The sequence below is a fragment of the Brassica napus genome, chromosome C8 (genome assembly GCF_020379485.1).
Source record: "Brassica napus cultivar Da-Ae chromosome C8, Da-Ae, whole genome shotgun sequence".
Lineage (NCBI taxonomy): Eukaryota > Viridiplantae > Streptophyta > Magnoliopsida > Brassicales > Brassicaceae > Brassica > Brassica napus.
In genome coordinates, this window is record NC_063451.1 from 15,202,494 (window position 1) to 15,346,672 (window position 144,179).

At 37.4% G+C, this 144,179-nt stretch overlaps 8 protein-coding genes, 1 long non-coding RNA gene and 3 pseudogenes across 22 annotated transcripts; 4 read left to right on the forward strand and 8 right to left on the reverse strand.

Annotated features, from left to right (window-relative positions):
• Window positions 1–28,498: 28,498 nt before the first annotated feature.
• On the forward strand, window positions 28,499–29,450 carry LOC106379733. The gene is made up of 4 exons (XM_013819615.3): window positions 28,499–28,647; window positions 28,904–29,024; window positions 29,101–29,241; window positions 29,283–29,450. The coding sequence occupies exons 2-3, from the start codon at window positions 28,919–28,921 to the stop codon at window positions 29,238–29,240; spliced, it is 246 nt and encodes an 81-aa protein (XP_013675069.1). The 5' UTR covers window positions 28,499–28,647; window positions 28,904–28,918; the 3' UTR covers window position 29,241; window positions 29,283–29,450.
• A 7,606-nt stretch (window positions 29,451–37,056) lies between these two features.
• Window positions 37,057–39,902, reverse strand: LOC106381949 (annotated as a pseudogene).
• A 26,852-nt stretch (window positions 39,903–66,754) lies between these two features.
• On the reverse strand, window positions 66,755–69,705 carry LOC106378547. Its single transcript, XM_013818658.1, has 4 exons — window positions 69,285–69,705; window positions 68,937–69,167; window positions 67,800–68,744; window positions 66,755–67,737 (listed from the first exon to the last, which is right to left on the reverse strand). The coding sequence occupies exons 1-4, from the start codon at window positions 69,703–69,705 to the stop codon at window positions 66,755–66,757; spliced, it is 2,580 nt and encodes an 859-aa protein (XP_013674112.1).
• On the reverse strand, window positions 69,633–71,899 carry LOC111208924 (annotated as a pseudogene).
• Window positions 71,900–84,833: 12,934 nt separating this feature from the next.
• On the reverse strand, window positions 84,834–86,733 carry LOC106381948 (phosphoribulokinase, chloroplastic). The gene is made up of 4 exons (XM_013821887.3): window positions 86,195–86,733; window positions 85,700–85,869; window positions 85,375–85,619; window positions 84,834–85,278 (listed from the first exon to the last, which is right to left on the reverse strand). Exons 1-4 carry the CDS (start codon window positions 86,731–86,733, stop codon window positions 85,027–85,029), a joined length of 1,206 nt encoding a protein of 401 aa, XP_013677341.1. The 3' UTR covers window positions 84,834–85,026.
• A 3,584-nt stretch (window positions 86,734–90,317) lies between these two features.
• On the reverse strand, window positions 90,318–91,980 carry LOC106378546. The gene is made up of 2 exons (XM_013818657.1): window positions 91,494–91,980; window positions 90,318–90,385 (listed from the first exon to the last, which is right to left on the reverse strand). The coding sequence occupies exons 1-2, from the start codon at window positions 91,978–91,980 to the stop codon at window positions 90,318–90,320; spliced, it is 555 nt and encodes a 184-aa protein (XP_013674111.1).
• A 2,543-nt stretch (window positions 91,981–94,523) lies between these two features.
• LOC106381947 (secretory carrier-associated membrane protein 4) lies at window positions 94,524–97,214 on the reverse strand. Of its 2 annotated transcripts, none has more exons than XM_013821886.3 (12): window positions 97,031–97,214; window positions 96,553–96,645; window positions 96,415–96,477; window positions 96,287–96,320; window positions 96,075–96,197; window positions 95,929–95,991; window positions 95,719–95,812; window positions 95,571–95,616; window positions 95,407–95,474; window positions 95,019–95,067; window positions 94,853–94,918; window positions 94,524–94,751 (listed from the first exon to the last, which is right to left on the reverse strand). In XM_013821886.3, the coding sequence occupies exons 1-12, from the start codon at window positions 97,094–97,096 to the stop codon at window positions 94,719–94,721; spliced, it is 798 nt and encodes a 265-aa protein (XP_013677340.1). In that variant the 5' UTR covers window positions 97,097–97,214; the 3' UTR covers window positions 94,524–94,718. The 2 variants fall into 2 exon arrangements, with proteins under 2 accessions (XP_013677340.1, XP_013677339.1); XM_013821885.3 differs by having other exon boundaries at window positions 96,550–96,645.
• A 1,030-nt stretch (window positions 97,215–98,244) lies between these two features.
• On the forward strand, window positions 98,245–100,877 carry LOC106379732 (orotidine 5'-phosphate decarboxylase-like). Of its 11 annotated transcripts, none has more exons than XR_007327361.1 (9): window positions 98,245–99,026; window positions 99,143–99,233; window positions 99,358–99,390; window positions 99,475–99,547; window positions 99,622–99,726; window positions 99,905–99,966; window positions 100,086–100,295; window positions 100,365–100,524; window positions 100,632–100,877. XR_007327361.1 is itself a non-coding variant. In XM_048765516.1 (9 exons), the coding sequence occupies exons 3-9, from the start codon at window positions 99,375–99,377 to the stop codon at window positions 100,634–100,636; spliced, it is 441 nt and encodes a 146-aa protein (XP_048621473.1). In that variant the 5' UTR covers window positions 98,267–99,026; window positions 99,143–99,273; window positions 99,358–99,374; the 3' UTR covers window positions 100,637–100,877. The 11 variants fall into 11 exon arrangements, 10 of the variants coding, with proteins under 10 accessions (XP_048621473.1, XP_048621475.1, XP_048621477.1 ...); XM_048765516.1 differs by having other exon boundaries at window positions 98,267–99,026; window positions 99,143–99,273; window positions 99,639–99,726; window positions 100,163–100,199; XM_048765518.1 differs by having other exon boundaries at window positions 98,270–99,021; window positions 99,639–99,726; window positions 100,163–100,199.
• Window positions 100,878–103,253: 2,376 nt separating this feature from the next.
• LOC111208616 lies at window positions 103,254–104,953 on the forward strand. 2 transcript variants are annotated; one of them, XR_002660509.2, is made up of 4 exons: window positions 103,254–104,026; window positions 104,216–104,254; window positions 104,470–104,589; window positions 104,684–104,953. It is a non-coding gene; the product is annotated as an uncharacterized LOC111208616 (long non-coding RNA). The 2 variants fall into 2 exon arrangements; XR_002660508.2 differs by having other exon boundaries at window positions 103,260–104,081; window positions 104,684–104,952.
• Window positions 104,954–115,524: 10,571 nt separating this feature from the next.
• Window positions 115,525–117,505, forward strand: LOC106380383. The gene is made up of 6 exons (XM_048766762.1): window positions 115,525–115,807; window positions 115,915–116,340; window positions 116,489–116,545; window positions 116,714–116,932; window positions 117,042–117,179; window positions 117,300–117,505. Exons 1-6 carry the CDS (start codon window positions 115,525–115,527, stop codon window positions 117,503–117,505), a joined length of 1,329 nt encoding a protein of 442 aa, XP_048622719.1.
• Window positions 117,506–126,262: 8,757 nt separating this feature from the next.
• On the reverse strand, window positions 126,263–129,117 carry LOC106381946 (annotated as a pseudogene).
• Window positions 129,118–132,119: 3,002 nt separating this feature from the next.
• On the reverse strand, window positions 132,120–135,305 carry LOC106381945 (phosphomevalonate kinase, peroxisomal). Of its 2 annotated transcripts, none has more exons than XM_013821884.3 (11): window positions 135,086–135,305; window positions 134,865–134,898; window positions 134,555–134,705; window positions 134,355–134,452; window positions 134,097–134,203; window positions 133,958–134,010; window positions 133,475–133,852; window positions 133,295–133,399; window positions 132,958–133,185; window positions 132,744–132,866; window positions 132,120–132,571 (listed from the first exon to the last, which is right to left on the reverse strand). In XM_013821884.3, the coding sequence occupies exons 2-11, from the start codon at window positions 134,870–134,872 to the stop codon at window positions 132,305–132,307; spliced, it is 1,518 nt and encodes a 505-aa protein (XP_013677338.1). In that variant the 5' UTR covers window positions 134,873–134,898; window positions 135,086–135,305; the 3' UTR covers window positions 132,120–132,304. The 2 variants fall into 2 exon arrangements, with proteins under 2 accessions (XP_013677338.1, XP_022564065.1); XM_022708344.2 differs by having other exon boundaries at window positions 135,029–135,215.
• Between the last annotated feature and the right edge of the window lie 8,874 nt (window positions 135,306–144,179).

Consider the following 144,179-nt stretch of genomic DNA (forward strand, 5'->3'; position numbering starts at 1 on the left):
CTATTTACACTTTTTAGTCCGAGGATCAATTGATAATTCATTCAACTCATTCATTCTCCAACTGTTTATTTTCTCCCCCTAATATTGGATAGACTAACTTTCAAGTCTTTAAATAAAATTTATAAAATCTTCTAGATTTTATCATCAATAGAGATCATATCCAACATATTCATAACCTCCTTTGAGGTCTCATCTCTTACCGGTGTGGTGGAGCAACTACAACTTATCCAAATTTTCAAGATGTAGATCTTTGGTTCTGACCCGAAACCCGTTTGATGGGAGAGTTCTTAATTACTCTTTGGTATTATGCAAATCAATGCTGCTGCATCTTAAATATGAACATTAGCTACAAGATGTTTATCATCTATCCACAAATGTATAAAATAATCATCAATTGCTTGTGATTTCACCACTATTACCAATTAGTCTCGCAAACATCACGTTGTGGATCTATGACAAGGATACATACGACCTTTTTATCGATGCATATGGTGGATGATCAGTCCACCAGTGGGTGATCAAGCCCACAAACAGTTCCATGTATAAATAGAATCCATATCTATTTGACTGGTGAAAACTGTATTCTTACATTGCCTTGTAAGCAAGCAATATATAGCAGATCATTCATAAAAATCTTCTGGTTCTTCAACGAATGTCCATATGATTATCTTTGGCATCATTACTAAACCGGGATGCGATAACCCGTTTGCCAAACATTACACTTTTGGTAAACTTCTAGTTTACTATTACATTTATCTCCATTTTCTAATCATTGTGTAGTACAATACAATAGTGCCTTGGGTAATACTTCTGATTGAAGGTATTCAACATATCTCTTTACTTATTATCTCAACATTATTAGATTCTAAATCTCCTGATTTTATTTTATAAATGACTTCTCAGGTATATTTCCAATGTGAACATACTTCTGGATGTTCCATTTACTAGGGATGTGTGATTCACTAATTCTTCCCCTTGAGATAATCACACTCCAAGTTCATATATTTAGAATTGAATCCCACTTTAGAATCAACAACATACCCAATTTAAGGTCATGTGTTATATCTTAGATCCTTTTGACATTTGAGACTTGATAAAATATAATGCATTAAAGATTTAAAGTTGCGTTCCCATAGGAAAACATGTATATGTTAGAGCTTCCAATAATTTTGATACTACAAGACATTATACTCACACTAGTTTTTATTTTTCTTATAAGGTATGAGAAATATCTCTTATTTGCTACCATCTTTATTTTCTCACTTGTGAAAATATCTTTCTTGAAAGAAATTTATTGGGCTCTATCTTGACCATATCAATATCCACATTAACGTCTATGACCACTTTTGTAGCCACTTCCTCGGACAATAATGTGGTCTTTCTTTTCTCAATATATAATGTCACATTTACGTAAGGGAATGGAGCATAATCAAGTAGACGTGATTCATCATCTGACATCAATAGCTCATTGTTTTTCTCAGACTAAAAGAGAGAAAAATATAGTTATAAACTTCTTTAATCTATTTTCTCAATCGTGTGTCTACTAGACAACATTACTTGTGTGAGAAATATATTTTTAAATATTTATGCATCATTAAAAATTTCTTTTAGAAATTTTACTTTTAAACTTAACATCCAACATAGTTAAGATTTATTTATAGACTTTCAAGTCTTGTACTCTTTAGATGCAAGATACATAATGAGTTTTAGGTAATCACATTTAGGTGATCATATTTTTTTGGATTGTTTTCCAAAACTTATGGATATTTACGGTCAAACGTTAAACTTAAACCTTTATATAATGGTAATAAAATATAATAATCAAATTATATAAGAATATGTATTAATAGAAGCATCTTATTATATCAAGAAATAAATACCTATAGTAATTATTATATTGACTAAATTCTTAATTTCATGCTATTTAACAAGGTTTAGCCAACCAATCAATTTAGTGAACAACTTTTATATCACATGTATCAATTTTCATGCGAATTATTTTACCTAATCAAAATGTAGTTAACCTTTTATATAAAGCATGAAAATAAAATACTTATCTTGACAAGTAAAAGTGCAATGGAGATGCGAGTTCCATCTGATCATGTTTCCGGTTGGTTATAATTTCACATGATGATACTCAATCATGAAAATACTTAAAATTTGCTCATATAAATATGGCTATTAGTCAATGTTAGACATCAAAAATTTAATTCTGAATTCATATATCAATAACAATAACGGAGCTTTTATGCACTAATGTCAATGCGTAAATTCCAAATTCCATATAAACTAACGAATATCTCCCGCAATAAATCAATAACAATAATAACGCTACACAAGTGTGTCTTTATGGAAAATATATATACAAACGTAAGTTTTTTTTTTCGATACTAAAAGATGCCGTGCCTTACGGCACAAGTAATAAATAACCATGTATAACCAAATTAAACATGTGTCCACTTAAACTATCTAAACCAACTTCAAACTAGTAATTTCCAAATCATATAATTTAAAAGCATGTGACAATCAAGTAATGGACATATCACATATTTATTATAATTATTATCATCACAAATAAAACAAATACGAAAGCAATAGAGAATCATGTTTACATGATTATAGTCAGTTTACTTATCCCGATGATTGCAGAAAGTAATTGCGTAAGGTGAAATACGATTTGCAACGTAGACGGTTTCTGTTCATCGGCTTGTCAGACGACATAAGCCATCACGTTCGTTGGAAACAAAGCGGAGTTGTTGGCAAACAAAACAGTTTAGTTGGAAAAATCAAGTGGAGATCGGAGACGATGACTAAAAACGAAGACAACGTCTACCAACGGAGATCTGAGATCAATATCTCATGTAAAAATTTCGACTTATTCCTGAAATATTTACACAATTGCTCATGAAAACATGGCTAAAACTTAACATCATTAGATTTCAAAGTTAATTCAGAAGTCATGAATTGATAAAACAAGTCATCAACAAACAGTCATTAATTATCTAAATCAGTTTATATGAAGTCATTAACAGCGCAATTGTATGTATAATCTCATGACCTATACACAATCTATTACAATAAAATAGGTTTTTCTCTTTTTTCCTGCGTCCACCTCAGCAAGAGAGCATGAGGCGTTTTGTGCCAACTGGCATTAAAAAAAGATCCAACGAAATTGCTTCTCATTTGAATATGGGCATTAAGAAAAAATTTGAAGCCCAAACAAATATTAGGTTTTGTCGTCTTCTTGCTTTCGATCTTCTCAGTTTAGCAGCCATAAGTTCCCGAGAACTTAATCACTGTAACGTCTTCAGCTCTCATTAATACGTACTTTACTCGAGTTTTACGTGGTTAACAGACTCCTACCACTCTAAAGCATTCAATCGATCTCATCATGTCTCTTGATAACCGACAAAAGCTCTGACTATAAGACTCCAAGTTGAAGCAATCAAAAGGTACACAGCTGTTTCGAATCCCTCATCTTTATACCAAATTCACCGAGACCAGAACCGTGAAATCAACCGGCAAGACCCCCACCGCTCTATTGTTTTTGTCGCTGCTATATTTCCCGTCTCCAATGTTTTCAAACCCGGACTGAACCGACGGTCGGACAAGGTTGAACCATGAACCGAAAATAATCCGGGTTGGGTTAATGCTAAAACCCAATTAAGATCGAACCAAGTAAAAACCCCTACCGAACCGCCAAAAACCCGGGAACCGGTGACCCAATGAACCAGCAAACCTCGGTTCGTATATAAGTCAAAAATTTGTTAATGAAACAATTAATTTTTCTTCTTTTTAAAGTAAAAATAAGAATTATCAAAGATTAATAAAATATCGTGTCTCGTCTTTTCCGTTTGTCGTCTCGACAACTAATAAATTACAAGATTCACAAAGTTTAATATTAAAGTCAAGATATTATTTTTGTCTACTTCTCATTTTGTTTAAATTTTTGTTTCATGATCACTTGTTTTGAAGACTTTAAATAATTAAAACATTTACGTTTCTGAAATTTGTATTTCAAAATATAACTTTTACCTAATGCGTATATAATTTTTTTAAAGGTGATGAAGATTTAGAGTGATAAGATCTGGAATAAAGTTTAAATGTGTATTTCATATTGATTTTAGATTTTAATTATTATTTTTAAAAATTTCTACACATTATGGTTATTTAAACATTTTATTTGATATGATCTATTTTTCTTCTAAAAAAAATACATATTATTTATAAAATATCATTAAATTTAGTTTAATCTAAGTAAACCCGATCGAACCCGGTTCAGACCCGGTCGAACCACAATGACCCATGACCTAAAAAAATTTCGGTTCGCTAGCCGGTCCGGTTTTAAAAACACTACCCGTCTCTTAAGATTCCTACGAGCATGGTTAGTTCTCTCACTGGCTGATCTTTCAATTTTATTTCGTGGCGTAGAGCCGGAATACCACTCGTAAATAATATAAAGAATAACCAAACTAAACAAAGGTAAGATCTCATAAACTCATTTTAATTAACTACTAGATCAATCTCAGATTGGATTATAATTATATCAGTCGCAGTATTTGGTAAAGAATCACTATATCACCAAATTAACAATTGAAATATTTTGTCATGATGAAGAACATAACGAAGCAGCACAAAACAATTTAATTAGGAGACGTACAAATAAGTCAAAGATCTCCATCAACTACGATTCAAATAACAAACATATTTAAAGATCATTTAGACTTATCTTAATAAGAGCAGATGGTGTCGAGTAGATTAGTTTGTCAGGCATAGACGTCGATAAGGTGTAAGCTAGTTGACTCTATACTTTTTTTTCCTGACGGCTGGGACTAGAATTTCGTGCTAATGATAACGTGTTGTGAATCAAAAGAAAGATAAAATTGGTTAATCTTATTCTTATTCCATAGACAAAGTTACATATATATATATAGGAATACAATGCTAGGATTTAGAACCTTTTGAACATGGGCTTATGGGTCTATATGAACATTCACATAATAGTTCATAACACATTTATTTTTTCCTATATGTTTTTAACAAGATAGACTATTGAAATTTTAAACTATAAGATACCAATTAAGACTACGTACAATAGCAATCATATATTATTATATCTGCTGTGTTAAACCAATATCTGGTGAAATATTTAACTTCCAAAATTTAATTCCAATAAAACCTTACAAATTCATTATTTTGATATTTATTAAGAACAAATTAAAAAAATTTCTTAGATTAAATTTGGATCATAATAAAATTTTTCACATGGATATTCAATGTTCAAGAAAGCTCTAGGCGGTAACTCAACACCTAGCACTTAAAACAACTAAGCAGACGCTTAGATTATTAGTTAGGAGTCTTAGGCGTTTATAAATAATAACAATATACTAAATATATGTAATTTTTTAATTAAATATCACTTTTCACAAATAATAAGTTTTGTATTATTTTATTTTCATAAGATTCTATGTTATAATATTTTAATTGTTTAGGCGGTATATAAAGTAATCGCCAAGGTCTTATAAAGCTTATCGCCTAAGCCCGCATAAAACACTTTCTTGAACACTATTATTTACAGATGTTACAGAAATGTTGAACATAAACAAAAAATACATTTAGTTAAGCTTAAGAGAATTTATTTGGCTACCTATTATTTGATGATATTGTAACATCTTGGTTTGTGGTATATGGAAAAGCTTAAGAAAATTGATTTGGCTACTTATGTTATCAAAGTGCACTTACTTTTTCTGGCACACATCCGTTTAGAACTCCAAAGTTAAGCGTGGTTGAGCTGGAGTAGTAGAAAGATGGCTGACCTATCGGGAAGTGATTCGTGATATCATGCGAGTGAGGCCAAAGCACAGGGAAATGTCATGTGATGATTGCAGGGTAAATAAACATGATGTATGAGCCTCTGAAAAATTAACGCACCGCCCGTTGGACGGGATGGGTCTCACTGGCCGAGTGAGCGGGCGTGGATAGCCCATTAGTCGTGGGTGGTCGGGGTGTTACAGATATCTCTATAAAGACATTGCCTGACGCGTGCAATGGCAGCACACATCATGTGTAGCATGTCATTGTTTAGTCATGATGCTCTGGTCCTGCTGTCATCTTGAAGAGGCGTCAGCTGGGAGTCGTGGAAGCCTGTACTGATTGGAGTCTATGGATAAGAAGTACAGAGGTTGGCGATCACCCTGCTTAATCTAAGGACCAATAGTTGTTAGTGCAGTGACGACTAGTTTTAGAAGCTGAAGTAAAACAACTCCTCAATGTGTCTATGTACCAGTCATGAAGTACTACATGAAGTCGTACAAGAATTGCTACCTGAAGTGAAGCTGTGTAGCTGACTTGAAGACTGGAATCGAAGCCGACTTAGAGCTAAATTAAAGACTACTTGGAGGCTAAGCAAACTATGATTTACCTTGGAGAAAAGGTAAATCATCAAAGGAAGATTTCCAAAGGCTTTAAAGAAGATTTGGAAATATTCCATAAAGGAATATATGAGAATATCTCTTCCTTGAGAAGTTGGCAAGGTTAAGCCATGAAATCGACTAGTATAAGTAGAGAAAGACGTGCCTTGGGATAGGTACCACCTCAAGAGAAGGCCGTAAGCATAAGGACTTTGGTGTTGAATGAGAGTAGACACAAAGCATAAGGGCTAGGGGTCATGAGGGGGTCATAGGGGTTCCTTGGTTAGTTTGTTCTACGAACGTGTTAGGCTAGTGTCTTTGTCTGAGTGTGACATGTTAGTCAACTCGGAATAGAGCTAGTAAGACATTTTATCTATGTAAAGAAAAATCTTCATTATTATCCTGCTGTAGTACTTTGTGAAATTAAAAAGAGCATTGTACTTGTATGTTTTAATCTCTATAACAGAGTCGTCTTGCACCTTCAATAGTTAGTGCATCATGATCCTACTGGTCATCACCACCGAGGACCTGATCGCTTGTGGCGCCTTTTTTGGGTCGTGGTGGAGGAGGAATGAGCTCTCTTGAAGGAAGAAACTATACCGTATCAACTGAATTAAGGTGGTGTGAACGCGTTGCGGGAGCCTAATATGAATGAATGTCATCTCTAGACAATGGACCGTGCATGCTCACTTTAGAATTAGGTCCACAAAATAATTCTTCGTTCATCAATAAAGAAATGCCAACAAACTGCAACACATTGTCTCCATGCTTGCCCTTTACCATCACAGCTTTATGAAAACGAAAACAACCATGTTTAGTAATACGCAAGATTTGCACCAAAACCACTTGTCTTGCTCTTACTCCCATCTAAGAAGCTTTGTATTCTGTCAAATTCGTGGCTAGCACCGCTCTCATGTTGAAATTGTGTGCAGGTGGGAAAGAGCAATATGTAGCCTTGGGTAAAAAAATATCGCATCCCTTGAAAAAGAAGGCACAACTCATCAGTCATAACACCGACAGCTTTCATCGTTCCATAAAGCATGGAACCAATAATGCGCACTGCATATCTCAGAACTGGACTGCGATCAAATGACTCCTTAGCATATCGCACCTCGTAGACTCCTGTACCTATGCGCTTCCAGAAAGGTGAGAATTCAGAAAACCAATGGAAAGAGGTAGTCTTTCGATGAGTTGAATCCAAATATGCCACAGATGTCCATGATGGATAACTCATAGTAGGTCATGTTTATGATGAAAAAAAGAATAGCATCTAGGCTTTATTCATCAGCAAATGTGAGATGTGTAGATGCCAAGAACCGGCGCACTAAGAACATCAATATAGGTTAGTTTCTTAAAATTAGGTTCTCAAAAGCAAAATAATAATATTTAAATTAAATAAATAAGTTTTAGTTTAAATAAAAAAAATTGAATTATTTAGATAGAGACATGTGGAATAAGATGCATTTAGAAGATGACATGTGGAGGTAAAATAATTTAAGAGATTCTTAAAGAATTTAATTTGAGTGCTGATTCATTCTCTTTTTTTTTTAATTTTTTTTTAATTTTTTTTTAATTCTTAGATACTCTTTGAAACCTTGTGTTGGAGCTGTTCTAAGTCTGGGTATATGTACTTGCAAAGACTCTATGCTCGAACAATGTCTCAACATCAAGCTTAATGCCCAATGCTTCCATTGCGATAGGACAACCAATCTGAGTAACCGGAATCACGTTCTTCATGTTGGTGAGATAGTATGCATCATCTTTACTCCATTTCTTTGCTCGAGGTCCCAGCGATGAACCTTCTCCTTGGTTCTCTTTACCTGCATCACATGCTTTAGACCAAACCATTATCTGCAAAACAAGATCTTAGAAACGAATGAGAAAATGATGTAGATCATCCCATGACATCAGTATCATCTTAATACTTATAGTGATGTAACAAGATAAGTAACAAGTGAACAGGTTCTCAATAAGGAATCTTTCTGAGCCTCTGGATCCATTGCAAGTGAGAATCAAATTCAGCAGAAAAAACTTAATGTGATAAGTTTTTTTTGCACTAAATGCAGACCGCTAGTGCATGACAGTTCACGGTATTACTTAGTGATCGAATCCACGAGGACAAGAGTTACACAACGACTGTTCGAGAGTAGAGTAGAGCTATAAGAAAAGGAGTTTCTTTTTTTTTTTTTGAAAGAAAATAAAACACAGAATGCAAATACAGTTTAAACTTATGAGGAAAGGCGTTAGGCATAATGCAGTTCTCAGAAACACAGCTCATGAAACAAATGTATTAAGATTTTTTCCGGAACTCAAAAATGTAATTTAGATTAACCTACTTATGCAGCACTAAACCCTATGTAGTAGAAATCATGTTTGATAGGTTCATGAAACTTTCTAACATAAATTTCATTGATATTGGGTCCGATTGGTAATGACTGTACCTTTAAAATTTTTGCTGTAGAAAAAAATCTGTAGACTTTTTGCTGTAGTTTTAAATTTTATTGCTGTAGAATTTTATTGAAAGCACTAAAAGTTTGCTTTGGATATTTGGCTCTGCAGAACACTTGTACAACTGTAGATTATTTCAAGAGCTGTGGTTTCAAAAAAAAATTTAAAACTTGATTGCTCTGAATTTGGTGCTATAGAAATAAATAGAGTTGTGGACAACACCTACAGCAACTACTAATCGCCCTCATTATTTCACTCATTCTAAGTTCATTCAGACATAAAAAATATGTTTTGGTGCTTTAAACAACCTAAGATCAGAAAATAGGTCATGAACCTAATTCTTGCATCAAGAACAACCTAGATAAAGAACCGAGTAGATAATTCTCAAATTTAACATATCAGTTTCACAAATTCATGATTGTTTCGAACAACCCCAACCTTAACATCTAGATTACTCAGACATGGAAAAAGAAACCCAAAGAATCAATGAATAAGCCATGATAGCAATATAAATAAATAAGAGGGTTCATATTTCTTCTCTAGAAAAGAGTATGGAATCGCCTCGCCACTCTAGAGAGATGTAAAACAAAAACTAAAATTAATCTTAGCCTAACTAATGGCTAAAAATAGCAGAAATATGTCTAAGTTTGCCACAATCGAATTTGAGGCTAAATCAAACCGAAAATCAAGAAAACCAATTTTTTTTTCTTGTATTGAACCAGAAAGCGCATAAATTTTGATTTAACCGTTAGATCGATCTCAAACAGGTAGCATTGGAAAATACCTCAATTCTCTATCATGTGTCCAAATTTGACCTCAATCACACCGTGGGATATCCTCCACTCAAAGCTAAAATTTTGACGCATATGCATAATTTTGCAATCCGTAAATGCTCTTTTGCACTTAGATCAACTCCTTCTGTTCTAACTCGACATAAAACTTGAAAAGATTTGATAAAGGACGAAAAAATCAATAACAGACTAAAGACTCAGAAACACACACTATGACTCGATAAACACCTGAAAACAAGGGTTAGAAACTGACAAATCATTGTTTATCAACTCTCCCATACTTAGTATTTTGTTTGGCCTCAAACAGAAAATCAATCAAAGTATAAGGAAGAGGTTTTAGAAAATGGGAACTAACAAATTATTTAAAAGGTTGCCTTACCATTGCTGGTTGCAAGCCACCTCAACGAGCACCAACCTTAAAAGGTACTTCTATGTACTCGACCCTCATCTTAGTAACCTAATTATTTTCAGCCCACAAATCATAGGAGCTATCCAAATTCATCATCAATGACCTCATTTGAGATTGAATAATGCATTCTTGTCGAGGGAGTATCAATCAAAGAACATATAGATTCTTACTCATTCATGTATCTGATCACAAAGACAATCTTATTTTTTTCATTTTTCTCACTTCCCTCAGCCAAATTTTCCCTACCTTCTAATGTATTTTTTTATTTATTATATCGACTGAGTTTATTGGAGATGCTTTCATGAGACACAAGCACTAATATGGGTAACCATTAAGTGCCTGATTCACTTATTATTGACCTTTAACCATTTTTTATTGAAGGGAAGCGAGCGGGAAACCATGCTCACACATACTAGTCCTTTCAGACATGAACGAGGATTTTGGTCCAGTGTATACCAAGACCCATGACAAGAGAATCAAATAGATTAAGTAGAAGGTCAAATTTGGATTCTTCAACCACCCAGACAAGCATGTTTGTTATTGGCAAATCAATCCCCTTGGACATTTTCCATTTTTATAGTATGCAGTCAATAACGGAAAGAATGGTCACTGAAACATTAGTTAGATGATTAGTTCCAAGAAAAGCTCAAAATTCTCGACTAAAACTTGATTCAATAAAACGAACAAACGAGTTAGTAATGATAAATACACTGCCTTGAACTTAGTTCACACTTTCTCAGTGTGAAAATAAATCAAGAAGGTGAATAACAAGGAAAAATACAAGCACTTGTTTTAAGTCATTAGCTCGACTATAGTATGGAGATCAACCGGGTTGAGTACAAAAAATTGGGTCAAAACAAGTTCCACAGTTGGACATGCTAAGCTCCAGAATTCATTCAACAAGCAGCAGCGTCGGTGAAAACTTGTTCATCTTTGCTGTTGGCCATATCATTTCTCATGCCCCTGAAATACGCAAGAAAGAAGAAGAAGAAACAGTTAATACTGAAAGAAATAAATTCTTAGACTAAACTCTAGTCCTAGACTTTTAGTTAATGTAATTGGTCCTTGGCAGCGGCGCCAAAAAGTTGATATGATAAGGTTTTACCCACTAAATGCAGACAGCAAGTGCGTGACAGTGTGCGGAAGTACTTAGGGATTGAATCCACAGTGAAAAGGGTTACACAATGACTCTTTGAGAGTAGAGTATAGCTATAACAAAAGAAGTTTTTTGTAGCGAGAAATTAAAAGACATAATGCAGATGCGATGTAAAATTATGGGTAAAGGCGTTAGGCAGCATGCAGTTCCCAGAAAACATAGATCATGAACCAATTGATAAGATTCGTTCTCGAACTCAAAAACCTGATTATATAAAACTACTTTTTTACAGTGCTAATCATGTGTAGTAGAAGCCTAAAGACTAACTTCCATTGAACTTTAAATTCTAAACATGCATAAATATCGTGTGTGATAGGTTCACGCAACTTTCTAACTTCAACTTCCATTGTCTAAGAATATTTCGCTCATTCTAGATTAATTCAGACGTTTAACAATCACTTTCGGTGCGTTAAACAACCCAAAATCAGAAAATAGGTACATTAAGAACAACCTAGATGAAAAATCGAGTAGATCATTCTCTAATCTAACTTGCCAGTTTCACAAATTCATGGTTTCTTCAAACAAGTCTATGCCTAGCATGTAGATTACTAAGACATGAAAACCAAACACAGGTAATCAATGAATAATTCAGTATTCTTTATATACTAAAGCACAAGTCGCATGACCAACAAATTTTTGACACATGACATATATTAAAAATAAAAAAATATAAATAAAAAATGCAAAATAAAAAACACAATAACGTTTAGTAACTGCTTTCTATTTATTTTCCATATAAAATAAAAATTTAGATCTAACAAAAGTCCCTAATCTTTCTCACATGATCACACGATTTCCAAACTGTTACACGTAGAGGAAGTTTGACTCATAATGCTATAAATTCATCTCTACCTGGATTCAATGTAATTTTCTAATTTCATTGCAATGGTTCTATTGACTCTCTTTGTGAAAGGGTGATGAAGCTTTAATTTCTAACTAGACAAATGATTGCTTCTGAGATAGTCTTCGACAGAAACTATTATCAACGATTAAAACAAAATAAGTTTTCTATGGAGAAGCTTAATGCAAAGTTGGCAGATCAAGATTAAAGTCCAGGTTAGTGAAAGTAAATATGCCCAAACTCTTCAATACTCAAATCATATTTTGCATCATGTTAATTTTTTCCCCGAGTCTTTATATATCTCCTCTAACCTACATATAATATTTTATCTCTTAACGTAGTACCTTGAGCCGGCCCTGAGTGGTGGTGACTTGAAACTTCATCTGGAGAAGTTAGTAGAAGCTGAATACGTTCAAGAGTTCATCAAGAAGAACCATTTTGAACAAGAAACTATTACGGAACCAAGTGAATCTTGGGAGTTTTGTACAGAGGCCACTCATGCAGACAAATACGCATATAAAAACTACTGTAGAGAAGAGAGGATTGTTGCAAGATCGTAGCTGAAACGAGCATGATGTTGTTATAGTTTTACTTACTTATTTCGATTTTACAGATTTTGGTTTTTGTAATATTCAGAGAAACCCTCGTTCTATACTTTTTAGTCTTGCTTGTTTGTTTTTCTGTTTTTTTTTTAGATTTGCAAATTGCAATGTTTGTTGACATTTGGCATCCACAGTTTGTAATGGTTTATGTCGGTGTTTTTAAAACCGGACCGGCTAGCGAACCGGAAAGTTTTTGGGTCATGGGTCATTGTGGTTCGACCGGGTCTAAACCGGGTTGATCGGGTTTACTTAGATTAAACAAAATCTAATGATATTTTATAAATAATATATAAAAAATAGATCATATCAAATAAAATGTTTAAATATCATAATGCGTAGAAAAACTTAAAAATAACAATTAAAATCTAAAATCAATATAAAAACACATTTACACTTTATTCGCAGATCTTATCACTCTACATCTTCATCACCTTTTTAAAAAATTATATACACATTAGGTGAAAGTTATATTTTGAAATACAAATTTCAGAAATAAAAATGTGTCAATTATTTAAAGTCTTCAAAACAAGTGATCATGAAATAATTCTTTTTTTAAAAGTGAGAAGTAGACAAAAACAATATCTTGACGTGAATATTAAACTTTGTGAATCTTGTAATTTGTGAGTTGTAGAGAAGACAAAACAAAAAGACGAGAGACTATACTTTATTAATCTTTGATAAATCTTATTTTTACTTAAAAAGAAGAAAAAATAATTGTTTCATTAACAAAATTTGGCTTATATACGAACCGGGGTTTGGTTGGTTCATTGGATCGCCGGTTCCCGGGTTTTTGACGGTTTGATAGGGATTTTTAACTGGTTCAATTTTAGTTGGTCTATAAAGATGGTGAAAATAATTTCAAACATGATCAAGATGATCTTATGGAATATGAGACTTATGATTGTCTAAAAGAATCAAGTTGATAATCTGATTTCGACATCAAACTTGTGTGATTGCTTTGCTTGTATGTTTTCTCTGATTTTTATCTCCTTAAATTTATTTATATTACATTGTCTGCTTAGATTAAATTAATGAATGATTTTTCTATATGAGTACACTGAAAAACGCCAATATAAGTACTATAGCAGGTATCGCCAGTCTGAAGGGTGCTGAATCGGGGATTTGTGGGAAGGGTTTGGAATTGGATGGTGCTGTATCGGAGATACAAAAGGTTTTGGAATCAGAGGGTATAGATTTGGAGGTTTCTGAAGTAGGGAATCAGTTTGAGAAGAAACCTACTGGTTCTGCAGTAGAAAATGAAAGGGAGAAGAAACGATTGGTGAACCTTGAGAGGGGATCAAATAGGGGCAAATCATCATGGGTTGAAGTAGCTCAAGAAAAGAAGGTTCTGAAGAAGTACGATCTAGAAATTAAGGAGAAGGAGGGCCAAAAGGAGGTGGAAATACCAGATGATATCATCAACAAAGCGAATCATCTTTGGGATGATTACCTGATTGGGAAGTTTTTGGATACAGCTCCACATATTGCTAGAGTTCATGCTATTGTGAATAAGATTTGGAATCAAGGAGGTGATAAATCAACACAAATAGATGTTCATGTGGTTGATGAAACAACAATGAAGTTCAAGGTTTCAAACCCAGCAATGCGAGGTCGTATACTAAGGAGAGGCATGTGGAATATAGGAAACATTCCTTTGGTGATGACTAAGTGGACACCAGATGAATTGAAGGAGAAACCAGAGATAAAATCCATTCCGATGTGGATTCATCTTAAGAATGTGCCTCTGATTATGTTCTCATGGCAAGGACTGAGTTTTATTACGAGTGCTGTGGGATTTCCAATTTGTTTGTATCCAGAGACTGCAGCCTGCTCAAATTTCAAGATAGCAAAGACTTTTGTCAGTGTTGATCTTTCAAAGGAGCTGCCAAGCAAGATAAACTTCACGAAAGATGGGGTATCTTCATTGGTAGAATTCATCTATCCATGGTTGCCTATAAGATGTAATACTTGCGGAAAATGGGGGCACATAGAAAAAGTCTGCATTGTGAATAAGAAGGATGACTCAGGAAAGTCAGTACAACAGATAATAAAGGTGGAAGCAAACAAAAAGGAGGAAGAAGAAGCTCTACTTGCGGATGCTGGAAAGAAGGGGGAAATGAAAGAAGGAAATACTGAATCAGAAAAGGAACATGTCGAGGAAAATGAAGAGGAAATGGAGGAAGGTCAACTAAATGAGAATTGGTCGGGAGTTGCAGTAGGGAAGATTAGCAGAAGTCCAGTTAATTTGAAGTATGGCCAGGTGCAGTTGTTAACTCCATCTCGATATGTACTTCTGGAGGTAGATGAAAATGGGGATCCATTGCATCAAATAGAAATAGAAGAGGTTTTGAGTGTTGGAGAGGAAATTGTTGAGGGAAATTCAAATAAGGAGAAGGGAAAGGATGCTACAAGAGATATAATTGAAGTTAAGAGTAACATGGAAGAAATGGAAGAAGCAGTTAATGAGGATGATAGAGAACCGATCTTGGGTATTGCAGGCTTACAGAATACTGATGAGCACTGGCCAGACCTGGCAAGTTCTGCTCTGAGAGTATAGTTACCAAGAAGATCGAAAACACTACACAAAGTCATTCCGGAGAAAGTGAGAGCTTCACCGGGGAAGTTAGGAGGGAAAAGAAATAAGAATCAATCTCAATGACAGGATTCTTTTGGAATATGAGGGGTTTTAACAAAAAATCAAAACAAGATGTAGTTCAAAATTGGGTTAATTCAAAGGATTTACAGTTTGGAGGGTTGTTGGAAACTAGAGTTAAGGAAAGGAAAGCTCAGCAGATTGTCGAAACAATGTTCAATGGCTGGTCTCTCATCTCAAATTATGAATTTAGTAGGAAACGGAGAATATGGGTATTATGGAGTTCCCGAGTTCGCTTAACTCCAGTTTTTAAATCTGGTCAGATAATAACAGTCTCGGTTCAGTTGGATGATGAGACAGAAGAGTTTCTTTGCTCATTCATATATGCAGAGAATACAGCTGAAGAAAGAAGAGAGTTATGGGATGACATAAAGTCTCATCAGGATTCGCCGTTACTCAGAGGGAAGCAATGGATAATAATGGGTGATTTTAATGAGATTCTTGATGGTGAAGAGCACTCAAGTTACCAAGATTCGGGGTTTACAAATACGGGTATGAGGGAGTTTGATGATATTGTTCAGTATTGCAATTTTACTGATTTGGGATGTCAAGGTCCGAAGTACACTTGGTGTAATAGAAGAGAGGAAGGTTTTATTTGTAAGAAGTTGGATAGATTTTTGGTTAATGAAACCTGGCTGAATGATCGTACTCAAGCATATGGAGTTTTTGAAGCAGGGGGGTGTTCTGATCACTTTCGTGGAAGGTTTCATTTAACTACGGAGGTAGTGAGTAAAAGAAGACCTTTCAAGTTTACGAATGTAATTGTGGAAATGCCAGAGTTTTTAAAGGTGATGGAAGATTTTTGGAAGGAGAATCAACCTTTGTTTCAGTCTACTTCAGCTCTATTCCGGTTTTCGAAATATCTAAAAGCTCTGAAGCCATTGATTAGGAAACTGAGCAAGGAGAAATTGGGAAAACTGTCTCTGAGAGTTAAGGAAAGATACAAAGAGTTTTGTGAGAAGCAGGAAAGGCTACTAAATGATCCTACTCAGGGTAATATGAAGGAGGAACTACTTGCAGCAGAGAGATGGCATAGAATCTCAGGGATTGAAGAGAATGTACTTAAGCAGAGGTCAAAGATGCATTGGCTGCATTTGGGAGACAGAAATAATAAAGTCTTTCATAATGCTGCAAAGATTAGAGAAATGGAGAATGCTATTAGAGAGATTAAATGCCAATCTGGAGTAGTTGTTACATCCCAGGAGGAAATAAAAATAGAAGCAGAGAGGTTCTTTCATGAGTTTCTTTCCTACACACCGGCTAATACTGGAAATATTACAGTAGAGGAGGTTCAGGAGATTATCAACTTTCGTTGCTCTGAAGATGAAAGAAGCAAACTGATCAGACCGATTACAGATGAAGAGATTAGAGAGGTCTTATTCCGAATGCCTAGCAACAAAGCTCCTGGTCCAGACGGGTACAAACCTGAATTTTTCAAATCGGCTTGGAGTATAATAGGAAAAGACTTCACTACAGCAGTCCACTAGTTCTTCAGTAAGGGCTTTTTACCAAAAGGTCTGAACACAACCATTCTAGCGCTTATACCAAAGAAAGACTGTGCGGAGGAGATGAAAGACTACAGGCCAATCTCTTGCTGCAATGTCCTGTACAAAGTCATTTCGAAGATCATTGCGAATCGATTAAAAGGTACACTTCCTCAGTGCATTACCTATAATCAATCTGCATTCGTAAGAGATAGGTTGTTGGTGGAGAACCTTTTGCTTGCAACTGAGATAATTAAGGATTACCATAAAGATGATGTCTCTCCTAGGTGTGCTATGAAGATAGACATAGCAAAAGATTTTGATTCAGTAGATTGGTCTTTCCTGATTAATACACTGAAAGCTCTCAACATGCCGGATCAGTTCGTTCACTGGATTAAACTTTGTGTTTGTACTCCTTCTTTCTCTGTTCAAGTCAATGGAGAGCTAGCAGAGTTTTTTCAGAGTAAGAGAGGACTGAGACAAGGATGTGCGTTATCACCCTATCTCTTTGTTATCTGCATGAATGTTCTGTCACATATGCTAGATAAGGCAGCAGCTAGGAAGCAAATAGGATATCATCCAAGGTGTCAAAGCATATTACTTACCCATTTATGTTTTGCGGATGATCTTATGGTGTTCACTGATGGGACTAAAAGATCGATTGAAGGAGTTCTAAAAATATTTAAGGAGTTTGCAGCTATGTCGGGGCTTAAGATCAGTTTGGAGAAGTCGACTATTTACACAGCTGGGATATCAGAGAATCAGAAAGTAGATATCCTGACAAGCTTCCCGTTTGCTACTGGTCATCTGCCAGTTAGGTATCTTGGCCTCCCTCTTCTCACAAAGAAAATGACTATAAGTGATTACATGCCTTTGGTTGAGAAGATCAAGAAAATGATGAAATCTTGGACATGGAGGTTCTTATCTCATGCGGGCAGATTGCAATTGATTAGCTCAGTAATTACAAGCATGGCGAATTTCTGGATGTCAGCGTTTCGTTTGCCAAGCAGTTGTTTAAAGGAAATAGAAAGTTTATGTTCTGCTTTCCTGTGGTCTGGACCTGAGATGAAAACAAGCAAGGCAAAGGTGTGTTGGAAAGATGTATGTTTACCTAAGCAAGAAGGTGGATTAGGGCTTCGTCCCCTGAAAGAAGTCAACATTGTTCTCTGTCTGAAGCTTATTTGGAGATTGTCTTCTCACAGATCATCTTTATGGGTCAGATGGATACATTGTTATCTGATAAGGAAGAGCTCTTTCTGGTCTATAAGAAACAACTCTGTAGCTGGCTCTTGGATGTGGAAAAAATTACTAAAGATGAGGGATATTGCAAAGTTAAATCACAAGATGGAAGTAAATAATGGAAAGCATACAGCTTTCTGGTATGATAACTGGTCACAGCTGGGATGTTTGGAAACTTATTTGAGAAGTGGAGGCAATATTGATCTGGGTATCAGGGAGAATGTTTGTATGGCTGATGTCTTTGCTCAACATAGAAGGAGGAGACATAGAGCTCAAATTCTGAATCAAATTGAGGATGAGATAGAGGCTTATCGAAGGAATAATAATCAGGAGGATGATGATGTAGCTCTGTGGAGGCAAGATGAGAATAAGTACTCTAAGAAGTTCTCTACGAGGAAGACTTGGTTAAACATCCGTTCTTCTCAGCCAGAATATGCTTGGAGTAAGGGGACTTGGTTTACTCACTCTACACCCAAATACTCCTTTTTTATATGGGTGGCAAGTAAGAATAGATTGCAGACTATGGACAGGATAAAGGTATGGAATAATGCAGTAGATGATGTTTGTGTGCTCTGTCAAGAAGCGCAAGAAACGTGTCAGCACTTATTCTTCAGATGTAGATACTCAAGAAAAATTTGGAGAGAATTGGTAGGAGGTGTTATGGTGGATGCCTTTACTACAGACTGGTTTGAGATTCTTGATGTCATATCTCATCCTAGACAAGGCCATACAGAAAGCTTCATCATTCGCTATGTGTTCCAGTTATTAGCACATAGTATATGGAGGGAGCGAAACGCTCGGAAACATGGAGAGCAGAGAATGGACGAAGGTACTCTTTCAAAGCTAGTTGATAAGCAGGTCCGATTGAAGCTTCTTCTAGTTAAAGGAAAGGGCAAGAGATATTTGGAGGAGGATTGATGAAATGGTTTGAGACAAGAGGATGAAGGAAGAAACTGATCTAATATTAAATTTCTTATTGTAGATTGTTTTGTAGGAAATCAAAAAACACAGAAGCACTAGATGTAAAAAAAATTTGATTGAATAAAAATTTTACATTCATTCAAAAAAAAAATATATATATATATATTATTGCGTAAGGGTATGCATCTAGAAATCAGTGATGCCTTATATTCACCCAGCTCTAAGAGCAAGAGCAGCCTATTGAGTTTTAAAGATATAAGAATGAATGGTTTCCATATTGAAACAATGGGCGAAACAAACAAAGAGTTCCTTCAGATATATGTCTAAAATCGCCCAAGGCCATAATAAGTCCTAAAGACTATACCTGCATTCTCTACTGACCTAGACTATGCATAGATCAGTATGATAGAGGCTAAAAGCCTGCGAAAATATACACTTTATGGCACGACCGGATTGGCTATCCTGGTCCAAACATGATGCGAAAATTGATATTCAAAAGGCACACATTAAAAGATAAGAAGAGTTATCCCAAAGAATCTCACGTGTGTAGCATGTACACAAGGGAAACTCATTAGGCCTTCACCTGTAAAACGGCTACGAGCCCATTTTTCATAATAAAGACTATATGTCTAGATAATACTGGTGAATACATGTCCCAAGCGTTTAAATGATTATGGTATATCCATGGAGGTAAGTGTGGACAATTCTGTGATACATGTTCATACCAATGCACCTAAGTTAATACACATCAGGCCATTTAGTGAGCATAGATATCCCCTATCACAATTATTAACGGGTCAAGAGCCAGACATACCCCATCATAAGACATTTGGATGTGTTGTATATGTATTAATTGCTCCACCACAGAGAATTAAGATGGGACCTCAAAAGGAGGATGGGGATATATGTTGGATATGATTCTCCCACAATAATAAAGTACCTTGAGCCAACTATGGGTGATTATATTTGAGGCCAGGTACACGGATTATTTTAAGACCAGGAGGAGAAAAATAATAAAGCTGGTAAAAGAATGGTAAAAGAAATAGAATGGATTCAACCATCAATGTCTTGGCAAGATCCTCAGACTAAAGAATGTGAAATAGACGTCCAAAGATTATACATTTACAAAGCTAGCTAATCAAATGCTAGACACATTTGCTGACCCGAAAAATAATGACTAAGTCATATATAAACCAGCTTGTAAAGCACCAACGAATTTGATGTCCAAGAAGAAACACAGTCAAGTTGCTACAGAGTCTAGACAACGTATGAAACGTGGTAGACTAAATAGGTTCCAAAAGATAAGAATCCTCGGAAACAAAAGAAAGGTGCAGAGAATGATAATCAAAATCCAAATCTGAGGTTACTAAGGAAACCATCCCAGACATGGAGATAAGGCCGGCCGGCTCTAAGGTACAGGTACCAAACAATGTAGCTTAGGACGCCAAACTGCAAAGTATTAAAGGTCCTGATACTAATGAATCTCAATCAATTATATCATGTCTGGAACATAATGGAACCAATAAGGAATGTCGACATAAGATGATTTATTTGCATACAAGGTAGCAAATGAATTTATGGATATAAGCGAGGATCATGAACCCACGTCAATATAAGAGTGCGCACTCGTAGAACAGATTGAATAGAATGGAAACGTGGCTATATGATTTGGCTATCAAGTACTTATATTTAACATATGACCATAAACAAGACATGCTATCAAGTCAATACATTTCTAATAAGCAAACAAGCCACACGGGCAAAGGTGATATAATGCAATGAGGCCACACGGTCAAAGTGATATATGATGCATAATAAGTCACACAGATTTATCAAGCAAAGGTATCGACCAAACAAGCAATTTCTATATGTTTTCATGCGGCCATTTGGTTATAATGCAAACCTAGCATACTGATTCTATATGTACAGGAGTGGAATTATGGAACCTCAATTTAAAACAATCAGATCATGCAAAGATGATAATAATCAGATGATGCGCATAACATAAACATGTTGGTCAGGATGATATATGATGCAAACAGGCCACACAGCCAAGTAGATATGATGCACTCAATCTTAGCAATCGGATTCTATATGTGCAAGGGTAATATTAAAAACATACAATCAAGGTTTAGCAATTAATCAATAAGTTTCAGGTATGAGATTTACCTAGACTAACAATCAGATTCAATTAGGTCTTATCAAGACTAGCAATTGGATCAATAATCAAATTCAAACATTGCACAATTTAGGGTTTCGATCCAAAAATAGGGTTTCAATCATGAAAAAACAAAACAATCAATTTCAAGGCTGATTCTATCAATTTTATTAATCAGTTTCAAGGCTGATATTTATCAATATGGAATCAAGCAATCTGATGTTAGGAATACGCAAATTAGGGTTTAGGGTTTCAATTCGAAATTAGGGTTTTATCAATCAATCAGCTTTTAGCAAATAATCTTAAACCTCAGAACAGTTGATTATATCATGAAACTATCAACTTAGTATAATATGAAACCTCAAAACATTCAATTCGGATTATGCAATACACAGATTCTATTTTAGGGTTTATCAATTCGAATTAGGGTTTATATTATAACAGATTTTAACATACAATATTAAACCTCAAATCATTCAATCAGGTTATAAAAACTATCAATCCTAACTTACACGGATTTAAACCTCAAAGAAACATTCAATCAATCAAATAAAACAATCCATGCACACGTAATTTAGGGTTTACAGATTTTAGGGTTTCACTTTGAACATTAGTTCATTCGATTATGGGTTCTTAGAGTTTAGGTATACCTTAAACCTTTGATGGGTTGAATGGACCACCAAGAGAATGAGCTTACGTGGACTGGTACAAACTGGAACCTTTACGCGGACTGGTCCAAATTGTTTCCTTGCAGTCCGCGAGCTGAGATCGGGTACAAGTTGAGATCGAAAGTGATTAGGGTTTATCGATAGAGAGAGAGAGAGAGAGAGATGGAGATTCAGATAGAGATCGAAAACTTAGCTTAGGTTGAGCTGATCGGGATCGTTGGTACGCGAGCTCGTACTTGCAATCAAAGAACTCGTAGATCTGGAACAGTTTGATCACGGACTGGAACAGTTTGATCACGGACTGGAACAGGCTGATCGTACAATCTGGAATAGTTGAGGCGTACTGAAACTTGCAGAGATTAGTCCACAGATCGATCTTGTTGAGATTAGTGGTCGAATACAGATCAGGGTCATGATCAAAGAGAGGTGATCGATAGAGATTAGGGTTTTAGCAATGGAGAGAGATTTAGGGTTTATGGTCGATATTTTAGCTTAGGGTTTTAGAGATCAAACGTGCTGATAATGTGTTGTGAAAGTAATGGAAAAATCTGTCTTTATTCATAACATAGAGGTTCCTTATATAGGAGATTACACCGTCATAGATAAATGGAAAGAGTACAAATCATAATCAAACTAGGAATAGGAAAACATAAAGACATAAAGAAAAGGAAAAGCTGGCCGACTCTCTCTTTCTTAGGCCGCCGATGGTATAATTTCTTGGTTATGAGCCATCCACAATCTGGTTCATAACAGATAGATAAATAGTTAGATGAAAAAAAGAAAAAAAAATTATTTTTTGTTATAAAAGTAATGGAAAAATCTATCTTTATTCATAACATAGAGGTTCATTATATAGGAGATTACACCGTCATAGATAAATGGAAAGATTACAAATCATAATCTCTTGGTTATGAGCCATCCAAAATCTGGTTCATAACACTCCCCCTTGGATGCCATAACCATTTAGAGCTTGTAATGTGCTTTAATGTTACCTCATTAAAACCTTACCAGGAAAACCCAATTGGGACAAAACCATGTTGAAGGAAAACGAGTACAACACACATTACTCCCCCAGATTTGGACATTACTGAAGGTCCCTTGGACCTCTCCAATTTTCTGCAATCCGTGGGTGATGAAGATCTGGGGCAGAATATGCTTCGTCCTCGAACATGATAGTTGGTTCTTCTTTACCATCGACCATGCTACAATCTGATCGAACATATTGAGTCATCGACCTCAAATACACACACACGAAATCTTGGATGATGTTGTTGTGATATGCGTGTACCACCATGTGTAAAACATAATCTGTCTGAAAAAAAAATCAACAAAACCAAATAACCCTTCTTTGGGCTGGTTAGTATAAAATAAACCAAAATCAAAGGCTTCTTCATCGTCATTCTTATGGACCAATCAGATCATTGTCTAAAACAAGACTTATGCATCGTCCATCTCAGGACTAAATGGATTTCTTTATCGCCCACCTTGGACTGAATGGATCAGTGTCCAAAACAAGTGATCTCACACCCATGTACTAGATAATGGGTGAGACTGGTCCATATTAAATCTCTTGAGTACCCTTTTCTGTATATACTATTTGATGCACAAGGATTTCATTGTTAATGTACTCAAGCTGTAATCCCAAACAAAACTTTGTTTTCCAAGATGTTTCATCTCAAACTCTTTTTTGAGATATTCAACTGTTTGAGAAATTGTATCCAGAGGTTCCTAGGATATTCAGATCATATACTTTGATGATTATCAATATTGTTCTCGAGAACTTGTTGTACTTTCAGCTCAATATCCTCTCGTACTTTAATTATCCAATGGACCATATAAATATGCAGTCGCTACATCAACTTGCTGCAAGTCTAATTTTCTCTCTTATATAGCCACACTTATGAGAAATTTAAAAGTAGTTGCATCCACCACATGGGAGTATGTCTCCTCATAATCTATTACTGGTCTTTGTGAGATTCCTTGTGCAACATCAGCTTTATATCTCACGATTTCTATTCCTCACAAGACCCTTTTATATCCACTGGTTTTAAAATCATATGGCGTCTTAATCATATGGCCAAATACGTCTTTCTTCCTTAAACTATTTAACCCCACGTTTCCATTCAATCAAATCTGTTCTACGAGTGCGTACTCTTATATTGACGTGGGTTCATGATCCTTACTTATATTCATAAATTCAAGTGCTACCTTGTATGCAAATAAATCATCTTATGTCGACATTCCTTATTGGTTCCATTATGTTCCAGACATGATATAATCGATTGAGATTCATTATTATTAGGACCTTTAATACTTTGCAGCTTGGCATCCCAAGCTACATTGTTTGATACCTGTACCTTAGAGACGGCCGGCCTTATCTCCATGTCTGGGATGGTTTCCTTAGTAACCACGGATTTAGATTTTGATTATCATTCTCTACACCTTTCTTTTGTTTCCGAGGATTCTTATCTTTTGGAACCTATTTAGTCTACCATGTTTCATACATTGTCTAGACTCTGTAGCAACTTGACTGTGTCTCTTCTTGGACATCAAATTCGTTGGTGCTTTACAAGCTGGTTTATATATGACTTAGTCATTATTTTTCGGGTCAGCAAATGTGTCTAGCATTTGATTAGCTAGCTTTGTAAATGTATAATCTTTGGACGTCTATTTCACATTCTTTAGTCCGAGGATCTTGCCAAGACATTGATGGCTGAATCCATTCTATTTCTTTTACCATTCTTTTACCAGCTTTATTATTTTTCTCCTTCTGGTCTTAAAATAATCCGTGTACCTAGCCTCAAATATAATCACCCATAGTTGGCTCAAGGTACTTTATTATTGTGGGAGAATCATATCCAACATATATCCATATCCTCCTTTTGAGGTCCCATCTTAGTTCTCTGTGGTGGAGCAATTAGTACATAGACAGCACATCCAAATATTTTATGATGGGGTATGTCTGGCTCTTGACCCGTTAATAACTGTGATAGGGGATATCTATGCTCACTAAATGGCTTGATGCGTATTAACTTAGGTGCATGCAAATTTCGTGTGGTCCAAGCTGTGAATGGGAGTTTTGACCTCATAAGTTATGGTATATCAATCAGCTATTTGCGCTTTAAAAGATTTCGGGCAAGCCGTTCTTGGTATGGACATGTATCACAGAATTGTCCACACTTACCCCGATGGACATACCATAATCATTTAAACGCTTGGGACATGTATTCACCAGTATTATCTAGACATATAGTCTTTATTTATGAAAAAGGAGCTCGTAGCCGTTTTACTGGTGATGGCCTAATGAGTTTCCCTTGTGTACATGCTACACACATGAGATTCTTTGGGATAACTCTTCATATCTTTTAATGTGTGCCTTTTGAATATCAATTTTTGCATCATGTCTGGACCAGGATGGCCAATCCAGTCGTGCCATAAATTGTATATTTTCGCAGGCTTTTAGCCTCTATCATACTGATCTATGCATAGTCTAGGTCAGTAGAGAATGCAGTTATAGTCTTTAGGACTTATTATGGCCTTGAGCGATTTTATATATATATATCTGAAGGAACTCTTTGTTTCCTTCGCCTATTGTTTCAATATGGAAACCATTCATTCTTATATCTTTAAAATTCAATAGGCTACTCTTGCTCTTAGGGTTGGGTGAATATAAGGCATCACTGATTTCTAGATGCATACCCTTAGGCAATAATATATTAGCCTAGCCATAGTCTTCTTTCAGACTGGCGATACCTAATTTAGTACTTATATTGACATTTTTCAGTGTACTCATATAGAAAAATCATTCATTCATTTAATCTAAGAAGACAATGTAATAAAAATAAATTCAAGGAGATAAAAATCAGAGAAAGCATACAAGCAAAGCAATCACACAAGTTTGATGTCGAAATCAGATTATCAACTTGATTCTTTTAGGCAATCATAAGTCTCATATTCCATAAGATTATCTTGATCATGTTCGAAATTATTTTCACCATCTTTATAGACCAAGTGGGTTTCAGGATTCTTCCCTTTCAGACTCTCTTTGATAGAGGTCACAAAAATGTTTGGAAGTCCTTCATATCTTAGCCCAATGGTTCCCCATTCCACATCTATGGCACACTGATTTGGTCGAGCTTTGTGGTTTAAAGGATATACCACGGCCACTGCCTTGACCATGGCTCAAATTGGATTGATACCCACGGCCTCTGCAATAGTGATTCCCAAGGCCAAATGTGTTATAGTGGCCATGGCCACGTCCTTTCCACCCTCCACGGCTATGACCATGTGGTCTATCATTCTGGATGTGGTTACCTTTTTTTTTTCTTCTGCGGCCTTATTGGTATCAGGTAATGGGGTTAATTCAGGAGGTCTCAATTCACTGTTTCTCATCAGTAATCTATTTTTTTTGCCCAGCTAGCAATAGACTCATCCATGAACTTATAGTTCTGGATTCTAGGATTCCTCCAATCAAATAGGACCTTTGGTAATAACACCGTTCTTTGGTGATCATATCTTGATTTTTTAACTTTGTCCAAAGGTCTTGAGGATTCTCTATAGTCAGATACTGATCTTTGAGACTCTTAATAAGATGATGGCTAATAATTAATATTGCCATGTATCAATCTTTCTCATTTGGCATTATCGCCTTTTGTGATTCATTCACCAAGTCTTTTTGACTTTAGGATAATCTTTGTATCCAATGCCCACCGTAAATAATTATCTCCAGAGAGATTTAGGGCATCAAAATCTAGGTTGATTTTCGACATCTCAAATCATACATCACTCAATATTTAGGTATAATTTTCATGCGGACTTACTCTTAAAAATAATCAATTCGGATTTCAATCTTATGAGGACAATGAGACTATCAATCTTAAAGGCATTTAATCAATCAGTCAATTTCTAGCAAGTCTCAGCAATACTATTTCTATGTGCTCATAATATTATGGTTTATCAAGACTAGCAAAAATGGATTCAATTAATCATGCAATTAGGGTTTAACAATCAATGGATTTTAGCAAGACTAGTAAAAAGATTTATTAATCACTCAATCAGTTTCTAGGCTGATTTTAGCAATACTAGAATATAGATTTCAAGCATGAATTTCAATGAATCAGTTTCAAGACTGATTTTAGCAATACTAGAATATAGATTTCAAGCATGAATTTCAATGAATCAGTTTCAAGGCTGATTGGTATTTAGCATAAACCATGTGTAAATAATTTATCTAGTATTCGAATTTATCAAACCTCAAAAACATATAATCAGATCAATCAATTTAATCGAACTTAGCATACAATCTTAAACCTCAAGACATTAGATTTTATCATGAATCTATCAACCTAGCATACGGATTCTCAATTCTCAAAGACATCCAAATCAGATCAATATAACCTATCATACGGATTATTTAGAGTTTCTATTTAAAACAGATCAGATTACAAAACTATCAGTCCTAGCAGATGATATTAAACCTCAAGAATCATGCAATCAGATCATTCGGATTTTAAACAAGTAAACCTCATTCAATCTATCAACCTATCGGATTATATAAGCAAAGCAAGCTAGCAACCTATCGGATTCAATTAATGTTTTAACAGGCTGGTCGGTTTAACAATTTTAAATCTGATGAACAATTAACCAAGCAGGATGAGAAAATAAATCTATCAATTTAACGGTGAAACAATTCTAGCAACATAGCATCAGATTCAATCAGATTTAAAACCTCAATGATCAAAACCGAAAACAGTTTTGATTTCAAAATATTCGATTAGGGTTTTAATATGCGATTTGATAATTATAGTATAATTAATTCTGATACTTATATTATTTAGGTTTTATAGATATATGGTTAGGGTTTATCGGATTTTAACTTGTAATAACCGATTTGGGTTTTTAATCATGTAGGAACATGATTTAGGGTTTGGGGTATCGAACTTTTAGAGCTTCGATTTACTCAATTGAGATTTTTGATCTATTACCCTATGGTTTTGATTCATAAAGATTAGGGTTTTAGGGTTTCATTCTTTATCAATCAATTCATGTTCGATTATGGGTTCTTTGGTTTTGAATTACCTTTTAACCTTAGATGATTGTTGAATCGGATCACCAAAGGAGTTGAGCCGCAAGCTGAACACGAACGGACCGCGAGCTAGACACGAACGGGCCGCGAGCTGGACACGAATGGGACGCGAGCTGGAATGGATCGAGTCGCTTCTATCGGGTCGCGGACGTCCTTTGTTGCTTGATCGGGAATGCCTTGATCGTCGGACGCGAGCTGTAACAGATGCGGGAACAAGATACGCGATCGGGGTTTAGGGTTCGTCGGATCGCCGGCTAGGGTTAGAGTTTTAGGGTTTTTTCGATTTGGGTATTAGCTTAGTGATTTAGAGTTTCATGCTGATAACGTGTTATAAAAATAATGAAAAAGTCTATCTTTATTCATAACATGGAAGTTCCTTATATAAGAGATTACACTGTCATAGATAAATGAAAATATTATAAATCATAATCTCTTGGTTGTGAGCCATCCGCAATCTGGTTCATAACATTTTTACATTAATATTTTTGTCGGAACTGCCTCAGTTCAGTTATCCGGTCTGTGAGAGCCCGGTCGAATTCAATTTCATCAATCCAGCAATACCCGGATTAATCCAAGCAGTATGTGGTTTAATCGGTCAAATCGTAACATGTTTGCTATCCGGTCTGCATTGAATATAAACCGGATAAAATAACATAAACCGGTGAGATGGTAAATGATACCAGAGAGAGAAAAAAAAGGGTTAGGTTCTCTCACTTCACCAAACAGTCGAGCTACTTCTCTTTCATCAATCTCCGAAGAAGAGCTTCTCTGCCTTCTAAAAGGTAACCAGTTTTCATTTTCATTCGCATTGTTGCTGGGTTTTGAAGTCATCTTATGATTACTTGCCTTCATGAGCTTTTCGAATTTCAAAATGTCAAAGTTACGATCTTTGGATTTAGATCTAGATGTTATTAAAGCTGTTGATGTTAATGGTTTTAGAAAAAAAAATAGTTATGATGAGCCTCTAATGCTGTCAACAACGACAAATCCGACCAGTTTAGTCATATGACATGAGTGTTTTTGTTTTAATTTTCTCAGGGAGGTTCTTCGGTTATGGTCAATGCCTTAGATTTGCAGAGCTTTATTCTCAGAGCTCGAGTGCTTAAACTTTACAGGCAAGCTTTGAAGATAGCTCACAGAGCTCCTCCTCAGGCTAGAGGTTCGTGTTCTTGTATTCATTCATTGGAAACTCTTTGATGATGATAGTAAGCTCGCTTGTTCATTCATGCCTATAGGGGAATTAAAACAGAGTATTAGGCAAGAGATGGAGAAGAACTGTGAGTGCAAGGACAAGCAAAAGATCAGGTATTTGATTAGTGAAGGATTAGAGAGGATTAAACAACTTGATGAGATGTTGGACATGCAAGGCCATTGAAATCGCTTTGTCCTTTTGTTGTAATGTATTGTTGTTTCTGAAAGCATATGTTTTGTCTGATAAAAGTAAAGTACAAAAGAAACATGTGTTCTTCTTGAACATATATTCATTTGGTTTGATGCTTAGTTAGGTTCAATATCTGAAAAATCAAGTGTAACAAATATGTGTGATAATAACAAGAATGATGATGTACTTTTTACTTACCAAACACATCCACTTGCTAATAGGACACAGCTTGTTTGAGTCTAATGTCAGAATCATGTTCTGCTCCACTTGTTATATATATATATATATATATATATATATATATATATATATATATTTTGCAACACAGAGATCTCTCGTGGCCTATGAATTATGAAAGGTAGGTCAGTCTTTCTTCATCAATGGCGATAAAAGTTTAACAAAAACCTCCCGAGTCAACCCAGCAACAAACTCCACGAAAGCAGCTCCTTCCAACCCCCTAATCCTCCCCAAGCTCCAGAGCGAGAGCGAGAGCGCTCTCTCTCCACCCTCCTCCGCCACTACCTCCCCCTCGCAGGTCGCCTCGCTCGCTCTCTGTTCTTTCTCTGCAAGTTACATTGTTCCTGAACCAAGGCTTCTCCATCGGGATAGCAGCTCGTTACTCTGCTAATAATGGACGGTAAATCAATGTCTATGTGTTGTAAAATCAAGGGCTCACTTATGTAACACACGGAACCATAGGGGACATAACTCCGTTTCTAGATCGTACCCGTCCCGCTGGTCTTGACGCAAGAATCTTGGAGGTAGTGTCGAAAGAACAAGAACAGTTTGAGATCGCTTAAGCTGCCTCCTAGTGAGGAGATTAGTCCAGACATGGTCCGGATCACACTCGAGTTGACTCGGGAGAACGTCACAAACTCAAGGAGCGAGCTAAAAACGAGTCGGCTCGGTCTCACCTCGAGCTTCTTCACTTGTCGACGTTCTTTGGTCATGTTTTGGTGAAAACGCGTGGAGGGTACGCGGTTTGGTTCTTGTACGCAGCTGATTTCACCTAACCATCGAACCGGTTTGGGTTATACGAGTCGGATTTTGGGTGGGGGGAACCGGTTAGCTGTGAGACTGTGTCTATTGACCGGAACTAGACTGTTTGAGAGGAGGGATGAGGCTGCTGGTGTGGAGATTTGTGTTTGAACAAGCGTGAGATGGATTTATTTGTTTCTCTGTTTGAAAATGGTCTTTAAAAAAAAGCTGAAACAATGGATATGATAATAGTACTGTCATTGGAAACCTCGTCATAAAAAAAATCACCAATTTGGACTGAGGCCTAATAAAATGTGTCTCAACATCAAAGGTATGTTAGAAGACGCAAAGAGGTGAGTTAATCTGTTTTCTAAGGGGGAAAGACATTTGGCTTGTTTTAAAGAAAGTAGTGTATGTTATAAATCAAGGGATGAATGTCCATAACCGGTCCAAACCCTAGAAAAAAGAGACATAGCCGAAACTTTAGAGAGAGGTGAGAGAGGCGACCGCATACCTTAGAGGAGAGAGAGAGGCGGCCACAAGCTTTGGAGAAAATGAAACCCTATTTATTTTTCCTTATATATGTAATCTTTCCATTTATGTATTTAGTACTTATCCTAAATCTAGTTGGATTAGGATTTGTACTCTTTCCTTTTATCTCTATCTTGTAACCCTTATATAAGGGATGTCTTATTCATTAATGAAATACACAGAACTATTCAGTCTTCAATCTTCTAATTACAACACGTTATCAACACGATTGTTCTCTGCAATCTAAGCTAAAATCGCCAATCCCTTAAACCTAACCTATCCGGCGACTTTAACCTAATCCCGACAAACCCTAATTCGTCCTAGCTCGCGTTCCAGCTCGTCAGCAACCGATCAGCTCCATCCCTAAGGTGTTCCTGATCCTAGATGACCTCAGCTTCCGTTCGCATCACAGCCAGCTCGTGTTCCCGATCAACCAGCTCGCAATCCCGATCAGCCGCTTGCAAACCCGATAGGAAGTAGCTCGCGAACCCGATAGGAAGCAGACGCGTCCCGTCCCGTTCAGCTCGCATCCGACGACAGCCAGCTCACGTCCATCCGTGTGCAGCTCGAGGTTCATCCGTTCTCTTTGGTAGTCTGGTTTCAACCCTACAAACAAAGGTATACCGATTAATCTAAGAACATAATGATCAAACCCTAAAACCCTAATCCATTATTATGGAAATCCAATGTTCTTGATAAACCCTAAAAATTGGTATAACCTAAAACTGATCATCTTATAATCACTAGATTGAAATCGATTCCATTAGAACATGTTGATTGATTGTTCTGATCTGAATTATGAAAACTTTAAATCTTGGAATCGAAAACCCTAAAACCCTAAAGCTTGAAATCGATTTTAAATTGTTCTTGCTTGATTGAATGATTGATGATCTGAGTTTTAAGATTAATAGATTGATTGAATCTTGAAACTAAAATCTTAAGGCCTTGAAACCCTTAACCTCATGTTGATAAAATCAGCCACTTAAATGTTTAAAACCTTAAATCTCGTTTTAAATTCCTAAAGGCCTTGAAACCTTAAATCTCATATTGCTTAAAATTTGAATGATTGATTTGAGGTTTAGGATTGATTACATATTGCATGAGAGTTAGGTTGCTAGATTACTCTGATTCTGAAACCCTAATATCTAGCCGCATATTACCAACCTTGAAATTGGTAAACCCTAATTGATATGCAACTGAATGATAAGATTGAATGCATCTAAATTGATTATCCTTGTTTGCATTATATTCTGTTGTGGCCGTGTGATTTTGCTATGAACCATACCGAACGGCCGTGTGGCCTAACCATTCCGATGCATTGTTCATACTCGCGGCATTGTGCCCTTGATAGATCACATTGTTTGTATCATGTGATTGAAATCCGTGTGGCTTAATGCATCATAGCTTGGCCGTGTGGCCTAGAGAGACACCATATCTGAATGGTTGTGTGACCTTGCTTGCATATCTCATGAACCGATCTCTAGGATCGTTGTATCACATTACATGGCCGTGTGGCCTAAGCATCACATATAGACCTAGCATTCTCGACTTGTTTCGCACCATGATCGAGTAGTAAAGTGTTTTGGTCGAGAGACTTATGAAATCATATGCACTGATTATTTTGAATTGGTTGCATCCTAAATCATGAATTGATTGATAATATGGTTTCAGATGCCGAGATTTGAGCCTTTGGATTATGCCATTCTAAATCCCTCTGGAGAAAATTATCTAGAATGGGCAATGAACACTTCAGTTGTCCTGAAATCAAGAGGACTCGGAAGGAGTATCATTCAGGGTGATTATGCAACTAGAAGTGAAAAGTTAAGAGCCATAACAATTATGCGCCATCATCTCACTGAGGATCTGAGAAATCAGTATCTATATATATTGAGAATCCTCGTGACCTTTGGACATAATTAAAGTCCAGATACGCAATGGTATTATTACCAAAGGTCATACATGAATGGATGAGTCTCAGATTCCAAGACTTTGAGTCTGTGGCCGAGTATCACTTCGCTTTGTCCGGAGTCGTTTACAAACTGAGACTATGTGGTGAAGTGGTAACAGATGAGGATTTACTCTTCAAGACATACTCCACATTCCATCCAGGAAATCTGTTGTCAAAACATATCTATATAGAAAGAGGTTTCACCACCTATAATGACATGATCTCTTGCCTAACGGTAATTGAGAATGATAAGTTGCTAAAGAGAAGCAGTGAGATGGGATATCCTGAAGCAAATAAGACTGATATGGATTAGGATGAATCCAAGGCAGCCGTGTCCAATGTAACTGATGGTGTGGCCGGCATGTCTATTGACTAAAGAAAGATCTCGACATGCTAATTGTGTTTTAAGTCTTTGATTTGTGTTTTGCTTTAAACCTAATTATCATTCACAATTTTATATATAATAATAGAATTGATTTGAGTTCATTACTATTATATCTTGCCTGATCTTACTTGATAATGTGAATGATTGATAAAGAAATCGCCTAAAAGGCATTATGGTACGGTATAGTAGCCTAGTAAGAAATCTATGGCTAAGGCATTGCCTAAAGGGCATTATATACACCCAAGAATGTATGACCCATTGAGTTAATATGGTTTCCAAATAGAAACAATGGGCAAAAGGAAACAAGTTCTTTCAGATTTAAGAAAGAAAAAAAATGCCTAAGACCCTTTAAGAAAGTGGTCAAGACTATACCTATGTAATCTACTGATCAAAACTATGCTACAGATCAGTATGATAAGAGGCAAGAGCCGTGGTGATCATACTGATATATCCCACGAAAATTATACACTTTATGGCAAGACCGGATTAGCCATCCTAGTCTAAACTTGATGCAAAGATTGATATTGAGAAGGCACAAAGAGATCCCATAAGATCTCACGTTGTGAAATATGTACACAAAGGGAAACTCATTAGGCTTTATTGTCCTAAGCATCACGAAATTATAGTATGTTTATGAGGGGGAGAGAGGATAAACCCGTGATACATGATCAATACTACAAATTCGTGAATAAATTCGTGAACCATGGTCTATGACCATGATATAAACGGCTTGGCCGTGCAGTCCATTACCTATAAGGATCGGACATCCATCCTAAAGCTTAGGGACATCATGGATTTACATGTATATAAAGTAAAAATGTATCAGGCCATATAAGTGAGCATAGATATTACCATCTCAGATTGAATACGGGTCATAAAGGAGACATACACCATCTTAAGAGACTTTGAATAAACCACTACAGACATATGTGCCGTCTAAGATGGAACCTCAGAAGAGGATTGAGAATATATGTTGGATAAAAGTATGACTTCCTCCCACGACTTCTAAGAGACCTTGAGCCAAATATGGGTGATCAGAAAGTGGCCAGGTACACGGATTGTATGATCAATGAATCCGACTATCCAAAATTAAAAAGAGAAAGCTATAAGCTGGTAAAGAGTAAAGAATGATAAGAAACAGAATGGTATCAACCATCATTGTCTTGGCAAAGATCCTCAGATTAGAATTATAGACGTCCAAAGAAAGAAAAGATTATACATAGCTAGCTAATCGAGATGCCAGACACTGACCCGAAAAGAAAAGAAAAGAATGACTAAGTCATAACCAGCTTAGCACCAAACGAAATCTGATGTCCTAGAAAGAGACACAGTAAAGTTGCTACAGAGTATGTACAAGATAGACCAAAGTGTTCCATAAGATAAGGAACCTTGGAAAGAAAAAGAGAAAGGTGCATAGAATACAAATCCGAGGTCATAAGGAAACCAGACCAGACATTGAGAAAAGGCTGCGCAGCTAAACATCTAAGGTACCAAACCATGTAGTTTGGGACGCCAAGCTACTAGGTAACAAAGGTCCTGGATAATGAAATCTCAAATCGATTAGATCATGTCTGGAACACAATGGAACCATATATAAGTGTCGACACATAAAGATATATTTGTACATAAGAGAGTAGCACTTGAACATAAACATATAAACGAGGATCAGAACCCACGAAAGAGTACTCATAAAGAATAAAGATTAGATTGAAAAGATAAACGTGGGGTTTAAAGTATCTATAGAGAAAGATAGGCGTATTGGCCACATACATATATACAGAAACGCCATCTGATATAAACCAGTGAAATAGATGGGTCTTGTGAGAGAAAAGAAACCGTGAGATATGGTACATGATCACGAGGTCTAAAGGTGTTCATGTTTCCTACTAACAGCATTCGATCATAGCTTGTTACACAAGGATACTCACAGAGACCATGGAACAGATTATAAGGAGATAAACTCCTATGTGGTGGATGCTGCTACACAATTTCGAAATTGACAAAGGTCTGGTCATAAGAAAGAAATTAGATTGACATATAAAGATGTAGTAAGCAGCATATGGATCACTGGATAAAGGAAAGCATTGTTCCTAAGCTCTTCATGGACTGAAACAAAGCAGCTGCATATAGTACGTAATACTAGTAAAGGAGTTCTATAAGAATGATCAAATTCAGTCCATATGTAAAATAACAAAGAAATTTGAATTCCTTGTGTTTATACTAAACCAACCTAAAGAGAGGTTAAAAGGTTTAAACAGATCTGTGACACTAGCATGGACCGACTAGATTGTAGTACGGGCTAGTGGAAAAGAAAGATCAGCCCAAAGAAAGGTAATTCGGATTGCCTAAGCTTGCTACCTCGGATAGCATGTTCTCCGGATAGACCAATCCAACATCAGATCCCTTAGATAAGGATCCGGCATAGCAGAACAGTCTGCTGCTGCTGTGAGGCTGAGAGGAGACATTTAATCTATCCTTTTCGATCGGATACCAATAGGTTGCAGTCCATAAGAATGTGTGATCGAAGTCCATGACCTAATGTATATTCAATGTGTGATATGATCCACGGCAGAGAGGTCATGGGACGCCATCAAGATATGGATAAATGACTGCAATGTCTGATATATATGGCATTACCGAATGCAAGAGAGATTGATAACCGAGGTCCACGATTGTATTTGGCCGCATAGCCATAGTTTGATAAGACTGTAAAATCCTTGCAGCAATGATCTTGGACGCTCATGGAACGAGTTGCGGACATATATAGACAATGTCTATAATTCAAAACATGAATCGATCAGAATATAGTATGGTCGATGGTAGTCCGCACTTTATTACCATAACCAATCATAATAGCCAAGGTATTCGAGAGCTTATGTGGTTGAGATCTATGACTCAACATGATAATAGAGAAAGATCAATGGACAAGATATTGGTACACATCCATGTAGAAGATACACCGGATCATAGGTTTACAACCTGAGATTATTAATTCATGGAACCATGCTCGGTATATTGTCCATATACACACGATTTGCAAAGACTCATGCACACATGAGTTTGCAAAGAACCGACAGTGATCTTTGAGTACAATGCAATCTGCATTGCTCAGCACATCTACTTTACTAAGACACACGATGTCAAAGGACATGAGAAAAGGCCGAAGAGGTCGAAGTGGTCCAATTACGGTTCAGTAATAACTTGACCGATTTGTTTACTTCCCACCTGCACGTTCAGGAAGATCACGCATCAGATGCGTAGACTAAAGAACTTCCACTGAGGTTCACATTAGGGGGAGTAGTACGTGTTGTACTCTTTTTCCTTCATCATGGTTTTGTCCCACTGGGTTTTCCTGATAAGGTTTTAATGAGGCAACGTGAAGCGTATTACAATCTTGTATGGTTATGGCATCCAAGGGGGAGTGTTATAAATCAAGTGATGAATGTCTATAACCGGCCCAAACCCTAGAAGAAAGAGACATAGCCGAAACCCTAGAGAGAGGAGAGAGAAGCGGCCGCATGCCTTAGAGGAGAGAGAGAGGCGGCCACAAGATTTAGAAAAAAAGAAACCCTATTTCTTTTTCCTTATATATGTAATCTTTCCATTTATGTATTTAATAGTTATCATAAATCTATCTAGTTGGATTATGATTTGTACTCTTTCATTTTATCTCTATCTTGTAACCCTTATATAAGGGATGTCTTATTCATTAATTAAATACATAGAACTATTCAGTATTCAGTCTTGTAATTACAACACTATACCATTTCTTTGCTGTAATTTGTTTGAAGTTAAACTTTTTCTAGATTGTTTTCTCAGTTATCCTAAGATTAATTGTCTTCACAGGAAATCAGAATTTGTAAGATATTACGAACACAATCCGACCAACATGATTGACCGATTAACAAAGGGTTTGGAATGATGGACAATGGTTTTGCGTTTGTCATTGACCCACCATACGCAATATATAGCTGAACTCCATTTTATAAAAACACAAAAGGGGTCCACACTAAAAATAAAATATACACTTGTTAAAGAAGAGAGCATTTTCTCTTTTACTTAAATGAAAAACGCACCATTAATTAAGCTTTAGATAAACCACACTACTATTAAACAAAACTCTGGTTCCTAAAATCACATAGAACTGTTCTTGAGTTATGCTGAGTTGTTGTAGGAACTATAAGTGGTCTCCGCAACATCTTGACCTGGTCCTTGCTCGTTCTTGTCCAAGTTTATTCCTTCCTGTGATGGGACTGCCGTAAATCGATTCTGCACACAGGAACTTATCAATCTATTATGAAACTGGCATGAAGATTATTTCTCCTGTAACTTCTTAACCTTAGAGAGAGCTATTTTCAACAAGAAGCTCTTCGTATTGGCTTTTAAGCTTGTTAATTTCTGCTCTAAGGCTTGCGTTTTCTCCATTCAACACATCTGCTCGTTGTGCCAACTCATCACATTCCGCCTGAAGCACAAAAAAAAAAAAAAAAGATTTTGATCATTTTATATCTACTAGGCTTGATGCTTTTGAACTTGTTTATGTTATACCTGTTTACGCAACCTGGATCTACGAGCATATTCCTATTGGACTGCTTCCGTTTCTGTCGCTTAAGCTCTCTCTCATCCTATTTTCCAAAACAATCAAACACGCTGCTTAAAGAATAACGGTAGAGAAAGGGAGGGGACACAAAACCTGTATCCATGTTTGTGATTGAGAAGCCATCTACTACTACAACTCCAGGAACTGTTGTAGAAACATTCCCATGACCGCTCCAATAATCCATTCCTATGTTTAGATTTGTTGGTGGGCCTGGAACACCTGTAGGCAATGATGGGAACGATCTGGTTCGCTGGCTGATTACTTCCATGAGCACGCAGTGGTTCATGAGCAGAATCTGAAGCTGAAAGAAAAAGAGCAGAGCATCTTTCAACATTTAGGTGCACTCTCTGAAATATGCATCTTTCAACATTCATTTAGATCTGTATCACATAATAATATGAGTTTGAGATATGTGAAAAGATAGATTAACAAACCATCCTTCCCGTTGTTTCTAGACCCAGAGTCCTGCAAAAGTCACAAAGCTAATCAGTAACGTGACCCATATTCATGAATGGATGGCTAGAAACTTACGTTTTGTGAATCTGCATCATTTCCTTCACTTGAACCATCAGAAGCGCTCTCAGCACTGTAGAAAACCAAACAAAAATCTACTAAGTTTATCATAGCTAGCAAACAAGCTTTTGATTTTCATACTATCGTGAAGTCACATGCCTTTTAGAACAAGAGTTTTTGCCAGTGTCGTTGTTCTTTCCTATAATCATATTCAAACTTCCCAAGCTTCCTTTTGATCTTTTGATTGGCAACTTTTCCTTCACCTCAGCTTGTTTACTACCACCACCCTCTGTATTTCCCTGAATCCAATGCATTCCTCAATCAAGATTTCATTTTGACATAGAAGCTAATCAAGAAAAAATGGAAAACACACAGAAGCTTCAGCCATTCCATAGGGACTATACGGATAAGATCCCTGTTGCAGCAAGGAAGCACGTTAGCAGATAAACATTTTACTATTTTTGAATACATAACCGGAAGATCCAAAATGTAGCAGTAGCACCGGAGGTAATGAAGAAGGGTGGCCGTACATCCCACCTGGAGGATACATCGGTGGTGGTGGTGTTCCATAAGGAGGCATCATCATATGCTACAAACACAATACATTCAGTAACCTTTCACAAGTATGCAAATATCAATAGCAAAAGTTTAGAAACTATCCCCTGAAGCTCCAAAGAGGGATTAAATCAAAAATTTACCTGAACGCCCCACATATAAAGGTGAGGCTGAGGACTTGACGCCACATAACCATGAGGCGGCATAGGAGAATAAGCCTGTTAAACAAGAAACATGAAAATGAATCAAAATAGAAACAACTAGTGAACAAAAAAAACAACAAAGGAATCTCTTTTTAGACCTGGAAACCAGACCAATCAGGAGTAGCCATTCCAGCACTCACAGCAGAAGAAGAAGAAGGTTCCTACAAACACGTAAACATTTTAATCAACAAAGCATGACACACAAACAAACACATTAGGCAGATAACTTTACAAACCTGTGAAGTAACAACAGGAGCAGGAGAAGAAGGCGGAGGAGGAGGAGTCTTAGGTTCGTTCTCTTTACTCCTTTTTTTCATCTCGCTGCTACCCATTATATATATCACATTCACCCAACTTCTAAACAATGCTCAGAACGACAACTTCTGCTTATAAGCAAAAACCTACCAAAGAGAGCTGAGTAGAGATTTCCACAACAGACAGAGCCTTGAACAATACAGTTGCTAACAATAGTGGAGGAGTCAACAAGAGACGATAACCAGAAAACAAAATCTAAATACAAAAGTTTTTTAAGAACTACACTGAATCTAGCGTTGTAAAGATACCTTAAGATCCGTGATTGGTTGTCGTGTTTAGGAGAATCAATGTCTTAAAATTGAGTTTTGCTGATTGGTTGTCGTGTTTCTGAAGAGAATGAAGGTCCGTCTGCTTGACAGGGAATATATAATTGATTCACAACTTGATAAGGAAATTTGTACTCACCCCAGCTTGATTTTAAATGCAAAAGTAAATCCAAACTTGAATCAAATGCAAAAGTAATCACAACCACTTCTTGTGAACAAACAAAAAAACCGAATTTTTTTACGTTTCTAACCCCCGTAAATCGTCTGGTCTACTTCTACTTAAAAATAATTTAAAAAATTTGTAAAACATATTTTGATAAGTGAAAGATTGAAATCATGTAATTAACATATGTTTTAAGAGATATAAATTAAGATATAACAAAATTTAATTGTTTTCAACATAGATGAGTGAAAGTTGTGAGTCATGATATTTTTTTGTTTAAGTTTTGCCAACATATGTTGTAGTATTATATGTGTTCTTAGGGTTAGATTTTGTGATACATAAATGTTTTTTTGAAAACTTTAAAATTTACCTAAGTGTGTTTATTTCTGTGTATAGTAAACACTATTTAAGTATAACTACGGCTTTATAACGTGGTTAGTTAGTTAATTTAGTCAATTTAGTTTAGGGGTTAAATTTAGGGTCTGAGATGACTTACAAGTAAGTCGTCTGATGTACAGTATTCAACAGACGACTTACTAGTAAGTCGTCCAAACCGGACCGAACTTTTAATTTTACAATGTACTTTTAAACCTAACCGGATTATTTACCGGATATATATAAGGTGTTTTTTTTTATTCACTGTTTCGCGAAATTCAGAAAACTATAACGCCGTTTCTCTCAAAGGCGATTTCGAAGGCGATTTCCGTCGATTCTCTCTAATCCGTCATTCTCACCGCCGGTTATCTCCCCGCCGTTATCACCACAGTTCTCACAGCCGCTTCCTCTATTTAAGATCTGAGAGGAAACCCTAGCGCGCATTCTCTCAGAGGCGTCTCGTTGAACTCTGCCGCCGGTAAGTTATATCTCTTACTGTCGAGTGATTGATTGAGGAAAAGATAAACATAAAACGTTGTCTCTATCAATTTATACACTCGTTCTTTTTTCACGTCTATTTTTGCAGATATATGACCGCTATGTCGAAGGCGACTATATCTTCTCTGAATTTTCAGGTCGGCTTTAAAATGTTCTACTGGAAGTCTTGGAAGACTTATAATTAAGTCTTTCAGCTGGAAAACTTGTCAGATGACTTAATTATAAGTCTTTGATTGTTTTGAGATGGTTGACTTAATTATAAGCCTTTGATTGTTTTGAGATGACTGTCTTTGATTGTTTTGCAGGCAAAAAAAAATGGATATACCAGAACTTCCCCGTAGGATACATACATTAGGGGAAGAGCCCCCCGCAGTGCATAGCATTTCGTATCATACTTGTTGGACGTTGCATACTGCTTTAAAGAAAGCTCTTCATGTTGACGAATATGAAGAGCTGAAAGAGTCGAAGTTGGGAGTTTTCATCAAGTTCCAAGAGCTGGGATTTGATTGGGCTTCAAGGCTGGTTCACTACATGCTCGGTTTCCAGCTGGACATAAAGAAGAAGTATGAGCTGTGGAGTCTCGTTGGTCTAGAACCTGTGAGGTTTTCACTGTTAGAGTTTGAAAACCTCATTGGTCTAAACTGCGAGTACATCGAGGAACTTGAGAGACCTCACTGTGTTGTTATAAAGGAGTTGACTTCTTTCTGGGAGATGTTGGGAGTTCATGTCGAAGCTGGGCCATCTACTCAGGAGATAAAGGCAGCATTTGAGAGATGCGAAGGGTGGTCTCGGGATGATCGCAAGCGGCTCGTGTACCTTGCCATCTTCACTGGATACATTGAAGGGAGAAAGTATTCAACCCCTACACGGGTTAGTCTGACAAGGCTAGTGATGGAGCTAGAACGGTTTGAGAATTATCCATGGGGGAGAGTCGCGTTTAAGGTTCTGATGGACTCTGTGAAGGGCAGAGATATTTCGGGTTATTACACTATTAATGGATTTCCGCAAGCTCTCCAGGTCTGGGTGTACACAGCTCTGCCGGAATTGAGTGCTAATTATGGTAATCCTCTCCCAAACAATCCATCTCCACCGATACTGGCTTACAACGGTCGCAAAGGACGCATACAGTTTAAAGAGGCCATCCTCAGTCAGGTATTTACTTCAATCTGGACGACTTCGCAGAAAACTTATAATTAAGTCATCTGATAAGTCTTCCAACTGGACGACTTAGTAGAAGACTTATAATTAAGTCATCTGGAAAGTCTTCCAGCTGGATGACTTAGTAGAAGACTTATAATTAAGTCGTCTGGGAAGACTATCCAGGCTACTTAATTATAAGTCTTCTACTAAGTCTTCCAGCTGGAAGACTTTCCAGACGCCTTAATTATAAGTCGTCTACTACGTCGTTCAGCTGGAAGACTTTCCAGACGACTTAATTATAAGTCATCTGCGAAGACTTTTCTTTCCATTTTTCTTAATCCGTCAAATATCTAAGTTCATATCTTCTATTTACTGCATACTAGGGTGATCAACTTTGTTCAGAAGGACATTGGTGAAATGTTTCCAAAATGGGAGTTTGATGTTGAGGACACGCCCGCGGAGAACATAATTAAACTCATGTTTGTGAAAAAACCGTGGAAGTGGACCATGGATTGCTGGGAAGTCACCGGTACTTGGGTCAATACAAAGCCGGCGGTTGTGAGTCCAGCGAAGAAAAAGTTAGTGAAGGAAGACAGTCCAAGACCTCGGAAGAAAGCTCGTAAAGAGGCTAGTGAAGAGGCTAGTGAAGAGGCAGCTGCAGAGGCTAGTGAAGAGGTTCATACAGTGGCTCGTTCAGAGGTGACTACGACTGCTGGTGGGTTGACCAAAGAGGATATTAAAACCATGTTCAAGAACATAGTTGATGCCATGAGGGAAGGGTTTGAGACGTGCCTTAAGGAGATCAAGTATCTGTCGGAAAGGGTGGAAGCTGTGGAGAAGAAGGTTGGTATCACCACAAAACGGAAAGGAACATCATCTCAAAACACTACCTCTCCACCTAAACTGACGCTCGAACCCGGGTTAGTAACGAATCCTATCCCAACAAGAGATTGACTAGACAAAGTCTTAAGAATAAGAACTGAAAAGTTGCATTTGCTTTGTTTCTTGTATGTCAGAACATGTGTGCTTTGTTTATAGTGTATGGATTTTGTATATGTATTTTATTTCATGTTTGAAGACACTCATTGGTTATTATTATTTAAAATGGATCTTTGGTTATTATTGCATAAACCCATCTTGTATATTGCAGAGTGAAAGTGTTAATGGGATGAACGCGGGAAGGAAGAGCTTGGCGGAGGATAAAGGTCAAGATGTGCCGGCAGATGCTAGTTCCTCGAAAGGTAAAGCTCCAGAACCAAGCCTTGTTCTATTGGACAAAAATCAACCCACTGTTTCGGATTTACAGAAGAATGATGCTAGATATCAGGAAAAGAGGGATGCTGCTTTGGCACTTTGCCGTGCAAAGAGTGATCGAACAAGGAAACTTGTTGCCTCACAGAAATCTCCTTATACGGCAAACAACACGGCCAAAATGATCATTCCAAACAAAAACCTTTATCAAGGCTATAATCCTTCTGCACCAATTGACAAGAAGAAGTTGAAGGAGCTCGTTGATTGGTTGAAAACTTGTCCGTAAGTGTTTGCTTTTCCCATAATAGCTTGCTTTAGTCTACAAAAACTGATTGCTTTTCAACATTTTGTGTTTGCAGTCATTATAGAACACCTCTCGATAAAAAACCACGTACAAGTAGAACTTGGTGGTATAACATCCTCCAGACCTCCTTAGAGTGGCTGGAGGACTGTGTAAGTCTTCTGCTATGACTTAGATGACTTACTGATAAGTCTTCTTTGTAGACGACTTAATTCATCTACGAATTACCAATAAGTTGTCTGATATCTTCTGACTTGTACCCTATTTTATATGCATCATATTGATGCTTGGATTAATGTGCTGAGGAAGAGGTACGACGCTAACCCAAAAAATTTCAGGAGCGAGAGAATGTGTTTCCTTGATCATCTCTTTGCTCAGCAATGGAGATTCAATATCAAGGATTTTAAGGACTCGGAGCCCGATCCGAACGGTTTAGGAAGAAGACTCCCTGGTGGGGCGTGGAATTATTATGCAAGCATTATACCATCACTTTGCCAATCAAACAAGGTTTGGGGGACGGATATTGATGATATCTATGCGCCAGTGAACTACACTAACACTCATTGGATTGCTATGTGGATATCGATCCCTAAGAGGCACGTAGTCGTCTTTGACAGCATTTTTTCCAGTATCTCCCCAGAAGAACTCGATGTGGTAATGGAGTCTTTTCTCTACATGGTCCCTTATTTGCTTGTTGAGTGCGCTTCCTCAGACGAACAACGTGCCCAATACAGTCTAGAGCCATTCACATATGAGAGACCGACCAATATACCTCCGGCCCGAGCTGGTGATTGTGGCGTGTACGCTCTAAAGTACATTGAATGTGATGCTCTTTGGATAGAGTTTAGTAAAAACGACTTTGCTAAGCCCAACGGGAAGATTATGAGGGATAAGATGGCGGTGGATATATTTCAAGAGCTTTCTGACGCGCATGAGTTCGAAAACAAGGACAATGATGCCAACCTGGGTGCGTATGAGGGGTGATAAACAGGCTACGTTAAATTATTTTGTATGATAGATTAGGCTGATGTGTGTATTTGAACTTGATCCTTATTTTGTAACCTATCTTCTGCGCAGAAGACTTACAGACAAGTCGTCTGGAATGTTGGACGACTTAACTATAAGTAGTCTGGAAAGTCTTCTGTGCAGTGACCTTTTGTAACCTTTCGGATAATATAAAGGGCAAAACCTTCTTAAATTTGTTTGGTAGTGCAATTTGACAAAGAAGTTGACACAGATAAGTTCATAACACAAATTTTTAATAGATAGACTAAACACTGGACGACTAACTGGACGACCTTCTGGACGACTTACTTGAAGGTCTTTTGGAAGACTAAACACTGGACGACTAACTTGAAGGTCTTCTGGAAGAATAAACCCTCGACGACTAACTGGACGACTTAATTGAAAGTCTTGAAGACTAAACACTGGACGACTAACTTGAAGGACTTCTGGAAGAAAAAACCCTGGACGACTAACTTGAAGGTCTTCTGGAAGAAAAAACCCTGGACGACTAACTTTAAGGTCTTCTGGACGACTTACTTGAAGGTCTTCTGGAAGACTAAACACTGGACGACTAACTTGAAGGTCTTCTGGAAGAATAAACCCTGGACGACTAAACCCTGGACGACTAACTGGACGACCTTCTGGACGACTTAATTGAAGGTCTTGTGGAAGACTAAACACTGGATGACTAACTTGAAGGTCTTCTGGAAGAAAAAACCCTGGACGACTAACTTGAAGGTCTTCTGGAAGAAAAAACCCTGGATGGCTAACTTTAAGGTCTTCTGGACGACTTACTTGAAGGTCTTCTGGAAGACTAAACACTGGATGACTAACTTGAAGGTCTTCTGGAAGAATAAACACTGGACGACTAACTGGACGACCTTCTGGACGACTTACTTGAAGGTCGTCCACGTCATTTCTTACATTGTGGTTTCGTATGGCCAGTTTTCTTGCATTTTGAGCATCTATAACCCTGTGTTGCTTACGGGGTTTGCGTCCTCTCATCCTGGATAGCTCCAACCAAGATTGTCATCTTGATTTCTTCTGTCTTCCCAGACCACGCTTTACATCTGTAGGAAAGCATGTGCGTTTCTCAACTTGTTGTCCAACACAAGGATATATATTCTCTGAGTATCCTGCAAACAGAAAATCCTTTGAGTACACTGGACATACAAGTGTAGAGATATGCAAACTAGCAGATGTTCCAGCAGCTATAGCATGAGAGCAAGGTATTTTCTCCACTGCATAGACACCACAATCACACTTTCCATGTTCCAAATCAACCACACAGTCCATTTTGCCACCTTTCACAAAGAATCGCCATCCATCAATTGGTTGTACCGCCCTCGTATCCTCTATCTCCGATCGAACAGCAAGCAAGTATTCAACACCTAAACTATGTTGAGTTGGGAGACTCAAAGCATCTTCTCTCCTTTTCCAAAACCACTTTCCTAGCTTCTCCCTTATGAACTCCAATAGGTACTGAACCGGAAATCCTCTAGCTCGCTTCAGAGCGAAATTAATAGATTCAGCGATGTTGCTTGTCTTTATGTTGTACTTGTCCCCCTGACAATAAACTCTTGACCATAGGCTGACGTCGGCATTCTCCAAATACGTTGCAAGGTCCGGGTTTGCACTCCGTATCTCAGCCATGTACCGGTCAAAATCTGAAACCATATGAGCATAAGCAGCACCTTTCACCAAGTACAAGAGATGTTTCCCTTTATACTTTTTGACAATGTTATCTTGAAGGTGATAATAACATATTCCTCGGGTTGCCCAAGGAAACACCTTATCACACGCAATTTTAATAGTCGTGTGCCGGTCGGAGACTATCACTAGAGGCTGCTCATCAGATACACAACTAGCCAATTTTGTGAAAAACCATTCCAAAGAAGGTTCATCTTCAGCATCTACGATCCCAAAAGCCAATGGAAATATCTGAAAATTCTCATCTTGTGCGGCTGCAACTAACATAACACCTTCATACTTCCCACTTAGGTGAGTCCCATCCACCACAATGACCCTTCTCTGATACTTAAAACCTTTGATAAAAGCTCCAAAAGAGAGAAATAGATACTTAAATCAATTGATAGAATCAAGTTCTATAGCCGTGATAGAATCGAGATTTGCTAAGGAGATTTGCTCGAGATATGATGGCAGACGCGAATACCCATCTTCTGCTGATCCTCTCACCAATGTTTGTGCATATAAAAGTGTTTTGTATGAAGTGGTGTAATCAAGCGTCATGCCAAATATGTTCTTCATTGCATCAGTGATATGATGCGGAATCAACCCATCAATGATTCCAACACGATCAATGAAAAGCCTACCAACATACTTCGGAGTACAGTGTCTCCGCTGAGCGAGTCGGTCTCCCATTGAGCATGTATGTTTTTCCACATACTTTGTTACCCAAAACGTGTTTGTCCCATGTTTCACACTCGCTCTGATCTTCCATTGACAACCACTAACCGGACATGTTGTCACAAGGAGAGTTTTTGTTGACTTGTATATTCTGAAGGAGAACCTAAACCTCACTGCTGTCAACCGCAGCTCTGAAAGCAGTGCATCCTTGCTAACAAAACTCTGGTTGACATAGATACTATTACCATTCGATCTTCCTCCTTCAATCTTTTTGAAATCTTCAAAACACATATCATCATCTTCCTCATCCTCATCTTCAACCTTTCCATAAACACTGTAATCCTCCCCATTTTCGTCCACTTCAGCAACAATAGAGATATCAGCATCCTCCTCCCCATCATCCTCCTCCCCATCGTCCTCCTCCCCATCATCCTCCTCCCCATCATGATTTTCATCTTCAACCAAATCATCATCATCATCTTCAAAACATTCATCAGCTTCATCAGCTTCATCATCTTCTTCCCTGAACTCTGAAACTGTTTCCACCTTGCTACGACTTGATACACAAAGCCGTACTCCATGCGTTTTGGTTATCTCGAGCAAGTTTCAAACTTGTCTATCACTTGTAACATGAATAGGAGGGGTGTCTGGAGCCAGCATCATTTCTGCTGGTAATGAGTAGGTTATCTCCACAGATTCTGTGCTCATGTCCAGGTTATAATCTTCTAGAGCCATTGCAAGAAGTTCAGCATGTGTCGAACCTTCCCCCAAAAAAATGATTCTCGCTCCTTTGACATTATCAACCACAAAATCCCAACGGCAATCTTTCAACAATCATTCTCCATACACTGCATGTAACTGACGCATCATCTACAAAAATTCAAAATAAAACACATTAGTAAACGTAGAGAAAATGAAAGTTTACTAAACATTGACGCATACGACATACCAGTAAGTCGTCTGGAAGACATACCAGTAAGTCGTCTGGAAGACATACCAGTAAGTCGTCTGGAAGACTTACCAGTAAGTCGTCCAAATAGGTCATTTTTGCAATTGAATTTTAAATAGGACGACTTACAAGTAAGTCGTTCAGCTTTGTTTGTTAAAAAAAAAAACTTTAGACGACTTACCAGTAAATCGTCTAGGATAAAACGGGTTAGTTTTGCATTTGACCGAATTGTGTCAGATATTTGACTTTTCTTGGACGACTTACCAGTAAGTCGTCTCTGGGTAAACAAAAATTTCAATATTTTATTAAAGCTATATGACTTATTTGTAAGTCTTCTCAGGTTAGTTTGCAATTCGAAAAAGAAACTTAAATATTTAACTTTGCCTAGACGACTTACTTGAAAGTCGTCCAGGTAGACGACTTACGAGAAAGTTGTCCGAGATAAGCAAGGTTTGACCAGAATCTAGGAAATAAATCTGGACGACTTTCAAGTAAGTCGTCTTACTTGACGACTTCCGCGTAAGTCGTCTGGGAAAAGTTAAATATTTAAGTTTTATTTTCCAATTGCAAAAGTAACCTGAGGCGGCTTACAGATAAGTCGTCTAGCTTTAATAAAATATTGAAATTTTTGTTTTCCCGGAGACGACTTACTAATAAGTCGTCCAGGAAATGTCAAATATCTGACACAATTCGGTCAAATGCAAAACTAACCCGTTTATCCTAGACGACTTACCAGTAAGTCGTCTAGGGTATTCTCTCGATTTTTTTTTAACAAACAAAGATAACGACTTACAAGTAAGTCGTCCGTTTGACCAGAAGACTTACCCGTAAGTCTTCTACAGCCAGACTACTTACGGGTAAGTCTTCTACGCGAACAGATCTGGAAAAAAATTCAATTTCATACGTTAAATTAGTGAGATGACTTCCTTAGCACACAGAGTCTTCTCCAACCACCCAGAACCTCAAACGAAGGTAACCCACCACAAATAGTATGCTTGAATGGCTCTATCAACCAAAAAAAAAATTGAATCAAAAGCTTGAGTTTTTTGGATGAATATGGAGGCAAAATGAAAAAGATGTTGCTTTTAGTTCATAACAAGTGAGAAAGAGAGAGTATAAATCGATTTGAGGTGCATTAAGAGCTTCAAATTGGTTGTTCATGGTGGTTGGTGTATTGATTGTAATGGCAATCTTGTAAATACTTGAAGATGATGAGGTTGAGAGTGTAAAAATGTCATTTTCGAAAAAAAGAAAAAAAAACTAATGGCATTTTCGTGAATAATATGAACTTGTGGGGTGAATAGGACAAAAGAAAAATCCAAACAAAGTATGGGTTAGTTTTACGTTTGACTTTGAGTTTTGAGTCAATTTTGCAAAAATCCCTATTATTTAACCCCAAATGTTTATTGTATTTGTTAAATTAACCCCGTAAAGCTTATATGTGACACTTTAGTACCTGAATTTTACCAGCTTCTATTTATTTTTGAATTTTATCAATTGTAATTATACCATATTTCACGTACCAATATTCAATTATACTTTTAAATGTTCTTCATTTTCAACTTTACCTTTTCGTTCTGACCAAAAGACATAAATAACCTTAAAGTCTATTTTGAATAAAGAACACGCCATGGATACGTCCGAGGTAGATTAACTATGAACTTTTTTCAAGAAAAAGTTTGATATCTTTTCCTCATGATGAACGATGGTGAAGACAACGAGGGCGGCCGAGAAAACGTTGACACATCAAAGAGATCTCGAGATGAATATTGAAGAAGCTAGAGATTCAAGTTAATCTGCTCCATTTTGCTTTAAACGATCTGTCAATTCCAAACTTTTCCCGATGAGGCGATGACGATGATCCTCCTCTGCTGTAAAATTGATTCGTGGTAGAGTTTATTTGCGACATTACGAAGAATGGCTATAAGTTGAAGCTATAGATTCTCTTCCTCTGGCATCAGATCATCTTTGATCACTTCACAAGTTTGAGGAGATTGTAGAATATGGGTTTTTACCATTGAAATCTATTAAGGTTAGGAATTACGATTTGTTGCAACATTGAGATTCAGAATATTCATCGATCTGAAGAGGGTAAACGATTGATTATAAATGAGTATGCAATGTGATTTTGTGTTTTGAGATTTTAGGAATTGGGTTTTTGAGTTAATTAAAGACTGGGTATTTAAACTTTAGTATTGAAATCATTTATAAGGATTTATTAAATAATTTATAAAGGTTTGTAAAATTCAGTTGTTATTTAGGGTCTGTAGAGCCGAAGCTTAGTCTAACTACTAGTCAAGATATGACATAGTGATGGTGGTTGCTAGAGAATTGTATTGTCAACAAACAATGATCAACGTCAAAGACATTTTTTCGTATTATCATTATTTTCAAAGGGTGGACAGAACATAGAACATAAGATGGTTTCATGATTCAGAGAGGTGTGCATAACTTGTATGACATTGCTGGAAAAACATGAATACACAGGAAATGATTTACAGCTCCAGCTCATATAATTAAATTGAGAAATAACAAGAATTTGAGGAGTGTGGAGGGGTATTGAAGCACAAAAGGAAGAATTCTGAACCATAGATAACTATATATAATGACTAGGGCCAGCCCGGGTTACGCCCGGATTTTTTGTTTAATTTTTAGTTTTGATTATATATTTTCTATGTTTATTTAATATATAAATAGTATAATATATTATAAAATATAAGTAGTTATATAATTATAAACTCATTTTTAATTTTTCATTGCTTTTGTCTTGCGAATTTCGAATTTTAGTTTCCAATTATTATTTTTTGTTATTGGAAAATATATACTCCCTCTGTTCCTAAATGTAGGATGTTTCAAAAAAATTTGATGTTCCAATATATAAGATGTTTTCAACTTTCTATATACCTTTTACTTTATTAAAAACTGTGTAACCAATCATATTTAATAATCTATTTTATAATTGGTTGAATACAATTATTTTATAGTTTTCATAATATTTTCTAGACGAAATTTTTTTTTCTTAATATGTGTGTTTTTTCCTAAATATCTTATATTTAGGAACAAAGGGAGTATAAGATGACGAGCAAAATAAAAAAAAATAATTAAATTTTAGTTATGGTGTTTTATTGGTTGGACTATAGATATGTTTCATTTTACTTAAAACTTCTTATAATTTATTTTAGTTATGATGTTTGATTGGTTGGACTATAGATATGTTTCATTTCACTTACAACTTTTTATAATTTTTGTTTCTAGTTAGTCTCTCGATAATTTAATGGACCCTCGCCCTTTAAAACTAAAACCTTACTTAATGTTTCTTTTTTCAAAAATCACTGGTTTAAATGTTATATTATTTTCTACATCAAAAAAACTCACAATTACATCACTATAAATTACGTACTAAATTCTTTCAACAAATGTTCTGCATTTATAACTCAACTAATCGAACCCATGATCTAAATATTCCTTTATCTCATTTATATAAGTTTTTCAGGGCAACTCCAACTCCAACAACATTAATTTGGAGTTATTTGATATCCACTGTAACACAAAATCTGCTACGGTAACGCCTCCGGATCATTCCCCTGAAAAATGAGATTGCTCAAGTTAAATAACCATAATAAATAACCAAACTCTCCTTAAAGAAAGCAACAAACTGCCAATTCATTTACCTGAATTGTGAGTCCAACATCAAGAACACATGCTTTAGACTATCCAACACCAACACCAAGATTAAAATTGAAATGTCCAAACAGTGTAAAAGAAGAACGACTTCTGACCTCCCAAAATCTGGACCAAATGCTCACCGCCTCTTTTCAAGTCTAAGTAGACGGATTTTAACGGTGGTGCTACAGCTACAGGCTTTCAAGTCAGCAAAAGGACAGAAGAATTTGTCATTCTGCTCAAAGATGATGTTCTCGGGATGAAAGCTCAATTTTTTATAGCTGGAGATTCACCGATTGGAGGAGAGGGATATGCATTGAATGAGTAATCGTGTTAGGAGTGAAGAAGGTCGTTAATGACAGCGATTGGATGCATCCCGTAACGGTTGCAGTTTCCCTTTGCCATGAGGAAGAAATCCAGACAAAACGACACTACCACCAGCTTGCTCCGTAGATATGCCGTGAATTTTTGTTTCCCATAACCCTTCTAAAACTCCGAGGTCAGTTTATCAAAGATGGTGAGGCTGAAGAACAACATGAGCCGCAACAATCTTTTTCTTTTTGTAGGCGAGCCGTAACAATCAAAGGTGACGATCTTGAAGACGAAGTGTGACTATGGGGCTTTGATAATGATTCCATCAGCCCAGTTAAGAAGCGTATTAAGCCCATTCAGTTAATCCTGTTTTATAAAGCGGGACAAGTGTCGTATCAGCAGCCATCCAACGTGGACCTCTTGGGAGGAAATCAATTTGTACTATATATATAAAGACTAGGGTCGGCCCGGGCTACGCCCTGGTTTTTTGTTTAACTTTTAGATTTTGAGGGAAATTTTATGTTTACACTTTCTTTCATACCACAATTCAATTATACCACTAGTATGGGGACATTTTCATAAATACATTTTTCATTAATGAGCAGAAGACAATATTACCCTTATCTTATCTTCTCCTCAATCATCGATTTCTTCCTCTTTCTCTTTAGGCGATCGATATTCTCCTTCGTCGTTGGATTACAGTGCTCCGTCGGATCAAAAGTAGATGGATCGTAATCGGCTAGAGATTTCTCCGATCATATCTTTTCTTTTGCACTTTTTGTTTTGGTTTTCTGAAACTCCGGTGATAGTCGATGCGAGAAATATCACCGATGCGAGAAATGAGTGATGATTTGGAGTTTTGAGATAACCTGATTGATAACGGGTCAAGTGTCTCCTCTTCTGGATGAGGTTTAGCTAACTTGATTCAGATTGATTCTAATTTGATTTTCTGTTGTATTTAGCTTGCCGTACAAACAGATCACGAAGCCATGACAAACATGAAGACAGAGTTTATGGTTTTATGGGATGGGTTTTTTACTGATCGTAAGTTGAATCCTTCACCTTTCAGCTCACTCTAATGCAGTCTATAGCATGCTCTACTTGGATATAGTAGGTTTTAAATGAGTATAATGGTTGCTTTGTAGCGAATGTGAGGGTGATGGTACTTGCTGCAACAAACAGACCATCAGAGCTTGATGAAGCAATATTGAGGCGTCTTCCTCAAACCTTTGAGATTGGAATGCCTGACTGTAAGGATAAAGCTGAGATATTGAAAGTGGCGCTGAAAGGAGAAAGGGTGGAGCCCGATATTGACTACGATCACGTAGCTCGTCTATGCGAAGGCTACACCAGATAGGACATCTTTGAGCTCTGCAAGAAAGCAGCTTACTTCCCTATCAGAGAAACCCTAGAGGAAGAGGGAAAAGGGAGACCATGTCCTGTAAGTTTCATATGAAAATGTTCAATTCTGTTGCATTCACCAAATTTGCAAGAGTATTGATGTTGTGAATTGCTATCATTTTGTTTGTCAGGTACCTAAGCCATTGTCACAGTTGGATTTGGAGAAATTTCTTGATTGGATTTAGAGAAAGTTCTTGCTACGTCGTAGAAGACGCAAGTTGCAGCAGGCGAGTACTGTGGGTTGAGAAGGTCAAGGGAACCAGATGAGGTGGAGGCAGCTATAAGTGGAATCTCGAAGCTACTGGTCTCTCAGTTCATTAACCTTCAGTCTGGTTCTCAGGATAAAACTATTCATGTATGTTTATAAAGGTTTATAAAACCAATCATATGGATATATAAAATAGTTTTGTATATAAATCATTTATAAGAGTTTATAAAACCATTTATGAACCATTTATAAATTTTGTAAGAGCTTATAAAACCTTGTATCAACCATCTATAAAGTTTATAAAACACATCTAAATATTTATATAACTATTTATAAAAGCTTATAAAACTATTTAAAAGGGTTTATAAAATTATTTACAAGAACTTATAAGCTATATATAAGAGTTTATACATTAATTTATAAGTGTTTATAAATTAATTTACAAGGTTTATAAATCTATTTATAAGAGTTTATAAATCTAATTATAAGGGTTTATTCTAAATATTATAAGAATTTAGTAATATTCATAACACAATTTATAATAGTTTATAAATCAGTTAGAAGAGTTTATAGATCATTTATAAATTCTTACAAAAATTATAAGTAAATCTTTATGAAAGTATTTATAATGTTTACAATTCTCCTATAAATGTTTGTAAATTATTTATAATTATTTACAAAATCATTTTCTAGCCAAAAGCATCATTATTGTATGTATAATTATAGAATTCATAAATCATTTTGTAATGATTTATATCATCTTATAAGGGTTTATAAGAGCTTTTTCGTCCGTGTCGATGGGTTTAGGACATATTTATAAGAGTTAATCAAATATATGAGAAATATAAATCTATTTATAAGAGTTTATAAATCTATTTATAAGGGTTTATTCAAAAGATTATAAGAATTTAATAATCTTCATAACACAATTTATAAGGGTTTATAAATCAATTTAGAAGTGTTTATAAATCAATTTAGAAGTGTTTACAAAGGATCATACAAGCCACTCTTTATGATCTGAAGGCCATCAAGATTCAAGGTTTTGACAGCGACAGTAAGGCCAGTGCCAGGCTTAACAGGAGCAGTTCCGTTCTCCTCCACCCATCCTTTAAAGACACAACCAAAGCCACCTTCTCCGAGAAAACCTTCGGGTATGAAATTGCTTGTAGCCAACTTGAGATCAAGGAAAGTAAACTGCTTGAGGTGAGAATACATCTTAAGCTCTTCACTGATCATAGGAGTGGACAAAGAGCTTTCAGCATTGGTGGTTGTTGCTATTGTAGAAGAAGAAGAAACAGGGCCAGCTGGTTGCTCATTTGATTTCACAGTTGCTGCCGACTTACTTCCTAATGTTTAAAACAAAAACAATATAGATTAGGATGAAAGTAGTTAAGCTCAAACTCTGATTCTTTTTTTTTTTAACAGCAAGACATTCACAGACTCATATTGACTCTGTAAACCAAATCGGCAGCTTCGCATCAATATGAACGACGAAAGATGGTTGATTCCTAGCACTACGTGCCAAGCTATCCGCCCTTAGGTTCTCCGTTCGGGGTACATGGATGATGTCTGAGTTGAGGAAGCTTCTTCGTAAAAGCTTGATATCTTCCAGGTAGCTTTCAAATGCTGGCCATTCTTTTGGTTCTGAAACCATCTTCACCAATTGAGAACAATCTGTTGCAAACGTAACCTGAAACTGTCGTAAGTTCTTCATATATTCCATTGCCCAAATCAACGCCTCCACCTCCGAGTGAAGAGGTGATAGACACGCCCTTACATTCCTTGCTCCTAATAAACCATCAAAACCCGGTAAGGTACTATACCATCCTTGTCCCGAAAATAGTTCATTCTCTTTCCACGAAACATCTATGAAATACCATCGTCCTGTAGTTTCTAATGTAGGTCTGGTCTGTACTTGCCTCTCCCTTCTTTGATCAGTGATTACCTATGCTTCATCCCAAAGTGTTGATTCCAATTCTGCTAATATAAGTGTTTCCCTTGGATCAATATCCAGATTACTAAACACTTTATTATTCTGACCTTTCCATATATACCATAATATCCATGCGAATTGGTGGTCATCCATCTTTGGAGTAACTCTCCAAAAGAGATGATCCATGTTACCAAAAAACGAACAAGTAGGAAAATAGTTCGGATTTGATGGTATCTTAGATAATGCCCACACTTGACGTGCTGGAGGACATTCAAAAAACACATGATTTATTGATTCCTCTGGGTCTCCACATCGAGCACAACAAATAGCTCCTTGTACTCCTCTCCCCCGAAGATTCTTCATTACCGCTATACAACCTGAAAGGAGTTGCCATAGAAAATGCTTTAACTTCGGCGGGCACCGCACTTCCCAACATAAAGCTTCTAACGTATCCACTGTGGGTCCATAAAAATCTGGTGGTTTTTCCTTATCAGGATAGACCCGTTCCACTTGATACCCTGATTTGACCGAATATTTCCCATTATTAGTGAAATGCCATCCATTCCTATCTTCCATCTGATGTCTACTTAATGGAATACTTTCAATAATTTGTGCATCATGAGGATCCACCAAAGCCCTAATTGCCTCAAGATTCCAAGTTCGGGATTCCAAATTAATGAGGGAATCCACTGTGATGTGAATATTTTTGTTTGCTGGTCTCGGGCGAGTGGCTGGGATCCAAGGATCATTCCATACCGAGATAGATGAACATGTTCCCACCCTTTTAATTAGCCTTTACAAACCAGAGATCTAGCAGAGATCATACTTCTCCAGCCACATGACGGGGAGTAAGATCGGATCGGTTCAAGGGGTGAAGCATTCCTATACTTCTCCAGCCATACTTCTCAAACTCTTATTCTTAAAGTTAGGTAAACCAACCACATTGGACACATACGGGAAAGAAACTTAGATGGAAATTTTAAGTCTATTTTTGGAAATCAAATTCTAGAAAAAAATTAAGAAGATTTGATGCTAATCAGAGAGGAGAAGGAAGAAAGGAAGGAAGGGGCATTACGAGTGGTTGTAGAGAGAGAGAGAGAGATTGAGAGGTATCAACGTGAGAAGTTGAAGGTAGGCAACAAACCCTAAACCCTAAATTTGACCCAACACCCCCCATTTGATTCTACTTCGCCTTCATTGTTCTTGACATTGTTCATTGATAAGAGTTTATAAAACCATTTATGAACCATTTATAAATTTTATAAGAGCTTATAAAATCTTGTATCAACCATCTATAAAGTTTATAAAACACATATAAATATTTATATAACTATTTATAAAGGTTTATAAAACTATTTAAAAGGGTTTATAAAACTATTTACAAGAACTTATAAGCTATTTATAAGAGTTTATACATTTATTTATAAGTGTTTATAAATTAATTTACAAGGTTTATAAATCTATTTATAAGAGTTTATATATCACTAAATTAACCAACTTTCCACCATTTCTTTGCTTATTAAAGAACATCATTTTTTTACAGTTTCTTTTATTATAAAAAGGTATAATTGAGCATTAAGATGATTGAGCATTGAGAGATACTTGGGGTTTCTGAACTTGATCGGTGTGTGTCCATCGTCGTTGTGTCCAGAGAAATAGTAGCTTTGCGTATCAGAGTCTTAGAGCTGCTTGAGGACGGGGACATAAGAAGCATTAAGACATTTGAAATCCTCAAACTTCTAAACCTCAACAGTAAGTCCTCTGAGGTTGTCCATGTTCATAGCAAACCATGACTTCATCGCAGCGTAGTTGATCTCGTTAGTGACAAGATGAAAGACGACTTTCTCAGGGGCCTTGGAGTTGAGAGCAGTGGAGTTAATATCAAAGACTAACGTTCTGATTAATATAGCCCCACATAGTAACTTTACAGCACATAAACTTACCCTGTCAATGACTCCAAATTCTTTAGCTTTTGGTGCATCCATGTAATATGGCTTCTCATCACATTAGCCACAGTCTCCACGAAATAAATAACAAGTCAGAACCATTTTTTATCAGCGAGAAAGTTTCTTCCTTAAAAGTTATGAAGCGAAAGATATGTTTCCCACTCACATTCCCAGTGTGCTTTGATAGTCGTCCCACAAGTATATCCCTGCTTGTTATGACCTGCAATTGCAACCAGGAACGTGAGAGATGTATTGAAACTAAATTTTTCTTCACCTCAAGGTTAATATTCCGAGCAAAACGCTCAAGTGAGAAGCATAGGGATGAACGTATAAGCAAAACATCATGAACATATCTCAGTTGAAATTAGATTTCCAGAATACAAGGTGTACAGATGGAGTAACAAACCTCTTTGGCACGAATCAGGACATCACTGGCAGGCATCAACCCGGAAGAAGGCACACGAGGCTGCTGGATCATTGCTGCAACATATTTCCTAACATTTGAGAATCTCTTATTATCAAGAATGAGCAATCCAGTCATCCAGAATGCACTCGTATATACCTTTAGAATGTGGCATCATGAACCGTTTATAAGAGTTCATATAAATCATTTTACAAGGTTTATAAGAACTTATAAATATATTATAAACCATTTATAAAGGTTTATAAGGATTTTAAAATATTTATAATGGTTATAAGAATTTATAAAGGGTTTACAAAACCACAATGTTAGATGAACGCCTCAGTTCTGCAGATGCACATAATGTATCTAGACCAGATATATAGCCTTCTAGGACCTTTTTCACAGCAATAGCAAAATCCTGATTAACACGAGTATAGCAGCTCTTGTTATTGGCTTCTTCATTTTCACCTACTTTACAGCTCCCGCCTGTCCCTCAACTTCCAACTTGAAGTTCCTGAAATGGGTCTACGAAGTTATGGAGAAGAAAGACCACATAACCAAAGCTGCCTATGTTTCGACGAATCTGTCCCAAGGCGTCAGTTCTTGATAACTGATGCCACAAGCTCGGAATTTGGTGGGTTGTCCTATCAGCTGGCTCAGAGCATAATACGGAAGAGAGGTTATGTATGCTAATAAGAGAAGACTCAACACCTTGCAGGGCATTCAACGCCAACCTAACCAAGCTTGATTCCTATTAAAAAGCAACAAAATTGTCAGAGAATGTGGCGAAAAGTAGAAGTAGTCTCAATATACGTCTTTCATCTAAGCACTAAAGATATTCCATTGTTCTGTAATTAATTACTACGAAAAGTAATCTGAGAACATCACATCGTAATCTTCCCTAAGATAATTATTTCGCCGTAACTCAATACAGTACATCGAGTACTAAACTCAAATCAATAAAATTGATACTTCTTTTTCCGCAAATCATTCCCTATTAGGTTTCCGATCCTAGCCACTCAAGCGAAATGCAAAGCTCATGTTTCCACGCATACAAACATGAAAAGCGTAAATGGTGAACTAACAGAGACAGAGGAAGAAGACGGAAGAGAAGCACGAGTTGGAGGAGGAAATTGGCGGCTCTGAGAATGTAAGGATTCCCAATTACTTGGTGGAAGGTAAAGCTCCTCCACTTTGAGCTTCTCCAGAGGCGAATCAAGGCTCGTCGCCACCGTCATTTTTTCTCAATGGAGGAGAAAGTGAGAGATCGTCTTGTTCGCCTGAGCTTGTAGAGTTTGTCAGCTTCGTTGGAGAACTCGTCAGCACCGTCAAATCCGTCGGAGAACTCGCCAGAGCCATCAAATCTGTCGGAGAACTCGTCAGCGTCGTCAGATTTGATCACCGTCGAATTCGAAATCAATCTGGGGAACTCTCAGATTTGGAATTGCGGGAGAAAGAGAGTAATTTAGGTTTAATTATTCAGGGGTACAATGGTATTTTGTCTATTAAAATTTTAATGGTAAAATTTATTAATGTATAGATGAAATGTGGTATTAGGAAAGTGGTATTAGTGACAATTTCTTTTTTTATTATATATTTTGTAAGTATGTTTATTTTGATATATAAATATTATAAAAATATAAGTAGCTAGAAAATTATAAAGTTATTTTCAGTTATTTATTTTTTCTGTCTTACAAATTTCAAAAATTTTAATATCCAAATATCTGATATTTTTGTTATTGGAAATTATATATAAGGTGATGAGTAAAATGAAAAAAAAAATGATTAAATTTTAGTCATGTGTTTGATTGGTTGGATTGTAAAAATGTTTCATCTCACTTAATTTTTTATAAATTTTGTTTCCAATTATTCTCTTAGTAGTTTAATTGACTCTCACCTTTAATTATACAATCCTTTTAAAATATATTTTTTTCTTAAAACACTGGTTAAAAAATTATAATATCCTTCTACATTAAAAACTTACAACGACGTCACTAAAATCTAAAATCTACCAACTAAATTCTTACAACAAATTTTCTAAACCTACAACCCAACTATTTAGACCCATGATCTAAATATTCATTTATCTTAATTATATAAGTTTTGTTACAAAACTTTTTTAAATGTACAACCAATCATAATTTTATCTTAGTTTTAAAACCATTGAATTCATAACTTTCACATGTGCCTTTTCAAATTTTTTTGTTCCACATTGTCCTAAGCATGTTTTGATGTAATCGTACATCTATATTTTTACACACATATATATACACACACGTTGGGCAATGGTCTAATTGTACAAAAGTTTAAATTATTAGTGCGCAAGGTTTAATTTGTGAGTTGATTACACATAAAGACACTTTTTGTCTTTCCTTTACATTGAGAGTCACTTTCCACTTGTGAGACACTTTCTGGTGGGACCTATGTGTACTTTTGACAAATTTGTCCTTATGGAAAATGGCGAGTTGTGGACGACAAATTATGGATGACAAGTTGTGACGAATTGTGGATGACAAGTAACTTGTGAATATATGAATCAAAAAAATACAAAGAATATGTATGACGGTTTACTTCTACTATTACAAATTTGAAATCCTAAAAAAAATTGATATGTACGCAAAATATGTAGACGAATAAGAAAATTAAAAAATTAAAAATGTGGATTAGTGAAAATGTGAACAAAGAAATGCGGGCCATTAGAAATGTGGACTCAGAAATGTGGATGATATAAATATAGATACGAATTCATGTGGACACTATTTTTCTATAATGTGAACAAAATTTTGTGGATGATTTTTCATCTGCTAATCACCAAGGTTCTTTAACTTATAATATAATAATTTATGTATAAGAGATGTGAGATCATATCTTCTTGATGAGTTTGAACAGAGAACGACAAAGTTTGAAATCCCAAGCTCGGCACAGTGAAGAAGAAGAACTGTGCCAGATTGGAGTGGGGAGCACGAGTTTCAGAGGACAGCCGTCGTCACCACCACAATCGAGTTATGGTTCCAACTCTCTAACGGTTTTATCTTTCGATCTGATGTACACCGATCTGCTGGAGACTTCCCCGGTGACCACATCCAGTCCAACACAACTAGCTCTTGATCTCCGATAAGACAGCTGTGACCGAGCTCCAATGGATAAGACAACTCTAATTTGTTGATGTCCACATCTAATCTATAATTCTATTATCCACGTTTTGGTGTCCACGTCCACATTTAATTTTGTTTACACTTTAATATATATATGAAAATGGATCTTAAAAGATAGAGAATTTTATATATAATTTATTATGATAATTATTTTTATTTAATATATTTTAGAATTTGAGATAAAAGTAAATGAAAACATAAGGTGTAATAAGAAAAACAATAAAATGAAATAAAAAAAAGGAGAGAGATTTGTGTGATGGGAAGAAAGCAAAATGTTCTTTTTTCTTTATTCTAGGGTCATAAGAGTCATTTCTACAAGGAAAAGTGTGTCTAAAGTGGTAAGTGTCTTGTAGTGTAATTGATATGTGAGAAAGTGTCTCTAGAAGTAAAAATCTCTTAATTTGTAATGATATAGATTGTAGTGATGTGACTAATGATGTAACAGTGATCTTTACTCAATTGTATTTTGATAATGTGGCTAATTTATATTATAGTGTCTAGAAGTCTGAGTCTATTAGTGGTTGCATGTTGATAATTTTATGTATAGAATAAATTTTTAGTGCTTCACTAAATTTTTGAGCTTGCCGGGTTTAGAGATGCTCGAATTGTATCTAAAGATGCTACTTTTTTCCAGAAATATAACCTTGAGAACATGTTAAATCATATGTGTTTAAAATTATTGATATAACACTCAAATCATCATTGTAACGATGCTCCAATTTTTAAATATCACAACAATAGCTTGGATACCGAAGCTAAAATGGGTAAATCGTTGAGAATGATTCGAGTTAATTAAACAGACGATTCTGAAAGATCAAACGGATACCAATGTATAAGAATTGAAACACTTTTCAATTAACACTACTTGTTATATTAAGAATCACTTAGACAATCCCATAAGATCTGTCTAATCCGATTTACACAACGTCAATCTCGACATGACACGGACCAATCCTTAATCTATCTCAACACTCAACTGGTGACAAGAATTCACCAATTGTTACAATGCAAGCACAGTATGGAACAACCTCTCACACTTTCTCTTCTTATCACTAAAACCGTAACCTAGACTACCTCGCTAGTTACAGTTAAATACTCTGTTACATAATATTCTCTTCTCCTAATATTACGCCAACAGCAGATCTTTCCAAGCGTATCTCAAAAGCAATGATCTTCTGATCGATGTCTCCACGTCATCAACTAATTACTTTTCATATCGGTATCTCACATACCGAATGAACCGTGTAGCACATGCTCTGTTTTCCAGTGAACCGGCTCCTTTCCTGGAGCTAACATTCTCCCCCTTCTTATCTGAATGTGACACTCTATGCAACCTGCAAGGACACTGCAGACAAAGCACATACACGAGTCGAAGAACCTAATAATCTACTCATTAGAAGCATGAAATTGCATCCATTCCTTATAAAGGTCATTGATACAAACCGAATAGTACATCACCAAAAACAATATAACGCATACCCGAGAAGTTTAGACTAAAGACCAAATTACATCTACTAGGCTCATTGTCTCAAGAGACATGTCAGACAAAAGGAAAAATGAAAATTTAAGCCTACAAATTGATTACATATCTTGTTCACTTAGCCACTTTCTTCATCACTGTCCTCATTCTGCTGCTGATGTGGGTATTCTCCCCCTGCATAGATACATATTAAGATAAAAAATATCAGTACTTATGGGCAATATCTTACCACCTCAAAATTATCTTACTCCTGAGACGAATGCGGATGGCCTTGAGACCGGCTATGGCATGCTCAATGTCCTCTTCAAGGTTAGGTGATCGGGACTCAGCTCCAGACCCTAAACCTGCCTTCTTGTCTTTGACTACCTTCTTTGGCATACCAGTGAATTCCTCATCATCAGAGTCCGGAGGAACGTTGCGCTGGACAAGTAGCACCTGCTGAATCAGGGTGGGGAAGATGATTCTTCGAGAGCGTTATGTTCCCGTGTTCTCAACCATTGACATAATCTGGTTGTAGACAAGTTTACCGAAGTTGAAACTGCGGTCGTGATAGAGCATATAAATGAATCGAAGACGCTCCGGGTTCATGGCTGTGTAGCTTGTGGTTGGAATCAAGTTGGCGCAGACGAGTTTGTATAACACTTGATTCGTAGCAGTCAGAAACTTGGAGCTCATATCTTCCCAGCGAAGGATTCGATTATTTGTCAGAAATGCACACACTCGATCAATGTTGTAGGTTAACCAGTCAGGATCCTCCTCGCATGTTGGAATGAGATACAAAGAGTTGATCAGGCTTGGAGAGAAATTGACTAGTGAGCCTTTAACATAGACCGCAACTCCATCTCCTCGAGGCTCAGCATCCATCAGATTTGCAATGAACTGTTTCACTACACACGGTTTAAAGGGGTCAGAGTCAATGACCGTGTAGATCAGCCCTGAATCCACAATCACCTTCTTGACATCTTGAAGATTCTCTTCGTTCAGGGGGACACTATACTGAGTGAGGAATTTCCTGTTTCTCAGATCCTGATACCTCTCAGTAGCAGCCACCGTAGCAAAACGAGAATTAATTGGTACCTTGGACGGTCGGAGAAGTGCATGATTATCTCGAAACAGAATCTGGAACTCACGACGACTCTCCTCGTATCTTGGTCCTTTCGGAAGGAACTCATCAGGGTGTTCAACTTGAGGAGTGTCAGAGACTGCTTCTTCCTGAGACGCGTCTGATTCTTCATCGGCGGAGTTATCCTAGGATAGAGATTCAACATCGGGTTTCGGGGGTGGAGTGACTGGTGTGCGACGGCGGAGACGTTTGAGTGAGTACTTGCGCTGGCATGAGGTCAAGCCTGGATTGGTTGGGGAAGTTTGTGAGACTGAATTGGTATCCATAGATTGTTTCAATCGCGAGCTTCTTCTTGGTTGCATGTTGCTCGTGAGGATGAGAGAATGCTTGGAGGCTCAAGATTTGGTGTGTGACACAGCAACTGAAACCCTAGTAGCTTAAGTAACTCTTTTACGGCCCAACACACAAACCCATCAGCTTATTTCACAAGTGACATTCAAGCCCAACATTCACTTTTGTACTAAAATATCCTAATGCAACTCCAAGCAAGACACATATGAGGAGAGTTTTGAGAACAAGTTCAAGTGATCATCAAGACATGCCTTTCGATAATTTGTTAATGACACACATATACACAAACGTTCAATGTCCAGTGAGTAAAGATATGGCTAGCTTAGGCATTGTCAGGTACACTCAAGTCAAAATAAGCGAATGAAAATCAATGATTCAACTCCAAGCTGTAGTTGTTTCTCAGCTGAGTAGCTGACACATATTAGTTCATTAAAAGTTTTGCTAAGACTAGATCAGTCGTCTATCTTAGTCACACTTTAGAAACACTTCTCGCAACAGTGTGCTCCCACCGCTGCTTCTTCAGTGGGAACTTATCAGTAACTCAACGACCTGATCGTAATTATTATTTTTTATTTTTTTTTTCTCTTTCTTATACAAGTCATATCAAAATCATAATCTTATCAGCACAAAGAGCATCACCAGATACAGGGTGTTGCAGCAACCTGACCCACTATGAATGTACTGCTAATTTCTGATTTTGCCTAATCTGAACAGTGATCGTCTTAGATACAAAGTGTTGTAGCAACCTGAACCAGAATGAGTGTTCTTCCTTTTAGGCCGTTCACAGTGTTATCATTGTCTGTTACACTCTGTCTCACGGTTCAGTGTTTCTTGACCCAATCCAGACAGTGATCAGTGCTCAGATTCAAAATGTTTTAGCATCCTGCTCCAAGATGAGTGTCCTTCACCATGGAGTCTCGTGACTAAGATAGCTAAGACCAGCTCAGATTATGACTTCTAACAAATTGTTGATACAAGGTTTTTAAGGGGTGCGACTTGATATGTACCTTCTTCTACATATGCTTATCTACCCCCAACGACATTTTAAGTAACAATCTTATAGGTCGACAATTCCCAACGCATTTCTGAGACCCAGAAAAGAGTTGAAGTCGAGAGGTTTTGTAAAGATATCTGCTAATTGATTTTCAGATGAGACATGTTCAATGATCACAAGTTTTAGTTCTACTAACTCTCTCACAAAGTGGTGTCTGAGGTCGACATGCTTTGTGCGAGAGTGTTACACAGGATTCTTAGTTAAGTTAATGGCACTCATGCTATCACAATGAACTAGCATAGGGTCTGAGGTGTACCCGTAATCAACAAGCATTTGTCGCATCCACAGGAGTTGAGTGCAGCAGCTTCCTAAGCCTATGTATTCAGCCTCTGCAGTTGAAAGTGATACGCAGTTCTGTTTCTTGATGTGCCATGAGACCATGTTGTTACCAAGAAAGAAGCATCCTCCATACGTACTTCTTCTGTCGTCTACACAACCTGCCCAGTCTGCGTCACAATAACCTGCAAGATTTATATTAGTTTCAAATGTGTAATGCAAACAAAAGTTCAAGGTTCCTTTTACGTATTTGATCACACATTTCACAGCATTCATGTGTGATTCCTTGGGGGAAGCTTGATATCGCGCACAGATCCCTGCGCTAAGGCATAGATCAGGGCGACTAGCAGTGAGGTAGAGGAGACTCCCAATCATGGCTCGGTATATTTTTTCATCAACGTTTCGTCCTTCCTCATCTCGAGAGAGCTTAGTAGTAGTGCTCATGGGGGTTCTTGCCGTCTTGCTAGTTACCATACCAAAGCGTTTTACCAGGTTTTTTGCGTAGGTGCTTTGGGTCACAAATAAACCATCATCCATTTGTCTGATCTGGAGACCGAGGAAGTATGTCAACCCACCAACCATGCTCATCTCGAATTCCTTCATCATAGTTTTCACAAACTCCTTGGCCAGATGTTGGGATGTGCTCCCAAATATGATATCATCGACATAGACTTGGATCACTAAGATGTGGGAGTCGATCTCTTGAATGAACGGAGTCTTGTCAACGCCTCCTCTCTTGAATCCAGTCTCAATCCGAAACTGAGTCAGCCTCTCATACCAGGCCCTTGGAGCTTGCTTTAGGCCATAGAGAGCTTTTCTCAGTCTGTAAACATGATCAGGGAAGTGAGGATCCTCGAACCCTTCTGGCTGTGATACAAACACTTCTTCCTGGAGAACCCCATTTAGAAAGGCGCTTTTGACATCCATTTGATATAGCTTAATTCTCAGTTTGCACGCGATGCCAAACAGTAGACGGATAGCCTCCAGACGTGCGATAGGGGAAAAGGTCTCATCAAAATCGACACCTTCAATTTGAGAGTATCCCTAAGCTACTAGTCGTGACTTGTTCCTGACCACATTCCCGTTCTCAACGGTTTTGTTCTTATGTAGCCATTTGGTGCCAATCACATTAGCGTCTTTTGGTCTTGGTACCAAGTCCCACACTTGAAGTCTGATGAACTGATCCATTTCTTCATGCATAGAGGCAGTCCAGAACTCATCCTCTAAGGCTTCCTGAATGTTCTTAGGTTCGATAGGCGAGATGAAGCAATTCGTCTTTGCCTTTTCAACCAGGAAGCATGCAAGTTTAACCATCCCCTTGAAGTTAATTTGTTTCTTGCGTGTTACTCTGTCATCCAGTACTCCTCCAATGACATCATCTGGAGAGTGATTTTTGTGAACTGTGACTGAGGAGGGTATGATCTGATCTTCAATCTTTGGGGCTTGGTCGTGCGATGATGTGGTGCTGGTAATGATGTATAGAGTTGTATCTTGTGTGATGCACACATTTCTTTGAGCTGCATCAGTCTGATAGAAGCCCATTCGATCGTCAAACACCATATTGACTTTGTTATCGATCAGTTTAGTCCTTGAATTGTACACACGGAAGGCCGAGCTATTGGTGGAGTATCCAAGAAATATCTCCACATCGCTTTTGGCATCTAATTTGCCCAGGTGATCTTTGTCATTTAGGATGTAGCATAGGCACCCAAAGACGTGGCAGTAACTGAGGTTCGGAGTCTTTCCCTTGAGGATTTCGTAAGGTGTTGTCTTGGTATTGGGCTTCACATACACTATGTTGATGATATAGCATGTTGTGTTGACAGCTTCAGCCCAAAATCCAGAAGGAACATTGTTTCCAGCTAGCATGGCTCTTGCCATTTCTTGGAGTGTTCGGTTTTTTCGCTCAACGATTCCATTTTACTGAGGAGTCCTTGGTGCTGCGTACTGATGCTGAATGCCTTGGCTCTGGCAGAATTTTTCAAACTCCTTGTTCTGAAACTCACCTCCGTGATCACTACGGATCTGGACTATGCCACCTTTCTCTTGTTTGAGTTGTAGTGCAAGGATTCGAAAGCTTTCAATAGCATCTGACTTGTGTCTCAAGAACCTAACCAAAGTGAACCTGGAAAAATCATCAACAAGTACAAAAATGTATCGCTTTCCAGCAATACTGTTACGGGTGATTGGACCCATAAGGTCCATATGAATGAGCTCAAATACACGTTTAGAGTTGATCTGAGATACCTGTTTGTTTTGAACCTTGATTTGTTTACCTTTGCAACAAGCCTCACAAACGTTGTCTGTAAGATTTTCGAGTGTTGGGACCCCTCTCACCACCTCTGCTCGTATCAGTCTGGATAGGCCGTGAGTGTTCATATGTCCTAGTTTCTTGTGCCAGAGATCAATCTGAGATTCTTTTGCTGACATGCACTGGTTTGATGGTTTCCACATGTAGCAGTTGTTTTCTGAGCGAAACCCGTATAGGACTAAGTTTCCTTTTTCATCGATGGCACGACATTCCTTCTTGTCAAAGATGACTTGAAGACCTTCATCGCAGAGTTGACTGACACTTATGAGATTGGCTTTTAGCCCATCAACAAAGAATACGTTTATGAGTTGAGGTAAGTCTGCTCTGTTGGTGTTTCCAACACCGCGTATCTTCCCATAACCACCATCACCAAAGGTAACTTTTCCCCCTTTGATGTATTCTACTTTATCCAAGCAACTCAGGCTTCCTGTCATGTGCCTAGAGCATCCACTATCAAAGTACCAGGGGACTTCAGTAGAAGTGGTGCTATCAGTAGTGGTGTAAGCGACCTTTGCGACTGCTGGCTCCGAGTCGAACACACAAAAGAGTTTTTCTATACGATCATCATCGTCGGAGAGTGACACATCAAAATCTGAGTGTGACATTGATTCCTCATCAGAGGAGCACCAGTTCTGCACGAATGCAAGGTTGCACATGATGGCTTTGCCTTCCCTTTGGCAATGGTTAGAGGTTCAGCCATCTCTCCTTCAGTTTTCATCTGATGTGTAACTCTGTTACCGTAGTTTGGGTAGAGATCAGTCTTTGCTATCCATACAAATCCCACTTTGCTTGGTTCAAGGAAGCACTGATTCATCGTCCATGCACGTCGATGTTGACTTCTGCGAAAGTAGCAGTTAGTAGCTTTGTGTCCAGGTTTACAGCAGAACAAGCATCCATTTTGTCGAGTGGTGATCTTTCTCTGAGTTCGAGCTCTCACATCAGTATCAGGAGGTGTGACTTCCTGGCGATCAGTTGATGCAAGAGGTTGGGTACTCTTTACAAATTTGATGCCTTTTGTGACGTCACTTGTATGTGATGTTGACCCCAGATATCCGAGACCTCGGTTAATTGCAGGAGACTGTCCTTGAGACAGTTTGTGATCCAGAGTCTTGGAGCCAGTATTGAGCATCCTCCATTTCTTGTAGTTTTCACTGAGTTCCCGTTGCAGTAGTTGACTTTTCTCCAATTCCTCACTTAGTAAGTGCTGAGTTTGATCAAATCTGGTTTCCAAGTTCTTCAAGCTGTAAGCTTGATCAGAGATAGTTTTCACTAGGACAGATCGATCTTCCTTCTCCTTCAACAAGGCTCTGTCCTTGATCAATTGTAGATTCTCCAGACTGAGTTCAGTGAATTTATCAAATAGAGTTCGATATTCTGTTTTAATGTCTGCAGCACACGCCTCGACGTCTTGTTCTGTTTCTGACTTTGAGTCTGAACTTGAGATGATGTCAGGTTTGTCATCCTTACTGACTAATGCTACAAAGTTCATGAGCAATTCCTTGTTGTCCTCGTCACTCTCAGACTCGGTGTCGCTGAAGCAGATAAGAGACTTGTCCTTCTTGAGGTTGTTTGGACACTCACTTCTGGTGTGACCATAGCCTTTACACTCAATGCATTTTAACTCCTTTCTCTTTGTCAGAGGACATTAATTGCGAAAGTGTCCATAGCCTTCACATTCGTGACATTGCAGTTCCTTCCTGCGACTTCTTCGTCCAGAGTCATTTCTTGCATTCTGATTTGAAGATCGTTCACTGTCTCTGTTCTGGAATCTGTTGCTTGACCGGTTCTGACCTTCTTCAACCCTTTTAATCATCTTGTTGAAATTCTTTGCCATGAGAACCATGTTGTCCTCAATTCGCTTGACTCTGTCAACTTCTTGAGTATCTGCTGAAAAGGCAATTCCTTTCTGTCCTTTAGGACTCTCTTCCACAAGCTCAAGATCATGAACCTTCAGGATACCCGCTAATTGATCGAATTTCATCTCGTCAGTGTTGACCGTGATCTTCAGAACAGTTTTATAGGCTTCAAATCGAGAAGGAAGACATCTCAGTAGTTTCTTGACAAGTTTCTTTTCATTGTACTTCTTGCCAAGAACCGAGGCTTCACTAGATATGGAGCTTATTTTTTATATGAAGCTACCAATTGATTCATCATCCCCCATGCATAGATTCTTGAACTTTGAAGCTAGATGATCAATTCTGGTGCGTCTTACACTAGTGTTTCCTTCAAATTGGTTGATCAGAGTGTCCCATGCTTCCTTGGCAGATTCACAGCCTTGAATTATCTTGAATTGGTCAAGGTCTACAGCGGAAAAGATTATGGTGAGGGCTTTTGAGTTAAATTTGGAAGCAGCTTTATGAGAGTCTATCCATCTCTCCTTGGGTAAGGGTTCCATAGACTTGTCATCCATAACCATGGTAGGTGCGGTACATCCTTGCTCAACAGCAGTCCATGCATCTTCATCAATGCCTCTGATGATGTGTTGCATCCTAGCTTTCCAATGTCCAAAGTTTCCCTCATCCAGCATGGTCGGTTTTTTCAGTGCAACCAGTTCTTTCATGGTTTCCATAATAGCCGCATGATGTCAACCTGTGAGTAGACTTCTTGAGTCCACAGAGGTGACCTGCTCTGATACCAAATGAAAGATCAAACGGATACCCATGTATAAGAACTGAAACAGTTTTCAATTAACACTACTTGTTATATTAAGAATCACTTAGACAATCCCACAAGATATGTCTAATCCGATTTACACAACGTCAATCTCGACTTGACACGGACCAATCCTTAATCTATCTCAACACTCAACTGGTGACAAGAATTCACCAATTGTTACAATGCAAGCACAGTATGGAACATCCTCTCACACTTTCTCTTCTTATCACTAAAACCGTAACCTAGACTACCTCGCTAGTTATAGTTAAATACTCTGTTACATAATATTCTCTTCTCCTAATATTACGCCAACAGCAGATCTTTCCATGCTTATCTCAAAAGCAATGATCTTCTGATCGATGTCTCCACGTCATCAACTAATTACTCTTCATACCGGTATCTCACATACCGAATGAACCGTGTAGCACATGCTCTGTTTTCCAGTGAACCGGCTCCTTTCCTGGAGCTAACAGATTCAAACAAAAGTTAATAGACTTAGAAAAATCAAACATAAATTATTGGGTCCTCGTAAAGTGCATCTGGCCCATTACCTCCAACAATGGAGTGATTCGCGGGTCTAAATGCAGCCGTTGTGTATATTATCTCTTTCATCTGTGCAATCGCCTCTGCATCTGGCTCGACACTATATAACATACAAAGAAGTTAAATGTTGGACACTGATGTTTGAAGAACAAACTCTTTATTTCTCTATTCTTGGTTTCGTAGACTTCCATTGATTCTCATTGTAAATGAGCTTGGACTTCCTTTCTCAGAATCATCTTTAGGATGATGAACAATAAGTGATTTCCTGTCTTGTCTCTGTTTCTCTTCGAAGACTTGGATTTTTGTTATTGTCTCTGTCATGATCTCTCTGTTTTCAGACTTCTGTTCATGTTGTTGTTGTTGATAACAAAAAATTGAGCAATGATGGATCTATTACCAACATGTTGAATCTCACTAATGACTCAAAGATCAGACATGAACAGTTGCCCAGATTTGTGTTAATGAGTTCGTGAGAAGAAGAACAGAGTTCTTATCCATAAGTTCATTTCATCCCCACATCAAATCTGATCCTTGATGCTCCATGATTTTTCTCTCTCGGGTCATTCCATAGATAGCTTGCGCGTACACGGATTTCAATCCTCCATTGGATCAAACACAGGCCTGAGAAAACCAACAACGCCAATGTGAGAAATGGAGCAATTTTTGCAAAGAGAAATGATCATTTGATGAAACTTCTCTTCATATATATTCATGCTCACATTAACACCATTTATAAGGGTTTATAAAAAAAATTATAAGAGTTTAATAATCTTCATAAAACTATTTATGAATTGGAGTGGAGAAAGGCTCACTTAAAAATATTTATAAAACTATTTATAAGGGTTTATAAAAAAATTATAAGAGTTTAATAATCTTCATAACAAAATTTATAATAATTAATAAATCATTTAGAAGAATTTACAAATCCTTACAAAAATTTATAAGTAAATATTTATAAAGCTATTTATAAGTGTTTATAATTTCTTATAAATATTTGTAAATCATTTATAATTATTTATAATCATTGATAACAAATAAAAATAATTAATAAGAGTTTATAAAATCAGTTGTAAGAGTTTATAATCTTTACAAATAATTTATAAGAGTTTATATATATATTTATAAGGGTTTATAAATATATTTATAAGAATTTAGAAATCCTCATAAAATCATTTATAAGAGTATATAAAATCACTAATAATAGTTTTATAAGGGTTTAAAAACAATATATAAGGAGTTATAAAATCATTAAAAGAGATTTACAAAATCATTTTCTAACCAAAAGCATCATCAATGTATGTGTAATTATAAAATTCATAAATTATCTCGGGACTATGACGAGTTTATAAGAGTTGATACATCAGAAATGAAAGTTTAACTCAACCTGGGAAGTCATGGGTTCGAGTGCCGCTGGGAGGTGATTATCTTGAGGACATTCGGGCCCAATACGGAGAAGCTTGCTAATGTGTGGCCACTGGTGGGATTTACATGGGGTGATCACCAGCCCTTCTGGATGCTTCGGCGGGCTCCCCGGCTAAGATCCGGTGGACGGTCATTGGCACTAGTCGGATCCTCTCGATGCTCCGGATACCAGTATCATCAAAAAAAAATGAAAGTTTAAAAATTATTTTCTAAAGTTTAATAAATCATTTATAAAGTGTATAAATCTATTTTAGGATTTCTAAAGTCTTATAAATCATTTATAAAATTTTAACACTAATTTATAAGAGTTTATAAGTTGATTTTTAAGTGATTTTTTGTTGACTTATTGATAAGTGCTTATGAATATTTATAGGGTGAATATATAGTCTACTTAATGCTAGGCAGAATGAGTATAAGGAACTCAAAAATGATTTATAACATTTATAAACTGATTTATAATTGCTTTTAAGTTGATTTTTCTAAAATCGCTCAAAAAGACAATCAATACAAAAAGGCTTTGCAAAACATATACTTTTGCATCATCGGATGATGAGAAAAACTTTGTGAAAATTTCAATGCATTCAAACACAATCCTCTGAAATAATTTAATTCCATTATCACTGTTATCTTTTAAAGGGTTAACATGTAAGTACTTTCTACTTTCTCTGGCTTGAGTGCAAGCCACTCTGAGCACCAACCAGCGTGACCATTTACGAGTGCAGATATAGATTTCTCAAGAGCATCTAAAAGAACATATACACTGCAATCACAAAACAAATTCTAGTTCATGAAACCTCTCAGAAATAATAATTCATCTACAAAAGAAGCAAAAAAAAAAACAGTGTCTGAATTATATGATATATACTATCAAAGATTTATTTTGATTGTCCACATAGCTTCGATGGTGTTTCCTCAATGCACTTCTAGTGTTCTTCGACTATATACGGTTCTAAAGCATCCTATTCACACACTGTTTTAGAATATCAAAAAGCATGTTCTTTGGCATATCACCAAAGGTCCTAAGATCATGTTAAATGCAACTGCAAGAGTAAATATACTCAAATCTAGTTGCAGTTAGCTCTGAAACTACAAGATATTCACCAATTAACAAATTTTACCCAATTATTTTCTTATTAAGGAGCATCAATGGATAAACTAAAGCAAGAGACACATACTAAACTAAGAATTCATCAGCAACCCAAAGATAAAGGCATATCACACTGAGGCAACTACCAAAAAGTGTATATGCCTCATTTAGATTTACAAGTGGATAAGGAGAGGTCTTTAGACCATAGTAAGCGTCAACTTTTGAACCACATCGTGATGCGAGAGAGCATCTTTTTGTTGATTACTCCAAGCAGAAACCAAAAACGAAATCCAAAAGCTTTAGTGATTGCTTTTGCGGGATTGTGATATAGATTCAAAAACTAAGTTGAATCGAGAAAGTAAGAGAGAGCTTGAAATAGTGGAAGTGGAGCTTCCATGGTAGTCATAACCACGATCGAGAAAACTTGATGGTCGTGGTTAGTTGTCTTCATTCGCCGGGGTTCACAGATGATCGTGAGAGAACGTTGGAGATTGTTGGAGGTCGTCGGAACTGAAAGTTCTTAACACCGAAAAGATAAAGCCTTGGTTTGTATATTTAATTATTTAGGGGTATAATAGTCTTTTTTTCTTATCTACACCTAAATATAAATGTGGTTAAGCTAAACATGAAAAAAAAGACTAAGAAAGTGATAGTTTTAGCAATTTTTCCAGGGGAAAATTTCAAGGGAAATTGCCACAAATACTACATTCATAGTACCACTTTTCATGTCTACACTAATCACTTTAAATGAAGGGTAAAAGACACTTATACCCCTAGGGTTAAATAATCTAGACTTAGAGTTTAGAGTTGAGGGGTGGGTTAGGATTTTTGGAATGTGAAATTTAGTATTCTAATAAATATATAAGGAAAAATGATTGATGACTACATGAAGTACTGGGCATCACATGACTAACCATGCAGACTAAACTAATGTCTACCTAGCTACACGAAGTATATGTTATGCATGACAACATCCCTCAACTTAATGATGTTATGTAGTTAACATCACGAGTTTAATTTCATTCATCTAAAAAATGATGTGGATGTGAGACATCATTTATATCTCATGTTTTATCAATTAAAATAGGGATTTTTGCAAAAGTGACTCAAAACTTGAAGTCAAACAGAAAACTAACATTTTCTTTTGACTCCTTTTTTTTTGAGATTTTAACCCCACACCTGCATTTTATCTACGAAAATGCCATTAACATTTTTTTTTTCTTTTTTTCGAAAATGGCTTCTTTACTGTCTCAACCTCATCTTCTTCAAGTATTTACAATATTGCCACTGCAATGAATAGTGGCAACAACCTTGTACGAACTGTTTGGAGCTTTTAATGCCCTTTAATGCACGTAAATCTCTTTACACTCTCTCTGTTTCAATTGTTATGAACTAAAAACAACATTTCTTTCACTTTCTCTCTATATTCATCCAAAAAACTCAAGCTTTTGATTCAAAATATGGGCTATGGTTGACAGAACCATATTTCTTTCGTTTTGACTTACGGTTGCTTTCGTTTGAGGTTCTGGGTGGTTGGAGAAGACCCTGTGTGCAAACGAAGTCATCTCACCTAGTTTAAGGTACGAATTTGAATTTTTTTTCAAGATCTGTTCGCGTAGAAGACTTACTAGTAAGTCATCTGTATGTAGAAGACTTACTGATGAGTCTTCTGGTCAAACGGACGACTTAAATTAAGTCGTCCAGCTTTGTTTGTTAAAAAAAAACACTCCAGACGACTTATATATAAGTCGTCTACGAGAAACGGGCTAGTTTTGCATTTGACCGAATCGTGTCAGATCTTTGACTATTTCTGGACGACTTATAATTCAGTCGTCTCTGGGAAAGTTAAAATTTCAATATTTTATGAAAACTTGACGACTTACGTGTAAGTCGTCCTAGGTTAGTTTTGTAATTGAAAAATAAAACTTCATAATTTAACTTTAACCAGACGACTTAATATAAAGTCGTCCCTCCAGAAGACTTAATTTAAAGTCGTCCGGGGAAAGCAAAGTCGTCCAGAATTTTTCCCAATTTTCTGGTCAAACCTTGCTTATCCCGGACGACCTTAAATTAAGTCGTTTAGCTGGACGACTTTCATCTAAGTCGTCTGGAGAAAGTTAAATTTCAAGTTTTATTTTTCAATTACAAAACTAACCTAGGACGACTTACGTGTCAAGTTTTCATAAAATATTGAAATTTTAACTTTCCCAGAGACGACTGAATTATAAGTCGTCCAGAAATAGTCAAAGATCTGACACGATTCGGTCAAATGCAAAACTAGCCCGTTTCTCGTAGACGACTTATATATAAGTCGTCTGAAGTTTTTTTTTTAACAAACAAAGCCGGACGACTTAGAATTAAGTCGTCCCTTTTAATTTTCAATTGCAAAAGTGACCTCTTTAGACGACTTACCTTTAAGTCTTCTGGACGACTTAATGCTAAGTCGTCTGCGGCAATGTTTATTGAACTTCTTCATTTTCTCTATGTTTACTAATGTGTTTTATTTTGAATATTTGCAGATGATTTTTCAGTTACATGCAGTGTATGGAGAATGGTTGTTGAGAGATTTCCGTTGGGATTTTGTGGTTGATGATCTCAAAGGAGCAAGATTGTTTTTATTGAATGAAGATTCAACACATGCTGAACTTGTTGCAATGGCTCAAGAAGATTATAACCTGGACATGAGAACAGTGAGTGTGGAGATTAGCTACTCATTACCAGCAGAAATGATGATGGCTCCAGGCAGTCTTCCCATTCATGTTACAAGTGATAGACAAGTTCGAAACTTGCTGGAGATACTCAAAACCCATAGAGTATGTCTTTGTGTATCAAGCCGCAGCAAGGTCGAAACGGTTTCAGAGAAAAGGGATATTGATGAAGCTGGTGAATGGGAAAAAGATGTTGGTGATAATGATGAAGCTGGTGAATGGGAAGAAGATGTTGGTGATGATGATGAAGCTGGTGAATGGGAAGAAGATGTTGGTGATGATGATGAAGCTGATGAATGTTTTGAAGATGTTGGTGATAATGAGTTTGTTGAAGATGAAAATCAAGATGGGGAGGAGGAAAATGGGGAGGAGGATGCTGATAATTCTATTGTTGGTGAAACGGATCAGAATGGTGGGGATTACAGTCTTTATGGAAAGGTTCCAGATGAGGACGAGGAAGATGATGATAATATTTGTTTTGAAGAAATCCAAAAGACATATGCTAAGACAAATGCTATTGAAGGAGGAAAATCGAATGGTACCAGTATCTATGTCAACCAGAGTTTTGTTAGCAAGGGTGCACTGCTTTCAGAGCTGCGGTTGGCAGCAGTGAGGGGTAAGTTTTCTTTCAGATTATACAAATCAACGAAAACTCTCGTTGTGGCAACATGTCCGGTTAGCTATTGTGGATGGAAGGTCAGAGCGAGTGTCAAACATGGGACAAACACGTTTTGGGTAACAAAGTATGTGGAAAAACATTTATGCTCAGCGGGAGACCGAATCGCTCAGCGGAGACACTGTACTCCGAAGTATGTAGGTAGTCTTTTCATTGATCGTGTTGGAATCATTGATGGGATAACTCCGCAGCATATCACTGATGCAATGAGGAACATGTTTGGCATGGCGCTTGATTACACCACTTCATACAGAGCACTGTTATATGCACAAAGATTGGTGAGAGGATCAGCAGAAGAAGGGTATTCGCGTCTGGCATCATATCTCGAGCAAATCTCCATTGCAAATCCTGATTCTATCACGGCGATAGAACTTGATTCTATGAAAAGATTTAAGTATCTATTTCTCTCTTTTGGAGCTTCTATCAAAGGTTTTAAGTATCAGAGAAGGGTCATTGTGGTGGATGGAACTCACCTAAGTGGAAAGTATGGAGGAACTATGTTAGTTGCAGCCGCACAAGATGGCAATTTTCAGATATTCCCATTGGCTTTTGGGATCGTGGATGAGGAAGATATACCTTCTTGGGAATGGTTTTTCACAAAATTGGCTAGTTGTATATCTCATGACAAGCCTCTGGTGATAGTCTCCGACCGGCACAAGGCCATTAAAAGTGCGTGTGATAAGGTGTTTCCTTGGGCAACCCGAGGAATATGTTATTATCACCTTCAAGATAACATTGTCAAAAAGTTTAAAGGGAAACATCTCATGTACTTGGTGAAAGGGGCTGCTTATGCTCACACGGTTTACGATTTTGACCGGTACATGGCTGAGATACGGAGTGCAAACCCGGAACTTGCAACGTATTTGGAGAAAGCCGACGTCAGGCTATGGTCAAGGGTTTATTGTAAGGGGAACAGGTTCAACATAAAAACAAGCAACATTGCTGAATCTATTAATTCCGCACTGAAGCGAGCAAGAGGATTTCCGATTACGTTCCTGCTGGAGTTCATAAGGCAGAAGTTAGGAAAATGGTATTGGAAAAGGAGACAAGATGCTTTGAGTCTCACAACTGAACATAGCGGGGGTGTTGAATACTTGCTTGCTGTTCGAGAAGAGATAGCGGGTACGATGACGGTCGAACCAATTGATGGATGGCATTTCTTTGTCAAAGGTGGCAAAATGGACTGTGTGGTTGATTTGGAACATGCAAAGTGTGATTGTGGTGTCTATGGAGTGGAGAAAATACCTTGCTCTCATGCTATAGCTGCTGGAATACATGCTGGTTTGCATATCTCCACACTTGTATGTCCACTGTACTCAAAGAATTATCTGTATGCAGGATACTCAGAGAATATATATCCTATCGTGTCACAACATATTGAGGAACGAGAATGCTTTCCTCCAGAACTAAAGCGTGGTCGGGGGAGACCGAAGAAATCAAGATGGCAATCTTGGTTGGAGCTATCTAGGATGAGAGGACACAAACCCAGGAAGAAACACAGGGCACGGAGATGCTCAAACTGCAAGGAAACTGGCCATACGAAACCACAATGTACACAACCAGTTGACTAGTTGTCCAGACGACCTAAATTTAAGTCGTCCAGTCTTGATTACCCGTCCAGACGACTAAAATTTTAGTCGTCCAGTGTATTTTATTTTTAGACGACCTTCTACTAAGTCGTCCAGTGTATTTTATTTTTAGACGACCTTCTACTATCCCTTCAAGTGTATTTTATTTTTAGACTACCTTCTACTATCCCTTCAAGTCGTCCAAACCTTCTAGATGACTTATTTGTAAGTCGTCCAGTTGGAAAACCTTCCAGACGACTTATAATAAGTCGTCCAAACCTTCTAGACGACTTATTTGTAAGTCGTCCAGTTGGAAAACCTTCCAGACGACTTATAATAAGTCGTCCAAACCTTCTAGACGACTTATTTGTAAGTCGTCCAGTTGGAAAACCTTCCAGACGACTTATAATAAGTCGTCCAAACCTTCTAGACGACTTATTTGTAAGTCGTCCAGTTGGAAAACCTTCCAGACGACTTATTTCTTCCAGACAACTTATATATTTACAAATCTATACAAAGACAAGCTGAAATACAAATACTTCGCTCGTTAAAAAATCATGTTCAAATACAAAGACAAGTTCAAATACAAACACAAATCTAATCATACATGCCCACGAACTTATCACCATCCACATTTTCTTTCAGATGCTGATCAACAAGCTCCTTCCATATATCCACCGCCATATTATCCCTCATTTTCTTCGCGTTGCACCTAGCAAAGTCTTTAGGGTCAAAGGAGACCCCAAGAGCATGACATTCAATGTACTTTACAGCGTACACGCCACAATCACCATTGTTGGCCGTGGGTACACCTTTCAGCGGTCTCTCATATGTGTATGGCTCCAACCCGTATTTGACCCGTATTTCGTCGGTGGCTGCGCACTCAACAAGCAGATAAGGGACCATCTGGAGAAAAGGCTCCATTATCGCATCCCATGCGTCTGGTACACTAGATGAAGGTATGCTGTCCCAGACGACTATGTGCCTCTTAGGGATCGATATCCAAATAGCAACCCAATGCTTGTCGTCCAAGTTCACTGGCGCATAGATATCATCAATGTCCTCCCCCCACTTCTTGTTTGATTGGCAAAATGAAGGTATTGATCCGTCATAAAAATTCGACGCCCCACCAGGTAGAACTCTTCCTAAACCTTTGTGATCAGGTTCCGATGTTTTGAAGAGCTGATACTGCTCTCTCCAAGACTGGGAAAAGTTGTGATCCAGGAAGCACATTCGCTCGCTCCTGAAAGCTTGTGGGTTCTCCTGATACCTCTGCCTTAGCACATTAATCCAAGCATCTATATGCTGCATATTAAATATAACAAGTTAGAAGTTACCAGACGACTTAAATATAAGTCGCGTGCAGAAGACTTACGCAGTCTTCCAGCCATCCTCTGGCTGTCCGGAGGAAGTGGTACCACCTTGTTGGTGATGTACGTGGTTTGTCCTCGGTCTTAGTTAAATAATGACTGCAAACAAAAAAGCAATCAGTTTTGGACGACTAAATCAAGCTATTATGGGTAAAGCAATCACTTACGGATCAGTTTTCAACCAATCAGCGAGTTCCTTCAACTTATCTTTGTTTACTGGCGGAAATGGATTATAGGCTGCCACTTTATCTTTTTTTTTCTCTGCCGTATAAGGAGATCTCACAGTGGGAGCAGGTTTCTTCGCTCGTTTACTCTTTGCACGCTTGTCCAATACAACCAGGCTCGGTTCTGAAACTGGATCGCTTGGCTCGGTGGAAGCGAGGCTCGGTTGTTGATCGGTGGAAGCGAGGCTCGGTTGGTGATCGGTGGAAGTGACAGCAACAATCTCTTTGGAGGTGACACCATCTGCTTTATCCTCCGGCAAGATCTTATTTACCGAGTTCGCCTCGGTTGCTGTATCCTCCGGCAACCATCTCTGCAATAAAAGTTGCACACAAGTTAACCCTGGACGACTTAAATAAAAGTTGTCTGGACGACTAGTTGACCCTGGACGACTTAAAATTAAGTCTTCCGTGGTCAACTAGTCGTCCAGACAACTTACGTTTAAGTCGTCCAGGGTCAACTAGTCGTCCAGACAACTTTTACAGTCGTCTGGACAACTAGTTAACCCTGGATTTGATACTAACCTCTTTGATTTGAGGAGGCTGTTTCTTTTGAGGAGGAGGCTGTTTCTTTTGAGGAGGAGGAGGCTGCTGCTGTTTCTTTTGAGGAGGAGGAGGCTGCTGTTTGGTTTGATGAGGAGGAGGAGGCTGCTGCTGTTTCTTTTGAGGAGGAGGAGGCTGCTGTTTGGTTTGATGAGGAGGAGGCTGGTTACTAACCACGGTTTCATTGGCATGAGGGGTAGCCTGTTTGTTTCTACCCCCGGTTTCTTTGGCAAGAGGGGTAGGCTGTTTATCTTGAGGGGTAGCCTGATTGGTTAGAGGTGGAGGGGTAGCCTGATTGGTGACACCAACCTTCTTCTCCACAGCTTCCAATCTATCGGACAACTTCCTAAACTCCCTCATGCACTTATTAAACCCTTTTTTCATGCAGTCAGCTACGCCCTTGAACATAATTTCCAACTCCTCTCTGGTCACCCCTCTAGCCTCTTCTCTAGCCTCTTCACTAGCCACTTTAGGAGCCTCTTTACGAGCTTTCTTCCGAGGTCTTGGATTGTCTTCCTCCTCCTCCTCCTCCTCCTCCAACACAACCATCTCTTTGGCCTTCTTCGATGGAGTCACAACCTTAGGTTTTGTATTGACCTTAGTACCAGTGACTTCCCAGCAATCCATGGTCCACTTCCACGGTCTCCGCTCATACATGACTTTAATGATGTTCTCCGCGGGCAGGTCCTCAACCTCAGAGTCCCATTTTGGCCACATTTCACTAATGTCCTTCTCAACAAAGTTGATCACGCGGGTCTGCAGTAAATAGAAGAATCGAGTTAGATATTTGAAAAAAAATACTAAATAGACGACTTAATTATAAGTCGTCTACTAAGTCGTCCAGCTGGAAGACCTTCCAGACGACTTATAATAAGTCGTCTAATAAGTCGTCCAGATGGAAGACTTTCCAGACGACTTAATTAAGTCGTCCGATAAGTCGTCCAGCTGGGAAGACTTTCCAGACGACTTATTATAAGTCGTCCGATAAGTCGTCCAGCTGGACGACCTTCCAGACGACTTATAATAAGTCGTCTGCGCAGTCTTTTGGATTGAAGTAAATACCTGACTCAAGATAGCAGCTTTCATTGATCTGCGGCCTCTGCTGCCCTCGTAAGCCAGTATCGGTGGAGACGGACTGTCTGCTCTGGGACCACCAATACTAGCACCCAATTCCGGCATAGCTGTGTACGTCCAGACCTGAAGAACTTGTATAAACCCATCCACGGTGTAACAGCCAGCAATTTCTTTGTTCCACAAAGAGTCCATCAGCACCTTAAACGCGACTCTCCCCCATGGATAATTCTCAAACCGTTCTAAATCCATCACTAGCCTTGCCAGAGTAGATCGTGTAGCGGTTGAAAACTTTCTCCCTTCAATGAATCCAGTGAAGATGGAGAGGTACGCGAGCCGCTTGCGATCTTCCCTGGACCAATCCCCGCATCTCTTCAGTGCTGCTATTATCTGATCAGTAGTTGGCCCAGCTTCCAGATGAACTCCCAGCATCCCCCAGAAAGAAACCATCTCTGGGGTAACGTCACATTTTGGTGTCTCAAGGTCCTCGATGTACTCGCAGTTTAGACCAGTGAGGTTTTCAAACTCTAACAGTGAAAACCTCAAAGGTTCTGGACCAACGAGAGACCACATCTCATACTTCTTCTTAATGTCCAGCTTGAAACTGAGCATGTAGTGAACCAGCCTTGAAGCCCAACCAAATCCCTGCTCCTTGAACTTGATGAAAACTCCCAAACTCGACTCCTTGAGCTCTTCAAATTCGTCATCAGTAAGAGCTTTCCTAAGAGCAGTATGCAACTTGCTGTTATCCGTATGATACGAAATGCTATTGTGGGCTTCTGGCTCTTCCCCTGATGTGTATAACCTACGGGGGAGTTCTGGAATATCCATCCTTTTTGTCTGCAAAATAATCAAAGACAACAATATAAGTCCAGACGACTTAGTAGACGACTTAAATTTAAGTCGTCTGGAAAGTCTTCCAAATGGACGACTTATATTTAAGTCATCTACTAAGTCGTCCAGTTGGAAGACTTTCCAGACGACTTAAATTACTTACAAGTCTTCCAGTCGCAGAAGGAGTTGGAGTACTCGTCATTGCGGTTATAGATCTGAAAAAATAAACGTGAAACGGTGAGAATGAGTAAATTGATAGAGACAACGTTTTATGTTCATCTTTTCCTCGAGATTGATGACTTAGCGGCGTTAGGGTTTACAGAGAAACGGCGCTAAGGTTTACAGAGAAGAAGCGGCGGCGCTAGGGTTTAGAAGAAGCGGGGGCGCTAGTGTTTAGAGAAAGCGGCGGTGAGAACGTTGGTGACCACGGTGGCGAGGGCGACGGTTTGTTCGGAAATAGTGGAAGCGGCGGCGCTAGGGTTTAGAGGAATCGGCGGCGCTAGGGTGTAGAGGAATCGGCGGCGCTAGGGTTAGAAGAAGCTGCGGCGACAACGGTGAGAATGAAGTGAGATAGATAGCTGACGTTGAGAACGATGGTTTGTTCGGAAATCGTGGGAATTCGAAATCGCCTTTGAGAGAGAACTGTTAGGGTTTCTGAATTTCGCGAAAAATGAAACAAAAAAAATAAAAATCACCTTATATATTGGGTAAATAATCCGGTTAGCTTTAAAAGTACATTGGTAAACTGCGGCGACAACGGTGAGAATGAAGTGAGATAGATAGCTGACGTTGAGAACGATGGTTTGTTCGGAAATCGTGGGAATTCGAAATCGCCTTTAAGGTTTGGTCCGGTTTAGACGACTTATTCTGGCTGATAATGTACAACAGACGACTTAATATTTAGTCGTCTGTTTTCAGACGACAAAATATTAAGTCGTCCTAGACCCTAAAATGAACCCCTAAACTAAAATGACTAGATTAACTAACTAACCACGTTATAAAATCAAATTATACTTAAATAGTGTTTACTATACACAGAAATGAACACGCATAAGTAATTTTAAAAATTTTCAAAAACGGTTTTAATGCTTTCCAAAATCTAACCCTAAGAACACATACAATACTACAACATATGTTGATGAAACATAAACTAAAGAATATCATGACTCACTACTTTCACTCATCTATGCTGAAAACAATTGAAATTTGTTATATCTTAATTTATACCTCCTAAGACATATGTTAATTACATAATTCCCATTTTTCACTTATCAAAATATTTTTTACAAAATTTTTAAATTATGTTTAAGACTAACTGTCCAGACGACTTTCAGTTAAGTCGTCTGGACGACTTATTTTCAAGTCGTCTAAACAGACGACTTGCGAGGGGTAGAAACGTAAAAAAAATTCCGTTTTTTTGTTTGGTCACAGGGGATAGTTGTAATTTCAATAGCCTTTTAGGTTACTTTTGCCTTTGACCCAAGTTGGGGTATTGTTTTGGGTTTGACTCCAAGTTTTGAGTCACACTTGGCAATTCTCCCATTAAAATATGATGTACCTCACAGTAATTTAACTAAAACTAGATTTTGATCCGCGTTTTAAAAGTATAAGAATATTTTTAACAAAATCTAATTTACAAAATCACTATGTTTTATAAAATTTTGGTAAGTAGATATAGTGTTTTAACATTTTTATTTTAGTGCATTTGAAAACTATATAATTGTATTATTTTATTTATATTAATATGAAATTTATAAAAGATATTATTTAATTTAGCTTTTTTAAATTATTTAATATTGTTTTTAATTAACTTTTAATACAATTTATGTAATTCATTTGATTAGTTGTGTGATATATACTTATTTGATCAATTTTTTTATTATAAAACTTATTTTATGTCAATTTACTGATTCTAATATTTTATTTGTTTAACATAAATTAATTAAATTAATGAATTATATTATTTATATTTTTATAAACAAAAATTGCATTCATTTAAGCTTAGTAAAACTTTCATATTATATTCTTATTCTTAGATTATTTTTATTCATAAAAGTATATAATTCATAATTATATATGCGAGATTATGTTTGGTTTAAGTTGACATTAAATAAGTTTTAAACAAATAAAATGTGAAAGTTAATAAATTGACGTCAAATAAGAATATAGTTAATACAAATAAAGTAATTTAATTATATAGTTTTCAAATACACTAAAATATAAAACACTACTTATAAAAAAATGTTAAAACATATTGATTTTGTAAATTAGTTTTTGTTAAAAATATTCTTATGCTTTAAAACGTTGGTTAAAATCTAATTTTAGTTAAATTACGGTCGGATCGGTCATGTTTTAATTGATGAAACGAGATAGTTAAACGGTTTGTGACAGTTGCATCAGTTTTGGATGAATGAAATTAAACTCGTGATGTTAACCTTATAATATCATTAAGTTGATGGATGGTGTCATCACCTGAAGAATGACCAGCGTTTGCTACACACATGGAAGAATTCTGCCGCAGTAAGACTTTCTTCCCTAACTTCAAGATCAGACATATTCCAAGGGCACAAAACGCAATGGCAGACAAGCTTGCCCGTGGTGCGAGGAGTTCTCCTTCAGCTATGTTATATGTCGATTCACTACCCCCGATTTGGCTATCTGAACAGGTGGTTTCATAGGCTAATAACCTTTTATGTTGTCCAATACTTCATGTAGTCAGCAATCATTTTTTCAATATATAAATAAATAGATAACAAATTTAAAAAATTAAAAAAAAAAGTTTCAAACATAATTTTTGATTTTCAAAATGAAATTTTTTTAGAAAATAATAAAAAAATTCAAAAAAAAATTTCAAATTTTTTTTATAAAAAGTTCGAATTTGAAAAAGTATAATCCGAAAACATAAAAAAATTATTTTTTTAAAATTTTTATTTATTTATTTATTTAAATAATGATTTATTATATATACAAGAGAAGAGAAGATGGATCAATGTATTAACCAGATTATTATTGCTCTTCTATAAACTTCTCTACATATATTTTTTTTTTCTTGACCATCTCCACACAAATTACAAACCAAGAAAGACCGTCCTTTTTCGCCATGAAAATCCGCGGGAAACAACGCATAAAGAAAGAAGGAAAGAAACTAGGAACGGATTTATCGATGGATTCTATTGTGCTTTCTTAGGCTTTAGCAATTTCTGCAGGCGCAGTGGCTTTGTTGGCAATGAGCTGCTCATAGAGATCTCTGATCTTCAATCCAACAATGGTCTGGAAAAGACCAGTCCCGTTGTTGCTACCAGGGAAGTCAGCATGTTTAAGCATCTGTTGAGTGACTTCACCGTAGAATTTGCTCGAGAGGTTGCTCAAATGACTCTCCACGTAAATCAGCTCGTCTAGTCTATCGAACTGCCCATCCATCTCCAAAACCGAAACCTGAAACAGACAGAACAAAATTCTCAAACTAAAGCTAAAGAAACTAAACTCATTTTTTGCAATGTTACCAATAGAGAAACATATAGATAAATGTACCTCATGGTCGAAGTAGGTATCAGGTTCATAGTTCAACTTGATGCCAGGGTACGAGCAGGTGAGTTTACGACCACAAGGGATCCACGAGATGGTTGAGCCTTCATCGAAAAGGTAAACAGGGCTGAAGTACTTAACACCTTCCTTCATAATCAATCTCACTCTCAACACTTTGCCTTCATTGTCATCTGGAATTAGCTGCGTTGGAAGCACTTCTATCACCGCATCCGCATACTGCTTTTGTGGGTCTGTATAAGCCATTCATAGATTGTTAAACAGATCATTTTGTTTTATCCGGTAAAACTGAAAACCGAAGTTAGAATCATACCAATGAATGCATCGAAGTCGGGCTTTCGTGCTTCTATACTTGCTTTGATGCTCTCTAAGCTGTGACCTCTTTCAGCCATGTCCCTCTGGATTTTCCAAGCGAACTTGACCTCATTGCTAATGTCTAGGTAGATACTGAAGTCCAATAATTCTCTTACTCTCTCATCAAACCTTCACATGTTGATAAAGTAATTACTATTAAAAAAAATATTAGATGACCGAAACTATATAGACTTAATTAAACATGGGGATAAAACCTTTATTATAAAAATATTGTAACGAGTATCCACCCAAACTATAGACTTAATTATTCGAATAAAATCTAATATTGCCCAACTACGAGACTTTCATGCAAAGGTTCAAAAATCCATTCTTTTGATTCTGATACTGGATCTTATTTTAAATATTTTAATTATTCATCATCATCCAAATTCCGACAAGAAAAACATATAAATATGTATGTCTGAAAGAATAAACAGAGTATTGAGTAGCTTACATTGGGTGAAGACCCTCGATCACGAGAATTTTAGGAGGCTGAATAAGCTCAGGGGCATCAAGAAGTCCAGTGACGTGATTATAAATGGGTTTCTCGACGGCGATACTACTCTTGAGAGCTTTGACTTGCTCATACATGAGATCAAAGTCATTGGCGCGTGGGTCCAAAGCAGTGACTCCTTTCTCTTTGCGACCAGTCCTGTCTAAGGAATGGTAATCGTCGAGACAGATCACAGTGGTCATGTCACTGATGAGTGTGTTGGAGTCAGGGTTCCCTCCTTTTGGTGGCTCGGCGGCACCACCGAAGACACTGGTCAGCCTCCGCATGAAGGTACTTTTACCGCATCCTGAGTCGGCTGCGAGTCCGATCACGACGGTTTGCTGTGCAGCGCAAGTGATGATTGTGTTGAATCTACGGTTGGTTTGGGATTGATGACGACGGTAGAAGAAGACTTGTTTTGAGGTGGAGGAAGAAGGAGAAGAGGTTAAGAAATGAGTTGAGTTGAGAGCTCGTGTTGAGTAGATTGTTGAGACAGCCATTGTTGTTGATGTTTGGGGATCCTCTTCCTCTTCTTCTCCGCCTAAGCTCTCCCTGCTTTGGTTTGAGTGATGAGGATTAGGATAGAATGTAAGAATTGTGGGTAACGAGTTTTGATTTATGGGTTGTTGTGTGGTGATATAAGGAGATAAATGAGAGGAGGAAAATGGGTCTAAAGGAAACAAATGGCAATATGCAAAGAAGAAAATGAGTTTTGTTTTTTCTTTAAAAAAATGTGTGGCTCATGTTTTGGTTTACTGGAGTAATATGCTTTGTAATCTTTTTAGTCTCTTTGTCAAAATAATTGTTGATGATATAGAGGATAACAAAACATTTATAGCCACAAAAACAAGCAACATTTTTCTATTTACTTCATGTTTTCTTTTGTTTGTCTTTGGTTAAGATATGCAAAATGGTATATGTTTAACTATTAAGCTGAAATGGTTACTGGATATTGAAGTTTCAAAGAGGGTGGAGTTGCCGATGAAGCGATAAAACAAGGCATGGAGAAACACATGGTCGTTATTAGCTAGCTTTTGGATATTTGTATTGACACGTGGGGGAATATAAGTGGAGGAATGGGGATTATGTGTTTATGGTCTGAAGTTGTGTGAGAGTGTATTATGTGGGTCCCATTGACACTTCGAATCTTTATGGCCTTGGAACAACTTTACGTTTGTTGGAAAAGGATGGGAAATTGTCTGTGTATTATTAATGAACAATAAAGTTTCCTTATATAAGGATTACAAAGTATAGAAAAAAGAAAATTATCCAAACCCTAATACAACATGAAATAGAAAAAGATCTAAAACAGAAAAATGGAAAACGTCCTAAGACTAAAGTTGGCTAAGGGATAGGCCGACTCTCTCTCCTCTTGGACGCTGACTCTCTCTCCTCTTGGACACGGCTGGGCCTTGTCTTGGTCTTGGTTATGGGCCATCCACATAATGATTTATAACACTCCCCCTTGGATGCCATAACCATATGGGTTTGTATCATGCACGACGTTGCCTCATTAAAACCTCTCTAGGAAAACCAAAAACCCAAGGTAGGAAAAAATGGAAACCGTAGACAGGAAAAAGAGTACAACACATGACACTCCCCCCTGATGAAGGCATCACTGAAGATCTTTCAACTGGCGCATTCCTATCTGATGAAACAGCTTCCTGAACGTTGAGGTTGACAGAGACTTGGTAAACAGATCGGCCGAATTGTCACTGGACCGAACATGAACCACTTCAGCTTCTTTAGCCTTCTGCAGGTCATGGGTGAAGAAGAACTTACGCAAGATGTGTTTTGTTCTATCTCCCTTAACGTATCCATCTTTGAGCTGAGCTATACAGGCTGCATTGTCCTCATAGATGATCGTTGGTTCTTCCTTTTCTTTTCCCACGGCCAAGCCACTCTCCCTTAGGATATGGCCGGTCATGTTCCTCAACCACACAAGCTCTCGGCTTGCTTCATACATGGCTATGATCTCGGCATGATTAGATGATGTTGCCACTAAGGTTTGTTTTGTGGACCGCCAACTTACTGCAGCCCCACTGTGTATAAACACATAACCTGTCTGAGATCTAGCATTGTGTGGGTCAGATAAGTACCCAGCATCTGCATATCCGGCCATGTTCTCTCTTGGCCGATCAGTATAGAACAATCCGAGATCGGTTGTTCCTTGCAGATATCTAAACAGATGTTTTATTCCGTTCCAGTGCCTAAGTGTCGGACATGAACTGAATCTAGACAGTAAACTCACGGCAAAACTAATGTCCGGTCTAGTATGGCTAGCCAAATACATTAAGGCTCCAATGGCACTTAGATAAGGTATTCTGGCCCGAGCATATCCTCGTCTGGCTTAGTTGGTCCGAATGGATCTTTGTCTAGGTCTAAGGACCTTACGACCATAGGACTCGACAAGGAATGAACCTTGTCCATATTGAACTGCTTGAGTATCTTTTCTGTATATGTCTTTTGATGCACAAGGATTCCATTATCCACATACTCAAATTGCAGTCTCAAACATAACTTAGTTTTTCCTAAGTCTTTCATTTCGAATTCTTTCTTTAGACATTCGACCGTTTGGGAAATCTCTCCAGGGGTTCCAATCACATTCAGGTCGTCCACATAGACAGACATAATCACGAAGCCCTTGATGTCAAATCTCTTTATAAAAATACATGGACTTATTGGATCATTCTTATAACCCTCTTTCATTAGGTACTATGATAATATGTTGTACCACATTCGACCTGATTGTTTCAAACCGTACAAGGCTTTATTCAGCTTAATACAATGCTGTTCTCGAGAACCTTTCTTATCTTTGAGCTCAATACCCTCTGGAACTCTCATATGAATTTCATTATCCAGTGGACCGTACAGATACGCAGTTACTACATCCATTAGGCGCAGATCAAGCTTCTCTTTCACGGCCAGACTGATCAAGTATCGTAATGTAGTTGCGTCCACCACAGGGGAATAAGTTTCCTCATAATCTATTCCTGGTCTCTGTGAGAATCTTTGTGCTACAAGCTGTGCTTTGTATCTCACTACTTCTCCTTTCTCATTTCTCTTTCTCACAAAGACCCATTTGTATCCCACTGGTTTGACATCTCTAGGTGTCACGGTTATAGGGCCAAAAACACCTCTTTTCTTTAATGATTCTAACTCCACGTTTATAGCTTCTTTCCATTTGATCCAATCTGATCTTTGCATGCATTCATATATGGACGTGGGTTCTAGATCCTAATCCTTTTCCATGATCTCAAGTGCTACTTTATAAGCAAAACTATCATCGACGTCGATATCATTTCTGTTCCATTTCGTTCCAGACATTATATGATTTATAGAGATCTTTTGATTGTCCGGCCCTTGTGTCCCATGAAGTTTGGCGTCCCGAACCCCATCATTTGGAACGGTCGGATCAGTTGGTGTGGCCGGCCCACTTTGCTTGACCGTCTGGGTCGGCTCGGCAGATCCATCAATGTTCTGGACGGTTTCCTTGATGCTCTCGGATCCAACACCTCTCTTGGACTTCCGAGGCTGTTTATCTTTGGAACCAATAGGTCTACCACGTTTGAGACGTTGTTTAGACTCTGTAGCCACTTGACCTTGTCCCTTGTGGACATCTATTAGTATTGGTGCATTACAAGCCGGGATATACGATTTTGTCACTCGATTTGGGTCAACAAATGAATCTGGCAGTTGATTAGCTAGCTTTTGAAGATGTATAATCTTTTGGACTTCCATATCACATTCTTTAGTCCGAGGATCTTGCCAAGATATTGATGGTCGAGACCATTCGATTTCTTTGTTCAACCGGCCGTTATCTCCCCCTAAGGTCGGATATGTGGACTCATCAAACTGTGAGTCTGCGTATCTGGCCTTAAACAAATCACCGGTTGTTGGCTCAAGATACTTTATAATGCTCGGGGAGTCATATCCTACGTATATTCCCATCCTCCTTTGTGGTCCCATTTTCGTTCTCTGTGGTGGAGCAATTGGAACGTAGACGGCACATCCAAATGTTTTGATGTGGGACACGTCTGGCTCATGACCCGTGAGTAACTGGGATGGCGAATATCTATGCTCACTAGATGGCCTGAAGCGAATCAGTTCTGCTGCATGTAATACGGCATGTCCCCACGCTGATACCGGGAGCTGAGACCGCATGAGCAATGGTCTGGCTATCAGCTGGATACGTTTAATGAATGATTCGGCCAAGCCGTTCTGCGTATGTACATGTGCCACGGAGTGTTCTACACTTACCCCCATGGACATACAATAGTCATTAAACGTCTGGGACGTAAACTCACTAGCATTGTCTAGACGTATAGTCTTTAGAGGAAAGTCTGGAAAGTGTGCTCTCAGTCTTATTATCTGAGAAAGCAGGCGTGCAAATGCCAAATTTCGTGTGGACAGTAGACAGACATGCGACCATCTGGTCGATGCATCAATCAGGACCATGAAATACTGAAACGTCCCACTAGGTGGGTGTATTGGTCCACATATGTCTCCCTGAATTCTTTCCAGAAAATTTATAATCTCTTTATTAACTTTGGCTGGTGATGGCCTGGTTATGAGTTTCCCTTGTGCACATGCTGCACATGTGAGATTGTATGGGACAACTCCTTTGAACGTGTGCCCTTGTGAATTTATCATCAACTTTCGCATCATGTTAGTACCGAGATGGCCAAACCGGTTATGCCATAAAGTGAAATTATCGCAGGCATTAGCCTCGATCATACTGACCTTTGCATAGTATATGCCAGTAGACATTGCAGGTAAGGTTTCTAGGATCCTTTTATAGCCTTTGGTGATCGAAATTATGTTAAGGAATTCCTTATTTCCTTCTTCCCATGTTTCAAGATGGAAACCGTTCAATCTTATGTCTTTGAAACTCAATAGGCTCCTTTTAGAGCTTGGGGAATACAAGGCATTTTTGATCTCTAGATGAGTGCCCTTAGGCATCAACACATAAGCCTGACCGTGACCTTCAATCAGGCCGGCTACACCTGCAATGGTGTGTACGTTTGCACTTTGCATTGTGAGATTTAAGAAATATCTTTTATCTCTAAGTATTGTATGACTTGTGCCACTATCCACCACGAGTATGCTCATTTCGTCATTCATTTCTATAAATAAGATTTCATTTCTCAGAGACTTCAAAACTTTTATTTATTAAAGTTGCAGAACACCGAAATTAAAAACACCAAAGCAATCATAAAGCAATAAAACAAGTCGTATCGAAAAATTTAGTCTTTGAGACAATCAGAAGTCTCAAAATCCATCAGGTCATCATTTGCAACATCGGATTCTTTATCAGCCTCATGATCGGAATCATGGACCATGTGAGCCTCCGGGTTCTTGTCTTTAATACTTTCCTGGTAGAGCTCACATAAGTGCTTAGGAGTTCTACAATTCTTCGCCCAATGGTTGCTCATCCTACATCTGTGACAAACGGATTTGGTTAAGTAAGACGGTTTGTATATACCGCCTCGACCTCGTCCATAGCCGCCTCGGCCACGGCCGGGATCGGAACCACGACCACGGTTATTGTGGTTTCCTTTCCGGCCGGCCAAGTACCTATCTTTACCGTTCGAGTAATTGTCACGGTTCCTGTATCCACCACGGCCTTTGCCATGTGATCTTTTATCATTCTGGATGTAATTGAACTCGTTGGGATTTTTCTTTTCAACTTCATTGGCCTCTGGTAATGGGGCAGATCCGACAGGTCTAGCTTCACTGTTCTTCATCAGGAGCTCATTGTTTGCCTCGGCCAGTAGCAGGCACGAGATCAGATCAGTGTATGTGGCGAAGCCTTTCATTCGGTACTGCTGCTGCAGGATTATGTTTGAGGAATGAAACGTAGAGAATGTTTTCTCGAGTAACTCTTCTTCGGTTACTACTTCACCACAAAGTCTCAGCATCGAGACCGTCTTAAACAAGACCGAATTGTACTCATCCACTGACTTATAATCCATGAATCTTAGATTCTTCCAGTCATTTCTGGCCTTTGGGAGTAACACCGTTTTCTGGTGATCATATCTATGCTGTAAAGCATCCCAAAGCTCTAGTGGATTTTCCATCGTAATGTACTGATTTTTTAGACCTTCAATGAGGTGATGGCGTATAATGCTTATAGCCCTGTACCGATTCTTATCGGTCTCATTGTTGTCCTTGATGATTGTATCACCAAGTCCTTTTGACCTTAAGCTGATCTTTGTATCTAGCGCCCACTGCAAGTAGTTATCTCCGGAGAGATTAAGGGCTGCGTAGTCTCTATTTGAGATTTTCGACATCTGAATCACATCATCATTTCAATTTAGGTTCACAATGTGATCATGTGGCTGCATGGTATAACAAGCTCGGCCACAAACTTGTCTTACGCATCTATGAGAAAACAATCAATCTAATCGACCATGGTGCGAATCAAACAAGCCGCACGGCTATGTGGACAAGCAATACGATCGGACATGTAAATCTATTTTGACCATGGTGCGAACAATCCTAATATATGATTCTATATGTACCAGGGAGATTAAGGCCACACGGCCATATGTATTTAAATGCAATCAGATTCGAATTCGTATGTTTCTACATGCTGGTCGATTTCTTTAAACAATACGAATGCAATTTAATTCAAATTCATATGTAATGCAAACAACCTTAGCAATTAGATTTATGAATTTAGGGTTTCTACTTTAAAAACTAAGGCTGTCGGTTTTAATTAAAGGTTTCAAGGCCTTTAGGATTTAAGTTCTAGATCAGATTACTTCAATCAATCTAACAATCCTAAAACCTCAAATCAACAAACAATTCAATCAATTAAAATCGAATTCAGTCCTTTAGGGTTTAGGGTTTCGATTCCTAAATTAGGGTTTCTTAAAATCAAATCAGGAACAATCAATTTAAGTTCTAAGGAATCGATTTCTATATTTCTAGTTAAGAGATTGCCGATTTTAATCTTGTAGGTTTTAGGGTTTTGATCAAGATCAAAGTTTCCATATTAATGGATTAGGGTTTCTGATCAATCTAGGTTCTCAGATCAAGTTATACCTCTGTTTTGTAGGGGTTTAGAACCGGACCACCTTTAGATAGAGAGAGAGAATCGATCGGACGCTTGTGGACTCCAATCGGGTCGCGGATGGGACGATCGCGGGCTGGAGGCGTCTCGGCTGCGAGCTGCGCGGAGATCGGGTCGTCTCGGGTGCGATCGCGTCTTCGGGTATCGATCGCGAGATGGACGGTTCTTCTGAGCTGAGAACGTGATCTGAGAATGTCTAGGATTCAAGAGGGATCAACTGAGTTCTTTGATGAACTAAGAACATGATTAGGGTTTTAGGTGTGGTCGCCGGTTTTGGCTTTTTAGGGTTTAGAGGTTTCGATTTGTCTCAGGGATCTAGAGACGATCGTGCTGATAACGTGTTTTAAAAGAATGGGGAATTGTCTGTGTATTATTAATGAACAATATAGGTTCCTTATATAAGGATTACAAAGTATAGGAAAAATGAAATTATCCAAAACCTAATACAACATGAAATAGGAAAAGATCTAAAACAGAAAAATAGAAAACGTCCTAAGACTAAAATCGGCCAAAGGATAGGCCGACTCTCTCTCCTCTTGGACGCTGACTCTCTCTCCTCTTGGACACGGCTGGACCTTGTCTTGGTCTTGGTTATGGGCCATCCACATAATGATTTGTTATAATAACAACGTTCTTTTGATTTATTTCTTCTCCAAGATCAAGTACTTAGACCGAAGCTTCTCATTCGGCTTAATCCACAGAAGTTCAAATTCGTTAAAATTATAAGGGCAATTCTCGCAAATAACCATTTTTATTACAAAAATAATCTTCAAAAAATAAAATGATCAAAATAATTTTTTTTTATTTTAAAAATTTTAATATTAATTTTTTATTTTTAAAAATTTAAATCTACGACAAAAACTTCACCTTTTAACTCTAAATATTAGATTAATCAACTTTAGGATTATAAATCCATATTAAATTTTGATCATTTTCTTTTTTGAAAAACTATTTTTGTGAAATAAACTAATAAAAGCTATCTAAAAGAATTTCTCGAATGTTTATTATAATACAAAAAGTAAAATAGGTATATGGCCAAAATAAGATAATTAACTATTTCAACAAGTAATATTTATTAAAAATATATTTGATTGGCATAATCAGAGATGGAGACCGAAGTGAGTTTAGACTTTAGACTGTTAACAATTTTATGGCTATTTTGTCTTCAAAAGTTCACTTTGTCACGAAAACACCAAATGTTCAGAGAGACGATACTGGTACTAAAGGTATTGCAGACGAAAAATATAACAGAAATAGCTGAACAAACCACTCTTGCTACTATAGTAACTAAAGAATTTACCTCAACACAATGGTAAAATGGTAAAATCACATTCGTACGAGATACACATACTTCAAACCTTTTTACCGAACGGGAAAATTACCACCATCCTCTCTTCCTTCTTTTCTTTACTTGTTCCCCCTAAAGTAGAGGTAAATTTTCTGCAAGAAACACAAGATGTTAGTTACCCGCCGTTCAATTAGCAGAACCTGTTCTGGTTATCAGTTGTTAGAAGCCATGTACGGTATGATCAGAGGCTTACCTGAAGAACCCATAGACTCAGAAGTGACTCCAAGCAGAAGAGACCAAAGCCGATGAAGTAGAAGATCTGCATTCATTCATTAAGGTCAAGATCATTAGGCTTTCTTCAAGGTGAACATATACGTATACTTTGGGAACATATTATAAAATGGATGTAAGGCTTGTACCCCGGCTAATACACTGTCTGAGATGACATCAATTGCTGCAAGCACACCCCTGTTGATCAAAGAAAAAAAATGTGAACAAAATTATCCCAAGTCAATATAGCATAAAGAGACGCGAAATGGTCTAAAGCATTATCAGATAGAGCATTAATTTGACAGTCGTTAGGTTTCTCTGTCCGCAAAAGTCTTGCAAAGTTGAAACATAGTTGGAGAAAAACGAAGTTCAAGGAGCAAATATAGTTATCAATTTTAAGTTATAACACGGTATTTTTAAATCGAACAAACAATTTAGAACTTTGCAGTGAAAACCTCATGAGACTAATTAACTATAAACGAAGTAGCTAAAAGCTTGAGCGCAAAGAGAATCGTTGCCAATGATTGGAGGACTTACGTTAATGATTTTCCATGGAAAAAGATCGGGGGGGCAATGGCAGCAACGATGCAGAAGCCAATGTGAATCTGTAAATAGCTAAGGTCAATCAAATGGGAAACGGAAACTACATCTGCTTATGGGTAAGGTATAAATTTAGATATGACAAGTTTTTTATGACTCACCAAGTAGGTGAAGAAAAACCAACCAAACTTCAAAGCGCTGTCAGTCCTACAAGGTCGTAAAAAGTAAATCAACTATATGAAATATCGTGTTTAATATGCAATTGTACTAAAACCATCTGAATAAAAACTAGTTAAAAGGAGCAAATACCTCATGGCTCGGTAGAGAGGCCTGTACCATACAACATACGAAAGTGGACATCCCATCAACGCATAGATTGTGGCAAGGAAAAAGATCTTTACACCTATCATTAATATTTTAAAACAAGCATTAGTTCAACTTTCATCTAAATCAAAACAAAACTTGATAAGAACAGTTAACATTAGAAGATAAAACATAATAGTATAGTGTCAAGCTCACCTCCGCCTTTAATCCAGCAGACCATGGTTGCAATCACATTGAATACCAGGCACAAAACGATACCTGAAAACCAGCAGTCCAATACAAAGCCCCCGTCAAAAAACATTTCAGGTAAAAAGGCAAACAAGAAAAAACTAGAGACTTACCTAACCAACTAGCAAAAGCCAGATACTGCAGCTTTTGAGCATGAACTGGTATCTCATTAGCAATGTCATGGTGTATGATTGGAAAAAACGGCGGCCAGTTTTTCTCATCTATCTGAACACCAGCTGCAACATTATTTTATGAGTATAGTTAGTTATATTAACTAATTAACAATAGTGACATCCTCATCAAGTTGTTGTTGTTGTTGGCTTACATTTAGCAATAGCATCCTCTCTCCGTTTAATATCCTGAGTAAGCGAGTACAATATCAATCAGTATCAAAGAAGCAGAGTGAAGATTAAATTTGACAAAGTTAATATCAAGAGGTGTTAGTGTACATACCATTTCTTTCTTCCTAAGCTCAGCTTCCCAGTCAGCAAGCTTTCTCTGTTTCTGTGAAGAGTCCTGCACCAATTAAAACACACGAAACATTAAAGCGAGAAGAGGATGATGATGATGAGTTTAGAGATACTAAACTACATTCATGTTATCCAGGGGAATATCAACAGTAGCATCGAGGCTTTGGCCAAATCCAACTGGCCTAGATGCAGCGGGAACTCGTCCACCGCCTCTCTGTAATCAAAGTTTACAACAATCAATCAGTAACCTAGAGGAAAAGTTAAAGATGAGTCTCTCAACACTAAATGGTTTCTCCGAAAAATCCAAAACCTAGTTCCTAGATCTAACGATACAGTGCAGTACGATAAACTCCAGTAGTCGAGTTATAAGGAAAGACTACACTCCAAACTAGTAGTTTCTCGGAAAATCTTAACCAAGTTCCCAGATCTAACGATACAACCGGAGATCCGTAACCTCTACTATTAAAATCAATTCCAAGAAGAAACGAGCATTGGTAATAAGGTTGAAATCATATAGGCTCCCCACTTGCAGAAACTAAATTTAAAAAAAAAAAAAAAGACCTAGAAATAGAAAGTGGAGATTCAGAGAAAAGCGTTACAGAGAATGGATTGACGATTTCTTCTTCCTCTTCATCGAAAGGGTTGGGATCGTGGTGGCGATTCATTGTTGATTGCAGATCCCTAGATTCACGAAGACGAGAGAGAGAGAGAGAGAGAAAGATAGATAGCACACCGACTGGTGTGGATGGACACTCTTTCTCTCTTTCTCACACGTAAAGCGGGATTCGGAACCACTGGTATTTACGATACTACCCCCAAAAGTAAATGGGCCGTTATAGTTAATTGGGTATAGGCTTCAAAGTGGGCATAACTCATTAACTTATCTCCTATATATTATTTAAGAAGCATTACGACTTCTTTTTATAACCACAAAGTCATGATGATTCTTAGAATCACTAGAGAAATATGTTGGTCCATCTAATTATATAATAAGCTTTTTATTAAATTAACAATAAATTCATCATTAATGTATTTTATTATTTCCTTAAATAAAATTTATGGAATTGCCTAATGTGGCTAAAGTATATATGACAATTAATGATTTTGAATAATAAAGATTTGATAAAACAAAGTATATCTTCTATCATATTTGTTTAATTTTAAACTATTAAATAAATTAAACAACCACAATAACCATATAATAAAAATTTAGATTTTTATGTATATGTTATATTTTGAATTTTTACAAACGGCTATAAATTATTAAAACTGTTAAGAGTCTCACATTCAAATTTTATGATCCATGGTTTAAAAATTTTGTTATGACAAAATACAAATGATTACAAAAATTATATGAGTAAAAATTCTAATTTAATTAATTATTAAGATTAATATATATCATTTTAAATTAAACTATAAACCATATAAAATATAATATTTTAGTTTTAAAATTTACTTTGAACAATTTTTTTGATAAAAGTTTTGAACGATCATTGACAACTTATTTTTTTTTAAATTATAAATTACTAAAACTATTAACCCCACAATGAAAATTTTGTTATCAGTAATTTAAATTTTTTTCTATAAAAGATATAAATGATCAAAAAAACTATATGAGTAGAAATCATCATTTAATAGATATTAATATTAAAAATATACTAAAATATATTATCTATGTTAGTATCATTTAAATTTAATTAGATATCCTATCAAATATAAAAAAAAAATATTTTTTGGATTAAAAAAATTAATTTATATGTTCGCACCAATTTAATTATATATTTAATAGTTACTGAACTTTAATTATTTAATATATATTAATTATTTCATAATATGTAAAAATATTTAATACATAAAATAATTTATATATATAATGTTGATCCCGCGCAAGGCGCAGATCTTAACCTAGTATTATGTTATTTACCGTGTATAAAACATATATGGTTTCAGACTTTCTCTCTCTACTTCAAGCCTCCAAGGACGGCGTAGAAGAAAACGAGAAAACAAAAGCAGATCAATGTTGGTTTATGTGTTTTGAAAACAAATGATTGTTGGTTCATGAGCTGAAGTAACTATTAAGAGAGAACCATGTTATTGTCGTTAAGTTTGTTATAGAGTCCTTACAGAGCTTTATATAGTAGCTACTGAACCCGAATTTATCTTAACCCGTTTACAAAACAAAACCAAACATTAAACCAATACTCTAATCACTACAGGAAATGTGGGTATTAATAGCATCAGATTATATCATTTATGACAGTTCTGCTATTATATACCAACACTGACTTTTTTAAAAGTGTTTATAAATTTAAAACGCTATGTTTGGTATCGCGGAAAAATAAAAAAATTTAGCCGCGTTAATTTACTAACGGTAGACGCCTTATCATTTCAGATCCAAAATTAAATGCTATCGTAAATGTTAAATATCTCAAATTTTAACCAAAAATACTTTAATTATTCTTAAACCAGGAATCGAAAGACCCAGCTTCTCTGTCTTTTGACGGATCCTCCTCCTCCTTTCGATGGCACGCTCGCCATCCCACCACCACCACCACCACACCACGTTTTGATCCTCTCTCTCTCTCTCTCTGTTAGGTTTCGAATCTTACCTCATCTCGATCTGTCGAATATCATTCTCAGCCAAAAAAAGACTTCTCCTTTATCATTTCTTCGATGAATAATGTTGTGTTGGCTTTCATTTTTTTCATCAGGCGTTGAAAGTTGAAAGATTGAAGAGGGTGTGGTTTCCAGCTGGTTCTAGAGTGACAAGGATTTCTGTTCAAAGGATCCTTAATCATGGTGGTTCATATCGCTTCTTTTTGATTCGGACGCTTCCAATTTAGTAGACATTTTCAGATTGTGTTGGCATTTGTTTTAGTTGAATTTGGCTCTGTTTCGTGTTCTGACTTTCTGCATTTCGTTGCAGATTCAAGAGCGTAAGCAATGTCCGTTCTCCGAGGTGAGCAATAGTTTTGATTAGCCAGCTTGCCAGATTTATAAACCCTTTTAGGAACTTATTGATCCATTGTTATGGTTATTTCAGATCGCAGGCAAGCACAACTTTCTCATATCAAGTTTGCAGAGATTGAAAACACTGTCACAATGCAGTATGAAGGGTAATGTGTTTATACGTTACCTCACTTATTATTCTTCCGTTGATGTCTTCTCAAGTTTTTATAGATTTTTTCAGTTGTGGTTTGTTTGCAGAGGCGTGTTTAAGATATTAGAGTGGGCTGATATCATAAACGCTCACACAATATCATGGCCAGGAATCGTCAACGGCTTGAAGTTGAAGGTATGTTTGTATTTATATCGACTGGATTATACATTGATTCTTTCGTTTTTACTTATGTTTTGCCGGCATCAATGAACTTATATATTTTACATTACATATCACACTTATAGATTACATGTCACACTTTTATTTGACGCCGGTGGTTGTTGTTTTTTTAAGATGTGTTGGTATTTCTCAGATACTTGGGAGCAGTTTCAGATCAATGGAACGGTTGAGACCAGACCAAGCTTCAAGTCGGAGGTAAATAATTTAGTTTAACAACTCAGAGAAGAAAGAAAGACTTTTTTTTTCCTGACTCTGTTGATTTTGGTTTCTTGATGTAGCTAAGAGAGTCTGTTGATTTTGGTTTCTTGATGTAGCTAAGAGAGAAGGCTTGGTTTGCAAATTTTCGAGATAAAGGCTTGCTAATTGAGGTGATTGATGCTAAGCTTTTCAGGTCTCTGGTGAAGACAAAGCTCTCTGAACTTGTGTGGGTAAGAACGGTCTTTGATCATGTTCAACACAGATTCCGTTGTGTGGCTAGCTTGATTTAAGACCAAGGGAAGTTCCGTAGCGAGTTAGCATCAAAGGTTCTAAGTTATCACTCTGCTTTAGATCGTGAAAATGATTGAAATGAGACAGATGTTTCTTGAATGCAGCGGCTCACTCTGTTTCCAAGATCGAAGGACTTGCAGACAGCAAAATATACAATGCGGATGGATATATCATCAGTGGACATTCACTGGGACATTTGTGTTCAGCATTGGCTATGCTTTTACTTACCGTTATGCTTTTGTATAGATGCATTCGGTTTCAGAGGTATCCTTTTCAAACTAAGTCTTTTGTTCTTTCTTTGATCTTCGAGTTCCTTACGACCTGAGACATTCTTTATTCTTGTGTTTGTGTGTGCGATGAAACCAAAACAGATTAAGTTAGCTCAAAGGCCCATCCTTGACAACCAAACAAATAAAAAACACAGTTCTGTGTCATTTTTCTTTATTCAAGGCGGTGGCTCACCAGTTATGCGATGGGACTAAAGGATGAGCTTGATGGTGGTTAAGAGAATACCTTGATGCTTTTAGTTCATGTTTTCATGTATGGACTTTTAATTCATGTTTTCATGTATTGACTTTGTGTGTTTTAAATTTTTAATGGAAAACTACAGAAAACTATATCACATCCTAATTATATTTATTATTGATTTACTTGTGTTTTGTTAGAGTGAATTATATTTATTAATGATTTGTAAAGCAATAATTAATAAATAAAATTTGAGTAAGTTCTAGATTTTTAATATCTCATCATTAACACAAAAAGTAAAATGATAAAAGGAAACTCCAACACTAATAATAAATTAGAAAAAAACAAAAAAAAATATTTTACCTTAAGTTATAAACCCTAAACATGCCCTAAACCCTAAACATGCCCTAAACCCTATATCTTAAATTCCATTTTATACATAAATCTTCAACTAAAACATTTTAATCCAAACATTCATTATATATCACTAGACTAGAGACGGTGTCCGCGCTTCGCGCGGATTACATGTGTAATTAATGTAATGTTTTATTTCAATTTGGAGTTTTAGTTTCTGAAAGTGTGAGTTAAGTTTTGTTTTTTTGGATGTGAAGACGTAGGAACAAAATAGTTTGACAGTAGAAATAAGTATTCCAAAGGAAATAGAATCTGGTAGATAACGAAAAAGAATTAAAATAAGATAAGACGTAGACGTCTGCGAGGTATATTGTGAATAGTCTTGTAGAGCGGCCACTTTCTTTTGCCATGATTAGGATATAGAGCTAACGATCTGAGGTAAGAGAGATAAGGGTATGATCTGAGGTAAGAAAGATAAGGGTATAAATATGGATCTAGATACAAGGCGGAGGGGAGATATGGAAGGTCGGTAAGAATCTTGAATGGAGGTTTTAAGGGAGAACATTGAAGTTCCAGCCCTTTCATCGGAGGCGTTTTGCGGGAAGATTTGGGGGAGACAAAGAAAATCGCCATGCAGAAAAAAATGGGGGAGACGGCAATTAGGGTTACTGAGAGGATGAGAAAGCCTTAGCTTTAGTTTTACAAATACGGCGATTAGGGTTAATGGGCTGGGCTGCGAGAAAGTTATTTACCTGGTCCACCGGCAAGTGTTGTGCACATCTATACTATTATTTGCGAAGTAAATTTTTGGGATCGAGGTCTCACGTTAAAAGTTAGAGTGGTTAATATCATTTATACCCTTAATGAATAAAATGTATAAATAACTTAAAAAATAAAAACGAAATTTTAATTGATTTGATTAGATTATTGATTAATAATATTAATAGTAAGAATTATCCAAAATCTGAAAATATAATTTAAGAAAGTGATAATTTCTGTATATATTATATTGTTATCTAAAAAAGTCTTTTAGTAAAAAAGTAAAAACAAATTATATAACTAAATATTAATCAAATAAAATTATTAATTATATAATTAAAAATAGAATATTGAATTATCCAAAATCTAAAAATATAATTAAAAAAGATAATTTCTATATATATATTGTCTTGTTATCTGAAAAAGTATTTTAGTAAAACGTTAAAAACATAAATTATATAATTAAATATTAATCAAATAAAGTAAATTTTTGGAATCGAGCTCTCACGTTCAAAGTTAGAGTAGTTAATATTGTTTATACCTTTAATGAATAAAATATATAAATAAATTAAAAATAATAAAACCAAAATTTTAGCTGATTTGATTAGATAATTGATTAATATTAATAATAGTAAGAATTATCCAAAATCTGAAAATATAATTTAAAAGGAAGATAATTTATGTATATATTGTATTGTTATCTGAAAAAGTCTTTTAGTAAGAAGTTAAAAACATAAATTATACAACTAAATATTAATTAAATAAAAGTTTTTAATTATATAATTAAAAATATAATATTCAGTTATTTTAAAATTTATTTTAGTAATGAATATAGTGTACAAAGAACTTTTCAAAAATTTATGAAAATATTTAAGTCCGCGTCGCCGGCAAAACATCTAGTTTATTAAATTAAACATTTATCTAATTATTCTGTATTGTTTTACTGTTGTCGTCGTTTAGCTACAAATCGAATAAATATTTAGTAATTAAATTCTTCAATACAGAACACAGGCGTCTAATCCAAGACCTTGAATCTAACCATGCTATATTGCTTCAATCGTATGCTTCTGGGCCCCACGTAAGCCGCTGTGTACAAAGTCCAAACGTTTTATTGCAAATGAAGCCCGAAAGTTTTATTGCAATTTCAATTGGAAGCCCAATCCCAGTGACATGGCAGTATGATAGGTGGGGATTATTTTGCCCATGTGGCATCCCTCTTTAGCCTTCAAATTAGCTTCTTTTATATAGTGGGATACATAAATATTCAACTTTAAACATTATAATACACACCCTACATATACCATAGCCCTAATTGTAACTCCAAACCCTATATCATATTCCAAACTCTATATAAAAATTATTAAATCATAGCATTTTTAAATTTATAACACATTATTTTATACTAAATTATGAAATTATACAAACAATCAAATCTAAATAAAATCAGTATATTCATAATATAACTTCAATCCCTAAACTCCAAACCACATACCTCATATTGACCTATATCACATAAAATATTAAATCTTAATTTTTAATCAATCACATAATTTAAAAAGAAGATACAGATTAAAAGTTTTAAATTATGATATCAAATTATTTGAAGTTTAAATAATTTTACAATAATTATAAACAAAAAAAGAAGATAATTTGTATTGTTTTTTCTGAGCCATTGATTGATTTTAAAATCAAAGGTCCAAAATCAATCTGCTATCTATCTTCACCTTTGTTTTCTATTGGTTTGGCGCGGATCACCCTCTGCACCGTTAGTGAGATTTGTTTCTTTTTTTTCCAATTATTTTCTGAGAACAGATCGAGAGAGAGAGAGGCGATTGGGTAAGCTGTACTCGACGCCCTAGCAAACCTCGGCCTCCTTCTCTTCTCTTCTCTTCCTCGTCGGCCTCGAGTTGATCTGAAATCTCTCCGCCGCACCAGCCAAAGGTGATTTCCATCGCAGCCGCCAGAATGCTCATCCCTTTCGCGATGGGCGTCGTCACCTCCTTCCCTTTCCCGGAAGTTTCTTCACCGGAATCGAAGCCAATCGGAGTGGGCCTTCCAGAGGCTTCTCAAGGAGATGTCCGGTTCCAATCAAACCTCTTAGGATGAAGATGATTTAGAAGATGAATCTGAGGATGACGAAGGCCGCTCCTGTTGCTGCCAAGGCCTGATCCAGCAGAGAAAGAGAAAGGTGTGAGAATCTTTTCCTATGACGTTTGGCATATGATATCGTGCTCTCATAATAGGTCAGCCACCATCCAACAATTATCGCTTGCCATAATGTGGATAGTAGTAGCGATGCATCCTGCCTATTATTTGATTGCATATTGCTTTTACTTGTTGTTTGCTGATGGAAAGTTACTCCCTTTTATGAAAACAGATCTCCGATGTCGAAAAGATCAATGCTGAGATGAAACAGGTAAAGAATATTCCCTTCTCTTAACATTGTAGTTGCTGTAATCTCTCTCTGTATTAGAAACCAGTTGGTTCACTGAAAAACCATCTCTGCTTAATCTGAAGAATGTGTGTTTTTTTTGTTGTTGTTTCAAAGGCTCCATATCTCTATATAGTTACGATCTTTACATCTCTTCAAAGTTCTAAAGGTTGAATGTTTTGTTCTTGTTGTTTTGACAGGGGGTGAAGTCACAGCTGCTAAAGGGTTTAACGCTGGTGGTATGTACGATGGGTTACGAGCTTCAGAGGAAAAGCCTGATCTCGGTATTGTAACATGTGATGTCGATGCTGTACCTGCAGGTTCAAAGCTAGTTATGTTTGTTGTGCTTAAGTGGAAAAACGTTTCTGATTTTTCTGTCTTGCTTATCGAATGGATTTTTCATGTCTGTTGCAGATAACTGAACACATCTTACAAGAAGCTGGACAAGGCACAAGTAGCAGATGGTGGCGAGTTTGAAGGGTCGATGGTGGAGGAGTTGTGGAAGAAGAAGAACAGTGAGGAGGCGGTTTGAAGGGATGATTATGAAGGGTTATTAGTGGTAAATTGATAGGTGTTAATGGTTCGTGTAAACAATGAAATGTTTGATAGGTGTTCATAGTTTATGTTTTTGTTGTGGTTTGTATAAACAAGATAAGTTTTATGGGTTTTTAAATAATTTAATATTTATTGAGAGTTTTTTAATAATTTTAATAGTTTTTATTACAAATATTCGAAATAAATATTACATTTACAAAAATAAAATCAATTTGTAATTATTATTAATAAATTTTTGAATAATTTAAAAACTAATTAATAACACAAAACATTTGCTATCTTTCCTACTGGAAAAATCAAATTAATAAGTGTTAATAATATTTGTACAACGTTATTATAAATATTAACAATTGCGTAAACAAAAACGCTATTATTGTACGGTTAATTATAGCATAACTGAAAACCGCTATTAAAAGTGTCGGACCTATTATAACGGGCGCTGTCAGAGCGGACAAGGAAGCGCTATATTATACATGACTCATAGCGTTTTTCGTCTGCTATTACTACCCTTATTTCCTGTAGTGAATAGCCCCTTTCAAGATGGCGAAAAGACTGATTTCAAAGCCATCTTGCCAATGATAGAGTAAAAATGTCCAGGTTGAAATTGTTTAGAAAAGACGCCAGCAAGTTGATTGTTTGTGCGTACTTTGATCAATCCTTTGAGTATCAATTCTCTGACTTTGTGACAATCAAACTCAAGATGTTTAGTTCTTTCATGAAACACTACTGCAGTGTTTGCATGTGAATTGCTGCAGTAGAATCACAAAAGAAAGCCACCGGTTGAATCTGAATACTTGGAAATATGTTAAGAGATTTACCAACCCTTGAATCTCACGAACTGCAAACCCCATAGCTCTCTATTCAGATTCCGCTGATGAATGTGAAACTGTATCTTATGTCTTAGACTTCCATGAGATTAATGAGCTTCCAAGAAACATGCAATAGCCTGAGGTTGAACGACGTGTCTACAAACAAGAGGCCCAATCTGCATCTGTAAAAGCCTTAAGCACAAGATCACAGGTGGATGAGTAAAAAATTCTCATTCCGATTGTCCCTTTAAGATAGTGTAAGACTATCAAAGCAGCTTGGTAATGTGATTAACGTGGAGCTGAAGCAAAATGACATAGCTTGTTTACAGCGAACGTAATATCAAGGCGAGTGATTGTGAGATACATCATCTTGCCAACTAGTTTTCTAAAAACTAATGGGTCTTCAAGAAGAGCACCAGTATAGTCTTCACACAATTTAACACTCGGATCCATCAGAATATAACATGGTTTGCATGCCAATAGTCCGTAGTCCTCAAGCAATTCCAGAGTATATTTGCGTTATGAAACAAATCTCCCATAAGCTGACTGAGCAATCTCTAGTCTCAATGCTGTAATTGACCAAGGTCTCTGAGTTTAAAGAACGATTTCATGTCTGTTTTCAATTGAACAACATCATCATCATTGTTTGAGGCGATGATGATGTCGTCAACATAAACTAAAACAACAATGTGTCTGGCAGAATCATGACAAATGAATAATGTGTGATCACGATGAGCCTGTTGAAACCCTAGAGCCAACAGAGTAGTACTGAATTTTAAAAACCACTGCTTTGATGCATGTTTTAAACCATATAGGGACTTCTTAAGTTTACATACAATGTTTGGAGGCAAGTTGATTCCTTCTTTTGGAGTATATCCAGGAGGTAGATGCATATAAATCTCCTCATTTAGCCCACCATTCAAGAAAGCGTTAGATATATCCAGTTGTGTTAAGCTCCATTTCTTAGCAGTTGCAACTAATAACATAGTTTTAACCGTTGTCATCTTTGCCACATGATAAAACGCATCAACAAAGTCAATGCTTTAGTGTTGTGTGTACCCTTTGGCCACTAGCCACGCTTTATATCGTTCCAGAGTTCCATCTGCGTTAAGCTTCACCTTATAAACCCACTTGCATCCAGTGGTATGTTTACCCGGAAGAAGAGAAAAAATATCGTAAGTTTGAGTATTCTCTAAAGCAATCAGCTCCTCATTCATTACTTTGAGCCATTCATCAAACTTCTTTCCTTGAGTAAATGATGTGGGTTCTGGATTTAAAGCAATGGCACAGATATATGATTTGTATGTCTTGGAAATCTTCTTGAACAATATGTAAGAGGCCAAAGAGTTATAAGGAATATCTGTCTCAGTCATATTACAGTAGTAGTCATGTAAATATGCTGGTTGTTTAGATGTTCTTTTCGGCTTTGTACCCTCTGGGAGAGTATTATCATTAGTAGATGAAGAACTCTCCACAACTGTAGGTGAAGAAGTCACAGCTACATGTATTTATTCATCTATTTTTTCTGAATCACTCACACCTGCAGAATCAAACAAAGACATAAAATCAGGGAACGTTTAAGAGGAATCCTTGAAAGGAATTATATCCTGTTGGAAAACAACATTCCATGATATATGAATCATGTTGCTTTCCAATTCCAGAAGCTTGTAGCCATTATATATAGTGGATAACCAAGAAGAACACATGGTCTTGATCTCGGTTGAAACTTGTGATAATGTTTAGATGATGTAGAGTTATATAAAAGACATCCAAACACACGAAGATCATTATAAGCAAACTTGTTATTTATCAGCATCTAGAATGGAGACTTATCTTTAAGTAATGGAGACGATAGTCTATTTATCAGAAAAACTGTTGTGAGTATGCAATCACTTCAGTACTCAAGTGTCATGTGTGACTGAAACATCAAAGCTCTGGCCACATTTAGTATGTGCTGATGCTTCCTCTGCACTACTGAGTTTTTCTCAGGAGTCTCAGGACAAGAATGATATGCATGTATGCCATTTGTCTTGTACAGTTCAGTAAAACTCAGTTCTGGAGCATTATCTGAACGCACACCTTTAACTTGTGCTTTGTATTGTCTTTCTATCATCATTGAGAACTCTGGAAAGACCTTGAGGACTTCTGCTTTTGGTCTCAGAAGATACACCCATGTAACATGAGTGTGATCATCGACTATAGTCAAGAAATGTTTATATTCTTCGGTTGTTGGAACAGAAAAAGGACCCCATATGTCAATGTGAAGCAAATCAAAAGCATTAGTGAACATATTGTTGTGAGCAGTATATGGTAAATGTTTTTGTTTGGCAAGATGGCAAATGGAGCAATGAAACTTTGCTTTATTTCTCTGTGAAATGCAAAGTACATCAGTTATGGAATCGACCTTAGCAATAGATGGATGGCCTAGTCTATTGCACCACAACTATGTATCTACAACAACATTTATTTAAAACTTAGCCGAAACGTTTGCAGAAGCATTAAGACTCTGTTCTTCCAAAATAAATAGATTTGAAATCCTTTCATCCTGACCAATCATCAATCCATGGGTAGTGTCTTGTATCACACAAGAATCTTGGTCAAAAGAAACTCGACATCCGAAATCATGTGTAAGCTGACTGATGCTGAGTAAGTTCAGACGAAAGTCAGGTGTATAACACATTGTTCAGGATCAGAAAGTCATTAAGGCGGATCTGACCAATCCTGCAATCTTAATGTATGTTCTTGTAGGAAGAGATACAGATCTATCCTTGGAGGCAGTGAGACTGACAAATCAACTCTTATCATGAGAAACATGATGAGTTAATTATCCAGGATCGAGATGATAAGACATTACATGTGGCTCTCAATATTCCAACAAAACCAATAGTAAAGGACGAGAAAGTCATACCATGAAGTGAAGTGATAGAACCACCAGATGATGATGCTGTCAGTGTTTGATCATTCTTTAGTTGCGAGTTGAAGTAAGCAACCAATACTTGAATTTGATCCTTTGACATTGTTGTAGAATTCTCAACATTCACATTCTGATCTTTGACAACTACCTGTGCAACCACCGGTTTAGGAGTAGCGTTTTGTTTGTGAGCGTAGCCTCATTTATCCGTCTGTTGTTTCTTATGTTTGAATCATGGTGCATAGCCATGGATCTTGTAGCATTTGTCACTATAATAGTGTGACCATTATAACCACGGTGAGATTAAACATGTCGTTGAGGTCGAGGAGTGTTTGCATCATTGATAGAAGCTGTGAAACTCTCAGAACCATCCACATAGAAATCACTAGCATTTGATATCGGATTGATTCTCGTTTGGCTAAAGTCTTGATCCAGAAGATTATACACTTCAGACAAGTCAGGAACCGTCTTCTTCATGATAATCTGACTGCGAGCATTTGAGTAAGAATCGTTTAGTCCAACTAAGAACTTGATCACCTTAGTATACTCTGAATTTGTAGCCATTGATCTGCAACAATTACAGTTTTACATGTTTAATTTAGCACAATTCCATCAAGATCATCCCACATTGTCTTGAGTTTTGTATAGTATGTGGAGAGATCCAGTGATCCTTCCTGGAGAAACCATATCTGTTGTGTCAACTGATACGATCTTGGTAAGTTGGTGATGTGAAATCTTGTTAATATATCCTTCCATATCTTAGAGGCATCATTAAACCTGAGAATGCTTCCATTGATCTGTTTTGTCACCGAGTTCAATATCCAAGATTTGACCATGCTGTTGCAGCAAGACTAGATTCTATATTGTGGATCTGATTCAATAGGTCTAGCTAAAGATCCATCAATAAACGCAATCTTGTTCTTCGCATTAAGAGCAATATTCGCAATACTCCAAAGTGTTATACTTAGATCCATCAGGTACCTCAAAGATGATAGATGTTCCTAGATTATCTCCACTCATAAGGAAGTATGGATAATATTGAATCCCACCAAAGTCGTGAGATACATTTGGTATTTGAAAAACTGATGTTGCTGGATTCGCCGAAGTTGACACCAGAATAGGTGGTACTGGGGATCCATTTGTCTGAATTGGCGAGGTTGCGGTGGTCGTCGGAACGGACTGTCTCGTTATAGAAGGACGAGCAACGCGTCTCGTTGATTTTCTGAGAGTCACCATCTTCAAATGAGAATCTTCGACGAATGATCGGAGGAACATATTGAATCGAGGTGATCAGAGTGAAGTTCCGATCAAAGATCACACAGAGGTAAAGCCTGCAGCAAGGGTCTTATAAACAATTTTCTTGTCTGTCGTATTATCATCATAACCTAATCCAAGATATTTAAAACTAGGTTTGTTAACCTCACCCCGAATGCATCTAGTCTGTCCTAACCACGGGTTACAAACCACAGCACGTTTAGCCATGCCACATAGAAAGAACCCATTGCAATCAACCAAGCCATTAGGTTTATGATCTTTTAAGCCGGGGATATCTAAGGTTAACTCACGCACCTCCATCGGGATTGAGGCTTACCGAATAAATCTTGGATTTAGTTACTAAAATGAATCGAAACGTCATCTTGTGGTTATTGATGAAAGTACGGTTCTGAATGGGACAAGTGGTTTTGGAGGGACATGAGAAATGAATTCTTTCACCAAATCCCATGGAAGCTTTTCTTTGTTTTGTTTTATGACTCGCTGCTTTTTCAGATATTCTGAAAAAATATTCTTTCTTGATTTCTTTCGCATCAAATTCGGATTTTATGAAACAGTATTTTGTTATATATTCACATTACATCCCCATTTTATCTCCGTTTGTGTTTATCATTTTTTTATTTTAACTATTCATATTTACTACAGAGAAGAAAATATACAACCACGCGTGGTTACCTGGCCTTTAGATGATTTTCAATAATCACCATTAATATTTGTGAAGGTAATAAATAAGCCATACCATTCAATGAAAGCAAAGAGAACTTGTATCTGAGCAGAGCCGGTCCTAACAATGTAGAGACTAGAAGCAAAATGAAAAAAATTGGCCATTTTTTTGTTAAAGAAAAAACAATTTAAAACCTAAGAAGTAACTTGAAGTCTGGTTCCAGGGAAATTACCCACTAGTCTAGTGATTTTTTTAAGAATTGTGTGGCCGATATTTTACTTATTTAAATGCGGCTGGAAGCATGGGCTTCATCCATTTGGCCCAAGGGCCGGCTCTATCTCTGAGGAATAACTTTCGTGGATAATATAGAAGACTTGCATGTGAATGTTGTGGGGCTTTACTACAGAATAAAATCATGGTTTACTGTGATTTCATGGGAACGATTTTTTTGGTCTTTCTTGAGAAATCGAACCCTATTTCATGTGGACCGCCTTACCACAATAATAGCAGGTAATTCTCAGATGTGATTTTGGATCGTCTTCGAGATTGGTCTCGACCTTTGCTTCTGTTTTACACCAGGATATCTCTACCTCGTCTCTAAAAGATGTTATCCTCTCAGAAAGAGCTCGAACATCATTCAATCCTACAAACTTCTTCATTTAAAAGGCTATCATGGACAGTGTCCACAGTAAGTTTTTCCTTCGGTGCTTAATTTTTAAAGTGACAACTAGTGTGTCCCAACTCTCTGGTAGTTAACTAAAGAATAGAAGGGCATGCATTCGTCTTCAAACTTCATTTCAAATTTGTTTAGCTGATTTAAGAGCCCTTTAAAATTGTTCAAGTGCTCCATCATGTTCTGGCCTTCCTTGTACTCCAACTTAACTAAACGTCGAACACGAAGAGCGCTTCGTTTGAGGCATTTTCTTTTGAATCATGGATTCAATTTGTATCTCTAATTCAAAAGAATTTGTGTATGTAGATGCATGTTCAAATAGAGACCGATCTAGGTGTGAAAGATGGACTAGTGGAATGTACCGGGTTTAGGGCGGGCGAAGCTAGTTTTGTTATAGTTTTACTATGAAAATTTTGTTTGAAACCTGTTTTGTAACCGGATCTTAATTTTCCGATCTTCAGGTTGAATTCATATATTTAATTTTTTTAGGAAAAAAAAAACAAATAGAGACCGATCGACGTACTTATGAATTACATGTAAGAATATTTCTATTAAAAATCTCTTATGCTTGCATCCTTTCCTTTCATGATAATGGGTTTATGAAAATCTTTTTTTTTTCCAACTGATTATTCATTGATTAAATCACATACAAGAGTTGTTCATACATCAATAATAAATATTTTATGTTCCCCATAAGAGTAGTAGTCCATCATAAGCTTGAACATGTCACCTTCAAAGATAATGTAGCCTCCATCTCACTCCCATGAGAAGTCGATGTTAGAAAATGAGAAGTCGGTGTTAGTAAAGAGCCTAGCTAGCTTTGATACCATTTGTTGGAAAAGTTACATGATTATATTTCGTAAGATTAGTATGGGAACTGACAACAAGTGTTTAAGAAAATCTTTCTTATATTAGGAAAAATATTTTAATACAAAAGCTTTGTTTTGGAAGCTCTCTCTTAAATGTGTTTATCTTCTTAGTTTTTATTTTTGGTTGATGATTAAAAATGATACAAGCACCCTATTTATTCTAGTAAAATTAAGTACAAACTAATTCTAGAAGACTCCCTAATCCTTATCCATAAAGTTCAGGTTTGCATTAAAGTTATGAATTCTAATAAAAAAGACGAGTGATAGATCAGTTGCGATTAAAGTCATTGGAATTCGTGTGTATTGATAACCCTCCTCTTTTACTTTATTTTTTTGTATTTCCTATAATTGTATACGTAATTATATATATATATATATATATATATATTATATTTGTGTGTATTTTTTTCTTCAAACGGCTGCTTTATTATTCAAGCTTGAGTGGTCTGGGAAACCAGGCCGGAACAGAACAACCAATGTAATACAATTCTCTGTGGAAGGATCTCGCTATCTTAGCTAATAAATCAGACGATACATATTCTGAATGAGGAACAAAAAAAACCGAGAACTCCGTGTATCTGTTTTTCAACTTCATAAACTCCTCCAACTCCTTCATAAAATCAGACCATTAGGGTATTTTGCTTTCAACTAAGAGTTTCAGATGATTTGTATTAAAATGACAAATTCACTGTTATTCAAACGAAGATTTGAAAAACCACTTTAAAATCCAGTGTAATTGAATTTGTCATTTTATAAAACACTCTGAAATCCAGTGTTATTGAACAAAATTTAAGTTGGAAATTTTAGAGTACTTTAAATGTTTTAAAGGTGTTTGAGAGGGATTTTTTAGTTATAAAAATAAAAATCAAAATCTCATGGTTTTCGATGAGATTCTAAAGTTGTTTAACAAAAATCACACCAAATTATAATATTCACCTAAAATCATCTAAAAACTCACTAAAATTAAATCATTTTAAATTTCAGATTCAATACACCCATCCGCCCCTTTGTTTTTTCTTCTTTTTTTTTTGTGTGAACATCAACTACTTTTGTTATTAAGTTTTTCCTACTAGGGTTTCAACTGTTTCTTCCGAGAACATATCTGTAAAAGGTTAAAGATTTTACAAAACATTAAATAGTTTATAGATACGACTCCATGTACTAAGTACTAGTTAACGTATCTAGGAAAATCAGTAAATATGATAATAAAATTTAAAGCCATGTAAGATTTATTTATTTTAAAAAATTTAAAATATAGTAAATCTTCTCTCTTTTTTTTTGCAACAAACCGCTATTCTATTACTCAAACTTGAGGTGGTCTGAGTAACCACACCGAAATAGAAAACCCAATGAAACAAACATCTCTATGAAAAGAATGAATAGTCCTAGCTAAAGAATCAACAATTTCTTTTTGCGCCCTTGGAATATAGGATATCTTGAAGTCCGGGAAGCATATCTGAAGAGTCTGAATCACTTCCAATTCTGTTGCAAAGTTTGGCCAAACTTGTGGTTCATTTATTATTGCAATCAGGTCTTTGCAATCCGTCAATTCTGATAAGTCGAACATAGGAGCATCTCAGTGCTTCCAGTTTTGTATGCAAAGCAGACTCTTGTCGTCTTAGATTTTGTGTTCCCATAAGTTGGATCTTCTCCATAATATCCTTCCAAAACCATCCACATCCACTAAATTGAGCTGTAGAGGTCTATGAACCATCCACCATACAAATATTACTCAAGCTTAAAATTTAAGAAAAATAGTAAATCATCCAAAATACATGAGATATAGTTTTAAAATTCGGTGTTCGCACTACTTAATATTTGAGTATTTTTGATTCATATGCACACATTTCGCGTATTAGTTAACTGAAATCATATATTATTCACGCACTATAAATAATTCAGTATATCTCAAGTCAGTCCCTAACTCCCTATAGCTACGTTTATTAAACTATTAGCAATGGATGTTTTGAATCTAACATTTAACAGTTGAATGATCACAATGAAAATGTTGAATATGGGTGTTGAAATAAGGTGGATTAATTGGTGTTGAAAATATTCAACATTTGAAAAATGATTATGGTTGGGACACGCGCCACATGTTGTATTCTTATTTGTTGTTGAGTTTTTTTTTTTGCATAGTTTTTAACCCTTATTATTTGTGACCATTTATTTTATTTTAAAGTTACTTTTAAAAATAAAAAAAAAATTATATAAGAATATATGTTTTGTATACTTAAACTTATTTCATTTTATTTGAACATTGAAAAAAATGTATTGAAACACAAAACCATTGCTCATAGTATCAATAGAGCTGACAATCATATTTGTGTGGATATGTTAACGAGTGCATACAAGTACATAATAATGTCATCTACTACTTAGTTCTCTCTGTTACGATTAGTTTTCTCACTTTTGGTTTCTTCATCTTTTGAATCTCATTTTATTTGATGAGTTTGGAAAATAATGGTGATATTGTGATTCATCAACCTCGTGACCTTTCACTTTTTTTTTCTTCTCTCTCTCTCGAGTCTCTTGCTGCTTTCAAAGAAAAAAAATATATTTTGTGATGGTTGTCTACGGCTATGGATGTTGAACATGTGATTCATTCTCTGACAGAAAAACTTAGCAAAGGTGACCTGTTTTGAGAGACAACATCAAAGAGAAAACCAACTCGCTTTCTCTAGTAAAATAATCGTCTATAGCCACCATATATTTCGTGACTATAGACCAAATTTTGTGGCTATATAAGGGTTTAGTCACCAAAAGCCATGAAATAAAAAATCTTCATATCTACTTTCTAAGTGAGGTGATTCTCGAAAACCAGTTTCTTCTCTTGATTTTCTATCTTGCATAATGCTAAATTAGAGTTGGTTAGTTTGTTTGTCGTTAGTTTGATAGATCATAATGGTTGCTAGCAGGGGCGGAGGCAGCTAAGGGGTAGGGAGGTTAGCTGATCCCACTACTTTTAAAAAAATATATAGTTTTTTAGATAAATTTTGTATTGACCCCATTTAAAAAATAAATTTGACCCCACAAAAATAATTACAAAACATTAAAGGAAAAATTTAATTATACAACTAATATATTTTCATTTTTTATTTTTAAAACTTTGGATTTATATTAGTTTTAATCTTATTTTATTTCTATAGTTGCAAAAAAATTTAAAATCATTAAACATGTTTTGGGTATTTAAACTTTAGTGTTATTTTAGTTTAAGCCCAACTTATATTAAGCCCAAATAAATTATAATACAGAAACATTAAAAATATAAACAAACTTAAAATAGGTAAAAAAAAAACCATTTCTCTTCCCCTGCAAACACAAGACGACGGCGACCTGTTCCAACTCGTGCTCTCCACATTCAGGTTCGTTTTTTATATACTTTTTTTTGTTATATTCTGCTCTTTTGTTTATATTGTTACTTTATGTCATGATCTGAATATTTTTAATGATTAGTTTTATATCTCAAAAAGACTAATCTATCTTATTTAACAGAAAGCTAATGGATAAATTTCTAAATCTGAAAAGAAAATCTCCATCAACCGATGATATTCACCTAGACGACATGCCACATGATCCCGGAGAAAGAAAAGGGATTCATGAATATGATCATAATCAAATAGACGAGGTGAGACACAAGTACTTGACTAGAGGACCTTGTCAACCTCGTGGGCATAGTTTTAAGCAAAGAGTTATCTCAGGTGCATTAAGGCGGTTTAATCCTTCTTGGTTTGATCAGTATGGTGATTGGTTGGAATACAGTGTCAAGAAAGATAAGGCATATTGTTTCTTTTGTTATTTATTCAGCAACGAGAAAAAAGTGGAAGTGTTGGATTTGTCACAGAGGGATTTGATAGTTGGAATAAGTCTGACAGATTGGCTGGCCATGTAGGTGCGGTAAATAGCTTTCACAACGTAGCCAAAAAGAAGTGTGAAGATTTGATGAGACAAGGTCATTCAATCAAACATGCTTTTCAAAAGCAAACCGATGTTGTAAAAAAAGAGTATCGTATCCGACTAAATGCTTCAGGCGATGCTGCTAGATACTTACTGAAACAAGGATTACCGTTTCGTGCTCATGATGAGACAGTCGATTCTAGCAGCAAAGGACATTTTTTGGAGTTAGTGAAATATACTGCTGCACAGAATGAAGATGTGAGTAAGGTTGTGCTGAAGAATGCTCCTGGAAATAATCAAATGGTGTCTCATCCTATTCAAAAAGACATTGTTAATTGCTTTTCGGAAGAAGTAATTAATTCCATAGTTCAAGAGATGGACAATGATGTGTTTGCTTTATTGGTGGATGAATCAGCTGATTGTTCTATAAAATAGCAAATGGCTATAGTTTTTCGCTTTGTTGATAAACATGGTATGGTCAAAGAGAGATTTGTTGGCCTTATCCATGTGAAGGATACAAGTTCTGTATCTTTAAAATCTGGAATTGATTTATTGCTTGCTAAATATAGTCTTGAGTCTGAAAAAGGTGAGAGGACAAGGCTATGATGGAGCAGGAAATATGAGAGGTGAATTTAATGGTCTGAGAGCACTGATTTCAAAAGAAAACAGTTCGGCATACTATGTACACTGTTTTGCTCACCAAGTACAATTGGTAGTTGTTGCTGTCGCGAAGAAACATTTTGAAGTTAGAGATTTATTTGATAAGATTTCTTTGTTAGTGAATGTGGTTGCAGCTTCTTGTAAAAGGAAAGATAAGATGCGAGAAATTCAGCGGGATATAATTGAAAAGAGAATAAGCAGTGGTGAAATCAAGAATGGAAAAGGACTGAATCAAGAGTCTTCTCTTCCAAGACCAGGAAGTACACGTTGGGGTTCTCATTATGAAATGTTGCTGCGGTTAGTTGAGATGTTTTCTTCTGTGGATGAGATGCTTATGTACGTCGAGGATGAAGGTGCTGATATTACCCAGCGAAGTCAAGCAAATGGTCTTCTCAAATATATCCATACTTTTGATTGTGTGTTCTACCCTACATTTGATGTTGCACATTTTGGGGCTCACAGAGAACTTGTCACTGGCCTTGCAACTAAAAGATCAAGACATCCTAAATGCTGTCTCATTAGTAGAATCCACTAAGCGGCAACTACAGAAGTTCAGAGATGATGGCTGGGATTCTTTTGTGAATGATGTTTCAGCTTTTTGTAACAAACATGACACTAGTATTCTCCACATGAAGGACGATTTCATCGATCCAAGGAAGTCACACAAAAAGACCAACATTACCAACTTGCATCATTATCAAGTCAATTTTTTTTATACAGTATTGGATATGGAGCTTCAAGAGTTTAATGGTCGCTTTAACGAGGTAAACTCTGAGTTACTCGTTTGCACATCAGCTTTAAGTCCTACTGCTTCATTCCGTGAGTTTGATAAAGAAAAGTTATTGAGACTGGCTAAATTCTATCCTGAGGATTTTAGTGTTTTTGAGTGCATATCACTTAAGCAGCAACTTAGACATTTATATTGATAATGTACGAGGAGATGAAAGGTTTGCTTATTTGAAACATCTTGGAGATCTATCGCGGTTAATGGTAGAAACCAAGAAACATCTTTCTCAACCTTTGGTGTATAGGCTCTTGAAGTTATCTTTGACTTTGCTCGTTTCTACTGCAACCGTTGAGAGATGTTTTTCAGGAATGAAGATCGTCAAGACAGTATTACGAAATCGCATCGGTGATCAGTTTCTAAGTGATTGTCTTATTTGTTTTATTGAAATTTTTTTTTGAAGATGTAGCCAATGAAACTGTTATAAAAAGGTTTCAAGCTATGAGTGAGCGTAGAGTACATTTGTAGTTTTTTTGGTGTAATACATTTGTAGTTTTTTGGTCATTTAAACATTATGTTTTGATTTTTTTTTCCGACCGTAGTACAAAAAGTTTCTGGCTCCGCCACTGGTTGCTAGATACTTGTTCCATGTTGCATAAGAACGCATGTATTGCTAAAGTACGTATAAACTGATTGTGTTGATGTGATTGATTGATTGATTGATTGTTATGATTGTTATGATAATAAATTGGATGTGTTAGGTTGTTAGAAGAACTGAAAGAACTAGATTATTAGATACATGTAATGAACTAAATGAATGATGTTGAGCATAATACTATGTGATGATTGTGATGGTGAGGGTCCGGATAATAATTGAGTGGAGCCCCTGTTGGGCAGATGCTGGTTGGGTAAGTGTCGGTTAGGCAAGCTCCGGTAAGGCGTAGGACTACTGGGTGTAGGGGCAGTGCGCCTTGGAGACACCTATGTGAAAGAGAAAGTCTAAAGAATCGTAGTTGTTAATATGCATGTTTGGTGATAGTGTGTAATGGCATGTTGATGATGTGAAATATTGAAGTAGTTGAACTGTTGTCTGTTGCTAGCAATCCTCGTTCTGTATTGAGACATATAAGAGCTCATGCGGGAAGACTGATTTATAAAGTATATCACTAAGTAATTTATTTTATCAATCTCCCCCTTCTCTCCCTTCCATTTCAGTACATGACCTTAAGTAGATGTAAGAGCATCAGTAATAGGAATCCTTAATTGGGAGTCCTTAGGGAAAAAATAATTAAATAATCATTGGACTCCACCAAAAGCTAAGGATTCAATCTTTAAAATTCTTAAATAAAGACTCTTTCTTAGTGAATCATTGCACTATTTGCGGGTCTCCACGACATGTGACGACCCGCGATTGGTTGATATATTTTTTTTTTATCTGAAAAAGAAAAAGAAAATAATACTTAAAAAATCAAAATACACTTTTTCTAAGGACTATTTTTTGGGTAACGCCATTGCGGGTGCTCTAATGAATATGACTGGATTAGTGGACATAAACAGAAAAACAAAATGCGCGGGAATCTTATAACCATTGGTAGAACATGGTGGCTTACCTTTCAGCGTAGACCTGTGTTCTTAAATCTGCCTTGTCCAGCTTGTCGGACGAACATGTTTATAATAAAGCTTCTACGACCAAGTACAAAGTTTTGAACTCGAGTAATGATAACTTCCCAGAGATGCCATCGTAACTTTCATTCTTAGAGAAATAGATACTACTGCTTCTGCGCTCTCACTTGGTTGTTTTTCTGGCTTTTATCTTAAAACCTTCGTGTTGTATAGCCTTCTTCACCGGTGATCGTAAAGATATACCGGACAGTGGATATAGTAGTCTTGTGTATCTTATAATCAAACAATTTTTACAGTATGATTCAGTAAATGTTAAAATGAAAAGTATTATTTTAACAATATGACAAAAGAATACAAAAATAATAAAAATCGTGAAACTGTTATAAATCATTATGTGGATGGCCCATAACCAATGACCATGTCTAGGCCCAGCCGTGGCCTTGCCCAAGAGGAGAGAGAGTCGGCGTCCAAGAGGAGAGAGAGTCGGCTATGTCTTGGCCGACTTTAGATCTTAGGACGTTTTCCATTTATCTGTTTTAGATGTTTTCCTATTTCATGTTGTATTAGGTTTTGGATAATTTCCTTTTTCCTATACTTTGTAATCCTTATATAAGGAACCTCTATTACTCATTAATAATACACAGACAATTCCCCATTCTTTTACAACACGTTATCAGCACGATAGTCTCTAGATCCCTGAGACAAAATCGAAACCTCTAAACCCTAAAAAGCCAAAACCGGCGACCACACCTAAAACCCTAGACACGTTCTTAGTTCATCCAAGAACTCAAACGATCCCTCTTGAATCTAGACGTTCTCAGCTCACGTTCTCAGCTCAGAAGAACCCGTCCAGCTCGCGACCACACCCAAGACGCGATCGCACTCGACACGACCCGCGTCCGAGAGACTCGCACCCGAGACAGCCCGCGATCGTCCTCAGCTCGCGCCTACACCCATCCGCAACCCGATTGCATCCGATCGTTCTCTCTCTCTCTCTAAAGGTGGTCCGGTTCTAAAACCCCTACAAAGCAAAGGTATAACTTGATCTGATAACATAGATTAATCAAAACCCTAATCCATTATTATGGAAACTTTGTTCTTGATCAAAACCCTAAAACCTACAATCTAAAATCGACAATCTTATGACTAGAAATATAGAAATCGATTCCTTAGAACTTAAATTGATTGTTCCTGCTTTGATTTTGAGAAACCCTAATTATTGGAATCGAAACCCTAAACCCTAAAGGACTGAATCCGATTTTAATTGATTGAATGTTTGATGATTTGAGGTTTTAGGATTGTTAGATTGATTGAAGTAATCTGATCTAGAACTTGAATCCTAAAGGCCTTGAAACCTTGAAACCTTTAATTAAAACCGAAAGCCTTAGATTTTTAAAGTAGAAACCCTAATCTAATTGCTAAGGTTGTTTGCATTAGATATGAATTTGAATTGGATTGCATTCACATTTATTAATGAAATCGACCAGCATATAGAAAACATACGAATTCGAATCTGATTGCATTTAAATTCATATGGCCGTGTGGCATTAATCTCCCTGATACATGTAGAAACAAATGTTAGGATTGTTCGCACCATGGTCAATTTAGAATTACATGTCCGATCCTATTGATTGTCCACATAGCCGTGCGGCTTGTTTGTTCGCACCATGGTCGATTAGATTGATTGTTTTCTCATAGATGCGTAAGACAAGTTTGTGGCCGAGCTTGTTATACCATGCGGCCACATGATCACATTGTGAACCTAAAATTGAAATGATAATGTGATTCAGAAGTCGAAAATCTCAAATAGAGACTACGCAGCCCTTAATCTCTCCGGAGATAACTACTTACAGTGGGCGCTAGATACAAAGATCAGCTTAAGGTCAAAGGGACTTGGTGACACAATCATCAAGGACAACAATTAGACTGATAAGAATCGGTACAGGGCTATAAGTATTATACGCCATCACCTCATTGAAGGTCTAAAAGATCAGTACATTACGATGGAAAATCCACTAGAGCTTTGGGATGCTTTACAGCATAGATATGATCACCAGAAAACGGTGTTACTCCCAAAAGCTAGAAATGACTGGAAGAATCTAAGATTCATGGATTATAAGTCAGTGGATGAGTACAATTCGGTCTTATTTAAGACTGTCTCGATGCTGAGACTTTGTGGTGAAGTAGTAACCGAAGAAGAGTTACTTGAGAAAACATTCTCTACGTTTCATTCCTCAAACATAATCCTGCAGCAGCAGTACCGAATGAAAGGCTTCGCCACATACACTGATCTGATCTCGTGCATGCTTCTGGCCGAGGCAAACAATGAGCTCCTGATGAAGAACAGTGAAGCTAGACCTGTCGGATCTGCCCCATTACCAGAGGCCAATGAAGTTGAAAAGAAAAATCCCAACGAGTGCAATTACATCCAGAATGATAAGAGATCACATGGCAGAGGCCGTGGTGGATACAGGAACCGTGACAATTACTCGAACGGTCGAGATAGATACTTGGCCGGCCGGAAAGGAAACCACAATAACCGTGGTCGTGGTTCCAATCCCGGTCGTGGCCGAGGCGGATATGGACGAGGTCGAGGCGGTATATCCAAACCGTCTTACTCAATCAAATCCGTTTGTCACAGATGTGGGATGAGCAACCATTGGGCCAAGAATTGTAGAACTCCTAAGCACTTATGTGAGCTCTACCAAGAGAGTCTTAAGGACAAGAACCCGGAGGCTCATATGGTCCATGCTTCTGGCCGAGGCAAACAATGAGCTCCTGATGAAGAACAGTGAAGCTAGACCTGTCGGATCTGCCCCATTACCAGAGGCCAATGAAGTTGAAAAGAAAAATCCCAACGAGTGCAATTACATCCAGAATGATAAGAGATCACATGGCAGAGGCCGTGGTGGATACAGGAACCGTGACAATTACTCGAACAGTCGAGATAGACACTTGGCCGGCCGGAAAGGAAACCACAATAACCGTGGTCGTGGTTCCAATCCCGGTCGTGGCCGAGGCGGATATGGACGAGGTCGAGGCGGTATATCCAAACCGTCTTACTCAACCAAATCCGTTTGTCACAGATGTGGGATGAGCAACCATTGGGCCAAGAATTGTAGAACTCCTAAGCACTTATGTGAGCTCTACCAAGAGAGTCTTAAGGACAAGAACCCGGAGGCTCATATGGTCCATGATTCCGGTTATGAGGCTGATAAAGAATCCGATGTTGCAAATGACGACCTGATGGACTTTGAGACTTCTGATTGTCTCAAAGACTAAAATTTTCGATACGACTTGTTTTATTGCTTTATGATTGTTTTATGATTGATTTGGTGTTTTTAATTTCGGTGTTCTGCAACTTTAATAAATGAAAGTTTTGAAATCTCTGAGAAATGAAATCTTATTTATAGAAATGAATGACGGAATGAATGACGAAATGAGCATACTCGTGGTGGATAGTGGCACAAGTCATACAATTCTTAGAGATAAAAGATATTTCTTAAATCTCACAATGCAAAGTGCAAACATACACACCATTGCAGGTGTAGCCGGCCTGATTGAAGGTCACGGCCAGGCTTATGTATTGATGCCTAAGGGTACTCATCTAGAGATTAAAAATTCCTTGTATTCCCCAAGCTCTAAAAGGAGCCTATTGAGTTTCAAAGACATAAGATTGAACGGTTTCCATCTTGAAACATGGGAAGAAGGAAATAAAGAATTCCTTAACATAATTTCGATCACCAAAGGCTATAAAAGGATCCTAGAAACCTTACCTGCAATGTCTACTGGCCTATACTATGCAAAGGTCAGTATGATCGAGGCTAATGCCTGCAACAATTTCACTCTATGGCATAACTGGCTTGGCCATCCCGGTACTAACATGATGCGAAAGTTGATGATGAACTCACAAGGGCACACGTTCAAAGGAGTTGTCCCATCAATCTCACATGTGCAGCATGTGCACAAGGGAAACTCATAACCAGGCCATCACCAGCCAAAGTTAATAAAGAGATCATAAATTTTCTGGAAAGGATTCAGGGAGACATATGTGGACCAATACACCCACCTAGTGGGACGTTTCGGTATTTCATGGTCCTGATTGATGCATCGACCAGATGGTCGCATGTCTGTCTACTGTCCACACGAAATTTGGCATTTGCACGCCTGCTTGCTCAGATAATAAGACTGAGAGCACACTTTCCAAACTTTCCTTTAAAGACTATACGTCTAGACAATGCTGGTGAGTTTACGTCCCAGACGTTTAATGACTATTGTATGTCCATGGGGGTAAGTGTAGAACACTCCGTGGCACATGTACATACGCAGAACGGCTTGGCCGAATCATTCATTAAACGTATCCAGCTGATAGCCAGACCATTGCTCATGCGGTCTCTGCTCCCGGTATCAGCATGGGGACATGTCGTATTACATGCAGCAGAACTGATTCGCATCAGGCCATCTAGTGAGCATAGATATTCACCATCCCAGTTACTCACGGGTCATGAGCCAGACGTGTCCCACATCAAAACTTTTGGATGTGCCGTCTACGTTCCAATTGCTCCACCACAGAGAATGAAAATGGGACCACAAAGGAGGATGGGAATATACGTAGGATATGACTCCCCGAGCATTATAAAATATCTTGAGCCAACAACCGGTGATTTGTTTAAGGCCAGATACGCAGACTCACAGTTTGATGAGTCCACATATCCGACCTTAGGGGGAGATAACGGCCGGTTGAGCAAAGAATTAAGCAATGAAATCGAATGGTCTCAACCATCAATATCTTGGCAAGATCCTCGGACTAAAGAATGTGATATGGAAGTCCAAAAGATTATACATCTTCAAAAGCTAGCTAATCAACTGCCAGATTCATTTGCTGACCCAAATAGAGTGACAAAATCGTATATCCCGGCTTGTAATGCACCAATACGAATAGACGTCCAGAAGGGACAAGGTCAAGTGGCTACAGAGTCTAACCAACGTCTCAAACGTGGTAGACCTATTGGTTCCAAAGATAAGCAGCCTCGGAAGTCCAAGAGAGGTGCGGGATCCGAGAGCATCATGGAAACCGTCCAGGACATTGATGGATCGGCCGAGCCGACCCAGACGGTTGAGCCAAGTGAGCCGGCCATGCCAAATGATCCGACCGTTCCAAACGATGGGGTTCGGGACGCCGAACTTCATGGGACACAAGGGCCGGACAATCAAGAGATCTCTATAAATTATATAATGTCTGGAACGAAATGGAACAGAAATGATATCGACGTCGATGATATTTTTGCTTATAAAGTAGCACTTGAGATCATGGAAAAAGATGAGGATCTGGAACCCACGTCCATATATGAATGCATGCAAAGATCAGATTGGATCAAATGGAAAGAAGCTATAAACGTGGAGTTAGAATCATTAAAGAAAAGAGGCATTTTTGGCCCTATAACCGTGACACCTAGAGATGTCAAACCAGTGGGATACAAATGGGTCTTTGTGAGAAAGAGAAATGAGAAAGGAGAAGTAGTGAGATACAAAGCACGGCTTGTAGCCCAAGGATTCTCACAGAGACCAGGAATAGATTATGAGGAAACTTATTCCCCTGTGGTGGACGCAACTACATTACGATACTTGATCAGTCTGGCCGTGAAAGAGAAGCTTGATCTGCGCCTAATGGATGTAGTAACTGCGTATCTGTACGGTCCACTGGATAATGAAATTCATATGAGAGTTCCAGAGGGTATTGAGCTCAAAGATAAGAAAGGTTCTCGAGAACAGCATTGTATTAAGCTGAATAAAGCCTTGTACGGTTTGAAACAATCAGGTCGAATGTGGTACAACCGATTATCAGAGTACCTAATGAAAGAAGGTTATAAGAAAGATCCAATAAGTCCATGTATTTTTATAAAGAGATTCGACAGCAAGGGCTTCGTGATTATGTCTGTCTATGTGGACGACTTGAATGTGATTGGAACCCCTGGAGAGATTACCCAAACGGTCGAATGTCTACAGAAAGAATTCGAAATGAAAGACTTAGGAAAAACTAAGTTCTGTTTGGGACTGCAATTTGAGTATATGGATAATGGAATCCTTGTGCATCAAAATACATATACAGAAAAGATACTCAAGCAGTTTAATATGGACAAGACTCATTCCTTGTCGAGTCCTATGGTCGTGAGGTCCTTAGACCTTGAGAAAGATCCATTCGGACCAAGGAAGCCGAACGAGGACATGCTCGGGCCGGAAATACCTTACCTAAGTGCCATTGGAGCCTTAATGTATTTGGCTAGCCATACTAGACCGGACATCAGTTTTGCCGTGAGTTTACTGTCTAGATTCAGTTCATGTCCGACACTTAGGCACTGGAACGGAATAAAACATTTGTTCAGATATCTGCAAGGAACAACCGATCTCGGATTGTTCTATACCGATCGGCCAAGTGAGAACATGGCTGGATATGCAGATGCTGGGTACTTATCCGACCCACACAATGCTAGATCTCAGACAGGTTATGTGTTTATACACAGTGGGGCTGCAGTAAGTTGGCGGTCCACAAAACAAACCTTAAAGGCAACATCATCTAATCATGCCGAGATCATAGCCATGTATGAAGCAAGCTGAGAGCTTGTGTGGTTGAGGAACATGACCGGCCATATTCTTAAAGAGAGTGGCCTGGCCGTGGGAAAGGAAAAAGAAGAACCAACGATCATCTATGAGGACAATGCAGCTTGTATAGCTCAGCTCAAAGATGTATATGTTAAGGGAGATAGAACAAAACACATCTTGCCTAAGTTCTTCTTCACCCACGACCTGCAGAAGGCTAAAGAAGTTGAAGTGGTTCAGGTTCGGTCCAGTGACAATTCGGCCGATCTATTCACTAAGTCTCTGCCGACCTCAACGTTCAGGAAGCTGGTTCATCAGATAGGAATGCGCCAGTTGAAGGATCTTCAGTGATTCCTTCATCAGGGGGAGTGTCGTGTGTTGTACTCTTTTTCCTGTCTACGGTTTCCATTTTTTCCCACCTTGGGTTTTTGGTTTTCCTAGAGAGGTTTTAATGAGGCAACGTCGTGCATGATACAAACCCACACGGTTATGGCATCCAAGGGGGAGTGTTATAAATCATTATGTGGATGGCCCATAACCAATGACCATGTCTAGGCCCAGCCGTGGCCTTGCCCAAGAGGAGAGAGAATCGGCGTCCAAGAGGAGAGAGAGTCGGCTATGTCTTGGCCGACTTTAGATCTTAGAACGTTTTCCATTTATCTGTTTTAAATCTTTTTCTATTTCATGTTGTATTAGGTTTTGCATAATTTCCTTTTTCCTATACTTTGTAATCCTTATATAAGGAACCTCTATTACTCATTAATAATACACAGACAATTCTCCATTCTTTTACAACAGAAACAAAATTTATATGTTATTATTCGGGCAGAGCCGAATAACAAGACGAAAATCATATCCAACTATAATAATCATAAAATAATAAGACAAAACTAGTCTTCATCGTCAGAATCAGCAAATGTGATCTTCTTAGCTTTTGGAGCATCAGCTGCAATTTCTTTGAAATGAGGTCCATACAGTTTTGATTCCTGCAATTTTTTTAATCAGACAATACAACAGTACATGAGAGGAAATAATGTGTGTGGAGGAGATCAAGAATAAGATCAAAGAAATCAAACCTTTTTCTTTACATGAGTGCCAAACTTCAAAAGATCAGCGGGCACAACTTGTTTAGCTTCCCTGAGAACATTCACTAGCTCTCCGGCAAGACCCTTTAAAGAGACAGTGAGTGTGAGTGACACAGCTCTCCGGCAAGACCCTTTAAAGAGACAGTGAGTGTGAGTGACACAACAACATATCTCAAAAACGCTGAAAAGAAAGCTGCTCAAAGAATTGATTTTCTTTTCGAAGAAGTAAAACTCATTTACCTTGTTCTGTTGTGTGAAGAAGGTGTGTGCAACACCCTTTTTACCTGCTCTTCCTGTTCTCCCGATTCTGTGAACATAATCCTCTGTTGTCAAAGGGAAACTGTAGTTTATCACAACTTCCACGTCCGGGATATCGAGCCCTCTTGCTGCTACATCAGTAGCCACCTAACAATGAATAAAACAGTATCAATGCTCTGTTTTTTAGAACCAGCATGGTTAATACTACTATTATAAGCCATGGAGTTGAGAAACACGTACCAGCAATGGACAGGATCCTTCTTTGAACAATGCCAAAGACCTGGTACGTTCGCTCTGTGCTTTGTTTCCATGTATATATACAGCTTTCCAGCCTCTGAATAGTTATGTAAATATTTATAATCAAGAGCAAAATAGTCAAGATTTTTGTTGAGTTGATTTAGGGGAAAAAGATCAAACCTTGTCTGAAGAAAACGCTCAAGACGGTCAGCTTCCACCTTGTATAAGGCAAACACCAAAACCCTGTTTCTGCAAACACCAAAAACGCTTGGTGTTAGTATGGTGTGACAAAAGGAAAGATCTGGTAACTGAGTAGCAGATTTACTTTTAAGACTTGTGGTATTTTTTCTAGTAAAGCAACTAGGCGCTGGTCACGAGCACGATCGTCCAAGACCTGAATTTTTAGACAAAACAAAGACATGTTGTTAAAGGCGGTGAGATGATTTGCAGAGGGAAAACGCTACATACCTCGATGATTTGCAAAACGTCGTGGTTGGCAGCTAAGTCTACAGAACCTATGACTACCTGAAAGAAATTTGAATGAAAAAAAAACTGTGTAGGTTAGAGAAAAGAGGAAAAGATTACCTTGACAGGGTTTGGATCCATGAATTCCTGAGCCAATTTGTGAACTTCCATAGGCCAAGTTGCACTGAACATGACCATCTGACGAACTATAAGACAGATAAGAAAGAAGGAGAACTTTCATTAACAAAAAAAATGCAGGAAGAAATCAAACAAGATACATGAGTTGTTGGTTCCTCAACCACTTGCCTTTATTCGTCTTGCTCAGTATAAACCGGACTGGTTCCTCGAAACCCATATCAAGCATTCGATCTGCTTCATCCAACACCTGGCACATAGTAAGAACTCCTGTTACTATCTCTAATACATAGGCATAACAAAGAGATGTTATGTTGCTTGCTTACCACAAAGGAAACCTCAGAGAGACGAAGCTCATTAGAGTCAATCAGATCTCTCAAACGACCTGGCGTACCTATGACAATATCCTATACCACACAATATTAAATCGTCATTTGACTGATTAGCCAACACAAGACAGTGTAAAGAAGAAGTCTTACAACTCCAGATCGAATAGCGTTGATTTGAGGCCTTTTAGAGCTTCCACCATACACACAAATCGATTTCAAACCACACGGTTCTCCAGCTTCACTCAAAACATCGGATATCTACACAAACAAAAACAATAAGAATACGTTCCCTTTCACTTATATAATAACTAATGTTCTCTCTATTATACCTGAACAGCTAACTCTCTTGTCGGAGAAAGAACAAGACATGTCGGGTTCCTTGTTCCTTTACCGTTCTTGTTCTTCTTCAACATGTGCATAATCGCAGGAATCCCAAACGCCAATGTCTTACCTAAACCCACCATTTTTAAAAAACGTTTCATGCTTCTGAGATTGGCGAACAGAGAACATTACGAACCTGAACCAGTTTTGGCAATGCCGATAAGATCACGACCATCTAACAGAAACGGCCATGAGTGAGACTGAATGGGAGAAGGCTTCTGGAAAGTCTTGCAGCAATCGAGAACATTCTCAGGCAACTTAGATGCAGCGAAAGATGTTAAAGCTGCGTACTTTGCTTCCTCCACATCTTTCCCGGTAACGACAACTTTCTGTTCACTCTCTCCTCCGTTGCTCACACCTGAATCTTCAGGAACTTTATCAGCTTCCTTCTTCTTCATCTCTTTCTCATCTCTCTTACGCTTCTTCTTCTCTTTATTACTCAACTCCTCACCGTTGGTGACCTCTTGAGGCACTTCCACATCCTGAGTTTCCTCTGAGTGTTTGCTCTTCTTCTTCTTCTTCTTCTTCTTGATTGTTTCTGTCATCGGACTCTCGACGGCGGCTAAGGGTTTGTCGGAGACGGGAAGCTCTTGCTTTTTACCAGACATGTTTTTTTCTTATTTTTGTTTACGGTGAGAGTTGAAACGGCCGAACAAGAGTTTTTCTTTTTTGTTCGGTTTAGGTTTTTATGGTTTTATAGCATTGTAAAGTTTTTCTTTTGTCAAAACCATTGTAAAGTTTTTTTTTTCTGAATTTGCAATTTCGTCTGGATGTTTTAATAATTGTCTGAAAAGATCGTTACTCTTGTTTTATTATTTGTTTGTCAAATAAACCTTTTTCCTCCAAAACTTCTTTAATTCAAAAAAAAAAATATGTTAATAAAAATATATTTCTCTCGCTCTTCGCATTTGAAATGTTTGAGAGAATTTTTTTTTAAAGAACTTTTTGTGTTTCTTTGGAAACTATATTTTTAGTATGTGAAGATATTTCTTTCCGCTTGATAGGATAATAATCCAGATCTAATCGGATTTTTGCTTTGTTTAGTTATTCCGGATTAGTTCGGTGTTACTTTTTGCATATTGGCTCGGGAGTCATGGTTTGGATTCAATTCTAGAGGGCTAAACCATTTCTCATTTTGCGCGGAATGGAAACTATATATAAATTACTTTTACGTATTATATACTTTTTTACATATTATGAAATAATAAATATATATTGAATAATTAAAAATTCAGTAACTATTACATATATAATTAAAATGGTGTAAATAAATAAATTTTATTAATCTATTCAAACACTTTTTATATTTATATAGTATATAATTAAATTTAAATGATATTAACATAGGAAATAGTACATTTTAGTATTGATATATATTATATAATGTTTTCTACTCATATTTTTTTAATCATTTGTATCTTTTCATAACAAAACTTTAAATTACTAATAACAAAATTTTTATTGTCGGATGTTTAATAGTTTTAGTAATTTTAATTAAAAAAATACTCTAAATATTAAGTTTTCAATATCTGTTCAAAGTTTTTTTCAAAAAAATAATTATTCAAAATAAAATTTCAAAATTAAAATATTTATGTATTTTATATGGTATATAGTTTAATTTTTATAGATATTTTAATATTAATATTTATTAAATGAGACTTCCTACTTATTTGAATTTGTAATCATTTGTATATTTTCATTAAAACAAAATTTTAAACCATGGATCAAAAATATTTCAGTGTGAGACTTTTAACAATATTAGTAATTTATAGTCGTTTTCAAAAATTTTAAATATAACATACTTTAAAAAAATCAAAATTTTATTATATGGTAAATGTGATTGTTTAATTTATTTTAATAAGTTAAAATTAAAAATGATAAAGGATACACTGATTTTTATCAAATATTTTTTATTTAAAAATATTTATTATCATATATACTTTATCCACTAAGGAAGAACATTAATAATTAATTTATAGTTAGTTTAATAAAAAGTTTATTATATATTTAGATGGACCAAACTATTTCTCTAAAGATTATAAGAATTATTGTGGTGATGACACATGACTACCTTAAATATTGTAATGCTTCTCTTTTAATATATAAATGATAGACACCCTGTTCAAAAATGCGGCCGCCTAAGCGTTGTTTGGATGTTGACCGCAGCGAATATGTCGAAATCGGTGTAGCTAGGCGTTGACCCGCGTAAGACTACCTAATTTCCGCGTACACCGCCTAATTTCCGCTTAGACCGCCTAAACCTCCTAAGTTTTTTTTTTCTTTCATCCGTGTAAAGTTGAAACACGGTTGATTATCTTTTACTCATTATTAATGAATAATTACAATTAGATATCAAACCCAAAACAAACACATAATTACTTCATTTAGGGATTTTTCGTACCAAACACACCATAATCTAAATGTTCGACGAATCAAAAAGAAACCGTTTAGAATTATATATAAAAAATTATATAATTATGTCTAAGAACATGTGTCATCATTTTTAAAATTAGCTAAATATATTATAAATATATTAAGTTGTATTTAAAACTAGATCCCGCGTAATCTCTGAATACTCTCTAATTTTTCGGTAACTCGCTAGGTCCGGGTTGCCGCCCACTACGGCACGTGTCCATTACGTGTTCCAGAAAACAAAAGACATGTCCTTTTTTTCTGTGCAACAAAAGACATGTCCATTACTGGACTATTATGTTTTGACCCATAACCCGCCCATATGACATCCTGGTAGTGAGTGTCACACATATACAAAGAAAATGTCACACATATACAAAGAAAATCTCCATGATCTTTTTTTTTTTTTTTTTTGTCATCTATCCATCTAAACTAGATCAAGTGGAGAGTAGACAAGCCGATTCTCCGAAGAGTATCTCCATCTACCCGGGTCTGATCTATATGGGAAAAAATATAACATTTGATCCTTGCCTCCTTTGCTAACGCGTCTGCTCGGCCATTCTGACTCCGAGGAATATGAGATAAACTCACATCCTCGAAGTCCTCCTGTAGCCTCTGTAACGCCTCGATCTCTGTCGTGAAGGCTGGCCAATCCATCGGGTTTGTAGTCATTTCCACTAAGTCCGAGCAGTCCGTCTCAAATCGTACCGAGGTAATCCTTCTGTCTCTCATACAAGAGGCTGCCCAAAGTAAGCCTTCCATCTCAGCGTGCAAAGATGAGAGGCTCCTGTGGCACGCCCGTAATCCGAAAAATCCTGAGCCCATTTGATCCTTAAGACTCCACCCTAAGCCACTAACGCTGCCATTATTGATCCATGATGCATCAATTTGGCAGGTAGGAATTTGGGACATCCAAGGGGACACAGTCTCAACCTCCGAAGCATGTGGACCGTCTTGATCCTCATTTGCTTCCTCCTGCTCGTTGGCTTTCCTCCAACATTCTGCCTCAAGAGTCGCGTGTCGTAGAGTGTCGATTGGGGATACGTCTTTCCCACTGAAAAGTTTGTCGTTCCTCGCCTTCCAAATGTATCAACAGATCCATGGGAAGGTATCGAATTGTGGTCTCAGCGGAGCCACTTCAGAAAATCTCCATGATCTATGGAAGAGAGATTGTTGTAAGAAATAGGAACAGATTCCAGCTATTTAAAAGTGGAACTTGTTATTGTAGATTTGGATCCTAATCTTTCAAGCATTGAGATACCAACATCAGAAGCAGTGAAACGAAACAAACACAGATACGAACATTCTAAATCAGACCTTGTTTTGTTTTTGTTTTTTCCTGCGATTTTTTCCAAAGAGTCAAAGACTTACAAGTGGGTGAAAAAAATGCACTTAGCACCCAAGTCTATATGCAAAATAGTATACTCAACCAGCTTTAGTGATGAGCCTAACTCATTGGACACGGCCAAACAATGTTGCTTACTCAATATGAATTGATGAAACGCCTGAAGTAATACCTGTGGTGCGTGGATCACCACTTTCTAGGCAAACGCCGTGTGGATCTTCTTTCACCAACAACGCCAGAACATTGTGTGAACTCCATGCCTGGGTCAGTTTGCTTCCAGAATCCCCTAGAGTAATTGCAAATATGGCATCAAACCCACCAGCCCCAGGAACACCAGCAACTAGAACCCCTTCAGCATTCATTGTAGAATCCAAAAGTTGAGTTTGAGACTCAGGTTCTATCTGCAATTCCATGGTAACTCAAGGTCAATGAAGATGCAAAACATGAAGCAGAATGCGTTATTTGTGTAGAACCCTTATATATTGTATGCTGAGTAGTTTATGCTTCAGCACAAAAGTTTATCATTCGCAAATGGTCAATTAAGATATGAAGCAGAATAAAACAATAACTTACCGGAACACCAGCAGCCTCACCCATCTGCCGCATAAGAATCCTAATCCTCAACATAGCTTCTCTTGCTCCTAAGAGTTCTCGAATAATCGCTTCGTTGATTGGTTCAGTAGCGTGTAGCACCCACTAAACATTATATACAAGAGGCAAGTGAACCAAGCTGCTCCTTGATGTAAAATATCTAATGAAAGCAATACTCAGTAAATGGAATATATACCTTTTCAGAAGTAAGCACACTACAAGACTTGATGACTCCTAGATAAACATCCCAGTGCTCTTTGGCTAATTTGCTCAGACTGTTTAGCTTAGTTTCCAGCTCCAAATTTGCATCTGACAACTTTTGCCAGTTTTCTCGTGCCTTGTCTGGATCAGACATTTGCCACTTCTTTACAGCACCTACCATCGATGGTGTAGAGGATCCACCACTTCCAGGTTCTCCAAGGAACTATATAAGATACAATCATTTTTAGTACACATAAGTCAAGGGAATAAGAAGTACGTGAGGTGGACAACATTTCTTTCAGGTTAGACACTAGGTCTGATTGTTTGCTTACAAGATTCATCAGTGGGGGTAAACAGAACTCGGTTCTTTCATGATCCCATTTTCCCTTCAAGATTCCGCCAATAACTTCATGTAATGGCAAACCCGTTACTGCAACCTACAAAATATGGTAGTAGTCAGTATATTCCCAACCTTTTTAGAAAATTTACATAATAAACTTCTCATTACAGACCTTAGCAAATGACAAGACTTCTGGAGAGAAGCGAACATAACGCTGACTCCCGTAGACCGCACAGCTGACATCAAACCCACTTCCGACCTTCCCTTGTGCAAGACAGTGAGATGTTTGTGCTATCATATGGATAACATCTAGATCAGAACAACCAAACTTTCCTTCTTTACATGGATCGGAGAGGTCAACCACTCGGAGATAATGCAACAGAGCTGCAACCACAGCTGTTGTCATTGCTGCAGAAGAACCTAAGCCAGTTTTTGCTACTTCAGGCTTGCAGTTAGCGCCATTTGACTCGCATGAGTTGAATGTGATTGATGCAAAAGGTGCAAGGGTACCCAGCGATTCTGGTGTCAATGGAAGCCCAAGCGATTCTATCTATCAGAATAAACAAGATTATCAACATGTTGTGCAAGTATCTCAAGAGGAAGAATAAATGAACAAATGAAAGTGTAATTTAGGCAGTCTTCAGCAAAGGAATACCTGATTCCGGTATGAGTAAAAGTCATTGGAGCCTAGTATTGTGATATCAAGACCTGCAAAATCGATTTAAAGAAATAGTAACACATTCAGCCTCTACTTGAGAAATAAAATGATGAAAAAGCAGAGACTTGAAGATTGCCTTGCAAGAAGAGTTTGTGCAAGGATTCTTTGTCCTTGTGGCTTGCCAAATGAGCAGCAGCTATGGCATACTGTATAGCATGCTCTACAAAGGGGTTTCTTGAATCACTAAAAATTTTATTTTCAGAAAGAAGAAAAAACAGTGTAAGTTCTCTACCACCTATATTCGACAAAAAATGAAGTATCCGCAGTAAAACTTATGATACTGAACAAAAATGAAAACATGCAGTGCATCTAAAAAAAGTGTTTGGGATCTTGCCTTGCAGACACACACTGAAGAGTCAAATGCTTAAGTGACAGTTTATAAATGCTTTCTCTTGAGAGCTGTGGTGAAGTTAATTTGACATCTGTCCATTTCTGTAAAAATAACAATTTTGTATCAGCCTTCTTCTCACACTCACACAACATGATTACTTTCAAATAACACACGAATGAGAAGAAGATGGAGGAAGTGCATACCCAGGCCCAACTCTCAGGCTTGAGTTCAACATTGATGGGCTTCACAACCGCATAGAAACGTGCGTTTGTACTCAACACAAGACCTGCGTTTGGCCTCTCGAGTATGAGGTAGCCTCCAGTCATCAACACCTTCCCAGGAGCAGAAGCAACACTGCATAAATCGTCTTAGAACACATCACCCAAAAAGTGAAATCGATACAACCAACACGAATGATGCGAGAATAAATCCAATTCAAAATCAAAAGAAAATCTCAAACGGAAATCGAACAAGCCAATCAACATTTCGAAAATAGGGAGAGAAAGCACTTACACAGCCATTTCCAAAGAGTGATCGCTGATCTCACCTACGATCGAACAAGTTGCACTTCCAATTAGATAAAATCAAATCGCAAGCACAGATTCAAAGTATCTACGTACATAAACAACAACAACAAGAGAACTCCAATGCATGTTTATTGTATCGATTGAGAATACCTAGAACTCGCTGGATTGCTTTTGTAATCATGAACAATTTGTTGGCGAGACACTTACCAAAAATCTCTGTCTGGGATCGAGATCGCCGGATGTGATCGGTAAATTTGGATCGACGACGGTAAATGACCGGCGGGACAAGCAAGGGTAGATCGAGTTTGGACTCAGGGAAGAAGAAAGAAAGTGGGGGCCTAAGATTTTTTTTTTTTTATGGGTTTACCAATACAGCGACGAGGGTAAAATAGGAACTTACGTCAAAATGTATTCACAGACCTTTTAAACATTTTAGCTTCTTCTACTCATTTAAATTTTGTTAACAGCAGTCAAAAAAGTTTGACTCGTGAGTTTTTGGATAAATAATTCCTAATATTTAGTTGATTTTTTTTTTTGCTAAAATATTTAGTTGGTATTATTAGGTTAAACATATTTTTTTGGATCCAACTAGATCATAGATATAATGCATATGTTCGAGGTTAAAAATGGATTTTATTTGTCGCCCGAAATCATCAACCAGTAAATTGCAAAATCTTAATCTTCTTCTCATAGTCAGATATTGGTTAACTCCTTTGATCACACCTGAACACATTGATATTTAACGAAATCATAGTTCTAGAAGATGTAATTGTAACGCTCCGGTCGTTTACGCTAATGGCCTTCCCACAACCCGCTTACTCGGTTCGGTGGTTATATTCCGTGGGAGAGACTGTGCGTATATTTTTCCGAGGTTCATTAGTCACGCTTACTGATTTTTTTCCGTTCTTTGACCTCATCCGCACTATATCGCAAATCACTTCTCAATAAGTCACCCATCCTTCTTCTACTCCAGCTCAAACACGTTTAACTCTGAAGTTCTAAACGGATGTGTTCCCAAAAAGGTAAGCGCAGTTTCGTGACATAGGTAGTCAAATCAATTCTTTTAAGTCGTTACAGTAACTATCATTCAAAATGGGGCCAACCGATATCTTAAACTAGACACATTTGGTTAGTGTTATTAAATAATGCTATATACACGGTCAAACAAAGATATGTTAGTGCAAAGATGACATCACAATTGAGTAATGCAGAAGATAAATCAAGAGACAAAATAGATACAAGCAACCAACTATTGCTTTATTGAAAATCGCCTAAACAATCTATTACAAGACTTGCTTATCTGGTTTACACAACCTGTTAACACCGTAACAGCTGCTATTGACGGATTCCTAATCTTCCCAAACTTGTCTCTCTGTCGTCAGTACTTCAGCACGACCTAAGAACACCTCTAAGGGATTTTCACCCTTCCTCTATAATAATAGTCAGTGTCTTATGGAATACACACGACTCCATAGCTCTTTTATAGTGATCTCCACATTCCTGAAACCCTAGTCTCCAAGGAACATGGATATGGACAACTTCCATATCAATAAGTACACTTTCCTTTTCTTGAAATGCACTTATTCCTCAAGGTATAAACTTGCTCCCCAAGTTTATCTCTTGCCTTTTCTCCACGGTATAAACTTGCTCCTCAAGTTTATTCCACGCCAGCTTAGCATCTTGCATCCACATGGTCTCTACCACTCCACATGCCTCATGGTTCACTGTCTGACACACATTGCCTCAGCAACTACTTCAACGACTACGTCAAGACATAAACCCTCAGTTTATCCTTCTCCATCTCAGCATATTTTGCATCCACATGGTAACCCACCACTCTGCATGCCTTATGTAGTAACGACTAATGCATCCAACATCAGTGACTTCGTCATCTAGTTAGTCACGGAAGACTATTGACATCTACAAGCTCCGCTTGCATCTTCAAGATATAATTATGAATTCTACAAAAAAAACAAAGATATAATTATGAACGAATTCATCGGGGCAAAGCTTTCCGTTGGTCCATCTAAACATTTGTTAATGCCCTTTCGGGAAGATTTAAATATCCACCAAAATTAAAACATTTTATTTAGCAAATTTGTGAGCTTTTTTTTTTTTTTAGTAACGAACGGCTATTCTATTATTTGAACTTTAGGTGGTCTGGGTAACCAGATTGGAATAGAACAACCAATAAAATAAAGTTCTCGGTGGAAAAACCTCTAAGAATTTTGTGTTTCTATCCCGTTCCCTTAACCAAAATACTCGACTTTTTTGCTTCCAGAACATCTCCTCTGCCTTAAGAGCATTAGAAAGTTCCGGCAAAGCTTCTGCTATTTCTTCAGTTGTAGCATCATCATTCGAGTACATATTCTCCACCATCTCTTTAAGCTCCTCTACTTGTTTTGCAGAGTTCACATTATGTTATCTCCTCCACTGACTCGAGGCTTTCAGGAAACTCACAATATGCTCCATGTTATTTGCATCCGGAGGAAGTTTCGGAGATTTCCATCCCTCGAGTATTACTTGCCTTAGTTCCTCATTATCCAGCCATCTTTTGTCAAATTTGAACTCTTTTGTTTTTCGTACTGGTTTGGAGAGAATGTCTGCTAAGATCGGACGATTATTTGATCCCCATAACCTCATATACTTAACAGTAGAATGAGGAAAATTTTCTTGTCAATCTTTATTTCCCACTGCTTTGTCCAAGCGACATCTAACAGTTGTCCTCCCTGCTCTCTTTCCTATCCATGATAACATGTTTTCAGTGAATGGAAATTCCAACATCCCACCGTCGCTTAGCATTTGCTTGCACGGTACAAATGAACTGTCAGGCCGTTGTCTTCCTCCCTCCTTTTCATTATGACCAGTGTTTTCATTGAAATCTCCTATCATAAACCAAGGTTCAGTTTTTGTTGTTGAAAAACGTGTAAGATGTTCTCAAACTTGATTCGTACATTCTAAAACAGAGTCTCCATAAACGAATGTCATAAACAGTATTGTGAGCTTGTTTACTAATTATAATAAATTTAAGATCATTTTGGATATAGTGTGGCCAGAAGTTAAGCCAAACACCTTATAGCATCATTACTGTGGTGTAGTCTTTCTATTAAGTATCTAGTAAATTTAATAGTTATATTACTTTGTTACATAACTAAAATTAAATGAAAAGCGAAAAAAACCATTCATTTATTGACGCATCACTTTAGTCTCTCATAATTTTTGGTGAGTTTCTAGGAAAAGAAACATCTTCTACTTTTATTCACTATATTTTTATATTTTTAATTCTTTAATAATTTAATAGCTGGGAGTTCATAAGAGACTGTTTCTCATGGAAGACCACTACTGTTCATGCTCTTAGTTGGTGTTGTACAAAGAGTGAAATATGTACAGTCAAATAAAAATATAATATTAAACTATCCAATTTGGGACAAAAGCGGTTTTTTGGTCCATATAAAAAATCAGTAACAGCTTTTTGGAAGATTTAATGGCCACCAAAATTAAGAAATCTTATTTGGAAAATTTGGGTAGATCGTTTACGGGTTATAATAAATGTAAAATCACGTTGGATATATTATGATGTGAAATGTAGTCGTTACAGAACAGATGAAAAATCAGTCAGTCTTGTGTTCTTAATATCCCTCGGTACCCTGTTCTAGGCGGCCGCGACTCGGAGCTTGCCGGCGGCGAGGAGGTACAATTCGGTGACTAAAATCATAAGCTAATTAATCGGCCCAATAAGCTAATTAATCGGCCCAGTTCCCTACTAATCGGGCCAACTACCGATTAATCGGCCCAATTAGGTATGAAAAAGATCCAGCTTTCTAACTGTAATGATAGTTCTTGGGCCTTACAAGAAGCCCGGACCTTTAACTCTTAATTAGTAGCATGTATGACTATATATAGAGCAAGATTTTCACCTCTTTTTTCTTCTCTAACCGATGTGGGACTTTGTCCATCAAGGATTAATAATCCAATTAGATATGGAAAAGATCCAGCTTTCTAACTGTAATGATAGTTCTCGGGCCTTACAAGAAGCCCGGACCCTTAACTCTTAGTTAGTAAGCATGTATGACTATATAGATCAATATTTTCACCTCTTTTTTCTTCTCTAACCGATGTGGGAATTTTTCCATCAAGAGTTAATAATGCGAAAACAAATTGTGCACTGAGCAGGCGTCGAAGCCGAGTTGCCTAGCGGAAGGACAAGTCACTGAACCACAAGGAGACAGCGAATTCTTTGTACCTGTACCCATATATTAACACATATACACATATGCAGATAATAAAAATACAAAAATTAGGCTCCGCGTACTGCCCGTTTAATCCCCAATTTTTTCCTAACTCGCTAGGCGTGAACCGGCTGCCCGACTAACGCCTAGAGTAATTCCGAACAGGGGTACAAACATAAGCCTTATCCATGATTCCGTTGATTCAAGATTTTTTCCAGAGATGTCGATTTACTCAAATTTGGATAATATTTCCTCGATATTAGCGTATGATGACCAAAGTTACTAATAAATATGAATTTTTATTCTTAGTATATTTCGGAAAAGTATAAATGATAAGTTTTCATGAACAAAAACATTTTAATAACCTGATGTGGAATTTGTAACATATTGTTCTTTGGTGGTGAAAATGACGTTTACAACAACTGAGGGACACGTTTTTTCGTCCCATCTAGATAAATTTCAACTGAAAGGAGTTCTACCTTATTTTTTTTTAATTTGGCATGTTCCTCATGCAATGAATACAAAGGCAAATGTACTAATACGCAAGGTCATCGTACGCAAAAGTGTCTCGAATATTCTCACCTCCAAGCCTCTCAATTGTGACTGTGTGCACCATTGAACCAAAATCCTGTAAAGAACAGACTGACGGAAAGGTATCCCAACCTCTATAGATTCCACTGTCACAAGAGAAGAAAGCAAATTACGTAATAACATCTTGCCTCCAACTAGACTAACCTCCCCGCCCCACAAGACAATCGTCCAATTGGAAAGGAGCATCAGACGGTGATATTTTGATTCCGAATAGATGTCGTTTAGGGGTACACACTATCAGTGCTGCCCAAGAACAGAGGCAACATAAAGAAAACAAAGTCATAACAAAGACAGAGGTCCACAACGTGACGAATGGGATACATGCACCTCACACGCTGCCGCTAAAAATATGAAAGAGTAAATTATTCTCCTCTAAAACCCACACACGCTACTTTGAGGACACCCATTATAGACCATAACGTGCGCATAAACTAGAGCTTTCCAAGCAAGAAAACAACACGCCATACCCACCCACGCTCTTTCCGAGCACAACCACCGTAAGGGAAATTAGATGACGCCGAAAAAATATTGCATCAGAGAAGATTTGACGAGGAAGAGGCGGATAGGTCCCTTGTAAGAGATATCAGTGTTGATCACAATAATAAGAACACAAGTAGTTTTTGGGTAGAAAGTAAACATCTTTTTGTCTTTTTCATTTACTTAAATAGAGAAGTACAAGAAGCAAGTAACTAGAGAAACAAAGAGATGGAGTCATTAACTCCTACATTGCAGGGAATGTGGGAAAAGTGGAGAACGTTGCTTAAGAAGCGTTCTCTTATTATCAACTGAAATAAAGAAATAAAAGGAAAGATATATCTTCAATCCTGAAGATATTTACGGTTTTGCTTATGTGGCCTTGCTGTTCTTCTTGGTGCCACCTCAGCTTGGACATAAGGATCTTCAAGTATCCTATCAATACTTCCCTCCTCGGACAGACCTTGTCCTCAAGGTTCACTGCAAACGTTGGAAAACTGGCTTTGATCTGTTGCTGGTCCTCCCAAGTAGCTTCGGAAATAGGTAGGTCCGTCCACTGAACAAGTATCTCAGTTGACTCCTTGTTTCCTTTCTGAGAGTGTCGGAACTTCAAAATCTTTTTAGGAAACAAACGCAAGAGTCCGGATTCCTTCAAAGATGGTAACTTGACTGAAACAGGTTCATCATTACCAAAACGTTTCTTCAAGAGCTAGACATGGAAGACCGGGTGAATGCAAGCCGTTTCGGGGAGCGCTAGGCGATAAGAAACTTTTCCAATTCTTGCTTCGATCTGGAAGGGGCCGAAATATCTGTTGGAGAGCTTCGGGAAGAGCGGCGAAGAACGGTCTTCTCTCTGTAAGGTTGGAGACACAAGAAAACCCAGTCACCGATCTCGTACTCTACATCTCGGCGGTTTGTATCAGCCAACTGCTTCATTATGTTGTTTGAAGCTTCCAAGTGTTGTCGTAGTTCTGTCAACGGCTCGTCGCGATTTTGTAGTTGTTCATCAATTTCACCAACAAGAGTGGAGCCAAGTTCTTACCGTGGTAGAGCAGGAGGAGGACAACCGTAGAGAGCTTTAAAAGGAGTTGTACCGGTGCTGGAGTGAAAGGTGGTGTTGTACCAGTATTCAGCTCATGGCAAGAAGGAGCTCCTGTGTGTTGGACGTTGTTGAACAAAGCAGTGGAGATACTGTTCAATGCAGCGATTGACGACCTCTGTCTGGCCGTCAGTCTGAGGTTGATAGGCGGTAGACATCTTCAGCGTGGTACCTGACAAGCGCCATAAGTCCTTCCAGAAGTGACTTAGAAAAATCAGATCGCGATCACTGACTATCGTACGAGGCATACCGTGTAGCTTGACAATATTGGCAATGAACTGTGATGCAACAATGGAAGAAGTGTAGGGATGAGAGAGTGGGATGAGGTGAGCAGACTTACTTAGACGGTCAACCACAACCCATATAGAGGTGAAAGCACCGGAGCGAGGCAAGCCACCAACGAAATCCAAGGAGATGTCTTCCCAAAGGTGTTCTGGAACAGGCAGTGGTTGGAGAAGGCCAGCTGGGGACATAGTCTGAGATTTAGCACGTTGACATGTATCGCAACGAGATATATACTCCACCACTGATCGATGAATCGAAGGGCAATAGAAGTGATGCGAGAGCCGCTTGAATGTACGCAGGACACCAGAATGACCAACCAAGGTTTTATCATGATACTCGTGCAAGAGTTGTCTGATGAGCAAGGAACCTGGTGGTATAACCACGCGATTGTTGTAGCAGATGAGGCCATCTTTCCAAGAGTAGGGGTGCCCTGGTTTTTCCTTTGTTGCAGCTCCTATGTAAGTTAGGTACGGGTCTGTTGTAGTCAAAGCACGAAGATCTTCCTACAATGAAGCCTGAGGAACTGAGATTGCTGTCAAGACAAGACTGTCGGGGACGCGAGACAAAGCATCTGCTGCGGAGTTTGTCTTACCAGACTTGTAGATGATCTCGTAATCATAACCAACTAGCTTAGACATCCACTTTTGTTGCTCTTGTGTTAGGATCCACTGTTCCAACATGTAACGTAGGCTTCTTTGGTCTACTTGGATCTGAAATTTGCGACCCAACAAGTAAGATCTACACGTACACCAAAATAGCTAACATCTCCCTCGCATATGTGGACCAAGCTTTCTTTGTAACACCTAGTGACCTGCTCATGAAGGCAATTTGATGACCTGCCTGAGAAAGAACTGCGCCAATGCCTTCTCCTGAAGAATCAGTCTTGATGACGAATGGTTTTGAGAAGTCGGGGAGAGCCAAAGTAGTTGTAGTTGTCATTTCTCTCTTGAGGTTGTTGAAATCTGCATCTGCCTCAGAGCTCCATAAGAATTTACCCTTACGGAGAAAATTAGTCAAGGGACGAGCGATCAAGCCATAGTCGCGGACGAACTTGCGGTAATAACCTGTCAAGCCAAGGAAGCAGCAAAGTTCTGTAATTGTTGTAGGGAATGGCCAATCAGTCATTGCTCGGACCTTTGACTGATCGACTGTAACACTGGTGTTGGAGATTATGTTTCCCAGATACTCGAGTTCCCGTTTTCCAAATTCGCACTTCTTGAGTTTAACAGAGAGCTTGTGTTGTTGTATCAAACGTAACACCTCACGTACGTGCTGTAAATGTGCCTCCCAAGTAGGGCTGTAGATGAGGATATCGTCGAAGAAGACGAGGACAAAAACTTCCTCATGAGAGGGCGAAAGATGTCGTTCATGAGAGCCTGAAAGGTTGACGGTGCGTTGCAAAGACCGAACGGCGTAACAAGATATTCAAAATGGCCATGATGCGTACGGAACACCGTTTTATGGATATCAGACGGGCTCATCCGTACCTGGTGAAATCCGGCTGTGAGATCGAGTTTCATGAAATAGGCTGATCCGTGAAGCTCGTCGAGCATGTCCTCCACCGTGGAGATTGGAAATCGATCTTTGATTGTGGCTGAGTTGAGAGCTCTATAATCAGTACATAACCGCCCCGATCCATGTTTCTTCTTGACGAGGAGGACATGAGAGGAGAACGGGCTGGAGCGTGACTGGATTATGCCCGCATTGAGCATCTCTGCGACTTTCCTCTCGATCTCGTCTTTCTGGAAATAGGTGTAACGATATGGGTGGACGTTGATAGGATCAGTACCTTCTTTAAGCGTAATGGTGTGTTCGATGTCACGGACTGGTGGGAGACCGTGGGGTGTCTGGAAAATTTATGTGAAATAGTCCAAAACTAGTCGCATACCATCATTGAGCTATCGTGGTTCCGATGGGTTCTCTAGTGAGCAGATTGCAAAGAGAAAATGACTTTGTTAGTCTTCCTTTACGATCTCATCTTTGTGGTGGGCCTGATTTTATTTTGATGAAGCCCTAAAGATATGGGTTTTGCCTTCCAAATCCAATTGGAGAGTTTGGGCTTTCCAGTCTGCGAGTACGGGCCCGAGACTTTGTAGCCATTGAATACCCAGTACGAGGTCTAGGCCCACCAAGGGTAAAGCATAGAGTGTGACGCCGATCTGGATACAAACATTGTCGAACCGTCTCGTCGACATCGTAGTGGCGTACCGTTTGCTACGTGGACATCAAATGGTTTCGTCGGTGTCTCCTGCAGTTTCAACTCGATGGCCATTTTCTCGCTCACGCAATTGTGTGTTGAACCACAGTCGACGAGAGCATGGAGATCGTGGTTGCTGATGATTGCGAGCAGGTGCATCGTCGTAGGAGAATCCCAGCCTGTTAAGGCTTTGAGGGTAATCTCAGGAGTGGTGTCCTCTTCCTCTGTGTCTGCATCGTCGGAGTCGTGGTCATCGATGCCTTCCATGATGAAGATCTGTGGATTAGCACATTTATGTCCTGGGGCATACTTTTCGTCGCAGATACAAAAAGTACGCTTTCTTTTCAGTTCCTCCCAGCTGAGCTTTCGAGGTGTTTGTGCAGGGCGTGTGGTTGAGGTAATAGCTCTGGAGGGCGAAGCAGAGTA

What these genes read in the sequence shown, in the direction of transcription:
- LOC106379733 (XM_013819615.3), top strand. Translation starts at nt 28,919, where the DNA reads ATGGTCAATGCCTTAGATTTGCAGAGCTTTATTCTCAGAGCTCGAGTG. An exon ending in AGCTCCTCCTCAGGCTAGAG is followed by an intron (nt 29,025 to 29,100) that starts GTTCGTGTTCTT and finishes TCATGCCTATAG; the next exon opens with GGGAATTAAAACAGAGTATT.
- LOC106378547 (XM_013818658.1), bottom strand. Translation starts at nt 69,705, where the DNA reads ATGAAAGAACTGGTTGCACTGAAAAAACCGACCATGCTGGATGAGGGA. An exon ending in GATTAAAAGGGTTGAAGAAG is followed by an intron (nt 68,745 to 68,936) that starts GTCAGAACCGGT and finishes TTGAGTGTAAAG; the next exon opens with GCTATGGTCACACCAGAAGT. An exon ending in AGGGAAGGCAAAGCCATCAT is followed by an intron (nt 67,738 to 67,799) that starts GTGCAACCTTGC and finishes TGTCACACTCAG; the next exon opens with ATTTTGATGTGTCACTCTCC.
- LOC106381948 (XM_013821887.3), bottom strand. Translation starts at nt 86,733, where the DNA reads ATGGCTGTCTCAACAATCTACTCAACACGAGCTCTCAACTCAACTCAT. An exon ending in ATCGAGGGTCTTCACCCAAT is followed by an intron (nt 85,870 to 86,194) that starts GTAAGCTACTCA and finishes CAACATGTGAAG; the next exon opens with GTTTGATGAGAGAGTAAGAG. An exon ending in ATACCTACTTCGACCATGAG is followed by an intron (nt 85,279 to 85,374) that starts GTACATTTATCT and finishes TGTCTGTTTCAG; the next exon opens with GTTTCGGTTTTGGAGATGGA.
- LOC106378546 (XM_013818657.1), bottom strand. Translation starts at nt 91,980, where the DNA reads ATGAAGAACAGTGAAGCTAGACCTGTCGGATCTGCCCCATTACCAGAG. An exon ending in GGATTTTGAGACTTCTGATT is followed by an intron (nt 90,386 to 91,493) that starts GTCTCAAAGACT and finishes ATGCGGTCTCAG; the next exon opens with CTCCCGGTATCAGCGTGGGG.
- LOC106381947 (XM_013821885.3), bottom strand. Translation starts at nt 97,096, where the DNA reads ATGAATCGCCACCACGATCCCAACCCTTTCGATGAAGAGGAAGAAGAA. An exon ending in AGCTTAGGAAGAAAGAAATG is followed by an intron (nt 96,321 to 96,414) that starts GTATGTACACTA and finishes TCGCTTACTCAG; the next exon opens with GATATTAAACGGAGAGAGGA. An exon ending in TTCCATGGAAAATCATTAAC is followed by an intron (nt 95,068 to 95,406) that starts GTAAGTCCTCCA and finishes TTTGATCAACAG; the next exon opens with GGGTGTGCTTGCAGCAATTG.
- LOC106379732 (XM_048765516.1), top strand. An exon ending in GTCACAATGCAGTATGAAGG is followed by an intron (nt 99,548 to 99,638) that starts GTAATGTGTTTA and finishes GTTTGTTTGCAG; the next exon opens with AGGCGTGTTTAAGATATTAG. An exon ending in AGCTCTCTGAACTTGTGTGG is followed by an intron (nt 100,200 to 100,364) that starts GTAAGAACGGTC and finishes TCTTGAATGCAG; the next exon opens with CGGCTCACTCTGTTTCCAAG.
- LOC106380383 (XM_048766762.1), top strand. Translation starts at nt 115,525, where the DNA reads ATGGATAAATTTCTAAATCTGAAAAGAAAATCTCCATCAACCGATGAT. An exon ending in CAAGAAAGATAAGGCATATT is followed by an intron (nt 115,808 to 115,914) that starts GTTTCTTTTGTT and finishes CTGGCCATGTAG; the next exon opens with GTGCGGTAAATAGCTTTCAC. An exon ending in GAATGATGTTTCAGCTTTTT is followed by an intron (nt 117,180 to 117,299) that starts GTAACAAACATG and finishes TTTTTTATACAG; the next exon opens with TATTGGATATGGAGCTTCAA.
- LOC106381945 (XM_022708344.2), bottom strand. Translation starts at nt 135,059, where the DNA reads ATGATTACAAAAGCAATCCAGCGAGTTCTAG. An exon ending in CTTCAGTGTGTGTCTGCAAG is followed by an intron (nt 134,204 to 134,354) that starts GCAAGATCCCAA and finishes TAAAATTTTTAG; the next exon opens with TGATTCAAGAAACCCCTTTG. An exon ending in TTTACTCATACCGGAATCAG is followed by an intron (nt 133,853 to 133,957) that starts GTATTCCTTTGC and finishes TTATTCTGATAG; the next exon opens with ATAGAATCGCTTGGGCTTCC.